The 121,896-nt window shown below is 42.8% G+C and overlaps 1 protein-coding gene across 1 annotated transcript; it reads left to right on the forward strand.

Annotated features, from left to right (window-relative positions):
• The first annotated feature begins 38,693 nt into the window (after positions 1-38,693).
• On the forward strand, positions 38,694-107,628 carry Micu2 (mitochondrial calcium uptake 2). The gene is made up of 12 exons (XM_021639085.2): positions 38,694-38,912; positions 63,170-63,308; positions 75,377-75,408; positions 75,507-75,582; positions 81,528-81,575; positions 83,124-83,206; positions 93,870-93,935; positions 95,754-95,851; positions 99,552-99,723; positions 104,548-104,656; positions 105,048-105,205; positions 106,447-107,628. The coding sequence occupies exons 1-12, from the start codon at positions 38,703-38,705 to the stop codon at positions 106,549-106,551; spliced, it is 1,296 nt and encodes a 431-aa protein (XP_021494760.1). The 5' UTR covers positions 38,694-38,702; the 3' UTR covers positions 106,552-107,628.
• Positions 107,629-121,896: the final 14,268 nt, after the last annotated feature.

The raw sequence follows: 121,896 nt of genomic DNA on the forward strand, positions 1-121,896 counted from the left end.
CTGTCCTCATCTCACATTTTGATGTCACAAATCAGATTACCTGATAAGTATACCAACTGAGGTGAAAAGCCAAAAAGAGAGAGAGAGAGAGAGAGAGAATCACAATTTTGATGGTTATCGGGATGTGTGACTACACCTCACAGTTTTCTGCTGGAGTACAAGGAGAAAAACTTCAAGTTCTATAAAACAATTTGTGTGGCTACTTTCCAAATTTCTCTCACTCTCAAGACATTTTATATTCATGAGCCTTGATGTTATGGCAATAATTCTGCCTTCAACCACATTTCATTTCTGGTTTCTAAAAAGCTAGGCACTGTCTCTGTGCCAAGTCCCAGCTGGGCTATTATTGATGAGTAAGCGTACTATTTGGCTTCATAGGTCAATGACTGTTGAGTCTTGGATCAGAAACCAATTTTTGAACTAAAGGCTAAGCTAACGTTTTTATTTTTCTTTGTGGGTAGTTATCTCCTGCTCAACTTTGTTGTACAGCACTGAGATGTCTAGAAGAATGTTCTTGGCTTGAAGATGCTAGAGTAGATTGACTTTCAGATAAGATAAATGTCACCTCTTCCATTTTCTCCGGGTTCTCAGTAAGTTTGCCATTGTTCTTTAAATTATGCAAAAATGAGAGAAACCTAAAAGAGAAATCTGAACAACTTCGAGGGCTCCATTAGATCTTGGCAGGGGCCCAAAGAGACCACCAAGCTTGCTCATAAATGTGCAGTGTCTAATAAAAATGTGATGGTTATTATTATTATTATACATTTATTGAGTAGCAAAAATGCACTAAATTTAAAAATGTATGCTCTCTGGTTTTCATATCTCCTGATGGGGGTATAGAAACTGCTGGCTGTTTGTTTGTCCCAATAACCAGCAATAACTCATAGGTGGTGGCTGCCAGAAGTCACCATCCACCTCAGATGCTGAAGTTTTCAGCAGACCATGGAGCACACCTCCCTGCCTCCCTTCACACTGGTGCCATTAAATTACAGATCACTTCTATCTTCTGAGCGGAGGTGGGTTAGAAATTGTTACCAAATCCATTGAACTTTCCCTTATTTTTCCAAAAGAAAGCTTTCTATTTGAGGTCCCAAAGTGAACAATTTGCTTCCTTTTAAAAATATCTTGTTTATATTTTTTTTGCACGGATGCTTGCCTGCAGGTGTGTGTGTGTAGGTGTGTTATGTGTATGCGGGGTCCTTGGAGTGCAGAAGAGGGTGTCAGGGACCCTGGAACTAAATTACAGACAATTGTGAGCTGCCATGTTGGTGCTGAGAACCGAACCCAGGTCCTCCAGAAAAGCAGCCAGTGCTCTTCACTGCTGAGTCATCTCTGCAGCCCCATAAATTGCTTGTTAACCTAGAACTCACACGAAAGGGACAGAATTGATTTCCCAAATCTACTAGTGATTGTCACCAAAGGCATCCTCGACCATCTTAAGCAAACTCTCATTCAAGTTGGGAAACAAACAAACAAACAAAAAATTAGTTACACTCATACACTAGAAAATTTAATTCCCTACACAAGCATTTCCTTAGGCAACAGGTCTTAAAGATATACATAGCGAATGAGCAGGAAATCACAACCTACGTTTGACACCTGAAATGGGCACCTCATGAACCACTTGCTGTCTCTAAGTAAGCCACAAGACAAACCCACAGCCGGGAGAAAACTCTTCTTAGAAATAAGGCAAGGCTGGTATATTATTTTTTTTCCTTATCCTGTTAAAGCCCCACACCGAAGTGAGGGCAGCCAAAGCAGAGGGCAAATGTGACAGGACCCGACTTGACTGGGCACTGTTAGCCCAGCATACCTGAGGCAGCTGCTGAAAAGGGAGGACTACAATTATTTCCGTGCACTAATAATATACATTAAATTGGTCATTTGTGAGCTGAATTCAGCACTGGCTCCTCATTTTGACCGAATAAGGGATCATTTTCTAGCGAAATTATATTTTACAAGCAATTTCTGTGTCTGCATACCTTAGCTGAGACAAAGGTTAATGCTACAAATAACAGCAAACGCTTTCTTTAACACTTGGGACAGTAGGGTAGGGGGTGTGGCTTAGTGACAGAATGCTGACCTAGAAAGTGCAAAGCCCTAGGTTGGATCCCATGCACTGTGAAAACCCCAAACAAACCAAAGACACTGAGCCTGTGCGGTTCTTCACCTTCCATCTTCAATCTTTACTCTCCTAAGGCCATAAATCAACACCAACCATTGTACAAATCCCAACAGCTTTTCTTATTTCTTCCTCCTACTCCAAACCAGTGAGTAAACCAAGGATTCTCAATGAGAAGCCTTATCGTGATGAGCAAGACTTAGTTTGCCTCATCGAAGAAGCTTCTTTTGGCAGCAGACAGAGGTGCTTACAGAGATTCACAATGGCTGAAATGAAGAGTAAATGGTCATGGGTGCCCAGCTCCAGCTGGCACACCTGAGCACATCACAAAGGGAGTAGAAAGCCTGTAAGGGCCAGAGGACCAGGACACCTGCGGCAGTATAGTGCCTTCTGTATACACTGGAAACGCTGCCCCGATGAAATCTCAACAACACCGATGCTAAAACCAGACTTGTATAATGACAACACCAGCCGACACGCCAACACAGATGGAGAAGTTTTGCACACCTGGGTACACACTTGCTTGGCATGCAAAAGGCCCCTGGATCAATCCAGCACAGGAAGAAAACACACACGCACACACACACACAGGTAAATACAAATGAATGCTTTGCAATTCAGTCACCGCCTCTGTCTTTCACACAGGAGACAGTCTACTTATCCATATTATGCTAAATTTCATAGTGCGTTCAGTTCAGTGAAAAATAATTTAACCACATAATTAAGGAAACGAATTCTGGTGGATAAAGAGTACAAGATTCTTCTCAGTGTCAAGACTAGGATAAGGCAAGTGAAATGTCAAGGTGCAGGATCTCTGAGGCCTCTTTGTCAGAGATTCGCCGTATGTGGTACACCCCCAAGGGAGCCCCTCTGTCCTTGCACAGGCATTTCCTCTCCAGGCTCCTCAGTCAGGCATCTCTGAGGTACGGTCACTGCTGTCATGAGTGAATGGGACTGGTCATTCGAACACATGAAATAAAGTCAAGTCACTCGGCATGGGTCAGCAGGAGTCTTCCTGTGGCTTTAAAACATGGAGGTTTCCTAGGCACAGTTAACCACACCCACATGGCCACATGCGTGTTGAGACCTGTTGTTAATTTTTAATTATTTTTGTTTTAACTTGGGACATAATAGTTGTGTATAGTCAGAGGTTACAGCGTGACATGTCAATACATGCATACAGATCAAGGTCCTTGGCCTACCCATCACTTCCTCATGATACCTTTAGTCTTGTTTTATTTTTCTAGTGCTGGCGATGGAATCTGGGGCATTGCGCATGCTGGGCAAACACTCTAACACTGAGATACACCTCCAGACCCAAAAACCGTGTTAAAGCCTTACTCACCGACCTTCCCCTGGATTCCGAGCTCTTCGATGCTCTCCTGTCTTTTCTTGCTTTGTGTTTCCTCCTCAGGTATTTGCAGGTTATAAATGTCAAGCCAGAAGCCTGAAAGGACCTCGGCTGTCCTGGGCTGTCTGCTTGGACGTTCATTCTCTTGCCATCCCAAACTTCATTTCTGCAGGCAGGCACGGCATCACGTCTCCCTCTGCATCTTTCCGCCTTCCACAAGATGTGCAAACCACATCCAGCCAACCACGCTGAGGTGCTGGTCACTCAATGGACATTACTGGCGGACCTGTCGTTTTTCCCAAATGAGATTAGTCCCTAACTGATGCACACGGGTCTCACTGAAAGGGCCATTCTGTAATTGTTGCCATTAGTGCAGTGACCATGAGGTGGTCACAGAACCTTCCTGAAGGGACTAGGAAGCTTCAGAGGCCAGGTCACTCATGTAGAACAGCGGGCACTGTGCTAATTTCCAAGCTCCCAGCCATTAAGGGACAGAAGCAGCTCGTTAGAGGTCCTACCCTTTCAACGCCAATTACCCCGGGATAATGACCCAACGTGGAGCACCCTGGGAACTCTTGGGACTTCACACATCCCTCTCATTCCTGATCTCTGCTGATGACAGCTACAGACATAAATAAACCAGGCCCTCACATCTTCTCACAGCCAGGTTGGGTGACACGGTCAGTCATGTGGACATGGGGTCATGTTAATTTAAAGCCTGGGCATCTTAGCATGTGTCCTAGAGAAAATGCTAACACTTCACATAGTAGGAGGATAGCCTAGAACAGTGTTCCCTTGTGCTTTTTCCATCCCCTCAACTCCTGTCCCTCTGATGAGGAAACAGATTTTGCAGCAAAGCAGGGCAAAAATCATTAGTTTTGGACATGCTAATATCTCTAATCCTCCTTTCTTTGTGTGTGTGCATGTGCGTGTGCTCCTGTGTGCACTTAGAAGCCGGAAGTCAGTGCCAAGTATCTTTCTTAAACCTCTTCACCTTACTCTTCAAGACAGTGAACTCATTGAACCTGGAGTTCCCCAGTTATGCCAGACTGGCTAGCCAGCGAACTGCAGAAATCTTCCGGTGTCTACGCTGGGATTTCAGGCGTGCACTGCCCTGTCTGGATTTTCTTGTGCACACTGAGAATCAGAGCTTGCACCCTCACTCTTGTGTCCTCACCAACTGAGCCATCCCCCTAGAACCTACTGCCTCTAATCTTTGCAGGAAAACTATACAGTGTTGGAAAATTAGCTTGATGCCCCCTCAGCCCAGAACATATTCATTTGGCTAGAGAAGGCTGTGATGAGAGAGAGTTTGATAGGAAGAATGGGAACTGTCCAGAAAAGCGGCGGAGAAAACTGCTTTGTGTGCTGGCGTGTGCTGAAGCATTGCGGAGCCTGGCCTCATGGCCTGCCCTTTTATACTTTAATCCAATGTCATTAAAGCTTCTCCTTTTCTTTGCTCTCCTCTGTCTGGTTCACTATTTATTTAGCAATTTTACATCAAACCCAGAAGCCACAGTTTGGGGAAGTTTCCACTTGCTTTACCCAGCTCTTACCTGTAGCGCCCCCACACTCACACCCACCCACACCCCAAACAGGCCCTCCTCTGGGACAGACAGCCCCTTTCTTACTCCCAAATGCCATCTGAAAAGAAGCCAAGTTACTCAGGCCCCAACTTGTTGCCCAGAAGGTCTCCAAGGTGCCGTAATAAGAAAACGTACCACACGGTTGTTTCATGGCTTTAAATGAATCAACGAGTTGTTTTCTGTGTTATGTAAATACCCTTTCAAATATGCAGAGGCATATTTTGGAGACAATTTCACTGACAGATCTTGTTCATAGGCACTAATGAAGAAGATGTTTTTGCAGATAATCCAAATAGCATCAGGCTCATAAAAGGATACTGTTAGCAGAAACACAGCCCATATTTTTCTAGTATCTTAACCTGGCATCCCAAGATCCCATAGGAAAAAGATGTAACTTTTTGGAACATCACAGAACCATCAAAAATCCATAAAATAAACTCCGAAATGATAAAAACAGAAGTCACTAGTGTTTAATTTGTGGCTGGATGAAAAAATAAATTGTAATCTCAGACAGGAAACATAAACCAGGAATCTAGGCTCCCTCTTGTGGGCAGAGCTGGCACTGCCCATCCTAAACTGCCATCTTTCTCTGATCCAGTGTCCCAAATCCTGTGACTATATTGCTCCGGTGAGTATATGGCCCCTAGGCAATAGTATAATGATTTCTTTCAACTTGCAGTCAAAGGTCCTTTCTCCAAATTTCAATTTTTTGAGGTAGCTAAGCAGGCCCATCTGCAGGCTGCCATTGCAGAAACTTCCTGAGGGATGACTCCTAGAGTCGGGACCCTGCTGGCCCTAGAGGTGCCACGTCATCTATCTCTCTTTGGGACCCGCCGCTTCAGGAAGATGCTAAAGCCACCCGCCATAGCCTTATTCATCCACATCTTGCCTTTTTCAACACTACACTAATGTTAGCTTATGGGAAAGTAGGTCTGTGACCATGGAATCCACAGAGCAGCCATACTGCTGTTCTTATGCCTCAAAGACACGCCAGAGCAAGAACTCCTCCGTTCAGTGCGGTGTGGCTGAATTGCTTCCACGTCATCTGGGCCTCCTGTGAGGATGGGGACGGTCCTTTCAAAGCTGAGGCGTCTTGCACTTCGCGACATAATTCCTAACAAGGCGTTGCGCACATGTCAGGTCTACCCACACGAACGGCTTGCTAGACGTAGCAACCCAGACGACGCACGGATCGGAGAAGCACGTGCCAAGAGGAATCGTGGCAAAGCTCCCCTTTGCCAGCTGAGTAAGAGCAGAGGCTGTGAGAGGGAGCGGCCTCACCTCTCAGGCACAGAACGGCCACTTGCCCAGTGGCCTCACCCAAGCTTCCGGAGGCATCCGACCTACCTGGGGTGGCTGTTAAAGGCTGTTTTCTCCGATCCACTGGGGAGACACTGAGTCAGTGGCCCTGGAGCCCCAAGGCTTGCAGCTCTCCCATGCGACCGAGCAATAGTGAGGCTTTTGGTCTGAGGACCACGCTTTGGGAGCAGCTGATGAAACGGTTTAATTCTCACCCAGACACCACCCAGAAACCACTGGAAGACTTCTGAAATTTGGGGTTTTTCAGAACACGCCCAATGCAGCCGAAATCAGTGAGAGCCCCGCAGCAGCATTCACAGGTCCGCAAGGCAGAAGATGCTACACGCGGAAAAGCCTTCACAAGGACTCTGTACTGACAGGAACATGCCCTAAGGCATGCCCCTGACTACAAAGAATTCTCCTCCGTGACTCCACGGATCCTCACACAATCCCTGGAGGAGGAAAAAGAAAAAAGAAACCTCCGTTTTAAAGGAGAGAAGTCGTGTGGCAAGTGGGAGTTCTTGGGCCTAAGTCGGTCTTTTGTTATGTTTTGTTTTATTTTGTTTTGTTTTCGTTTTCGTTTAGCCATGTCAATTTTTGAGTCAAACCTGGAACAGATGCAAGATACAGTTGGAAAAGCAGAGTCATATCTTGGAAATGAAATGCATCGCTTGGTGATAGAAACCACAGAAAAGTATCATGGAGTTAGTAAGAGCAGCGGGCTGCCGGCACCCAAAACTAGGGGTGGGTGGGGGCAGTGCTCCTAGAACCAGGGTCCAAATACAACAGAAAGGAGGAAGAGAAAAAACTAGTCAGATCTGGAAGCACCGACCTGTGATTCCAGATACTAGGAAGGCCAGGAGAAGAATCACAAACTCAAGGCCAGCCTGGGCCATTCAGGGAGTTCAAAAACAGCCTGGATGACTCCGAAAAACCCTGTCTCAAAATAGAGTAAAAATAAAGCGTTAGCGAGATGGCTCAGTGGGTAAAAGTCCTTGCCAGGTAGGCCTGGTGACCTGGGTTGGAATCCTGAGTGTGATGGTGGAAGGAAAGAACTGACTCTGGCCTCCACCATTGCACTGTGACACATGCACACAAGTGTAACAATAATAAATAAAAACACCTTTTTTTTTTAAGTAAAATGAGAACAGGGTCTATAACTTAGGGGTAGAGCAGTTGGGTAGCATGCATGAAGCATTCAGTTCCATTCCCAGAACTACGAGAGAGAGAGAGAGAGAGAGAGAGAGAGAGACAGAGAGAGAGAGAGAGGAGAGAGGGAGGAAGGAAGAACAAAGGAGAGACAGGGTGGGGAAGAAGAGTTAGGTAAGAAAACAAAGTAAAGGTATAAAATAAAGTTCTGTAATGAAATAGTAAGAAGTTGGCAAGATTTCACGGATAATCACACGTGGCAGGGTTTGTTTCTTATTAGATTATCTGAAAGGAAACAAAATTATTGAAGCCCAATAACAAGTTGGTTTGGGGGATGGAGGGGGAAGCTAAAAATATGGTTCAGTGATTAAGAGCACTCGCTGCTTTTTCAAGGGACCTAGGTTCAATTCCCAGCACAGAAATGGAGGCCCATGGCCATTTATAACTCCGGTTTCAGGGATCCAATGTCCTCATCCAGCCTCTATAAGCACGTTGCACACAGACTTACACCCAGGCAAAACACCCATACACATTAGTAATTTTAAATAAAAATTAATTTGTTTTTAAAAGTAAAAATCTTTAGAAACTATTTCACTCAGTTCTCCTGCTGGATCTAGCACAAAGTCTCTAAATTTGTTCTGTTTCCTTCTTAAAATCAGAGTTAGCAAATAATTTTGAAAGTTTCTTCCAGACCTACAAATATAAAGATTTTTTTTTTTTTCTGGAAAGTAATCCAGTTTAAAAAAAAAAAGAGAAATTACAAAATTTGTTTCTTATTTTGCTAAAAATTTGTTAATTGGATTTTAGGGTCTGGCTTTTTAACAGAAGCATAAATTAAACTGTGGTTCAGGGACTCCCTCCTGGGATCAAGGACAACAGAGGCTAAGGTTTGTGGACGTGTGGCTACCTAGCATGAATGATGCCCAGATTTCCACCCCCTATCAACACACACACACACACACACACACACACGCACACACGCACACACGCACACACGCACACACGCACACACGCACACACGCACACGCTCTCTAGCACGCACAGAGGTGGGGGAAGCTTCTGAACTCCTGTAGTTAAACAAGATGGCTTCCTGGCATGAATGTTGGGGAGGCTGAGCGAGCCCTGCCCGTTGCACTGGTACAGAACCAGTGCCGGGCATTTTCATGGCATCGCTTAAGCTAGCCATTCTATTTTTGTCACATAGTTAAGTGCTAAAAAGGAAAAAATTTAAAAAGACTTTTTCTTTTTCTTGGTCAGTGTTTCAGAACTTTGCGGGACCCTGTGCCAAAATTTATCACTGAAAAAGTATTTTAAATTTTTGAGGTCAATTAAGTAGTCATTCAAAAATAAAATGAACTTTCTAGAGAATGCAAAGATTCATATTGAGGCACATGATGGGGGAGCAGGCTTTCTTTCTTGCTGGTTACTAATTAATACAAGTGTTAGAATAATAATCAGAGCCCTCTGCTTTGGTAGCACTTCTCCCAAAGATTTAGATTTTTTTTTTAGAGCTATTTTTTTTAACTATCTTGGCTAGAGGAAACAATCCCAGTTAAAATAAGTTGTTTTGTAGGGAATAATAATTATGATGTTATTTTACAACCTGAAACTTTATTGAGGGAAAAAATGATACTCTGTCATCTTTAATATTATTTTTAAAAGCATCGCATTTTAAAACAGGCTTTCCTATTAATGATTATTATTAACAATAATAACACTAATTCCAACGGTCAGCCACTGGCAGCTGCTCAGACAGAGGAACGGGAGGCTCAATAAGCCTCTTCGAGTTCAAGGTTTTTATGCAACGTATAATTTAAAATCCTGAAAATAGATTTAAACACTAGTAATTCCACATTTGTTTCCTTAATGGCGTTGTGACGTGCGAGATTCTTTCCTATTGAACCTGTTCCTTCCAGCTCCCCAGGTAACAGCTACCCTGCTGTAGCTCACATTCAGCAGAGACAGAAACCGTAGCGCACTTGGCCAGGCTCTGGACTTGTCACTCTCGGGCTGGTGAGGTGGCCTGGTGGGCCGCTGTGCTAAGTGTGCACCGGGACAGCCTGAGTTTGACCCCCAGGACCCAGCCCAGCGGAGGGCGAGAACGGGCTCCGGGCCGCTGGCCTCTGGCCTCCACCGGGGCTCCGTGACAAGCACGTGTGTGAGCCCACAATAAAGAAATGTGACCGACATTTTAAAACCAGTAAAGGAAGTAGGAAATGATCGTCACTGAGCTTAGGGGAGCTAACGTTACACACCCTGAGTCACGCAGAGTTAGTGACTCCGTGTCGACATCGCTGTGGCTATTTCTCGGCCTGAGGGGCCTCGGCCGCGTCGGAGGACTAGCCGTGAGCGAGCTTACGCAATCTCCCTAGCATCGCTACCGTTTCCAGGGTGTCGCTCTTTCCAACAGCTTCCCTGTGTCTGCACGCACTGCTGCCTCTACCCAAGTCATATCCGCTCTAGTCCGTTCCATCAAACTTAAAGAAAGTTAAAAAAAAAAAAAAGAAGAAGAAAGAAAGAAAAGAAAGAAAGCACTTGGGTATTATCTCCTTCCTCCTAACAGCTTATAAAAAATTAGTCACTAGGATTTTTTAAGGAGTCAAAGCAGCATTTGTGACATTTGTTGGTTCTCAAAACCCAGTCTAGTATTAGTTATCCGAAAAGTTGTAGCGCGGCACAGCACACTGGACGGCCGGAGCATTCGCACCGCGCTTTTGCTAGTCAGCCATGTTGGGCATGACTAGGGCTTGCCAAAACCTGCTTCTCCTCTCCTGCCTGGGAACACAGAGGGCGGAGCTTCCCAGGCTTCCCCGAAGCAGAGAGAGTAAAGAGAGTGTGGCCTTCCACCACACTCTCTTAACACTGACACGCGAGAGCAGGCGGCTTCTCGGTAGACAGCTGGCTGCCTGGCCACCTCTACTGTGGCCTACAGCAAGGCTTTGCACGGACTGAGAATCCAGCTTTTAACTCTTTTAAACCACTTAGATTAAAATCTCGGGATTTAGCCTGTTCTAACTGGTTCCTGATGGAAACCAGCAAGGAGGAGAAATCAGCAGGAGCTGTAAGTGTAGATGAGGAGGGAGGCATCGCCCTGGGGACAGAGGTTAACATCAGTCTGACCGTGACTGTCAGAACTGGAGAGGAGGCAACAGTTGAAAAGACAGCGACGTGATTTTACACACGGATTCTCAGATATTGGAAGCAGCGCGTTGTTTGGACAAGCAACCTTCTCTTTTTTTAATTAAGAAAGTTTTTTTTAAGACGGAACAAATGCGTTAACACACATTAAAATGCCACAGCAAGCGTTCGTTGAGTTTTATTTAAAAAAAAAAAAATCTACCGTCTGAAGAACTCAGTTGTTCCACAGTGAGAGAACCTATCTAGTCTGTCATTTTGCTTAGCCAGAAGCTCCAAGGTGGTTCTTAAGTTGCACTGGATTTGGGAACCAATAGGTGTTACAACTATACATTAATCAGGGCTGGTGAAATGGCTCAGTGGGCGAAGGCACTCACTGCTAAGCCTAAAGACCGGATTTGATCCCCAGAACCTACATAGCAGAAGGCGAGACCTGACTCCTCCTTGTGTGTGCTCTGAGCTCGACATGTATGTGATGGAATGTCTACACCCACACACGCACACACAAAGCCAGCAATCCGGTTGTGAGTCACATCTCTGTATTGGTTAATTTTTTGCTCTGTGGTAACCTCGATGTCTGCCAGAAACAACCAAGGGAGGAGATTATTTTCACTCACAGTTTCAGACAGTTTCAGTCCGTTGTGGCGGGGAAGTCACGGCTCTACCTGATGCTCCACTCCCCTTTCCCGGCCACCTCCCCTAGCCCTGTCCTTCATGTCACTTGTGTTTTCTAATCCCTTCCCTTTAGATATCTCCCCACCTGTTTTAGTCCCTTTCATACTTTCATGTTACATATATATATTATATAAATTTATTTATATAATAAATTCTAAATTCTAATTCTAATTTTTAAATTGTTTTTCGCTGTTTGTTTGTCTTGTTTTGTTTTCTGAGACAGGGTTTCTCCTTGTCCTGGAACTCTCTATGTAAACCAGGCTGTCCTTGAACTTGGAGATCTATCTGGCTTTGCCTCTCATGGTGCTGGGATTAAAGGCATACGCTACCATGCCCAGCACTCAGTTTTGAAAATGTGTAAAGACATGGAATATTTATCTCTCTGAGTCTGGATTTTTTCCCTTGACCTTGAAGTATATACCTAGAAGACCCATAGCTGGCCAAGCGGTGGCTGTCATTTGACTATTTTCAAGAAACTGCTATTCTGATTTCCATATTGCTGTACCAGTTTGCGTTCTCACAGCCTATTTTTCAGGGCTTCTCTCTACTCGCATTCTTGCTAACATTCACTGTTTGTTCTCTTAAAAAGTCATTCTGAATGGAGAGAAGCAGTTTCTCAATGTACTTTTAATTTGCATTTTTCCTAATGTCTCTTCACTCTTCTGACTGGGAAACCCAACTTTACTTCATAGAAAAATGGGAAAAATAAAGATTACAATTTAACTTTATATTTAAGTTAGTAAGAGAAAAGAAAGTAAAAAGTTTTAAGAGAGAAAGAACAAACATATGAACATAAATTAGTGTAAAAACAAAGAAGGAATAAAGGAAACCGTGTCCTGAGGACGTTCTGTTTTCTAAGTGTAGCTCTTAACCTTTGCCTTTTTTAAATAATATTTTTACTTATTTGTTTGAAAATTGCATACATTAACATAATATATCTGGTCATATCCATCCACCATACCTCCCTCCAGCTCCTTCTAGTGTCCCCCACCCCAACCCCCCTCCCAACTTCATGTCTTCTTTTTTGTCATTGTTATTAATAAACCTGGATCCTATTAATACTTCTCACATGCACTGCCATGCCACTATCGCCCCAGTGAACACATTTTGCTAGGCAGGTCAGTCAAGCTTTGTTTTTCACAGAATAAAGTGTGGACTGGCTGGCTCTACCCACAAACGCTTCTGGTTTCATCCACTGAGGCACAGGTAATCTGGTGACTGTCCCTCCCTCAGCAATCATCAGCCACCAACAGCTCCTCCACCGAGGGTGGGGCCCTTGGATCTCCTCCCCAGTCATGCTGGAACTTTGACTAGCTGGTATGTCCGACAGCCATGCCGTGTCTAGATGTCAGGAGTTCCCAGCTCTCTTTCCTTATCCACCAGCTCCTTCATTTCTTCTGCCCACTCTTCCATTATGTTTTGCATTAACCACTGCCCAGTGTGTGTGGGGGGGGGTAAAATAAAGCTCCTCTGACAAAAGCTGAGAGCGACACAAATGGATAGGTATAAATATTTTGAAGGCAGCTTGACAATGTGATCTTTCCAGATAACAATATCCCGCCACCAACGCCAAGGCCTGTGATCTCTCCAATTATGGTTTTTGACCAGGAATAGAGTACCAGCCATACATCGCTCCTGCTGAGCAGGCCTCACATTCAAGCAGGAAGTGGTTGGTTACCCCTACAACTGCCCTGCCATTACACCAGTGAGCACATTTTGCTAGCAGCTCTGCCAAGCAGTATTTTACACAGACTCACCCGGATGGAGTGACCCCCAAATGCTGCTGGTTCCGTAGGAGCAGGGTGTGCCTACGGTTCTGCATTTATAACTCACCATAGGTGATGCTGCTGCTGGTGGAAGTCTGAGGACCAAATTTTAAGAATCACTAATCTAAGTGAAGGCTTTAAAATTTTAACCAAAATAACCATATATCTTTTTAGTCCAAGTTAAAGGAGGTAAACTACATATGTGCATTTATCTTCCTTCCTTTCTTACACCTATGCATGTAAACCTATGTTAAAAACAAGAGAATTGGAGGAAAAGTATTGTGAACACCACAATATAACTTTGAAAAAAAAAGCCAAGGGACTTATATGGTAGCAAAAAAAAGGTGAAGGACAAACATGGCATTCTTTAAGACTAGAAGGGATTTCTAATTAATAGAACCCACATAGGCTCAAGTCCAATAAAGAATGTGTTAGTAAAAGAGAAAAAGAAAAAACAAAGCAAAAAATTATTAGCAAAATACAAAAGAAAACAATTTGGCTTCAATTTGGCCCTCAGATCTTCTAGGAGAGATATATACAAACAAAGACATAATTATCAAGCTCATTCAAACTGGATAATTATGGATGGCAAGAGAGATTTTACAAAAAAAGTAGAATTTGACCTAACCCTTTAAACCACCATATGCTGTGTGAGTTTTATATTTTTCTTGAAGCTATTTTTTTTAATGCTTTCTCTTCTGACACGTTTTATATCACCGATAGGGGTTAAGCCATTATCAAGCCTATTAAATTGCTAAGATGAATTGCTAATTTTAAGTGCCTGATTTTATTAAAAACACATTTTACATATATTCATAGCTTCAGTGAGCCAGCAGACGTGGGTAATGAGAAAGAGTTGTAGATCAATTGTGAGTATTTGTTTAGCTTGCTTGACTCTCCAGGTTTGAACCCCATCATGAAAAGGAAAAAGGAGAAGACAGATAAACATAATTTTATTAGAAAAGATATTCAAATGTATATAAAGACATATATTCAAAGGAATATAGTTTTACTCCAAAGATCATGAAATTCAGAAACACTTGATCTGTATCCTAGCCTCCAGTAGATGCTTGACAAAAAAAAAAAAAAAAAGACACAGTCAAAAGTAGAGACAAAGATTCATACTTATCACCCTGTACCAAACTAAAGTGCAGGTGGATCAAAGACCTCAATATAAAACCAGACACACTATACCAGTTAGAAGAAAAAGTAGGGAAAAGCCTTGAACTCATTGGCACAGGAGACAACTTCCTGAACAGAACACCAACAACACAAGCTCTAAGGTCAACAATCAATAAAAGGGACCTCATGAAACTGAAAAGCTTCTGTAAAGCAAAGGACACTTGTCATCAGAACAAAAAAACTGCCTACAGATTGGGAAAGGATCTTCACCAACCCTATATCTGACAGAGGACTAATATCCAGAATATATAAAGAACTCAAGAAGTTATACAGCAACAAATCAGTTAATCCAATTAAAAAATGGGGTACAGAGCTAAACAGAGAATTCTCAATAAAGGAATATCAAATGGCAGAGAAACACTTAAAGAAATGTTCAACATCCTTAGTCATCAGGGAAATGCAAATCAAAACAACCCTGAGATTTTACCTTATACCCATCAGAATGGCTAACATGAAAAACTCAAGTGACAACACATGCTGGAGAGGTTGTGGAGAAAGGAGAACCCTCCTCCACTGCTGGTGGGAATGTAAACTTGTACCACCACTCTGGAAATCAATCTGGCACTTTCTCAGACAATTAGGAATAGCGCTTCCTCAAGATCCAGCTATACCACTCCTAGGCACATATCCAAAAGATGCTCAAGTATACAACAAAGACATTTGCTCAACCATGTTTGTAGCAGCTTTATTTGTAATAGCCAGAAGCTGGAAACAGCCCAGATGTCCCTCAATGGAGGAATGGATACAGAAAGTATGGTACAGATGTAGCAATTAAAAACAAGGAAATCATGAAATTTGCAGGCAAATGGTGGGAACTGGGATCATCTGAGTGAGGTATCCCAGAAACAGAAAGACACACAGGGTATATACTCACTCATATAGACATATAATATAGGATAAACCTACTAAAATCTGTACACCTAAAGAAACTAATCAAGAAGGAGGACTCTGGCTAAGATGGTCAATCCCGATTCAGAAAGGCAAAGAGGATGGACATCAGAAGAGGGAGAAGACAGGGAACAGGAAAGGAGCCTGCTACACAGGGCCTCTGAAGGATTCTATCCTGCAGGGTATCAGAGCAGATGCTGAGACTTATGGCCAAATTTTGGGCAGAGTGCAGGGAATCTTATGAAAGAAGGGGGAGATAGTAAGACCTGGAGAGGACAGGAGCTCCACAAGGAGAGCAACAGAACCAAAAAATCTGGGCACAGGGGTCTTTTCTGAGACTGATACTACAATCAAGGACCATTGATGGAGATAACCTAGAACCCCTGCACAGATGTAGCCCATGACAGTTCAGTCTCCAAGTGGGTTCCATAGTAATGGGGACAGGGGCTGTCTCTGACATCAACTGATTGGCCTGCTCTTTGATCACCTCCCACTGAGGGAGGAGCAGCCTTACCAGGCCACAGAGGGAGACAACTCAGCCACTCCTGATGAAACCTGATAGACTAGGATCAGAAGGAAGGGGAGGAGGGCCTCCCCCATCAGTGGATTGGGGAGGGACATGGGTGGAGAAGGGGGAGGGAAGGTAGGATTGGAAGGGGAGGAGGGAGGGAGCTACAGGGGGGATACAAAGTGAATAAACTGTAATTAATAAAAAGAAAGAAAGAAAAAAGTAGAGACAAAATTTAAAAGGATTCCCTTTAAAACCTCAAGATAGTTAAAATTCGAGGTGTTTATGATTTTTTAAATGCTGTGGCACAAAAGAAGGATATTTTGGATAGTCTATCTTTTTCATTTTGTAAAGAAGATAAAGGAGACTTGGCGATATTAAATTAATCCGTTAATTGAGCTCTTTCCTTCTTGTCCATCAAGTGGGCATGGGCACATGTATGTGTGTACATGTAGGTGTACATATGGAGGTCAGAGGACAATGTTGGGTGCTGGTACTTGCTTCCTATCTCACTTGAGACAAGGTTTCCAGCTGGTTTCCAGTGTACAGTGGACTGGCCTGCCACGCAACCCTAGGTTTCCTCTTGTCTCCACCTCCCAAGCCCCAGTAAGAAGCCTGGGGTTGCAGGTATACTCTGTTTTACATAGGTCCTGGAGACCTGGACTCACTTCCTTTTGCTTACATGGCGAATTCTTTACCCACTGAACCATTCCTTCGGCCTTCTGCTCTTCTAATAACGATTTTTAGTTTAAAGAGAACACTTAACAGCAATTAGATTTTTATACAGTAGTATAAAATTAAACTTGGCTTATTTAGAAAGAAGTCTTTGTTTGATCATAATTGGCAGCAATCTGGGGACAAACACACAATTTGCAATGCTCCTTAAATAGAATTTAATGAGAGTAACTTTCCACCTGCGCAAGCTCTGCAGCCCCAGCGCTGAGCGACTACCACTGTCAGATGGCAATACCATCCGTCCCTCGTCTCTGCGGGCGCTGTTCTCCCCAGAGAACGTTTTCTTAGACATTTATATGAACACTGCACTTTCTATACTTCTTAGAAAGAAATTAGCAGGAAGTGTCAGGCACCTTTTATGGATGTTTCAAATGTCCAAGCCATTCTAGTTTTCATCCCATCCCTCATTCTGTTCCGCACTTCCACATCCCCTGCCAGAGAACTGCAGTGGGCTGCACAGGTACAATCTAGCATTCTTTTACTGTTAACTACAGCAAGCTAGGTTGGGTATTTCGTAGCGTAAATACAAAGACCGAAGTGTCTTCTTGCCTCCAGAACAACCTTCAGGTCACAGGGCTCCCCAACATAGCTTTGCCTTCAAGCAACTTGAGTCTCTGCCACCTCCCTGCCACCTGGGAGTATGAGATGCTGTGCGCTAGCTCCACCTGTCGTTGGAAAGCTGACATGACTGTGGCTTGAGACTACAAATTGGACTGGTTGGTGTGTTGGCTTTAAGACGATCAAAGGACAGAGCTACCATTTTGTTTTAACCTACGACAGAAACACCAAGGCAGTAAGCTGCATGCCAAGAAGCTGCACTTGCCCTTCAATTTTATTTATGATTTACAAAGACTGTTTTCATTTTTGTGCCATTTCATTGGACTAATTAAAAAAAAAGAAAAGGTGAGCATAAAGATATATTCCAGACACAGAGATTAACATTCAGATTTTAAAAGGTAAGTTAAATGATGAAGTGTACCAAAAAAATATAGACAAAATTGTCAGTTTTGTCAACGCAGAGTTTAAGATATAAAGCTAGGTGTGGTGATGCACATTTGTAATGCCAGCATTTGGGAGATGGAGGCAGGAGGTGGTTCAAGGCCACCCCCAGCTACACAGTAAGTTAAAGAAGAGCCTGGACTGCATGAGGCCCTGTCTCAAAGCACAAGAGCTTGAAGATGCATGTGTACACATAAAGAAGCCTTATATGGCACCTATTGATGTGTGCATGTCTTGTGTTTCTGTGATTTGGTTGAAAAATGAAACTTTTAATTACTGAATTTTATATTATACAAGTCTTCAACTATGATAACATAAACATAGTTTAATAACTTTGCCACTTAAAATTCAAGAATTAAACTGGGCTTGGTGGCACACACCTTTAATCCCAGCACTCAGGAAGGGGCAAGTAGATCTCTGTGAGTTGGAGGCCAGCCTGGTCTACAGAGTGAGCCCAGGACAGCCAAGGCTACACAGAGAAACTCTGTCACGAAAAAAAAAATTTTTTTTTCAAGAATTGGCTTGCAATAAAAATTTAAAGGTCCAGTGTCTAAGTAGAACTTCTCTCCATGATTGGCTTCAAACTTCAAACATTTTATCCATTTTTTTTAATTTTCCCCACCCAGAAGCTAGAAGTGTTATGTGTTTAGAAAGTAAGAATCATGGGGAAAGATGAGCATCACTGAGGTTTCTTGCCTTTTCCTATAATCCTTTAGACCTTGAGTTCTCAGAGAGTCAACAACTCTGATGACCCTGGGAACCAGAAGGCCAGACAATCCTCTACACAAAGTACTTTAAGGTCTCATCTTTATGTGGAATCTGAAATAGCCAGGCTCACAGAACCAGAGAGGATGGTGGCCTCCAGCACCTAGGAGATGGGAGAAATGGAAAGGTGATGGTCAGGGGATATAAAGCATCGGTTATAATAAATAAGCTATACCAGTGGCTCTCAGTCTAAAGATGTGACCCCTTCATATGCTTCCTCACATGTGGTGACCACCAACCATAAAATTCTTTTTTGTTACTACTTCATAACTGTATTTTTGCTACTGTTATGAATCATGATGTAAATATCTGATATGAAGATGGTCTTCAGGCGACCCTTGTGAAAACATCATTCAACCTACAAAGGCGTCTCAACCTTCAGGTCGAGAACCCCTGAGTTATACAGAACTAGCGAATTGCATAGTGAATACCATCTACAGCACCAGACTCTACATCTGAAATTAGCTAAGAACAGCTCTTCGTGTTCACACACACAAGGATAGGTATGGGAGGTGGCTTAGGTAGCTTCATTGTGGCCATAACTGCAAAGCACCCGTGTAAATCAAAGCATGTTCACCATGTACGCGCTTGTATGTATGGACATGCATCTTTTCCTACAGTGCTAATCTTATAGTGGGTTAAAACAAAACTGTGATTGTCATTCAATAGTCTTAAAACAAACAGTCTAATTTGTAGTCTTGGGCGTGTGTGTGTGTGTGTGTGTGTGTGTGTGTGTCCAATCTCTAAAAGCACAGTGCCTGCCATGGTCTCAAACTCATGGCCCTGAAAGCAACAGCAGAAACCCACACAACCTTCCTGTTACAGTGAAAACAAATACCAGGGTTAAAAATGAATGCTAGCATTAAAACAGGGAGGTGGAGAAGACTGAGAAAGGTAAATAAGAGAACTCAGCTGAGTATCAGATACCCACGCTGACCAGATAAGATTCTGAGAGCAACATCAAAGCACCCAAAGGGACCCCCTGAGGAGCACTGGCCAGTGGTCTTTGCCCCTTTCCTTAGTGGACTTCTTAACTCTACACGTCTAATGTATGGAATTTTAACAAATTAAATTGTGTCTAAGAACTGCTCTTAAGAAAGCGTCCACCTAGCCGGGAGTGGTGCATGCCTGTAATCCCAGCACTCTGGGAGGCAGAGGCAGGCGGATCACTGTGAGTGTGAGGCCAACCTAGTTTATAAAGCAAGGCCCGACAGCCAACACTTCACACAGAAACCCTGTCTCAAAAAAAAAATAAATAAATATTAAAAAGCCTCCAACTGTTCCAGACCACCCCAGGGATAGCCAAGGAAGCAGAAATGGTAGCCCTGGACTTAGAGGTCCTGACATTCATGGCATCCTTTGGCTGTTGCTCTTGGCCTTCCTGGTCTCTCATCTGGGCATCTTCACTTTCTCACCACTGAATAAATCTTGACTGCTCATTCCACATTGGAGGATTTTTGTGTGTGTGTGCATGGTGTATCCAAATGCTGATTTCTGTACCTAGAGATCTGATTACAGTCAGGATTTTGAAACTGTCATTACTATGAAGCATATCCTGTCTTGGTATGTTGTAAACATTGGTCTCTATCACCTTCTGATTGGTTAAATAAATAGCTGTGTAGAAGAGGATAAGGTGGGACTTCCTGGCCTGGAGTGGGGGTCCCAGGTGAGGACCAGAAAGAGAGGCAGAGGTCACCATCACAACACAGATGAAGAAGGAGGTTCCAGAGCAAGACTAAGATGGCAGGTAATGGGCCATGTGGCTGGAAAGTAGGCCAAGCCAGTATTATTGGGTTAGAATAGCTGAGTATGTGCACAGCTATAGTGCCTGAAGCTTTTAATAAAGGTCTCTGTGTTATTAATCAGAGCAGGGGAGGGCACAGAAAAACCCAAATTTTACAATTCCACCTGCACCCAAGGGAAGTCTAAAACTAAGACTGAGGTCAGGTGCAGGCCTGAAATCCCAGCACTCTGAGAGACAGAGGCAGGAGGATCTCTGTGAGTTGGAGGCCAGCCTGGTCTACAGAGTGAGTCCAGGACAGCCAAGGCTACACAGAGAAACCTTGTCTCAAAAAAAGAAAGGAAGGAAGGAAAAAAAGAAGAAAGGAAGGAAGGAAAAAAGAAAGAAACGAAAAAAAAGTACCAACGCTGCTGCTGGGGTTGAGATCAGAGTGGGCGGAGGAGGGACGTCTCTCCTCAGCCACAGCACTAGCTTCAGCCAAATTCCCTCCAAATGAAAGCAGGAAGCTCACTACCTCTGAGGTAGCGGTTCTCAGCCTTCCTAATGCTCCAACCCTTTAATACAGTTCCGCATGTTCCAACCGTAAAATTACTTCCATTGCTACTCCACAACAGTAATTTCACTGCTGTCATGAATCATAAAGTAAACATCTGTGTTTTCCGATGGTCTCGGTGACCCCTGTGAAAAGGTCTTTTTTGACCCATAGGTTGAGAATCACTGCTCCAAAGAATTCTATTACTGATTATTAATGAATTTTGGGTGGGGGAGTGAGTGTGTGCACACGGGGGTCAGAGGACAATGTTATGGAGTCTATTTTATCCTTCTGCATCCTTGTGAACCCTGGGGATAGAACTCAGGTTGTCAGCCTTTCTGGGTAGGCACTTTACCTGCTAGGCCATCTTGTCTACCCTATTATTGGTCATCTATAACTTTTGGGAAAATCAACTTCAATTTTTTTAAAAAGATTTGTTTAATTTTTGATGGGTGTCTGTTTGTCTGTATGTGAGTTTGTGCACATGAACGCAGGCACCTACAGAAGCCAGAAGAGGCTGTAGGATCTCCTGAAGCTAGAGTTACAGATGCTTGTGAGCAGCCAGACATAGGTGATAGGAGACAAACTCAAGTTCTCTGGGAAAACAGAAGGCCCTCCTAACTGCTCAGCCCCCTCGGACACCCAACAAGACTTTTTCCCACCAACAAGCATAGGTGTTCCTCTGTAGCCACAAGGATTGCTTCCAGGACACACACATCCCCCAATCCTTGGATTCTAAAACCAATGGACACTCACGTCCCCTCCGTTGCCCTTAAATGATGGAAGGCCTAATGTAACATAAATATGTAGCTTTGATTGTGGGCAATATGGCATTCCTATTATATAAAGAGGGCTGTGTGTCCTTTTTTCTTTCAAATCCACTCTGTGGTTAGTCATCTCCACCTCTGAGCTCAATAACCTAGGCCTGTTCTCCGGTTCCACGCATGGACTTGTACTCTCTGCTGGAGCACATCACAAGCCCCATTCTGTACTCCACCTCATCTCCCCACACGAACTCCCCTTGGTCTGCCCTGCCCTTTTCATGATGATGCCAAGATTTTAGTTGCTCCATATTTACCACCAGCAGCAATCTTTCATCTGCCAGATTCTCTTGAGTCCTACCTCTGCCTTGAACTTCAAGCCCCAACTGGCTCTCTGCTTTTTTCCTATTTCCTGAGTCTTAGGTCATTTCAAGAGCTTTGAACTGTCTTTCTGCTGCTCTGACAGTTAGAAAAGCTGATGACTCCCCCATTAAATCCTAGATGAACCTCAAACATTTCCACCTAGTATCTGAGGTGAACCCCGTTATTCTTGGATTCATCCACATTTCACTTTCCACCATATCCCCTGTACCCTGCCCGTGTGGGTGTTCTTCCCAAATGTGTCCCACTATAACAAATGACAGTGCCTTGGTTCCAGTAACTGGAGAGTGAGTCCTTCACGGGACAGCTGCTACTGCGCAGTTTCCATTCCTGAATCTCCAGAACAAGCTGGACCACCTCTTCTAATGACCCTCCCATCACAAGTCCTCCTTCCCCCAAGCACTGCAAACGTTCCTCTCAGACATTTGCAGCATATAGTTTGTTTACTTGCATACAATGTTTCTCCCCTGAAATTATAAACTTCTCAAAATCAAGGACTGTGAGTCTGAATCATTTCCACATATTCTAGCAAGACCCTCCATTCCCAGCTTATAAATATTCATAATATAAATGATCAAATGCTTCCTTGAAATCAGAATGGGTTAACCCACAGTGTGAGAAGACTCTTACGGATACTGAGAAGTTCCTCCTGCTTCTCTCATTTGCTTTATGTCTCCTTGCCGACAGTAACATGTTGGACATTCAACATGTGCTATGAAAACGAATGAGACAGGGCAGAGGGATCTGAGGACATTGAACAGAGGGGACTTTAAAGACCCTGCCCCTCAGCTAGTATTCTGAGCGCTGCATGGAAAGTGTCCTGATCATGAACATAACATTTCATAAAGTACTGATAACCTAATGGGGACATGCCAATAGCCTTTAGAAGTCCTTTGATCACATTAATATATTTCTTCCTTGCTTTGGGGTTCAGAGAATGACGATGACAGAGACGACAGAGAAGAAGCAAGTGGCAGAAAAGAGTGGGTCAAGAAAAATGAAAGGTCCAAGGAGTGAGTTAAAAGGGCCAGAGTTGATTGATAACCTCCGAGATGCCTGACTGGTACCTCGCTCTGCCCTCAGCCCCTGCTGGCCTTTGATCTTCCTCTCAGCTCATCCCATATGCCTCCTGGTTGGAAGGACAAAGAGTGGGGATGCTGCTAGTTCTTCCTTTACTGAACTACAGCCTCCATTTGCAGTTTTGCTTCCTTATTCCTGGCATCTTGTCTGGTCATTGGCCTGAGTGAATATACACATTATATAGATTTGAGGGAACTCAGTTAGAGCTAGAGCCCAATGGCAGAGAACTTGCCTAGCATGAACAAAGCCCCAGGCTCTAGATTGGAGGGGAGATTGTTGTGGATCAAATTGTGTTCCCCAAAAAGATATAATGACCCCCAGATTCCAATGAGTGTGGTCCTGTGTGAAAATGGGTCAGGTATTGAATTTGCAGATGTAATTAAGTGAAGGTGAGGTCATACTGTATTAAAGTGGGGACCCAACCCCACAGTATCTTTATTTTTTAAAATGGGGGTGACTACATCACACCACACACATACCACTGGCAGCAGCTGTGTGACGATGGAAACAGGGACCAAAACAATGCAGCTGCAAGCCATTGCACAGGGACAGCAGCCTTCAGAGCCTTCAGAATAGGCATGGCTCTATGGACACCTTAATTCAAGCCTCCACACCTGTGAGAGAAAAGACTTCTGTCATTTTGAGCTATCCAGTTTGTAGGCATTTGCACAGCACTCTTATGAAACTGATACAAGGAGTAAGGATAGTGAGTAATCAGAGACCTTAGAGCAAAGAGAAAGCTATGAAAGTTCTCCCCTCCCAAGACAGAAGCTAATCCATTTGGCTCGTGTTACTAAACAATGTGGTCTGCAGTACTTAGAAAATATTTCGTAACATTAAGTTCTGGCCGGGCAATTTCCCTTTATTAAGGTTTGAAATCTCAACCAGAACAAAGAAGCTGCCACTGAAGAGAAGAAAACATGGGGAATTAGCCAACTCTTGGCATCCAGTAGGTGTTTAATAAATACTTGTTGAATGAATGCATGGAAATGGAATTGTCAGAAAATATCATAGGATATAAAAGCAGAGCTTCTAATCCTGAGCCCCCAAAGATGGAGCTTTCATGGCCTGAGCTGAGAAACTCAAGAGCCACAGGGGAGCCCAAAATTTCAAGAGGAGTGAGCCTGGCCTAAAATGTGTATAAAGCAACATGCTAAAGCATTGCAGAAAGGGCTGCACAGTCAGGTAAACAGAGCGGAGGGTCATAGGACGGATCTGAGGTAATGGAGCATGCACCCATGGCTCAGAAAACATGTAGTGAGGCAAAATAATTGGTCACAATGCAAAGAATGCTTCATCTTTCTCTGTGGCCATGCTTTCCTCTTCAGCATCTACACATTGTCTCTTGCAGAGAATGGAAGCAATTGTCAAAAAGCTCTATTTGAGATGCTGGCCATGTTCCCTCCTCCCTGAAAGTCCATGGGACTCTTCCTTCCCCAGTCCCCAAAGCCCCACACCACCATGTCTGCACCAGCATCCCACATCCCTTTTCCATCTGTCTAAATGCAGTCCTCAGAGCAATTGCTGTCTGGCTCCCCATTCTTGAAGACTTCCAGCCATCACAGGAATCAAGCTTTCATTTCCTCTGTGTTCTTTGAGTAGTACTACCCAAACGAACTTCTAAACTGGCAGTGTTCTAAGCTGCCCAGACATGCACTTACTTGAAATATAGTGACTGTAACTGCAGAACTTGCTTTAAACTTTTAACTTAATTAATTTAAACAGTTGTTTGTGGCTGGTACCTACAAAATAAAAGACAAGCCAGCATCAGTCAATTTTTAAGGAAACTAACCATTTTCCTTGCAACTATCTTTTTTGCCCTCTACCTCCAGATTATCAGGTGGCCAAAGACAGCTCATAAGCATCCATTTACATCCCTGTCCGTTGGCCCTGAAATTGGCAAGCTCTCCTAGGCATTGAAAAAAAAAAAAAGTGCTCAGTCTCCCTAAGCCTCCCTGGGACCTGTTCAGTTGGCACTGTTGGTCTTCTTGTGGTGCTCCTGTGAACCAACCAAGGACCATGTATGGTCTGGACCTAGGCACCCTACACAGTAGCCAATGGACAGCTTAGTCTTCATGTGGGTCCTCTAGTAAGCAGAGTGTGGGCAGGGGAAGGCTGTCTCTGACATGGACTCAGTTGCCTGCTTTTTGATCACTTCCCCCTGGAAGGGCTGCCTTGCCAGGCCACAGGGGAAAAGGATGAGCTCAGTCGTGATGCATCTTGATGCACTTGGGTGGGTTGGTAAGGGGATATTTAGATTATTTGTGGAAAGCTCAACAATTATCTAATTAACTCAGGAGGGCTAGAAGCTAAGGAATTAGAGGAATTGTGAGAGGAAGCAACTCAAAAATTTCACATGCTAGCGTTTCAGGAAATAGTGCTCAAATTGTTTGTCAGTGCTTGGTGAGAAAATGAGCCAGAAGAGCGGTTTGGGGCCCTAAATTGGCCACAGATCCAAAGGGTAAACTTATGACAGTAAATACAGTTAGCTACGAAGTCCTGGCCCAACGCTAACAAAAAGTAAACTCACAATATTAAACTCAGGTTAGCTACTTCCTTTGTCAACAGAGAAACTACCAACTAAAACCATCAGAAATCCATCAGAAATTCATGGGGTTAGTTGTTTTTTCCTCAGTTGGCCCAAGGTGGCAGAGGGCAGGCTTGTGCCCAGGATTGCATCATCCTACACAAATGCAATTTTCACTCCAACCTCAAGAAAAGCTTTAAAGGACAAAGACTCCATGAGCCTGCCTGCCTGCCTGCCTGCTTGCTTGCTTGCTTGTTTGCTTGGTGGGTTGCTTGGTGGGTTGGTTGGTTGGTTGGTTGGTGGGTTGGTTGGTTGGTTGGTTGGTTGGTTGGTTGGTTGGTTGGTTGGTTTTTGGCTTTTGGTTTTTGGTTTTTGGTTTTTGGTTTTCATTTTGCGGGTTTGCCCACCTTTCTCCCTTTTACAAGGCATAGTGCCCTTTCCCTTGTACATTGCTTTCCTTAAATGCCCCCAAACCCTTCTGTTGGTCTCTGGTTCTCTGGGAACGGATTTGAGGAGAGGAGTCAGTTCATAACCTCAGGCTATCTCATTAGAGGACCAAAGCGCTTTTGCAGTTCTCCAGTGGTTTTAGTTTGAGAAATTCTATAGCATTGTGGAAAGACATTGAGATTAAAAACCCTGCATTTTCTCCTTTTTCCACCTGTTACCATTGATAGGACTGTGGCAAGCCACTGATTTTGGTTTTCAGCTGTTTTGTTCTTACTTTTTATATTGTTATGATTTACATATATCAAGTGAGGGTTTTCCACCTGTTTCTCCCAAACTGGAGCTTTTTTTAAAATTTCACAAAGGGAAGACAATAAGAATTCTGCCTGGTGGCGGTGGTGCACACCTTTAATCTCAGCACTTAGGAGGCAGAGGAAGGCTGATCTCTGTGAGTTCAAGGCTACCCTAGCCTACAGAGCAAGGACAACCAGGGCTACTGAGAAAATCTGTCTCAGAAAAAAAAATTTCAAATACTCTATATATTTTTTAAAAAGCTTAACACTTAACCTCAGAATTATCTACTCAGCTGCAAAAATACTACTCACCGTGTTCTTTTTAGCTACCATATCTTCATTGTGTCCCCAGATGAAAGCAGAGGGCTAAGCTCAAGCACAGAAAAAAGTCTCTCATGACTTCCGGAATTAACATGGAACTGATATTTAGCAGCCTTGACTGAAAATGAACCCAAGTCCTTGGCCTTTAGTTTGAGCCTAAGTCCTCGGAGTCTGCTGGCTTAGAGACAGCTAGTCACCCTTTTCTGAAAAGACTTGTCTGTAGACTCTGTGGAGATCTGAGACAGAGTAGCCCCAGGAATGTATAGGGGGATGGAGTGGGAGAGGGAGCACACCTTTAAGAGGTGGCCCTCCTCCCAGTCTAGGGCCAAAGGCCTTTCATGTCACGGGCACAGAAACGGTGGCTCCTGTGCCCACATCTCTGTTCAGCCTCTTTCTTTGAGTCTGCTACGAATATGATGCTTACCCTTTTTTCATTTCGGGGAACCGAAACCGGAGTCTTAAGCTGGGCCCTGTGTCACCCCATCCCCCAACTTTCTGTTCTGTTTGCCTTTAGAGATTTCAGACAGTTGCTGCTTTGTAAAACAACAAGAGCAGAGCTGTCCTTTGAGGGACACCTGAGAATTTTCCAGTCTCTCAACATTCTGAGGACTTAGTAGACTTTAAATACCACACGTGTCTTTGAGAAAATCAGATTCCCCTGTGAGCATTTGTCCCTCCATCCCCTGCTTCCACCAAATATGCTTTCATGTTTCCACCAAACTTGCCATGGAAGCCAACCTGGCTACAACTGACAGAGGAGACACTTTGTACAAGACAATGGGATCCTTGGTTAAAACAAAAATATGGGATCCACAAGGGTTGACAATGTACAGTTTGCATTCCCATTTATTTACCAAACAAGCCATTGGGGGAAATCCTGACTTAACGTTTTACATTTCTACTGTATCCTAATACACTTTTGGTGCCACACATGGCAACTACCGTGGAGCCTGTAAAAATGACTTGAAATCCCCATGTCAAGCAGAGCATGAAGATTTGGTTTCATTTTCGAAGCTGCTCTGGGAGACACAGGCCCTACAAAGCAATTCTCATTTTACTCCATTATAGCTCCAACAGCTGTGGGATGAATTATAAATTGTATTTAACCCAATCTGAAATTTAGAATTTTGATCTCTGAAAAAAGCATTTGGAAAGTACAGGTTTTTGGAAGGGTCTCGCACCTGCTAAAAATAAAAGGACTTGAAACTTTGATAAAGTTTCAACAAACAAGAAACGCTGTGAAATTTTAACGAAGGCCTCCCCCATAAGAAGGCTTCAGTTCCACACTATGTAAGCTACGCTGTGTATCTACATGGATTAGTAGCATTTTCTTCCTACATCCTCCCAGGCATATCACATTACCATAGACAAAAGAAGCCTTACACAGACAGACCCGTGTGAACACGCATAAGTAAATATCACACATATAGATATGTTTGGTCATTTTCATTTCTGTTGCAAACTCAGTATCTTTCAAGTTGCATCCACCCCTTTGAGGTGTTGGCTAACCAGGACCCATTGCCCCAATGGTTTTAGAAAGTCTATCCCAGGGCCAACCTCAAGTACCCAGAGGAGTGTGCAAACAGTCCATTCCGTGGGGCTGTCTGTCTGGACCACTGGCCTACGGGACACATAGTTGCTGCCCCCTCTACCACAAGCAGGCCACAGTTTCATCTGCATTTATGGTGCTGTGAAGTTCATCAGTGCCCTCGTCTCTGAAGAAAATTACAACGCAGAATATGATATCTTCCTCTGCAGCCTTGAAATTTTTGATTTCTGCCTTAGAGAAAAATAGATAATATCTGTGTGTGTGTGTGTGTGTGTGTGTGTGAGTGAGTGTGTGTGTGATGCACAAATGTGGCTATGTAGGTGGACATGCCCCATACAGGTGTGCAGATGCCAGAGGAGGCGGCGGGGTGACTGTTTTGGCTAAGCCGGCCAGCCACTGAGCTCCCGAGATCCACCTGCCAGTGCTGGGGACACAAGGCTGTGCATTTGGGAAGAGCTGTTGCCATAGATGCCAGAGGTTCCAGGTGAAGTCCTCAAGCTGGCACAGCAAGCAAGCTGGTCCACTAAGCCACCTCCTCAGACACAAAGCAAACAACTCTCACGCTTATCCTTTAGGTCTCAATTGCTATCTCCCCAACTTTTTCTATTTTAAATTCATCATAACACTTTCAATAAAATTTATAAACACTCTACAACCATCCTCAGTGGAGTGTTTCCAGGCCTTTGTTTCATCATGGGAACCAAACTCCTGCATAGATGACACTGTATTTTCATAGAACTGAACACATCCTCCCATATACTTTAGATTATCTCTAAATTATTTACAATATTCGACATAATGAATTGCTATAAATGTGATAGTCATATTGTATTGTTAAGGAAGATCATCTCCCAAAAGTCTATACTTGACCATTATAGACACAATTTTCTCCAAATATTTTCTTGGAGTGTGTGTGTGTATGTGTGTATGTGCATATGTGGAGATGTGTGTGCACGCGTGTAAAGGCCAAAAGTCAACATCAGGTGCCTTCCTTAACCACTGTCCACCTTGGTTTTTTGACATAGGGTCTCTCAGTGACCCTATGGATTGCTAATAGTACAAGCTAGATGGCCCAGGAGTCTTCCTGTCTCTGTCTCCCCTACCCTGGAGGTTGCAAGCCTGTACTTCCACGTCTGACTTTTTACACAGTTACTAGGGACCTAAATTCAGGTCCTTATACTGAATGTGATCTACTGAATGAGCTATTTACCCACCTCTCAAATATGTTAGACTTATAGCTGGAGATACAAACCAACACACATACACACACAGATTCAGAATCAGGACAGAGAGCACTAATTATAATTGTAGTCTGCCTAAGTGATCAGTTATTATATTTCTCCGTATCTACATTTAAATAAAACCCAAAATCTTCTTGTAGTTTATTTATAGCCAAGCATAGCAGTGCATGCCTATAGTCCCAGTTGCCTGCATGACTGAGACTAAAGAATCACTCAAGACCAGGAGTTAGAGGCCAGCCGGGACAATGGAGTAGGACCTTGTCTTTAAAAAAAATGTTTCTGGCAAAAACATTCACACATAAAATAAAATTAATAAATCTAATTTTAAGCAACATTTTAAAGAAGGGGCTGGAGAGATGGCTCAGTGGTTAGGAGTGCTCATTGCTCTTGCAGAGGACTTGGGTTTGGTTCCCAGCACCCACATGGTGGCTCACAAATATCCATAACTCTAGAACCACAGAATCCAATACTTCCAACCTCCAATAACACTAAGCATGCATGTGATATACAGACATAAATGTAGGCAAAACACTCAAATGCAATGTTTCTGATAAAACAGTACAATATGTATACAGGTTCTCTTAACTGAAATACTGAAAAGGTTACATTGTAACTAAAGACAAGGTGTGGGATCTTTATTGCTACTAGAACTGAGAAACATTTCCCCTTTGGGCTCTTACATGGGATACAACATATATGTTTGTATGCTGTGATACATCTCTTAGTTCACCATTGAAGGAAGTCAGGGAAGGAATTTAGGCAGGTCTCTGGAGCAGGAATTGAAACTGAGACCGTGGAAGAATGCTGTTCACTGGTTTTCTCCCCATGGCTTGCTTTGGCCCGCTTTCTTAGGAGATCCAGGCTCACCTACCCAGGGACGTAGCACCCACAGTGATCTGGGCCCTCCCACATTAATCACTTACCAAGAAAATGCCTTGATATCAAGAAATGCCTTGATTATCAAGAAAATTTGCTTACAGGCAAATCTATGGAGGCATTTTCTCAACTGAGCATTCCTCTTGGCAAATAACTCTAGTTCATGTTGACAAGAGACTAACTCGCATAGAGGATCATCAGTTCAAGGCCAGCCCGGATAAGATAGGGAGCTGCAGGTGAGCTGGTCTGGGTGTCAAATTTCTCCACCACTCCTCAGAAGAGAAGACACCTTCCCATCATCTACCATTAGCATAAATATATCAAGAACTCGACCCTTAACATACATTGTACTTTGAGTTACTAGCTATTAATGGAGTGGAGCTATGACGAGAATCCAAAACGAACTCTCTATATCCCAAAACTAAACCTCTACAGATAAATAAATGTTCTCAGCTAGACTCAATCCAGTTCCTGAACCAACTAACCAGATAAAATCAATTTTTAAAAAAAGAAGATAATTTTCAAGAAGCTTATCTGAGAAATAAATGTTTTAGCTCAGCTAATGTTACATGGTCGTGATGAACTCGCAATGTCGCCGTCTCTCCGAGATGTGGGACCTGATCACAAGGACAAAGCTTTAACTTTTGCTCTTTCTTGTCATCATAAAAATTAGAAAGACGATGTTCTGCTGCTTGCTCATCTGTCTGTTTACTCATTTGAGAAGTACCTTTGAGTATCTACTATGAGCTCAGCATTGTCATCCAAAACAAGGACTTAGGAGAGCACAAAACCTCCTGCCCCCAGACGATCTGGCAGTCAATGCTCCATCCCTGAGGGCCTTTCTGCAACAACCCAGAGCTATTTCTGCTTTTCACAGCCCAGGGAAGGTGGCTCGCTATTAGCATTGAGTAGCCATGTTGTAAAAGTTGGGGATTCTGCTGAGCACAAGACAGACTGTTAGAAGGAAACCAGAAAGGAAAGGAAGAAGTGAAGGATAGAAGACAGAGGTGAAAAAAGAAAGGGAGAAGGGACATAATGAGAGAAAAGGAGAGGAGAAGGCATGGAGACAAGAAGGGGAAAAAGAAGGGGAAGGGGGGAAAAGTTGTATGTGCCCATTGGATTACAACTCGCTAAGAAACACAAGAGAAAGCATGGCATATGAACTTTCCTCTTTGAGATTTCATCTTTCAATCTGATGAGATGTGGCAAAGACTGCTTACCTCGTCTGCACAAGACCTTGCACAAGGTTATCCTCAGTGTCTCATAGGCTTGACATAGGCATAAGGATCACAACTGTTCAAGGTCATTCAGCTACAAAACCAGTTTAAGCCAACCTACATGAGAACCTCTCTCTCAAAAAAAAAAAAAGTAAGATTATATGAATGTAATGGCTAGCCAATGTTACCAACTGAACAGGATCTCTAATGACCTGAGGATTGCCTAGATTAGGTTATTGAGGCAGGAAGACCCACCTTAGCTGTTGGCAGCATTACATGGGCTTGGGACCAGGACTACATAAAAAGGAGAAAGCTTTCACCTTCTTCTGCTTCCTGGTTACCAAAGCAATGTGGCCGGCTGCCTCAAGCTCTGCCATCATGATTTCTCCACTACAGTGGACTGTATATACTCTTGAACCATGAGGCAGATTAAACTGTACCCTAAGTTGCTTTTGTTGAGTATTTTATTGCAACAAGACAAATAATGGATACAGTCAGTCTTGAGAGGTGTGTAAATAATCTAGTCCAAGAAAAAGTAGAAGGCAAAACAACATTGGCCCTGAGCTGACAATTGACAAAGGGGGGTCAGGTGTATTAAGCACAGACACTCAATACTTTATTATTTCTAATTTTGTCCATATTTACATTTTATTTCACTATAGAAGACTGAAAAGACACAATATCGTGAACTTTGTTACTTTAGCTAACAAAAGTCGCTCCTTCTTTTTTAATTAATATATTTCTGTGTGATACTTTCTTGAGCTATAAGAGTGATTCAAACACAATGTCTAACTAAACTGAGTATCACATCAGACTTTGTGTCTTTATCACAGAAAGCTCAAAACCAAGTTTCCAAGCTGGGCTAGGAAAATGGCTCAGTTTTAAAGCATTTGCTGCACACATATAAGGACCTGAGTTGACATCCCAAAAGCCACGTGTTCTGTTTCGTGTGTCTGTAACCCCGGTTCTCCCACAGAGAGATGGGAAGCAGAGACAGGAAAATCCTTAGACGGTTCCTGATCAGCTAGCCTGGTGTCTTAGTTACTTTTCTACTGCTGTAACAAAACACCATGACCAAGAAAACTTAGAAAAGAAAGCATTTAACTGGGGTTGTGGTTTCAGAAGGTTAGCGTCCATGATGGCGGCGCAAACATATGGCGACAGGAGCGGCTGACAGCTCATCTTGATCCATAAGCAGGAGGCAGGGAGAGAGCCCTGGAAATGGCACAGGCCTTATGAAACCTCAAAGCCTGCCTGCAGTGGCACACCTCCTCTAACAAGGTCAACCTCCTAATCCTTCTCAAATAGTTCCACAACTGGAGGCCAGGTATTCAAACATAGGAGCCCATGGGGGCCATTTTCACACCGGTCATAAGCAAGGTAAAACCCAAGAAACCTGACCTCTGACCTCCAACACGCATGCCCTGTGGCTTGAGTGCTGCTGTTCTAACACACATAAACATACACATTTCACACACATGCTAAAAATTCCCCAAGCCAGTTTCATTTCACGAAATAGTATTAACATTTTCAGAGAAGGCAAACTTTTGTTTTGCACCCCTGAAAAAAATTTAATTTTGTAAAAGTTATTTCACCTTTGTAACACCTTTATGACTTAAAACCTTTAATCCTTTGATATGTGTGTGGGCGGTATACATTCATGTGCACATGTGTGCACATGGGAATTTATGTATGTGTGCAGGTGAATGCGGAGGCTAAAGTGTCTTCCTCGGTCCCTGTGTACTTTTTACCCTTTAAGGCAGGGCGTCTTGCTAAAACCAGGGATCACGGATTGCCTAGGCTGGCTGGGCAATAAGCTTCAGAGGCCTGCCCCCTAAAACCTATCGTGTTCATACAGCTGGATGCCACAGTGAAAATATAGGTTCTGGGTACCAAGCTCAAGTCCTCATGCTTGTTCAGCGGCCACTATCCCAACTTCTCCTCAGCACCCAAATTTAAATTTTTAGTATGTGTTTTTAAACTTTCGGTCATAAATGTGTAGACTCAATAAATAAATAAGCACACATAGATGGGGATCATCCATTTAAAAAGTCTTAAGGACAGAAGGCACAGCCCACTGTGAGAGGTCTGGGCACACAGGAAGCCCAATCTTAATTCTCTTTTCATTCCCAGGGCATGGTACCATGCCTGGCACATATTTCACACTCAATACAACTTGTCAAAGGAAAAACAAATACCACTTTGGAGTAGCACAGAACACAAATTTTAGAACTGGAAAAATAAACTGAATCCCATCTTCTCACTTTCTGACAAGGAGATGGAGGCCTAGGAGGCTAAAGCACACAGCTAATGGATGCATGCTGAAAGAAATGTTTTAGGAAGATTGAGCTGACATCCATCTATGGAATGCTGGGGAGGAGAAGAGGACTGGAAGCAAAGGCATGCGTTAAGAGACGCTTGCAATCATCACAGCGCGAGGTAATGAGAGTGTAAGCTGGGATGATGGGAATGGAATGAGAACCAGGGGAGGACTGAAAGACACAAAAAAGGCTCCTCTCGGCAGGGCTGTCTTGCTGTCAGTGAGATTTCATCTTGACCTATTTCTACACATGCTGGTATCAATCATGATCCCCAGATATTTTTACCCATGCCCCAAACTGCTCAGAAAGACATAATTAGCAATCCTTTTGACTCATCTAGGGCCTCAGAGAGTGAATCATACCCTCCGCCACCCAATTATCTACCATAAACATAGTTCAACCTCCAACTATTCTAAGCAATGGTTCTTTATAACGTCCGTCCAAGGGCTGGTTTCTCCATTAGCATTGGACTGAGCCCAGCCTCTTTAACTTATCTTTTAAGAATCCCCCGTATTTTTCTCCTCCACCAAAGATAATCAATCTTAATGCACATTCTTTTGTAATGTAACAGTAAACAGCCGCGCAGAACCAGATCACAATCTTCATTTATCCCGCGCACGCTAAGATCAAAGCAGCCCTTGACTTCATAGCTTCTTTTAAGATGTTACAGAAGTACAATGTCCTTCTCAGTTAGAGAAACCAATTGATTTCTCTGTTCAAGACCAGCAACTCATAGGAAATTACATTACTGGACATCAGGAGTCAGGAAGATAGTTTACAGAAAACCATTGGCGAGAAGAGTCAAAGTGGACTGGGCAGGCAATAGAGCCCCATGGGGTGGAAAGTGTGAGGTGCAGAGGTCAGCTTCAGGGCAGGCGAGGACGCAGGAGACGGGACAGGAAGCCACAGTCCATCATGTGAGAGGTCAAGGGGGCTGACCACTGTTCCCTGCACAGACAGGTGCAGCATGAGGACAGTGTAGACAGTGACGAGTCACACACACGAGCATGGTCCTAGAAGCTTTTAATGGCGTCGAGCATGGTGGCACATGTCTGTAATCCCAGGTTCAGGATGCTGAGGCAGCAGGATTGCCTTTCAGAATGAGTCGTATTTTTAATTTGGGGGTTGTAGTTTTATGTTTATGAGTATTTTGCCTGTATGTATGTCTGTGTACCACATATGTGCAGGGAGGCCAGAGCAGGAAATTAGATGCTTGGGATTGGCATGATAGAAAGGTGTGAGCCATTATGCAGGTACTGCAAATCCAACCCAGGTTCTTTGCAAGAGCATCTAGTGCTCTTAATCACTGAGCGATCTCCACAGTTTCCAGATGCATCGATTTTTAAACAGAACATGAATATACATACTGCAGAAATTGTTCCACCACAACCAGCAGCCACAAGGTCAAACCCAACCCAGCCCTCCTGCTCCAAGGCTCATAAACACACATTGTATGCAGTCCTCTCTCCATCCTACCCATCGCCCTTTCTCCATAAGCTTCTCTTCCATCTATGCTTTCACTCACTGCTCCAGCTTACTGGGTCCTTTCCTTTCTTTGCAACCCAGTGGTGAAGGACCATCTGGCACTGTTGTAGAATCCAGCCTAGTCTTGTCATTGGTCAGAGGGGAAAGGGCCCTCATGATAGTTGGTTTGGTTTTTGTTGTTGTTGCTGTTTCCATATCACTTTTGTCCCTCTTCCAGAGAAAGATCCCTGAGTAAGTGAATTAAGAACAATATTTAGAAACCATCCGTGGTACCATTCTGTTTCTCTCCAATTACCATTTTAAAACAGACTGGGTGATACAGCTGAAGAAGCAGCCGTTCCTTATTTGGGGATTGGTTTATAAACTGCTTGGTTGAAAATACATCCCAGCTCAGGGCTTTTTCTATAGCTGGGGATGAAGAAATGAACAAAGCCAGGGCCCCAAAAGACCAATATAGTCAGCAGCTGCCAGGAACAATTTCATACTTAGAATGGTTAGCTGGCTAGAGATCCGTTCTATTAAAAGACTTTGTTTCCTCTGCAAAATAAAAGTTTGAATACATTAATTCTTAACTGAGAACTCTCGGGGGCAGGACATATAACATGAAAACAAACTAATTACAAAGCAGTTTTCCAAGCAAGGTCAAAGATTCCCACCATTAAAAAAAAAAAAATCTGCAAATCTAAGATAATAAAAATAAGATGGTTTTAGAAAAAAAAAATAAGTGTAGTAAAGGAGCAATGGATTTCTGCATGTCTGTCACCCCAGACTTGGAAATGGGTGCCCCAACATTTCATCAGTGCGATGCATTCATTCACTTATTCATGTGTCTTTTCATTGAACGTCTAGTGTGTGCTGGACACTGTGTTTGCGCTGGGAAACAAAGAAATGAAGATATTCTCACCCACGATGATGTCAAATTGTGGGGGAAACAATGTTTTAAACATGTTGAGTGGTGGAGCAAGATTGGCACCTGTCTTGGACTTGGGATCATGACTGAGAAGTAGATTTGGACTCCAGTAAGTAGGTGGTGGAGCTGTGCAAATTAGACAGCTTGAAACAGATAAAGACGTGGTTTCTGCAATGTGAGACAAAGCTACAAGATAGGATATCCATTGTGTCTCAAATCCTTTGAATCACTAAGAGTCAGAAACAAGCCATGCATCAGTAATTCAGAACAATGGGATGCATGTCAAGAACTAGTAAATCAGCAGAGGTGTAAATAAACCTGAGGATACATATCAGGTGAGATGTGAAAAGGCGGAAAGTCTAAGCAACCTTGAGTTAATACGGGTTAATGATCTGGAATGGTGGGCATCCAGTCAGGCTCATCTGTGATGCCAGAGCAGGAGTAAGCCAAATCTTAAAGAGGACAAACTCCCATCTGTCATGAGTGCATCATGTGCACCATGCATTTGGCTAATCACTTCCTGTAAATGATGCCATTTCATTTCCCATCTGAAACTGTGAGTGTTGTCTACAGATGAGAGATCTGAGCCTCGGTGCCCTAAATCACAGCGACGTTTCTGACAGAGCCAGAATTCAAACCTGAGACGTGGCTGACAAGTCCCTGCTAGGAAGGCACATTGGAAAGGTCTCAGCACCTGGCAGGAAGGGAGGCAGCTCTCGCTGCAGATCAGAACACACTGGCTAGGATGAAGGCAGCAAAGACTAGGGATGGACAGTAAGGATCCAAGTGGCTTCCATTATCTTGTCAAATTGGGTTGGGTATGCCAGCTTCTGCTGTTGTCTTTGTTTTCGTTTTGTAACGCTTCAAAACGGCAGTTATTATTCATCAGGAGTTCTGGCACCTTTGACCTGGGCATCGAAACGCTCCACACCCAAGTAGAGGTTCTAATGTCTGAGGTCATTTCAGAAGTTGATCAAGAATATAGTTTACTCAGCAGTGTCCAGGAAGAATTGAGGATCCCAGGCTACAAAAGGAAACCATGTCTCCATGTCTATTACCAGGATGAAATCCTTTCTACCACCGAAAGAGCAGCCAGGATTGAGGTCCTCTACCTCATCTGCTCTAGAGAAGACAAGAGGGGCCCTGGTGACAGGGGCATGAAGTAGGTGCGCACCTGCTGCTAGCCCCAGGTGGAATCATAGCTATCATTCAATGTTTGGTAAGAACAAAACTTAAACGGAACGTTCAGTAAAGAGCAATTGCTTAAAATACAGTGTCTTTGTCTGTGAGCTCTGAAAAAAATCATTGTCATGAGTGTGGATCAGATTATTTAATAAAAATGAAAGAACCGGAGCTTGGGGGATGGACAAACAGGAGGAGGCTCTTGAAAAGTATTTGCCAGTTTTGCAAGATTAAAAACAAAAAATCCAGAGATAAATGATGGTTGTTGTATAACAACATGCATAGTACTTAATGCCATTGGCCTTTGAGCTTAAATGTGCTTAAAATACTAGCGTAACATCCATTTTACTGCAATTCAAAATCAAATTTTAGGGAGGGTGGGATTGGGAGGGGAGGAGGGAGCTACAGGGGGATACAAAGTGAATAAACTGTAACTAATAAAAATTTAAAAATCAAATTTTAGGAGCTGTAGAGACAGCTCATCAGTTAAGAGTGCTTGTTGCTCTTCCCGAGGACCGGAATTCCATTCCCAGCACCCACATCCGGTTGATCACAAGTGCCTCCATCTCCAGCTACAGGGGTTCCAACACCCTCTTCCGGACCCTGAGGGCACCCACCCATGTGCAACATGCATACACACATGCCTTATTCATAAATAAAAATAAGTCTTAAAAATAAGATTTAATGTTTCCTTATCTGTAAAAATAGAGATCTGTAAGGGTGAATGTGTACACATATTCTTTATTTCCTTGTTTTTGTTTTTGTTTTACATGGGATTTCACTACATGGCCATGGGTGGCCTGGAACTCGCTGCATAAACCAGAAAGTGAGGAAACAACTTGTGACTCCGACTCAGGCAGTCAGGCTTGGCATCAAGTGCCTTTACCGACTGAACCAACCTTCTGGCTCAAGCAACTCGATATAGCTAGGCATGGGGCATTTAGGACAAATATAATGGTGTAGAAGATGCAGAACTTTTCAGCCCCAAACTCTAGCTTCTTTGAGGATGGGATTCTACTCTTGCCATGATCATATTTAACACCCTTTACCGCTTATTGTTAGAAGTGTTTCCCTCTCCAGCTACAAAGTGTCCACTTAACACTGACATCTGCTTTTCAGAGCGGGCCAAAGCTTTAAGGGCAGCGAATGAAAAGTCACACTGAGTCTAATTTGCCTCCCTATTTATCCTCAAACACCGACTTCCTCCCTTTTCCTAAGCTTGTCTGATACACACGCGGTCACAACCTTCCACCTATTACCCTTTATTTTTTAATTTTAACTTTATTTTTATGGGGGAGGGTGCTGGAGGCCAGAAGGGGGCGCTGGGTCCCCCGGAGCTGGAGTTGCTTGTGGCTGTGAGTCTCCGGAATCCTGAGGTGGTCCTCAGGCAGGGCAGCAAGCGCCGACCCCGTGAGCCACCCTGCCAGTCCCTTTCTTGGACTACGACGGTGGCCCCGACTTGTTTGGGCAGTTTTCTAGCTAAGTCACGCCCTTCGCCTTGGAACCTGTCACCCGAACCAGCGGGCACACCTAACCCACTCTTGAACGTCGATGAGGGAGCCACACTCAGCAAAGCGCGCGGAGAGCATGGGTGGAGGCCGCTGAGCTATCGCGAGAGTTCATGAGTTTTCGGGCAGCCGAAGGTGCGGGTGCGGCGCGGCGCTTGGGCGCTTCCGCAAAGATGGCGGCGGCTGCGGGGAGAAGCGCTCGGCTGGCGGCCTGGGGCGAAAGGCTGCGGCGGGGGCTCGCGGCCGGCCGAGGAGCCGGGCCGAGGCGCGGCCCTCTCGCAGCGGCTGTGGCCGGCGTGGCCCTGGCAGGGGCAGGAGCGGCGTGGCATCACGGCCGCGTGAAAGCGGCGGCGCGCGAGGGCGGCCTCACGGTGTTGGCGCAGGTACGGCTCAGCCCGGCTCCGCCCTCCGACGCCCCTGGGGGGGGAGGCGGAGGCTCGGAGCCCCTAGGCCGCCGGCGCGGTGCCTGGCCGCCTGGGGCGTGGGGAGGGGGAGCCTCCGCCGCGGGGGCGTGTGGGCGTGGCTCGGGGCACGCCTCTGCCCACCTGGCGGAGCAGGGGCGCCCGGCACATCACCTTTGTCCTGATGGACGAGGGTGAGGAAAGGTGGAGGCGTCCTACTGTGTGACTTCTTCCAGTCAGGAAAATACCAACTATAAAAGTTAACCTGTTGATAGTTGCCGATCTTACCAGTTCTCATGACTTACTTGATCTAAACCTCAGTGTTTTAGTGGACACTGCCTACTCAGCAAAGCCAGTTTTCCTACCCTACTTCAAGATGAAACATTGGGAAGTTTCAGAGTACTGCCTAAAAATTTATATATATAGAGAGAGAGAGACATTTAAGTGTTTTTAGTTTCCTTGGAGTTAAAAGTAGTATTTTATTTTCCGAATTTGTTAGGTTTCTGTTACCTAGTTCTAATGAAAAACTCAAACATTAAAATACAACCAAAAGAAAAGCATACCTTACAAAGGAAAAGTTAGTAAATGTTGTTATTAAGGTGTACCGTGTTACATGCATTGACTCCAACACACCACATCGGGTTAGACAGAGGTGGGGAAAACTTTTCATGCCATCCAGCCTTTTTAAGCTTGACTTTTTCTAAGGTTTTATTTTATGTGTCTGAGTATATTGCCTGCATGTATGTGTGCACAGTGCCTACAGGCCTGGGGCCCAGTCGCCAGAAGAGGGTTTTAGGCCCCTGGAGCTAGAGTTACAGGCTAGTGTGAGCCACATGAGTGCTGGGAACTGAACCTGGGCCCCCTTCAAGAGCAGCAAGTGCTCTTTAACTGCTGAGCCATCTCTCCAGCCCCCACATTTTTGTTAATCGTACGTCAGATCATTTCATTTTTCATTATCGATTTTTCTGCTTGCATATTCGATTCCATCCTATTTAGAACCTTAGGTTAGTCTCCCCCAGGGTGTTTTACTTTAACTTCAGAAACCACTAATGCCTTTAATAAGAAATTCACTTTTTTTTCCTGACGCTGAGTTTCCCATGCACTAGGCAAGTGCTCTAATACTGAACCACACCCCAGCTCCCCACATTTAAAACTTGGTCATTTAGAGCCTCTGTAGTCACATTCCATGACCTGTTTTTAACTCAAAAACTTCCAATGACTCACCAGCTGTCTAGGAAACAAGTTTAATTCCTACCCATAAGCCCTCAGCAGATCCAAAAAGTCTGGGCACAGGGGTCTTTCCTGAGACTGATACTCCAGCCAAAGACCACTCATGGAGATGGCCTGGAACCCCTGCACAGAGGTAGCCCATGGCAGTTCATTGTTCAAATGGGTTCATAGTAATAGGAACAGGGACTGTCTCTGACATGAACTGATTGGCCTGCTCTTTGATCACCTCCCCCTGAGGAGGGAGCAGCCTTACCAGGCCACAGAGGAAGACAATGGTGACACTCCTGAGGACTTTTTATCTTAAAGACTGTAGGCAGCCATTGCAGGAGTTCTAGTCCCATTGAAACCCAGCCCCAGCCCCCCTCCTCCCCAGAAAGCATCTTAGGTAAAAGAGGTTCCTTGGCTTTCAGTGAACTGTGATTTAAACTTATCTAATTAGGAGTGCAAACTAAAGGCACACTAACACAGCTGCTTAACTGTGGGTGGCGCCCTAATACAAGATTGCAAAGAGGGCCAGAACCATATGGAATCATAAAAAATAAAAGATTTCTAAGCACCTAAGGACAAAAACTCAAAGGTCAAACACAGTGAAGCCCAGGTGTTTTTAGCAGTGCTTGCTGCTGTTACAACATGTGACTTCACTGGACCCCTGCTCTGAACACAGTATCCACTGTCTGAACACTTTGGCTCAGATTCCAGACTACTGTGTGTTACAAATTGCAGTGTACTTACTGTACATACAAAGTGTTCAGCTCTTACAGAAACATAGTTGTTAAACAGAAAAGAGACATTCAGTGTATTTCTACCATCATTTCTCAGTGTGTAGCAAATTACTCTTTCATTGTATTGTGTTTAAATATTTGATTTGAAAATTTTAAGTTACTGATTTTGAAAAGTCATTACTCGAATTTTGGCTTGGGATTAGGACATCATTTCCAACAATTTCAGAATCACCCCGAAATACTTGGGTGTCTTTATGTATATTGTGTGTTTGCATTGATAACTAGACAAGCAAAGTATCAGTCAACTCTAAAAAAACATTGAAAATGCACTTTATCCTGCAGGGTCAGATCTCCAGCCAGGACTTAAGGAACACATCTGTATTATTAAGTACGTTTTACATTATTATTAATGTTTGTATGTGTGTAGGTTAGAGGGTGACTTAACTGTTGAGTCTGTTCTTTCCTTCACCATATGGGTCTTAATGATCAAAACTTGTATCTTCAATCTGAGCAGCAAGCTCATTTACCCACCAAGCCATCTGGCAGGCCCGTTGTTTTAAATTCTTTTTTTTTTTCATGTGTATGTGTGTGTATTTGTGTACACATGTGTATGGGTGCATGTGGAGGTCTGAGGTAACAGCAGAAATATTCCTCAGTCACTCCTCTACCATTTTTTTTGAGGCAGGGTTTCTTAACTAAACTTAGAGCTTGCAGATTCTGGCTGGTCTTGCTAGCCAGCTTGCTCTGAGAAACCGGCATCTGTCTTCCTAACTATAATTACAGGTAGGCCACCACACCCAACTGACCTGGCATTTATGGCATTTGCATTGGCTTTGGGGACCTGAACTATGGTCCTCTTGCTTGCTGCAAGTACTCAGCTAGGCACCTTCCCATCTCTACCTAAAGATTTGCATTCCTCTTTAATAAATGGTAAATATATATATGTATGTGTATATATATATACAGTTGTATGATAGCTTGATAATTTATTGTCTTTTGATGGTTTGTATACCTAAAGTCTTGTTAAAAAAAATCCAGTGAAAAATGGATCAGGACCGGAAAAGTTTAAGAAGCCTAGCACTAGCATTTTATAGCATCCAATTCTATCTTGAATAGGAATGTTACTTTCCTATTATAATTGTTACAGCATCTCAAAGTATCATTTTGCAATTCCTGTTATGCCCAGGATCTTATCAAGCTATATACTCTTTGGTTGGCTCTGTGGGAAGAGTGTCAAGACCTTGGAAAAATGAGTGAATTAAAAATGAGCTACAGAGTTGTCACAGTAATAGGGAAATAGTAACATCTCAGTAAGGGAACAGATTTGCAAGATAACTAACTGTAGGGAGTCTAAACTGCACATTGCACATGTCTTATGTAAATGTGATTGCATTGTTTCAGAACATATGCATACAACAGGGTAACACAGTAAGTGCCTCCTGACAGAAGCTTGTAATAAGAACTTGTTTTAGGGTTCATTAACAAGTGAGCTGCTTCTAAATTTTGGCAAGTTATATAGAATATTGGCTACTACAAGTTTTCCTGACATCATTTCAGATTTATTTTGTTTGCTTTTCAATGAAAAATTTGTTTTCTACTATTTAAATAGTAAAATCATTTGGCCCAACAGTGCATATTAACTATTTCTCTATTCTAAGTAAATGTGAAACATTAGTCCACATTTTTTATTATGTAAATTCATTTGTGTTTTATTCCCCTTAGTAGGTTTAGTTGTATTTGTATTTATAAATCTTTACAAACTTCTGCCACTATTCAGGTTTTTCTTTTCTTCCCTTTGGAATTATTTTATATACTTACTTTGTCTTTTAGTGGAATGGCCATTTGTCTGTTTCGTCTCTACATTTGGATGCATAGGCCAGGGATGGAATAAACTGACCTGTACTGCTTAATCAAATAGCTTTAGTGTGGCTAGCCCTGTAGAAAGGCTATAGCAGCACAGAGCGATTCCCCATTGTCCCAAATAAGTCAGTCACACTCTGGACCCCTAGACATATATCATGCCATGTTCACAGTAGAAAGAGTAAAGAAACCGTACCCTTTTCATCTGTTCCACGGATGTATTATGACTGGCATAAAATGCAACAAATATGTAACTGAATGAGTAAATAAATTGATAGGGACTTAATTCTAATAATAATGTAATTTTCTCAAAAGTGTAAAATTCATCTCTTTCATCTATTCCTATGAAATTGTAATTTTAATATTATTAGCATTTATATATGTCTTTATACAAGATTTTGTCTTTTGTTATCACAACATAGCAAAAGTCAATTTTAGAATTTACATTAAATTAATGATTTCACTCCAATTAATTGAGAGGCTTCCAATGGTAAACCTCAGACCAATTAGTTTACTTCTTAATTGAAACAGTCCCGGCATATGTCAAAAGCCAGTTGAATAGTGTGTTTCGGTATTATGTAATAGTTAAATACTGGGGACTGGCAAGATGGTAAAGACGCATTTGCCAAGCCTGATAACCTGGGTTCAGTCCTTGAAACCTACGTGGTGAAAGGAGAAAAGTAATTTCTGCAAGTTATTCTCTGACCTCCACAGACATGTGCGTGTACACATACAAGATGACTCAACCAATAAATAAATGTTTTTAACTTGTTTGTTAAATGTATGGTGCATGTACTTGTGTGATATTGCTCACCTCAGCTGAAGGTTACAGAATAAGGTCTGTGTCTTTACAGTGCTCTCAAAATTTTCTTAGGAGAAAGAACCCCAGAAAAGTCGTGGGGATAAAAATAGCTACCTACCCCTAGGCAGGGAAGAATAAACACTGAAGGAAGTAAGGTGTTGGAACACATAAAGCTGAAAATCAGCCCCTTTGAAGCAGTTATGGATAGAACCACTGCAATATAAAGCCTTCTACTGGTGAAGAAACCTACCAGTAGGACTCTGCCATTTCTGGAAAGGGTAAGTGGGCTGAATCTGGTCTATATAATCGCTCACCTTCACAGCAAATCATGATCACTTTGTGCTGGGTTGTGTGTCTCCCTGGAATTGCCATAGCAGCTGCTCAGTAGAGCTGTTTGGAAATGCCCAGTGCAAAGATGTTTTCCTGAAGGTGCAGCCAAAGCCATTGTACCTACCCTCCGAAAGTGGCCTTGACCTCCGATGTGGGCCTTTGAGCTCCATCTCTGAATAAATATGACAGACTGAGACAAAGGAACAAATGCCTTTCTATTTCTGGTGTCTTCCAGTATCAGTCCACTGCCCTCTGTTGATAGGGTAAAGTTGTTCCAGCTGGCAAAAGAGAAGAATTTACAAACTCCAGCCCCAGTGTCATGGAGCAGTCAAGAAGAGTGGCTGAGGAGCTGATAACTGGCATAGTGTAAGGACAGTTCTACCAGGTTTCAGGGGACAAGGAAACTTTTTTTTTAATGGAGACTGCCCTCCTATTGGCTACATGTGAGCAGAGGTTTAGGTCCTCTTCATGTATTGTCCTTGGTTGGTGCCTCAGTATCAAGAAACCCCTGGGTTCAGTTTTTTTTATTTAGTTTTTTATATTAATTACAGTTTATTCACTTTGTATCCCAGCTGTAGCCCCCTCCCTCCCTTATCTCCTCCCATGCCCCTCTCCAAGTTCCAATGATAGGGGAGGTCTTCCTGCCTTTCTTTCTGACCCTAGCTTATCATGTCTTATCAGGACTGGCTGCATTGTCCTCCTCTGTGGTCTGGCAAGGCTGCTCCCCTCTCAGGGGGGAGGTGATCAAAGAGCTAGCCACTGAGTTCATGTCAGAGACAGTCCCTGTTCCCCTTACTAGGGAACCCACTTGAATACTGAGATGCCATGGGCTACATCTGAGCAGGGGGTATAGATGATATCCATGCATGGTCCTTGGTTGGAGTATCAGTCTCAGAAAAGACCCCTGTGCCCTGATTTTTTGGTTTTGTTGCTCTTCTAATGGAGCTCCTTTTCTCTCCAGGTCTTTCTATCTCCCACTTCTTTCATAAGATTCCCTGTACTCTGCCCAAAGTTTGGTTATGAGTTTCAGCATCTGCTTTGATACCCTGCTGGGTAGAGTCTTTCAGAGGCCCTCTGTGACAGGCTCCTGACAAGGAAACTCTTAGTTGACTACTTCTAACAAAGGGCTTAATATGTGAACTTCTGAAGCGATGTGAACAAGTGCTTACTTACCCTGGATAGAGCACTGACAACCAAAGGAAGAGTTCCATCTGGTCCAGCCTAGTGAGCTAGTAAGTTTTGCTCAGTTGCGGGAGTATGGTTGATGGCAAAACAGCTGTATCGCTGAAAAGCCCTGCCTTGACATTAGCATCAACCTCCCAAAAGCCGCATGGATGGAGTCTTCCACTTCCATTATTTTATACTCTAGCATCTCCCAAGGCCAGGTGCAGCTGGGACGGAATCACACATAGCTGTGTGGGGTTTGGGTGGGAGGGAGTGTCTGGAGTCCCCCCAGGGCAGAGTCTGATGGTCTTCCTTTCCTGTGAGAGAACTCAACAGACCAAATCTTATGAGGGTCTCATGCAGGTAGTCACAGCTGCTGTGCTTAATAGCAATGGCAGAACTGTGGAGCCTCTACTGGAGTGTAGTTGATAGACCAGGTGTCATACCTCTGTTGCCAGACCTGGTGGCCCATGGGAGATCGAGGCAGGCAGATCTCTGAATTCTTGGCCAAGCTAATCTACGTAGTTCTAGGATCGGCGGGCCTATGTAAGAGAAAGCTGACTCTCTGTCTCCCAGCAGTACTCAGATGCCAATAGCTCCCTCTATGCCCTTTTCCCCTCTGTGCTAGGATTTCATCTGGCTTAAGCTTGCATGGCTCTGTGCACACTGTAGCAGTTGCTGAGTTCATATGTGCAGTTGCCTGCTCATGTCCTACAACGAACACTTTTACGGTAGATCTTTGTAAATATTGGTAGGTATAATTGAGATCTAAGACTTGCTAAAATTCTATCCACTTTAAGCCCGCATTTAGTTATTAGCAACTTACAAAGTATGTCCATCAGTTTTTGTCACTGGAAAAAACAAAGGAGAATACATTTATGTTGGCTCACAGTTTCAGAGGTTTCACTCTGGTCAGCTGACTTTATGGCCATGATGAGGCAGAACATCATAGTGGTGGGGACATGTGACAACAGGAAGTTTGATGTTGGGATCCAGAGCCTTTCCTGAGGCCCTGATTTATAGAGAGAACTCTGTCTAAAACTGGAAGCTTGCTTGGCAAGGCTAGTAATGGCCTGGGACCAAGGCCTAGGAGGAACTGAAATTTTGAATACTGGGAACTTGATTTTCTTCCCCCTTTAAGTGCTATGCTTATTAGTCCCAAAGTCACTGAGCACTTCTGGCCTGTGATGCACTTGAGATATCACTTTTTTTCTTTGTGCAACATTGCTTGATTAGCTTTCTGCTGACTTCATCCCATTGTAGTATAGTTTTCTGCTGATTCTGTCCCATTTTTCCCCTGGAAACTATATAGAGAATTCTTAATAACTTGCTTGGCATAAGCCATAGCTTCTATAAGACCTCCTTATCCCAACTTTCCTATCTCTATTTCTCATCATCTTGTCTATCATCAGGAACCTGTCACTGAACAATGACCTGCTAGTCTTAAGTCAGTGTGATGACAGGATTTTCCCACTAAAGTCACCCTCCCAATTGGCCTGGCAAGATATACCCACTGGTAATGGTGGTTCAGAAGTTATGGGAGTAACAACCACATTCTGGATGAGTCTGAGGCCCACTCCATGAGAGGAAACCCATACCTGACACTGAAAAGGACAAGAATCTATGGCTAGATAGGTCCTAGGTCCTTGGGAGAACCCAATACTGTTATTCTGCTGTATGGATAGTGTTTCAATTACTCCTAATTATTTATTATTATGCCCATAAATGAGAACATTTCTCAAACCCTAACCCTCTCATCAGAGATGCTTCTTGCAGTACATGGCAGAGACCCTTTACTGGTCAGTGTACAAAGAATAAGCAACAGTACAGTTCTAAGCCCTATTTTGGACATGTATGTCACACTCCTCCCCAAAGGCTAAGAGATCTCAGAAGAAAGCTCAAAAGACTGTACACACAAGATATGGCGAATAATATCTACTGGACACTGGAAAGATGTGCGGTGACTTGGAAAAGTGGTGTTGCTGGTACAGGCCTCTAGTGGAGAGAAAATGCTAACAGGAGTGATGCAGGGCAGGAAGGTTGAGATGCTGTGAGGTACTGCACTGTGCTTCAAGTGAGTCATTCATTTGAGTTAAACTCAGCAAGAGTAGAGAGGAGCCGCCGTGTTACACCTTCATGTGGAAGCCTAGCTGATGCTGTGACTGGAACAGTGTTTCCTTCTGTTTCTGTTGGGTTCCCATAGTAAGTACAGCAAAGTCCTCCATGCAGCAGTTTCCAGGCTTTCTAGCCTAGCTAACCAAAGAGCATTGGCTAAGTGGCAGCAGATGTATTGTTGCATGTATTTTTGTACAAAGGAGTAGAAAGATGATAAGACATTAACAGTGAGGAAAACAGACTTGCTTACCGTGCTTACTTGTGTTTGTGTTCATTTAAGTTGATATGCCACAGGTAATAAACTTTATATCAACACATAGAAGTTTGATAACCATGAAACATTATAAGGTCAATGAATATGTAAATCTTTCTTAAAAGAATGCAGAGAAATTGGGGCATTTTGGTTTTTTTTTTTTTTTTTTTATCTTACTGTCTCAGGTAAAAAATGCCTAAAAACAGATAAATGCTAACAAACTTTGATGTTAATAAACCCAAATGGAAGTCAAAAAAATCAAAGTGTGTTAATGGCTAGATTATGAAAAGAAAGATGGCACAGCTATCCCCTATAATTAGAGGTAATTTGTGATTTGGCATAGCTTTGTCCTGCATGAATAAAGGCCTGTCTTCCCTTTCTCATAATAGAACCATACTTGTCTGTCTCACTGTATGTCTGTGGAGGAAATTTCCTGCGGGCCAAGAAAGAGAGAGAAACAAATGATAATGATAAAAGCAGAAGGTATTTCATCTTTCCTCTTGCAGCTCTGTTTCACAGAGCCCCAGTAAGACGTTGCTTCTCCTTGCGCTGTAACACATTTGTAGACCGTGTATGTAAGGGCTTTTGTTGCTTGAGAACGACACTTGTGCAGAAACTCATCCTGAACCACTAATGGTAACAGCTTAAAGGTCATGTGCGTGATACAATAGTAGTCACATCTATAGTGACCTAATTCCATATAGAACAGTATTATTTAATGCTTCTGGATTCCAATACAACTTTAAAGTAATACTTTGTGAATTATATTTTAGTACGTCTGGTTATACAAAAAACATCCATTTCCATTTATGAAACTTCCACAAATGTATGACAGTTAGAATAAAGGTTGTGATTATTAGCCATAAGGCCTTATACAATCTTATGCACATACCTTATGCACATACCTCGACATTAATAGTGTATTAAAAGCTTTAGATACCTTAGTGTGCGCTCTGCTGTGTGCAGTTTCACTAAAGAGCCACACACATGAACAGAAATGAGGGCCCTTTGTATTCACTTTATTATAAACACAAATTATGCATAGTCTTCCTGTAGATTTTCAGGTCTTTTATAAAGGGAGTGGAGGAAAGGAAGCTATCGACGGGTGCTGTGTTTCTCTACAGCAGAGGGTACTGCCTCAGCTCTGCTCTGCACACAAGCCATGGAATGGATCTCTCAGAAACAGGACGCTCTGGACCTGGATTACTAGCCATAAGGCCTTATACAATCTTATGCACATACCTTATGCACATACCTTGACATGTGCATAAGGCTCCATATGTCCTGTACTAGGAGTCTCGTACCTTAAGATCCCAGGTGTCTTTGTCCTTAATTCCTCAGCTGCTCAGTATCCAGGAAATGAAAACCAGCTTTTAGATAACATAAAATTTAAGTAGAATAGGCATCTGTCAAAAATTGCTCCAGGTATGCCAGGCACACTGTAAAGGGCTTAGTTGTCTATTCTGGGGTTGTGTGCAAGAAGATGTACATGGGTTGCTTTCTGCAGTTTGTATATGTAGTAGGAATGTCAAGAGACTGAATCACATCCTTGTATTTTTTAAAACAAAGTCTTTTTCAGTTTCATTTAGCCATAATCACCCAATTAAGAAATCAGCTTAACTCAAAGCAGATCCCTAGGAAGATATTTTCTGTCTTGTTTACACCTACAGCTGTGGAGTTTGTGGGATTCTAGGAATTGCTGCAGAAGTGAAGTCCAGTCAGGTGCCGCTGTTCCGTGGTCCAGCAGCACTCCTTTGTCTGTATGCGGCTTGGGTGCCCCAAAGGTGGAGCTGTGACAGCCATGCTGACCAGCTGAGTGGCTGAAGGCATTATCTGATCATCACATGGTTAGCATTACATCGTTAGCTGTGTGGAAGGGCTTGATTAGACCTCTGGTAGTTGGCACTCAGATGTACTAAGTATAAAAGATAGTTTAATGCAATCAGCAGAAGTAAGGAAAAGGAGTAGCTGAATACTAGTAGTGGTACACCTACTAAAAGAAGCTGGTTCACTTCTTAGCAGTTGTTTTGCTTAAAGACAAAAAAAAATTGTTCTTTCAGGGATTTTATAGGAAATTCTATTACAGAGTTTTTAAAGAATCATCTAAGTAACTTCAAAATTAATATAAGCATACTTATATCATCATGAACTCTGTGGACAAAAGTGATGGAAAAATAGAAAGGGAGTATTGACAAATCCCAACTCTTAGATGATTTTACTACCTTTATACACAGCAGACCCTGAGAAGTCCTTGCTTGAACAAGAAATTAATTTGCCAGAGTGCTTTGCTATTTGTAGTGCACATTTAGAGCCCGTGGCCATGTATGCTTTGAGTCCGTTGCTTGTGACTTTATTATGAGCCCACGGAGTGTGGACAGACTCTCGGCACCCTTGCTGGTGCTGGTGCTCATTTCCTGCAGACATATTCTAACAGCAGAACTGTTTTAGAAATGTTATGTTCCAGGCTGTCGATGGACTCAAAGATGAAGCAGGGGGAAAATCCATTAAGACCTAAACCAACCATGATAGAAGGCCTGAAAACCATCAGATCATATATTGAGATTTACAGGAGTGTGAGACAGGTGGTGTAATCCAGGTCCAGAGCGTCCTGTTTCTGAGAGATCCATTCCATGGCTTGTGTGCAGAGCAGAGCTGAGGCAGTACCCTCTGCTGTAGAGAAACACAGCACCCGTCGATAGCTTCCTTTCCGCCACTCCCTTTATAAAAGACCTGAAAATCTACAGGAAGACTATGCATAATTTGTGTTTATAATAAAGTGAATACAAAGGGCCCTCATTTCTGTTCATGTGTGTGGCTCTTTAGTGAAACTGCACACAGCAGAGCGCACACTAAGGTATCTAAAGCTTTTAATACACTATTAATGTCAAGGTATGTGCATAAAAACAGATATTGTATATTGGTTCTAAGACTAAATTTTTTGAAGTTTTTTTAATAGCATACCTTAAATGTAACTGGTTCCAGCTCACAAAGATCCATGGGTTTGTGATACATGTCTCCAGAGCACTCGCAGTGTTAGCTGTGTGCTGGGAAGTGGGGTATAACAACAAGGCATTTCCTGTTCTCAGAGTACTCCAGAGGGGCAGAGAGTTCCCATATAGGGCACTGGAGCACTGATAAAAAATGCTCTCACAAGGAGGACACTTAACCCAGATGGCTGCTCCAGGAAGGACTCTTGGAGGAGGTGAATTAATTCTTAACACAAAGGCTATCCAGTAAGGAGCGATGAGGAAATTAACTGACTGTATTGCATGCTTAGCTTTGTCGCGTGTTTCATTAGAGTCAGAAGCAAATAAATGGTCAGTCTGTCTTCTGGAAAGGATCACTGAGGTCGATCAAAGGCAGCAGAATGAGTGTTAAAGCAAAGGACACCCCAGCAATTCAGATTGGCTATAAAACAGTCCTGACAGCAATAATCAGAACTATGACTGACAGTTTAATAGGTTTGTTTTTACAGAGGCCAACTCACTAAAGAACACAACTATCAATGAAAATACGGGTTTTGTTTTTAATAAGAAATGGCAAATCTGCCCTTCGGTTTCTTATTTTCTGTTCCTGTGTATGCTTCTTTGGTGAAACTTAGAACTGAATATATTTAAGCTTTCAAATCCTGCCATCTACCTGAAAGTTTTTTAGAGCTCTTGCTTTGTTCTGGAAAGCCCTCATTTCTACATGGCAGCACACATGCCAGATTACTTTTTAAATAATTTAAGGGTTTTATGGAATTAGGTGTGCAGACTGAGAGCGCTGTCACTAGTCAGCAGTGAACTTTGAAAAGCCACCTTGCTGTTTTCCTCTTAAGCTGGGTAGCAAATGGAGCTCACAGCCATTGCCAAGGGTCAGAATGCAGGGTGTGCAAGAGTACCAAGAATGTGGAAGCATGGAGAAAGCGTGGCAGAATAATCTCAGGATGAGTCACTCTCCTTCTGTAGCCCCAAACTATGAAATGCCATGGCCACAGATGCAGCTGTTCCCAGGAAGGGGTGGGAGGAGGAAGGGAATCCTTTAATCCAGCCCTTCCTTGCTCCATACTGTGCCACATACTGTAGGACACGCTGTCCTAAGTGCTGGGGTCCTGCCTGCAGCTTCTGACCCTGACTCAGCCCCCACAGCATTCCCAGCCTCCCTGAAGCTCTGCTTTCCAAGAGCTATGTTCTTGAGTACCAGTGGTTCCTCCGTTAGACCAGACTGTCGCAAAAGTTCCTTCTTACCTGCTCAGCGACCCAGGAAGGAAGGCTCACACCCCAGATGAATGTCCTGATACCAGACCTGTTACTAGTTTTATGCATAATTAATTACAAAATCTTTAAAGACACTAGTCTGGTGCATCCTCTTGTAAGAAATAGAAAGCCAAAATACCATGATTTATGACCTGCAAAAATAATGATCGGAGCTTAAATGTTATTCTCATGGAGCATGCACAATGGCGAAGTGCTGCTCCTTTCTTTCCTTCATCTTTTCCAACACCACTTTCGGTAATGCCCCATCAATTGGAAGCAAAGAGCCTTTTTTTAAAGCTCTGCTTGATGCTCTGTCATAGGTGTGTACTGTTTATTACATAAGTTGACGTTAAGTAATTGTAGAAAAAGTTCAGTATTTACCTACACTATATAGGGAATAAGCCAAAGTAACTCAACTATTTCTTAAGAAAATATTATTTAATTAAATTGGAGTGAGGAACACTGATAATATTTTACAGTGATGTTAACATTAAAAGTGTGAGAGGGAGAGAGAGATCGCTTGCATTCTAAGTTGAACTTTTGTTTAGATCACAAAAGTCACAGTGTAGCCCTTAGAAGGCAGTAGTAGAGAAGGAAAAATGAATATTGTGCTAAGTCGTATTTTGGAGGGGGAAAAGCAATAAAAGAGAAGATGTGCGTTTCTTTTTTCATCAGCACTTTTCTTCCCTAGACACAAGTCTGTTTGGTGGGGTGGGATAAAGTACGTGAGAATGTGTGTATTATCCCTATAAGAATAAAATGTAACAACAATATATTACACACACATAGGCCATTTTCTCATACTGTGCTTGTCTAAAAACAGCCTCCTTCACTCTGCTAGCTTCAAAAGAAGTCTGGAGTACCATCCCTACAGAAACAGCGCGAGATGCCAGGGGCATTCCCAGCTCCCAGGTTCTGAGAATAGCTTTTGTCTCCTTGGCTAAGGCTCTGTCACTCTGTAGAATTTACCATGAGACGTAGCTCATGCAGTGAAGATTTCTAATTTAGTCTGGAGTATTGTGTTTCATATACAATAAAATCTCCTTCATCCGGAACAAAGTAGAAAATTTGTAATGAGTGAAAATTTCCAATCGTAAAGTTTCCCTTAAGAGAAGACATTCAGTCACAGCACAAAATGTTCAGAGGCAAAGCAATTTTATTTCATCCAGATTATTACCAATTCCAAAATAAAGGCCCCAAATGAATAGGTCTTACTTACTATATTTTGTCTAATGCAGTGTGTGTGTGTGTGTATTGGACATCCTGAAAGCTGTAATACTGTAAGAATGGCCCTTTCTGTTCCCTCTTTATTCTTGAGAAATGCAGAGACCAAAGAATGTTCAACAAAGAACAGAGAACTTACTTTTTGTAATTTGTCACTTCATGGATAAAAAGTAGAGACAGAAGGGTGAAGCACCTGTTGCTTTAAAGGCAATAAATGAGTGAAATGTTTTAACAGAAGTCATCAGCTTTCAAAGATCCCTTTTATCCAGTTCCCATCACTCACTGCTCTTAATTCCTTTGTCACATTTTTTACTGCATTACAAGTAATCCTTGAAATCCATGGAGCATTTTATATATAACTAGAACCATGTGGATGGTTCTCACATGTTCAGTAGAGCCCCAAATCCCAGCATTTTTTTTTTCCTGTTCCTACTTTCCCACATATTTTGTCTTAGATGCAAGTTTGAAGAAAAATCGTGGGGGTGATGGGAGAAATTTCACCCCCACTCACCAGCTTCCACCTAGCAGGTCTCTGAACAGTCTCCCTAGGTTTAGGGTAACAGAGCCTCCAGCAGGCCCTGAGCAGCCCTTTGATCTCATTCCTGTCTTCTCCCCTCCCTCTTCCTTCCCAAGGAGCTGGCTCCTCAGGCAGCTGCTCTGCAGTAGAGCCCTCGTTATTTATATGTAACTGTATACACTGGCCAACAGAGTCGCTGTGTAGAAGCACCTTATGAAATCTCCTTCAGATAAAGGGTGAGATTAGTAATGTTTATTCCATCCCTTCTGGAATAGTTCTGTTTATAACAAACAGGTTGAAGTAAGAAGAGACAAAAATTCCAATCTCCCAGGTTAAATAAGTTCAGCACTGGTACATGATGGATGGGTGTGCGGGCACAAGCCCACACCTGCTATTACCTTCATTTCTCCACATTACAGTATAAGAGTATAAGGACAATATGGCTCTGGTGTGCTTGTTTTGCTTTTGTGGGGCTTGAGAGGGATATACCCGCCTGGAGGCCAGAGACAGCTCTTGGGACACAGCTTTTTCTCTCTGCAGTATAGGTTCTGCAGATTTAGCTCAGGTCAGAAGAGTTGGCAGCAAGCACTTTTGCCTGCAGAGCCATCTTGCTGGCCATTTTATGAATCACCTTAGAGCTAATTCTGTCTTACTCTGTAATATAGCTTTCTGAGGGTGTGTGTGTGTGTGTGTGTGTGTGTGTGTCCGTCCTCATGTGTACGTGTGTGTTTAAATAAGTCTTAAAAGGATGAATCCAGCAATAAGGATATTGTATATGAAAGGCTTTTTTTTTTCTGAAAACCCATTTAAAAAAACTAAAATTGATCAGTCTCCCCTGAGATACAAAATTATTGAAATGTAAAATACACACCTACAGGGCAGTGAGAAAAGTTGTTTTCCTGTGTAATGTATAGAAGTCTTCAGTATTTGTTTAGCTTGGCTGGATCCATTTTCAGGTATTAACTACGTCTTACCTATGCTCTTGCCTCATTGATTTCTTTTTTTTTTTTTTTTTTTTTGAATAGGATTTTCAAGATTTCCTGCTGCTCTTAACTTAATTTTTCCTACAGAACTTTGTATAGGCCATGTTTTAAACACATGTTCTAGCCAGTTATGTCATTTGCCAAAAGTGATGTGATTATATATGCTGATCCTGTCCATTGTGGTCTAAGTACTCTTATCTTTGCATTAAAATATTGGTTGAAGAACATAGCAGTGCTGGTAGCATCTGCTGTACAGTAATTGAGCTGTAGGGGATTTCATAGATAGCTGACTGAGCTGGAAATACAGCCTGTAGCCTAAGGGTGTGTGTGAGCTCTGCCTGGGCTCAGGCAGGGGTATATCTAGTGGGGGTGTCCCTTTCCATTTTATTTGTTCTCTCATTGTGGGATTCCTACCGTCGTAGTTCCTAGATTGAGGTTATTCTGGCCACAAATACAATATGTTCCTCTGCCAACAAAGTCATGACTTGATGATGCTAGTCCTTCCCTGGACAGGACATGGGAGGAAAAGGCTGACATTGGGCCTTTGCTGGGCAGAGTGATGGGAGTATGAAGTACGAATTTCTTCTCTTTACTTGGCTTTCCCCAGCCCTAACAAAACTGGTGCTGGCCCATAGGAAACCTTTGTACAAACCAGAAGCAGACACTCCTTCATCTGTACCTTACTGTCCCACAAACCCAAATGCTGTGGTATGGAAGACCCTCAAAGTTATGCAGTTAGTGGCCTATGCATGGCAGCCCCATTCATCTGAGGTGGCTCAGGATTTCATTGGTACACGCACACACACACACACACACACACACACACAGCATTGTTCCCCCTAGAAGAAGAGACTGGTTCCACCTGGGTTATCCTGGGGTTTCAGAAACATTTTTGCTGTCTGGAAAGTCCTTTAAGGCAAGTTTAAAATCCGAAATTTTAGCATGGCTGCTTACTTTTGGGTTTTGTTTTGTTGGTAAGTTAGAAACAGTTAAGAACTTTCACTTACTGATCTCATGAATTTGTAAATTATTTGGTTTGTTTTATTTGTTTTTCAGGACAAGGTTTCTCTGTGTAGCCTTGGCTATCCTGGACTCCCTTTGTAGACCAGGCTGTCCTCAAACTCATAGAGATCTGCCTGCCTCGGCCTCCTTGAGTGCTGTGATTACAGGCATATGCCATCGTGCCTGCTGAATTTGTAAATTTTATAAATGACCTTTTCTTTAAGTAAGAGTTAGTTACCTTCAGGAAGGTACATTGTGCTGTTTTTTGTTTTGCTTGGGTTGCAGAAAACTAGTGTATAGATTCTATGGCCCCAGACTTTGTTTCCTGCATTCTGTAAAATGAGAATAAAACACAAAACCCAAAGTGGGTAGGAAGGGAAGCCAATAATACCTCAAGCTTCCAGCTTCCTCCAAATGCTGACCAGGTCCATTAGCCTTGAAGGAAGCCTGGTGCTTACAAGGACTGTCGGCAGCAGCCTTGACAGTGAGATTTATATGCAAGGTACAGTGCTTTAAGTTAAGAGTTTGCTTTGTGATACTATTTTTGTAAGCAGTTGATTTAATCCTAGGATCTCACTTGAGTCACATTTTTCTCGATTTCCTGAAATCCCAAATCTGTGTGTCAGTGAACTGAATTTTTGCCCATGTAGATTCTTTTCCTGGTGCCTCGTTATGACAAAGAATGAACTAATAGTGAGCTCTTAAAAAGTGTGTGTTGACATTATTGGGAAGATGAAAGCATATGTGCCTTGTGATTTAGTTTTATTTGATGTGTAACAGCATTCATGACAATGTAGAACTCTGTCTACTTGTACTTTTCTGAGAGACGTTCTGTTTTCACTCATAGCTCTAATCATTTGCAGTTTATATAAACAAAGCCCTGGTATTTGTCTATAGCGTACATTCTGCAAAGTACTTTGAATGTCTAGTGAGTCAGACAGCAATGCTGACTTTATACAGCACAGTAGAGTGTGAGGTCTATCATGTCAGCGAATCTTCCAGATCATTCAGGTTGTATTTGGTAGAAGGTATTTTTCTCATAGGAGATTTACATTAAAGGCTTTTAAGCTATATTTCTCATCTTCCTACATTTTGAGCAGCATGTGTATGTGCACACGGGCCGTTGGCTGGCGGTGGTGACCTTGGCTGGCCCAGAGCTTTGCAGCCATGTGCTTTTTATTCTTTCCTGCTTCACTGCAACCTCCCTGCAGCTGTGTCATGTACTGGACTCTAGTTTTTCAGTGTGAAATACACAGTTTGTTAAAACAAACAAGAAAACATTTGAGATAATCCATTCAAAGACCCATTGTACTTAGTAAAAATAAACTATATCATGCTGATAATGAAGGCTGTGACCCAATGGATATTTGTGCTATTTGCACATATATTGTTTAGTTTGGTTAATTTCAATGTTTGAATTTTTTATTTGCACTGTCTTTATAGCAAAGTTTAAAAATAATTACAGCAAGCCAGGCGTAGTGGCACACGCCTGCAATCCCAGCATTCAGGGAGGCGGAGGCAGGTGGAATCTCTGTGAGTTTGAGGCCAGCCTGGCTTACAAAATGAGTCCAGGACAGCTAAGGTTACACAGAGAACCCTGTCTCGAAAAAAAAACCAAAATAATAATAATCATAATAATAGTAGCAAAATAAAAATTTACAGAAGCTTAAAATGGAGTATGTGCTAGAAAACATTAATAAGAAATACCTTGTAAATGTCTCAAACTTAGTGTGTAAGAAATTTAAGTATTCCACACCTTTAATTTAGTTTGAATTGGGAAGTGTAAAAAGATTTACAACCATTCACAGACTATGACATACCTGAGCATGGATTCATGAACTATTCTGAATATATACATATAATAGTACTACACTGGGCATCTGTTTTTCTCAGATACAATTTTGACATCTTGACCTTTGTTATACCTCCTCTTTCTCTCCATCCAGACTGATGCTCTCTCTGACTGTACTTACTGAGTTTGCAAGCCACTTTCTTTGCCTAGCTCATTTATGAAGTCCAGCCTGCCACAAATACACACCAATGAGAGAGAAGACAGAGACTAGAGAAAGGAAATAAGTGCCCAAAACAGTGTGGTTAATTTATGGTATTGAAACCAACAATGACAACAACAACAGCAAAAAAAGCCACCAGTGCTTATGAGGAAGAGGAACAAAGAAAAATGGGTAAAGAGAACATTGGTGCATGGGATCAGCCAAAAACAGATGAGAGGAAGAAAAGGAACAAAGAAACAAAAGAACTAGAAAAGGGAGTGAATTCCCTCCAAGGCCTGCTGCAATAATTTGTTCAAGGTACTGGAACATGACTTGGCATCTTGTCCTGTGCCATACACTGCATAACCAAACATGGTCTGGAACTCAAAAGCTGTAATGCTGGCATTTTCACAAAGCTAGAACTAGAAGCTCTCTAAGGCCCTTTCAAGTTTTAAAATTCTGGGTTAAACTATTGCTGAAGACCACATACCTTTGTTGCAAGATACGAAATTAAGCTAGAACTGGGCCGGAAACTTCCTGCCTTCTGGCAAGCTTTCACATTTCCAGAAGAAGCTATGCATGCTACTGGGGGAGAAAAAGCACCAATGGGCTGTGAGCTCTACAAACTGCAATACCAGTTTGCCAGGCAAGACATGACCACAGGCATAACAGACCACTATGGTGGTGATCATTTGCTCTCTGACTGAATTTGAGGCCTGCTCCACAAGAGGGTACTCATGCCTGGCACTGTGAACACAGTCAAAATGCTGTGGCTCTGAATTCCTAGAGAATTCGCTTCAGTTGCTTACATAGACTGGCATGGCATCACACAGCCTTCTAAATAGTTTATCTATATACCTGTGCATATAAATACTACACTCAACCTTAATCAGAGAAGCTTCTCTTTGTAAAGAACTGCAGTGAATGCAAAAGTGCCTGCACAAAGTTCATAGAATAAGCCATGACTCAACATTCAGCCTTTTAATAGAGCATCTATACCACCCTTGCCATGGCGGGGAAGAAAGAAGTATCGGGAAAAGTATAAGAAGGCCTGCAAAATGCTATCTTCTGGGAATGACATAGCCATTACAAATATTATCTCACAACAGCAGAGGTTATCTGTGTACAGTGTGTACAAGACTGAGCCTGGCCTCGTGCTGTGGCACACACCTTTAACCCCAGCACTCAGGGGGGCAGGCCCATCACTGTGAGTTCGAGGCCAGCTGGGTCTGCAAAGTAAGTCCAGGACTGCAAAGGCTACACAGAAAAACCCTGAAAAAAAGACTGAGCCTGCACGGCTTTCATGGAGCCAAACCATACCTAACTAAACTTTGGCTACTAGTAAATTCAGGGGAGAGGCTGCCATTCATTGTTTTTAATCACGTGCCCACAAGTGAGCCCACCAGGCTCGGTTAAACGCAGTAAGTAGCAAGGCCAAAAAGGGATTAGGGGATGAGAAAGGGACTTGTAAAGAGGAATAGGAGGAAAATAGTGGAGTGAGAGTCATCATAACTTACTGTGCATAAATGAAGTTGTTAAAGACCAACACTAATAAAATTTATAAAGAAATGCTGTGTTGTAAATAACACCTGTGCTTCTGCTGTACCCAGAGCACCAGCTAATATGCCATACGTTAGAGTGAAACAAGCTGAAGCATCACTTCCAGGACTACTTGAAATCTAGACACAAAGAATGTGGGTATTAGAATAGCACATCCTTAGAAAATCATACAGTAAATCTTTCTCCCCTTGGTAATATGGTTGAGGGTTGCTTTCATGACCATCGAACCATCTAGTGGGTTTGAGATCTGATCAAAATAGTTGTGAATGTGAAGTAAAGCAAGATAAAGCCTAACAGATAAAAGACTAAAGCACTAAAACTGGCATTGGCAAGTCAATCCAATTTATATAAAGTAGCCATAGCTGTCCAGTGCACACTTACTGCACTTGTGGGCCTTCAAATTTCACTTGTAAATTTGACTACTGTTTGATAAAAAGTAACCTAAAAAAAAAAGAAAATGTGTTGGTACATTAGCTTGAAAAGTGAGATCATTTCAAAATCTTTTCCCTCTGCTTAAATGTAACAGCAAACAAATTTTTCAGGACATTCTACTCAACTTAAATATGATAAAACCAGGAAAATAATGCATACTAGTTAGGAAATCGGCAGCATTTAGGCCGGGTCTTAAAGAATGGCGAATTCTAGTTATTTTCTTTGTGGGTCTCTAGAATCTAGTTTATACCCTCCTCTTGCATGAAATCTTACCATTACACTGCATTTTCTCTCTCCGGAGCTTGTATGGAAACTTGTTGGAAACTGTGAGATTGGTGCCGTATCGCCTGTGCCATCAGTTACCTACTGTGCTAATCTAGACAAGCTTGTTACCTTAACAAGCCTACATTCCTTCTTTTTTAAAATAGGGATGATAACTATGGGTGCAACTGGGCATTTTGAGGATTACAGAAGACATGCTTATAAAGATGCTCACAGCCTGCCTCATACATACCATTCACTTAATTTACCTCATTGCTGCCAATATTTTCTACTACACAATCATCCACTTGATTCATTTGCATTTTGACTCTTCCTAGCATGTTTCTGAAATTAGCAAATGCTTAATTAAGGGCTTAATTAAGCTACGATAATAGAAATAGAAAGGTGCTGTTGACTAGTGATGGCAAAGTACTCAACCTTAGTGATAGAGGCAGTGGACAGTACCACTGATGAGAATAAAGAGTATTGGTGCTGATAATGGGAAGTGAAAGGCTTTGGGCTAGTACAATGGGTTTGTTTATACTGGGGAGTAACAGGAATCCAGAAAGCTACCATACCAAATTAAATTGGAAGGGTGTTGATCGAGGGTGTTGAAAAGTTTTGAACCGTCTGCTGGTGGAGAGTCATGGTTGTAGGTCACACGTGGAAGTTCTTTGTGTGGAAATGACCTATAATTCTATGCAAACTTCAAGCTCAGAAATTAACTAGTAAAAAAGGATCCTTATTTCCTTTGTCTTTTTTGTTCACTAGAAAGGATATTTAGCCAAAATGTAGATGGATTTAAACAACCCAGTCAACCATCCAACTCTATAAAATGGCACTTCCTGAAGAGTTGGCTCTTAAGAAATGTGATTCTATGTGAGTTAGGTTCATAAAGGCATATGGAAAGTAATAACCATGGGGCCTCAGTGCCTAGGAGCACTTGCTGCCCTTGGAGAGGACTGGAGTTTGATTCCCAGCACTCACATCAGCAGCTCACAGTTGTCCATATCTTGAGAGGATCTGACACCCTCTTCTGGCCTCTGTGGACATCCACACATATGACATATATACACATCACATTGTTTTTAATTAAATGAATATTTTATTTAATTAAAAAAATAATTTAATTAAAATTATAACCACACGGTAGAGAAACTTTTAGAACCAAACCTTCTAGAAGAAAGAAATACGGTTGTAACCAGGCTTTTATCTGCTTTATTGGGTTCTTTTTCCTAACTCCCTAAACCACCCCCAGCCCTTCCAACTCCCCAACACCATGTAAGAGAGAAAGAAGGTTAGAGGGTAAAGGGACCATTAATATTGTTAGACTGCTTTCTGCTGATTAGGGGCATCAGGTTCTTTGGGGCAAATTTGCTCTTGATTGTAAGGATATTGCCAACCAGCAAACAGCAAGGCAGCAAGCAGCAGGAGCAACAGCAGCCACATACCCTGTTGGCTCCAGCATTTATTACATACTCTGAAGAGCCCCCAGAATTCGAAACGTGAACAGTCCTTAGCTGGCAAAGTCACGCTCCTGCCAGACAAACCATCGTCAGCTGGTGAATACTATCTCAAGGAGCCCTATAACCCACACCTGGGAGCAAAGTAAAACCAGAACATTTCTGCGTTTAATTAAAAAATTCTTACTGCACACAGTCTCTTACACAGTGTGCTGTGAGAGAGTGGTAGGTCTGTGCATTTACTTCCTATAAGTGAAGACCAGGAAAGAGTGAGCTGGCTACAGTGAGGACACACAGTTAACACAGGTTAACACCCAGTCAAGACATAGCTGTGAGACCTGTAGTCAAGAGGGTTGGATAAAGAATTGGACTTTGCAATGTCCAATGTCCAAAGAAGTTAGACAAAAAGAAATATCCAAAAAGGAAATTTTAACGACTTTGATACAAAAATCAGGAACACTTTACTAGTGTTTCAGGATTTGAGGGTGTGCTTTTTCTGTTGTGATACTAGTTTTGCTATTTTCTTAATAAACTGTAAGTTAACGTTAGTTGTAGTGGATTTAACATTTAGTGATGACACATGCTCATATTCAGCCCCTTCCTGTTCTAATGCCTAGGACTTACCAGTGCCATTGGGATCCTGGTCTTGCTCCAACCATCCTCCCTTTCCTGGACATACACATTCTATAAATTCACTGTCACTGCACATAGGACTTCCTCAAAACTTAGTGTTGTCTCACTTGCCATTGCTTTTCTTTTGTTAAGCAAAATGATGTGTCTATTACCATGTATAAAAGCTGATGTTTTACCGTGTGTGCTTTATATATAACATTCAAAAATATTACTAATATTATTATGATTCCATTTTCTGGTGTCTACAATGAGTATGAAGCATGTAAATAAAACTTGCGCCTGGGCTGGGGTCAGGGTAGAGTGCCTTCCCAGATTGGACTAGGTACTGAGTTACCTCCTCACCTCTTGAGTCCTTTTTATAGTTAACAGCTTATGGGGAAAGAACAGAAAGCACACAGAGCCTGTAGTAGTGAGTGCATCGCTTATGGTGTCAGTGCTCTGCAGGCACTGAATAGCATGCAGAAGGGCCAGAACTGATCAAGTGCTCAGGCAGCTTGCTGTCTACTTCAGGGGAGAGAGTCAGCCAAAAGAAGCCTCTGGATGTAGAGAAGTTTAAGCAACCAGAATTCATATTTCTTCCCCTGGTAAATCCTGGGATTGGTGCTGAGTATGAGAAGTAGGTAGTGGACCTGGTGGGATACACAGTGCAAATGAAAATGACACCAAAGGAAGGCAGTCCAGGATGAAAGCGCACAATCTCATGTCAAGGCTCCATATCAGCTCCAGGGTTGTCTACTGCCGTGTCACAGGCTGTGCAGCCACAAGGCACATTCATGTGTAGGAGGATAGCATGGAAACCAGAGACTGAATGCCTTTAGTGGAGCAGAAAACTTAGTAGTGATGTCACTGTCTTCCAGCTGTTGGGGATGCTTGGTCCTAAAGCCTGAGGCTCCGGCTCCATCAGTGTTTGACCCAGACACATCCTTTTGCACTTTGTAGTCATAGTTGTGTGAGCGGAGCCTGTCGTGAAAGCACAGCTGTGCATGCCTTGCCCACATCTATCTGGTGTGATGGTCTGCCCCTGTCACTGTGGTGGCAGTGGCCTTCTGCTCCTTCTTACTGAATTAGGCTTGTTCCTATCTTCCTCAGAAGGTGACTCACTCCTCCCGTGACTTCTGTGAGTATCATCCCTTCAAAACACTGCCCTGTCTTACCTGAGAGATTTGCCACCACTTTCTCCCATCTTTGCTGTCTGTGTCACTTCTCACCTCTCGGGGACTTTACATATCTGTGAATGTCATTCTCCCTCTTGAGAGTAACTTCCCTCCAATTAGTCATAACTGGTGTCTTAACTTCAGTGCCTGAAAACATAAGGACTTAATTGATATTTGTTACATGAATAATGTAAACTTTGGTGGTTGTCAGACCTAACTTACCATTTAAAGGTAATTCTAGAGGTAGCTGAGTTTGGAAATCATACTGAAAAAAAATCTTTAAATATTATTTCTTTTTCTTTTAGAAAAATGACTTGGGACCAGTAGAGAAACTTTCTCTCCGTAAACAGCGGTTCATGCAGTTTTCATCACTGGAGCATGAGGGAGAATATTACATGACACCCCGAGACTTCCTCTTCTCAGTAATGTTTGAGCAAATGGAGCGTGAGTGTTTTTGTTTGTTTGTTTTGTTTTTCTTTTTAAACATGAGGGTTGAAAAACCTGTTTTCAAAATTAGTGACAGCTTTTTTGCATTTCAGTTGTTACTATTCCTTGTATTAGGCATTTTCTTGTTATGATGTAACAATTGTAAACTTTTATGTATATATCTTGGAAGTAGTTGTTTTGTATTGGGTTTTTCTAAATGGGGGGAAAAAAACAGTTTTTAAGATGCCCAAAAAGGTTGTTTAATAATTTGACTGGATATCAGTTTTTGGTAGAATTAAGGTTTTAAATTGGGAAGATAAATAAAGTAGATTAATTATTAAGGAGAGCCATTATCAGAGTTACTGTGTTTGCTGTAAGTTGAAAAATCCGGATGAAAACAATATAACCAAAATTAAAATAACAAAGTACAATTACTTTATAAACAGAAAACTCACAATTATCCCATGATGGCAGAAACCCCCAGGTGTATCACCTGAACCAGCCCCTCCCACTGTGCAACAGATTGTGAATGCACCACAGTGCTATAAAGCCTGTCACTTTTCAAAAGGCTGAATTCACTGTAAGCACCTTCTGTACAGCAGAAGGCTGAGGGTGAGGCAGGTGCCAGAGCAGGAGGGGTGCTGAGCAAGAAGGAAAAGACTGACACACAGTTATCCCCCGACCCCCACATGCATTCCCTGGCACGTGCAGGCACACACACAATAAAGTATGTGCATGTGTCCCTATGTGGGTATGCCCCTGAGTGTACATTCCCCAATGGCCAGAAGCCTCTAACCCCTGAGCAAGACTCACGGGGGGGGGGGGGGAGGAGGGGCTGAGCTGCCCAGCACAGGAACTGGGAACTGAGGCTTGAAGAAATGGCTCAGCATTCGTTCTACTTTTAGAAGACCCAGGTTCAATTCCCAGCACACACGTGGTGGCTCACAGCTATCTAATTCCTGTTCCAGGGAATCCAGTGCCCTCTTCTGACCTCCACAGACACCAACACACATGTGGTATGTACACATATGTGCAGGCAGAAAGCTCACACATAACATAAAATGAACACATCTAAAAAGGGGGGAAAAAAGACTTGCCCCCCCTCGCCAATCCCAGCTCTATGAACTAGAACTCCTTCTAGACTGTTGCAGCCGCACAGGGCTTGAGCTCACAGAAGATGAACGTCTCACGAGAGTCAGTAGGTGCCACTGAGTGCTGTTGTGCTCAGCTGCACCTGCTTGACGGTCTCAGTCTCCAGAGATGCACATGCACAGTATTTCTCCTCTCGGCAGTGTGTGTCTATGTGTCTCCCTGAGGTAGAGAAACAGTTCTTAAACAAGATAAAAGGTCCTAGCCAAAAGAATGAGATTCAGCCATATTAAAATTGAACTTTCTTATCAAAAGTTGCCTTAATGAGGAGCTGGAGACTGTTTGGAGTGTGAGTCATGGTACAGAGGTGTAGTTCGAGATTCTTCCCAGGGTGTGCTCAGTCATCCTCAGGGTGTCCACTGCATAATCCACATGTACACCAGTGGGGCCAAGGGAACGGAGTTACCCGACACCAGTGGTATTTCATGGAGTGAGATAGTCATGTCTCTGGAGTCAGTCGCCACCCAGGGGCCTGGAGAGCATTGACTAAGGAAGCACTTTCCTGGCTGATGAAAAAAAGTTCTCAGCTATGGTCATCTGTTCCCTCTAGAAGTCTATGAAGCATATTATATGCTATGTGCATGTTATGTGATGCTTAATAAAAAAAATTTTAAGTTGCCTTAAAAAATTAAAACAAGCCAAAAATTGCTAGAATTTATTTATAACACATAAAATGGACAAGAATTAATATTTACATATGAAACTATATGATTTTTAAAAAGGATACACACATGGAAGAATAAAGGCTCTGTCATCTCCAGGAATGCTAAGTAATTACTTCAGAGTGACATCACTAGAGAAACTGTCACTTCAGAAAGGGCCATTTGCCCTGTCTTCTTACATGCATCAAGCCTAAAGAGTCTCTTGAGAGAGACATCCTTCACAAAGTAAAGCCAGAAAAACAGCCTTGATCACTAGCCTGGTGACTGCAGTAATTCATCACAGCCCCAGCTAACAAGTTCTTTGAAGTAACCTTTAGCTTCCATTAGCCTCTGCCCTCCCCCCCAAGATATCTGTTAATGATGTCCCTAGAATTTACCTTAGTCCAGAGATCCATTTGTCCTGTCTGTCTTCACAAATTGATTGTTTTCTAAATATCAAAGCATCTTGCTTTGGTTGTTTCTTCAGGCTTCACTGTCTTGTGAGTTTCTCTTAACCTCTCATTAGATCCAACCAAAGAGCCTGCCAAGGGCTGAGGGTGCCAGTGCACTTTCCTAGGATGTGTGAGGCCCTGGCTTCCATTCCCAGAACTGCCACAGGAAGACTAAGTGGGGGAGAAAACTCTCCTCTCTCGGTCTCTTCTCCCCTCCCTCCTTCTGTATTGCTATTAAAAATGCAAGAATGGATATTCGCAGAAGCGGCAGCAAGGAAATGAACATAAACACTTCCCTTCTCTGTACCTGTGTGAGATAAAAGTTTACACCTGTTATATTGGCAAGTCTCATAACAAGGATTGAGGAGGCTATTGATGAAAGGTGGACGGCTCCCAAGACTTTTACATACTCTTGGTTGGAAATTGAAAACTCCAGTTGCTTTGGAAAACAGCTGTGTTACAAAATTAAACATTACATAATTTTTGAGCAACATTTGCATTCCTAGGTGTATATACCCCATACCCAATAGAACACTTGCTGGTGTGCCGTAAGATACATACAAAAAAGTGTTTATAGCAGCAGTGTTGGGTTAAAAGAAAAGCTGGAAACCACTCACATGTCCACTAGTGAGAGAATGGATAAACCAGAGCGTGGTCACACTGGGAATTCTATTCAGTAAGAGTGAGTAAATATAGATGTTATGGCAAAGTAAAGAACCCATAGATCTACTGCTACTGAAACTGATTAGAAAAAAAAATTAAGAACATCATTTAAAGTCTCTAGAAATGAGTCTGAGGTTTTATAGGAAATTTAGAAATATCTGTTCTACTATATAGAAATAAGGCTACTAAAATTAATAAGAAAATGTTAAAGTACTTTAATATCACCACTTCCCCTACCTGTTGCAGCTCAATGAGATGGAAACTCATTTTAGACTCATTCCTACTGCAGCCAGAACAGCTCTCTGAGGACTCTATTGGGAGGAGCAGTGCTTTAGGCTTTACTTTAGTACTTTACTGTGGGGAGGCAAAGAGTGGGAGCACCCTCCCCACCCATTCCTTATTTGTGGAGTGGAGTCTCTGCCTTGCATGCTCTTTCACTGGGAACACTGGGGACTTGGCTGCTCTTTTTCTGGCTTGAAAGGCAGAGAGAGTATCCAGAAAAGAAGATGAAGACCTGGGGTCCACTTGCTGGACCATCATGCTGTTACTCAGAGCAGCATCACTGCCCTTACATCTGGCTGCAGAACTCTGGCCACAAGAGCTTTTTCTGCCTAGGTGATAGAAGCTGGTTGAATAAGTAGCTTCTGGGCTCTCTCCGATGGTAGTAGCCTCACTTTTACCATAAAGTAGACTTTGAAGCACTCTCAGAAACAGGTACAGAGGCACACTACCACATGCCTGTAATCCCAATACTCTGGAGGTTTAGGCTGGAGGATTGCTATTGTGAGGCCAGATGAACTCCATAGAAAGCAAAACCCTGTCTCCAAAGAAAGATAGATAGATAGATAGATAGATAGATAGATAGATAGATAGATAGATAGATAGATGGATAAGTAGGTATGTGAAGGTTGTGGTAAAAGGCAGTTGAGAGGGAAGGGATAGAGTCAGTGAAGATAACAGGTTAAACTATGTGTTGGCTGCTTTGCAAAAGAACACTTAGGAAGGGAACAAAACTGGGGAGCCTTCCAGGGTCATAACAAATATTAATCACCCACAATGGGAACTATTCCTTCACAGGAGCCTAAGTTAAAAAATGACCTCTAGAGCAGTGTGTGCTCAGGGTTCAAGTCAAATCAGCAGGGCAAAATTGTCTGGACTCGACACCTTAGTAAGGTCAGGAAGGAACTTAGAACTCCAAATCCTGTGAGCGACTGAACAGTCGACCTCACTGGGGAGTTCCCTCAAGTGCTGAGCACTTTTAGAGTGTAGATTGAAATACATCTTTACTAAAAACTGTCCAGCCCAACGCTCAGCACATTTACAGGCAGTGTAGGCCATGGGGAAGGAGTGAGTACCCAGATTAGCACAATGGATTATCTAAAATGTCCAGGGCCCAACAGCAAAAGCCTGAGACTACAAAAACACAAGAACATGTAGGATCACTGGACAGAAGCAGGCAACAGAAATTGCTTGTGGACTGCAACCAGATAGGAGATTTTACAGGAAAAGACATCAAAATAACCCCTAAAATATGTTCAAAGGACTATAGTAAACTATGATTAAAGGCTGTGACATTTCCACTTCTATTATTCATTGGAATGCAGGTAAATGATCAGAAGGCACTGAGCCAAATCAAGAATTCAGTAATTTTGCAAGCCAAATAATACGTCCTTTATGCATATGATGTCCTTCATCTTCATTTTTCATCGTGGATAAGATAATCTTGGTTACATTCCTACGGATCATGATGAACTGCAAAACAAAGAAAAACTAACCCAAACCACTGACCCGTGGTCTGTGGGTAAATGAAATGATACAAAGCAATCTAAGATTTATTAGATTTTAAACTCATTTACCTGACATTTATCTTTTTGGCCTTTTGGTAAATAATACACTTAATTAATAGCAATTGATGAGGCTTATGTAAGCACTGTCTGCATAGCACTTCCAAATAGACACTGGCAGATCCTCTCACCTGGTTCCCATGGGCTCAGGTCTCTGCTGTGTACTCTCCTTGCACAGGTGATCCAGCCAGAGCGCCATCTTCCCTTTCTAAGTTCTCTCCTGCTGCACTCCTTTCAGTGACTTTTGTCTTCACCGTTCACCTTGCATGCTGCTACCTGGAACTGTCCCAGTTTTAGTCTCAGATTTTGGGATCTCTGGCAACAACTAATTAGTTATCCTCCACTCTACCTGCTACCCAGGATGAGCATTTCTGACCTCATAAAAATGTCTGGCATCCACTGTCCCATCACCCCAAGGCCCCCTTCTCCCCCTTGCCTGCAGCCCCAGGGCTTTTGACTGCCACTCTGATGACTGCTTGCCAGTAGCTCTCTTCTCCCTCTCCTTAACTGATGGGAAGTCACACACTGTACAGATTGGAGCCACTAAGTCTATCTTCAGCCTCACCGAGATCCTCCAAGTCATTTGCCTCATATGTCATTTTGCTTTCTGTAGCTTCCTTCGTCCATTTTCCCAAATTTCTCTCCTTCCCAACCTCTTTGTTTTGCCATACCCTTCCTTCTCTCATGATAAGATTGTACCTCTTTGTAACTGAGCAAATGAAAGCTGAAAGTGGAAGAGTCATTGAGATTCCTCTCAATCCACCCTAGCTGGAGCCTTCTCCCTCCCTCCCCTCTTTGCCAGGAGACGTACATCTCCCTTACCTGGTACCTCGACCCTTTATCTCTGTTTCTTCTCTGCTGTCTCCTTTTTAAGCCCTTCATATAGTCTCACAGTTACTATGAAAAATTCTCAGACATGAGGGATACCAGCACACAAGTGTGCAGGGTTACTTAAAGCTAAGGTACTTGGGAGATCTCAGAAGTACGTTCAGACAAGTACCTTTTTGGCAAGTCAGAGAGCTGACCCCCAGGATACTTGAGCATTTAGAGCTAGAGCGAACACAGAGGAAAGAGAGCAGTAGCTCAGAACCAGGAGATGCAGGTGCTGCTGTGAGTTCAGATGAGGAGGTTTCAAGGAGGAAGAAATCATCATGAGAAGTGCAGTTGAGAAGCAAGCAAGATGAGGATCAAGAGGTCATCACCAGCCAGCAGCGTGAGGGTTGGCAGCGTCTTTTCTAGGAACCATTTGGTGGGCTGGTATGAAAGCGATGCCTAAGTGCAGTAGGTTGGGGGCGAGCTGGATAAAGGCGAAGTAAGCACTGGGGTCACTTGCCTAAAGGGAAGAAGTAAGATGGGAGATAGGGTGGAAATGTGGGCTGAGGGAGATGATTGAGGCACAGTGAGAGGATTCTTCTATGACAGAGGTCCTATGAGGACAGGGTAAGGGAGTACAGTGGAATTAACTGTGGAATTAGCTGGAATTAAGTGGATTGTGGAAAGGCCCTCCATACCAGCAGTATAGGGATGGTTACCGTGTCTGTTTCTATGTTCTCAGGGGATGAGAAAGCAGTTACAAGTTTTAAGAGAAGGGAGGGTGTTGAGGGCTTACAGAAGTAGCCTCAATAGAAAGAGATAGTGGAATAAGAAGGACAGTGTGATTGCCAGTAGCCTCATTAGAGCTCCATGTGGAGCCAGTGACATGACACAGCTGGTGAAGGTGCCTGCCACCACCCAGACTGCCTGCGTTGGGTCCCTGAGCCTCTGTGATATAAGGAGAGAATCAACTCCCCAGTGTGTCCTCTAGGGTCCCTGCACATAGACTCACACATAAGGAAAATGTGATTTTCTAAACTAAGAACAAAGTCATGCCCGTGCCTATTAATAATGGATTGAAATGAGTCTTGCAGAAAGATGTGGCTGTTTTTCTAGGCTCAACTGAACATGTTCTGGTGTGGATTAGGCAGAATGAATTCTAACCGGGGCTGGAGATCACCAAGAGCCTGTGATAAAGTAAAAGAGGGAGCTGCTGTGTACAGACAGATTATAATGGTTGATGTATGCTGAGCCTGTGAGAAGTCATGACATGAGCAAGTGAGGAATAATGGACAGATAGGAGAGTGAGTGTAAGGCTCACCGGGATCAAAGGTGGCCACAGGCAGTCCACATAGCATGGTGGAGGAGTAAGTCTGGGCCTGGCTTTGAATACTGGCTTCTCTACACAGGTGAAGTGAGAAGCTTCACGAGTCTGTTCCCGCCTCAGTATGTTGAGAATGCTGGTAGTAAAGCGTCAGCCATACGATGCAAGTGTGGTGTGGAAACCCGTGCAAAACTCTGCAGTGGCATCACTTCTGCTTGTTAGGGGAAAGCACAAAAATACTGGCACTTGTTACATTTGACTCCTCTAGATTTTTAGTGATTTTAGAGGAAATACTCAACGTTTCCTATGGTTTTAAGAGACTTTACAATGAGGGAGGATACACAGAAACATTTTTAAGATAAGCTCAGCCAGTATCAGGGTTAAAACTGAAAAACAGGTTAATCAATGTAGATTTAGGAAACCAAAGTGATGGAGTGTGTTCTGGCTCAACTGTTTTCTACAGCAGAGCAAGCAGGTGTCTGCAGCTCTGTGAATGCAGCTGAAATTCACTCATTATGGATGATATGATGTCGGGAAAAGTGAAAATGGTGTCACTCCTGCTGCTGAAAATGTATTCTGCCACCTTTTAGGCTCTTTTAGGTTCAGATCTGGGCTAGAGGCGCAGAAATGGCTCATCGCCTTGTTCCCTCTGTGTAACGGTCTCTCCATGCCCCTGCATTCTTACCAAGCACCCTTAAGGTACTTACTCTGAGCGGTTAAATTTGAGAAGTATTTGAACACATGTGAGGTGACTTCCCATGAATGTGTCGTTATGCTAGGGCAAAGGGTAGTACATGGGAGTCACATGGGCCTGGACTCAGTCCCACTGTGTCACCGGGTCAGTGCCCAAGCCTCTCCTGACTGTACATCTGTAGAACATGGAGCTGTGAGCATGACAAACTTCGCAGGGGGAAAAGCCTGTCAGTTTTAAAAAGTGAGGCATCTCCATCTGTAGAGTAGAAAATACAGTCAGCCAGAAGCAGGTGGCCACCACCTACTAGCCATAGCATTATTAACACACACCTTTTTTTTTTTTGCCTATAAACTTTTTTACAAAGGTATAATTCACATGCTACAAGGTTTACCCTCTAAAACACGCCATTTTACTCATTGTCTTTGTAGCTGTAACCATGTGCTTTATAACCTAACATTTTCTGTTTAATGCATAATAGTTTCTCTTTGTCAGTGTTGTTTGAAAATATTTTGACAGTTTCATTAGTATGCCATAATTTAATTGGTTCCCTTTTATTGGAGCATTTAAATTTCCTAGTTATTTTACTAATATGAATAATTTCATAGTATAGTTTTAATAAGTCTTTTCCTAACTGATTCTAAAATAGTTTTCTGAACTTGTAATCATGAAATACAAACAAATACAAACACTAAGACTTCTTAAAGTATTATCAAATTATTTGTTAAAATCTCATGATTTCTTTTTCCTGCCTAACGGGAACTTTTCTCATCAACTTTTCATTAATAAATTCTTTTATTTGTTTACATTTATCAAGAAGCACTATTTTTAGATTTCAAGAGCACAGTTTTGCCCTAGAGTAATAAAGATGGACAGAGAACATCATCATGTATAGCATCTTTTAGTGTCCTGAGTCATGAGTGGCAGGACAGCATGGCATTTCCATAGCTGCTTGTTACAAAGCTTGATCACGTTCACCTCCCGTCCTTCTCTCTTCTTCCCTCAGCCATCCTCTTCCTTTCTTTTATGTCTATTTTTATTAAGATTCTGCACATGAAAGAAAATGTGTTTGTCTTTCTGAGCCTGCTCTAATTGACTTAATATGCTGCTCTCCAGTCTGCTTTCCTGCAAATGACACTTCTTTGTGGCTGAATAAAATGCTGTCGTATATGAAGAACATGTTTCCTTTTCCCTTTTATCTGCTGTGGACACCTAAGCTGGTTCTGTACTGTAATGCAGTGTTGAACATAGAAATTTAAAAGTTTTCAAATCACAGAGAGATGCTAAAATCACTGCTTAAAAATACATCAGCTGTGAAGACTCCCAAGGGCTGTATGGGTCTCGTATCCCCCTTCAGCTGAACCAAAAATTCCTTATTCTCAGATGGTACAAGAAGAGCCAGTTTTACAGTCACTTGATATATAACATTTTCATTCTGGGCTTTCTTGAAAATACACACACCCTGTTGAAATGTAGCCCAACAAGGATATTCTTAGTTGTCACTCTGTAAGGTGACAAATTACTTAAAATAACTTAAAACTTCCTTGTCCCCTGATGCATCGCCAGCCTTCCAACCTGTCCTCTGTAATCTTTGGAACAGATTGCAGCTCTTCTAAGAAGCAGGAAAGGTGCGACTTTTCTCTCCTGTTTTCTACGGGCGTTTCCCCTGCTCATCAACTGACTCACTGTTGCGCCCACTGATGCCTCTCAGACTGTGTAATAAGTATTGTACACATGATTTCTGTTTTCCTTTTGTATTTCTTTCAATGAGAAACTGAAAGGAATTTTACTATCCATCTTTTAAAGCTCATTTCTCAACATCAGTTTGTACTGTTTTGTAGTGTGACAGCAAATAGCATTAGCCTGGAAGACTTGCTTAGTGCCTAGAACATACCAATCTCTTCCTCTTTGACAGTTGAAGCACTTCATTTAGTTCCCATGTTTATAAAGCAAAGGCTGGTACCAGCTCCCGCCTCCATGCTCCTGTGACTGCTGAGTGATGTGGTAAACATAGGCCTCTTCCTGGCATATCAAGCCACCAGATCAGCCTGCTACTTACATCATCTACTCCTCTGTTTGATGATCAGATTCCCATATTCAAATTAACAAACTTTATAATTAACACTGTTATTTAAAAGAAGGAAAATCCCAACCATTCTATTTAACCAATAAAGACCCAGGAGCCAGATGCTGGGGTGAAAACCGGCTAGCTCACAGAAGCAAAGAAAGCACTCAGCTGATCTTCCGTCTCAGCTCAGGTCTGAATGGAAGAAAACCCAAAAGGCTCACTAGTACAACTGACAGCCCAGGAGGAAAAGGCTAAAAAACTAAGGCCTGCAAGTTCAAAGCCCAAAAAGCTAGGGAGCTGAGGAGCTGAAGCCTGAGCTAAAACCAGAGCTTGAGCTAAGAGCTGTGTGTCTTCTCCACACTGTCTTAAATACCCCTCAACTCAAAGTCCCTCCTACTCTTTCATCCCTGTCAGCAGGTTTCTTGCTCTGACTCTTCACCTAGGGCTAACTTTATTAGATCCAATATATAGGTGTATGTTAAGGCTCAACCAAACCAAACAAGGAACAGGCTTTTACAGTTCACAATTTTGGGTTCACAATGGGATCAAATATCGTGAAATATAACATGAAATAACCAGTGTTTCTGCTTTAATTTTTATTTACAACAAAACTTCCTTTATAGTCAAAAATATGCTATGTTCTGTAAAGAGTCCATAGTTGCCATGACTATCTTCACTTGGCCCAAGTTGTCCAATGCCTGATTTTTGAGGAATCTGGTGGGGAATACAGATTTCTCGATGCCAGCATTGTGACCTTTATCCTCTTGCTTGTTAGTTTTGTATGTAAGATGCAGATAATACCGGAGCACAGCCCAGGATCTGGGGGAGGGATGCTATGAAATCTAATGTTTTTTATTCAGTTACTAACTCCACACTTCCATGCTAAAAAACTAAGCACTCCACTATACAATTAAGTAGATACGAGCTATCCCTTCTTCAGGAGCTTTTATAATTTACTTCTTGCCTATAATTCTGGTAGTATATTGCTTAATTCACTCTTGACTTTATTGTACTGCTTATTGCCATTTCTCTGAGATTGAATGTTATTGGGGTAGCTGGTTAGCAGCCTGACTTTCAGTTGCCAGTAAGCAGACATTACCTTAACTCATTCCGTGTCAAGTAATTTTTTTTTAAGCACGTGATTTTATTTTTTTTAAGTCCAAAATGGGATCTAACTATCACATATAAGAAGCCACCCCCAGGATTCTTGGTTCTCTTCTACTTTCACCTGTCAGTTATTGCTGCCTCACATGCCTTCCCAACAGAGGGCAGTCTCTTTTGAAAACTGGTAGGACTAACGTTTACATCTAAAAATTGAAATATACATAGTAATGGAATCTGTGGCATAAACCTTAGGAAAAATGTTAGGAGAGACCAAGCATGATGGCACAAACCAAGGCAGGAGGATCACAAGTCTCAGGCCAGCCTGAGCAGCATAACAAGACTATCCCTCAAGAAAGAAAAAAGAAAAGCGCCATGATAAACCTGAATCATGATCAGTTTCTTTTAAGCTAATGTTTTGAATTTTAATTAAAAGTGGTAAGACTGCCTCCATAATTATATGCATAATTAAGCTGTAAGATTAAGAGTTAAAATACACCTGGGCATGTTGCCACACAAATCATGAAATGAAGCATACAATGGCCAGTCTCATGTGTACCTGTACTACAAAGCAAGTCCCAGGACAGTCTGGGCTATATATCATAACCTATCTCAAAAACAAACAAAAACACCACGTAAGAAGACAAACACAGTGACACAGATCTGTAATCCCAGCACTTGTACAATGAGATGAGAGGCAGAGACGTGTGACTTTCCCAGAAACTTACAGGCCAGCTAGCCTGGAGTACACACCATAGCAAAAACATGAGAGAGCCACCTCCTAAGCAAGGAGGAAAGGAAAAGGGGCTCTTGAAAGTTGATTGCCCTACACAGGCTGTGGCGTGCCTATGCCAGCACACAGAAATAGTAGTAGTAAGAGATTATTACAGAGAGCAACTTCACCTCAGAATGGACAGTCTTGGTCGCCTCTCAAACTGGGCTGGAAAATGGAAAGCTTGAGACAATGTTCTAGGTTCAGAATAGGATAGCTTTCCAAATCACAGATGTGACTTATATCAATGAAACCAAAAAGACTGATTAACACAAGTGGAGAAAGGAATCAGATGGCACAAATCAATGCACAATGCCCACGAGGAATAAAGACTGTAAGATTTCAAGTGTATGAGACTGAAAATTATCTTGCAGAAACTATAGTTAGTATCTTTGTGTTAGATTTAGAATTCTTTGGCTCCTGGTTTTACATTAGAGATCTTGACTAAAACTGCCAACTTTATTTCTTGCCTAAAATTGAGTTGTTTTAGAAAGGATTTTCTTCCTTAGTACAGCCTGAGTTTGGGGTAGAAATGTAAGTACTAAGTCATGGTTCCTCTTTGTTGTAGGTAAAACATTAGTCAAGAAGCTGTCAAGAAAGGTAAGTAGGTCCAGGGGCTCTGATTTGTTTGTTTGGGGTGACATGGAAAATGAACTTGTATACCTTAAATTGAAAGATTTTAATTTGTGTATTCAAAGGACATTGAGGATGTACTGGCTGAAATCCAAACAGCACGTGGTGGATCAACTTTTTTTAGAGACCTGGGTGATAAAGGTAATTTTCAGTCATTGTTAAATTTCTGTATTTGTATGTTTTAACTAAGTAGTGTTAGATAATTAAACTGGGATGCTTATGCCACCTGCTAAGGTGTTCCATGGCATAATAAAGGATTCACTGAGTGAGGGATAACTTTCTCAAGTTTTCTAAACAATTAAAGATAAATTGTTAGAACATCAGTGATTAAGTCCTAGAGAAGGAATGAGGGAGAGTGGAAAGTAAGGAGATACCAAGGCCTCAGAGAGCGCTGAGGAGCAGCCTGCAACGCTGAAGGCTCATAAAGAGGCCAGGCAGACTGTGTGGTGGTGCACGCCTTCAAGAGGCAGGCCATGTCTGAGTTCAAGGCCAGCCTGGGCTACAGAGTGGGTTCCAGGACAGCCAGGGCTACACAGAGAAACCCAGAGAAGCAGAGGGAAACCATAAGAATGTTTCACAGAGGCTGAGAGAACACGTTAAAGAGGAGAGTTGGGTCAGGCATGCAGGCACACCCCTGGAAGCCTAGCCCTTGCAAGGCTGTACCCTGGTGCCTAAGTGTGTCAAAAGCTTTCCCTGCACTGATTGAAATGATGGTGTGATTTCAGTCCTTAAGTCCATGTCACTTCTCTTTTTAAACTTTTTTTTTTTTTTTTTCAAAACAGGGTTTCTCTGTAGACTTGGTTGTCCTGGACTCCACTTTGTAAACCAGGCTGGCCTTGAACTCAATCTCCCTGCCTCTGCCTCCCTGAGTGCTGAGACATTCTCCACAGCATCTTGCTCCTATTACATTTCTTGGTTTACATATATTAAACCATCATTGCATCCCTGGAACACAACCAACATGGGCATAGTGTTGGTGCTCCTTAATGCAAATTTAACTTGCAAATTTTGAGAATTTTTGTGTCTGTTTATCAGTAAAATCGGTCTGCAGGTTTTTTGTTGCTGCTGTGTTTTTTATGTGTTTTTGGTATCAGGGTTAATACCAGCTTCTCACAGTGAGGTTTATGAGTTTCTTGCCTTTCTATATTATGCAGCAATTTGAAGATCATTAGCATTGTCTGCTAGGTAGATTTGGGAAAATGAGGGAAGGAATCTTGATGGTGCTAGTGTGAGATCCTTTCTACTTCAATCTCATTACTTGTTATAGATCTGTCTGAATTAATTATGCCCTCTTGATTTAACTTTGGTACGGTACCTGTGTCTGTGAATCCGGTTCTTTTTGGTTTTCTAGGGTTGTTTTTTGTTGTTGTTTTGGTTTGGTTTTTTAATATAAATTTTCAAGGTTCAAATGATCCTTGGATTTCATTGGTATCTGCTGTAGTACCACTGTTTTCATCTCCAATTTGATTGATTGCATCCTCCCTCTTTCTCATTTTGACTGACAGTTTTTCTATTTGGTTTATTTTCTAAAACTGTATTGTCTTTGTCTTGCTGTGGTTCACACTGGTGTGAGCCTGGACTGGGCTGGTTGGAAGTCAGCCAGAGCAGGCTTCACTTGGGCAGCTTCCCTTCTTTGAGTATAGGGCCCTCTGCTGGCCACAGTAAGCTTTGCAGCGCGTGGGCCAGACATTTCCCCCGTCTTCCTGAGACTCAGGAGTTGTTATCCGGAAGAGCCTCACTCATCCATGAGGGCATCCCCCAAGTATGTTGGGAGTAAGGAAAGAAAACACAGCACTGAGATCGCTACAGACAGACCTGATCATTTACTTTCAAAACCCACTAAGTGTTAAACACTGCAGGAGGGCTGCAACTGTGGACAAGTAGTTTCCTCTATCTTCCGAATCCTAGTCTTTATGACAGGATCCTCCTGGCAAATAGATGCCTCTTGAGGTTGACTACCCACTGGCCCCAAGCTTATGGCTGTCAGACTTTAGTTATTCTCAATTGAAAAGATCTGCCCCTAGCCATTGTCTCTTGTTCTCGGGCCCCCAAGGTATCGGTCTTAAACAGTAGGTTTCTGGTCAAGATGGCAGCCAGCCACAGCCCTTCATGTCATGAGGAGTGACGGTACAGAACTGCTCACCGCGATGGACTACGCTTTCTCCCCAAAACCTAAACTGTGGCTTGTGCTGTGAGCAGTATTGCCAGTCTCTCCACTGTGGCCACCTGCATTTCCTCTCAGCTAGGCCTTTGCTCTCCACCCCGACGTGGAGCGTCGCTGCTGGGCTTGTGGCTGAGTCTCTGTGGGTTCTCCAAGCTATCCTGCCAGTCCTTTGTGGTTGCTAGTGCTGCTTCCCTTTGTCCCTCTGGAACCCAGGCCGCTCTGCTTGGTCCTGGCTCTTCTGTCACACACATGAACCAGCCACTAGCCTACTAGTCAGGTGAATTAACAATGGAGTTTAATCATCACAAATAGAAAAACCTTGAGGAAGGATTTAATGGAGACTTTTGTTTGCTTATTTATTTTTGTTTTCCATTGAAATATATATTTCCAAGAAGAAGGAAAGATTCAACAGCTGATTTATTCACCTGTACTTCATTGCCAATGTTAATAAAACTGTGTAAAGAACAATTTAAGATGCTCCACTTCACCCTATATACGATCCATCAGAATTTATAACAACCAGCCAAAGGTAGAGATTTGAGATAAAAATAAAAATAATTCACTATTCATTAAAGAAAAGTAAATTATAAGTTACGATTTCTGAATTTTTAAACTGAGCTAAATTCTCAATATCACGCTTTCCTCAAGGATTTTCTGACCATTAATTACAAGACACATTGTTGTAAGGTATATATATATATATATATATATATATATATATATATATATATATACTTCCCCATGGAAGAGGGATAACCCAGCTTCCTTGGGAAACAAGTTTCTCAAAATGCTGTTACTCACAAGACCATGTCTGACTGTGGTTCCAACTTCAAAATATTTCTGCAAGCCTAAGAACTGTTCACTCACCTTTCCTAGGACCCCGTAAAGATTCTTTATTAAATTTTTAAAAGTAGGTGTTTTAAAACATTTCTTTGCTTGGGCTGAAGAGATGAGTTGGTGGTTGAGAGCATTGACTGTTCTTCCAAAGGACCCAGGTTCAGTTCCCGGTGCCCACATGGCAGCTCACAGCTGTCTGTAGCTCAAGCATGTGGTCATCACCATATACAGGTAAAACACCAATACACAGAAAATACATTTAAAATAATAAAAACATGTCCTTGTTTATCATGCAGCTTCGAAACTGCCTCTTAGCAGCAGTCAGTTTGCCGTTCAGCGAGTAGGTACTCATTTGTTCCTGAGTGCCCTCAGTTACGAGTCTCTCTAGAAGCTGAACAGATTCTCTGAACAGATTCTCAGTGCTGCGGGCTCTCTGTTATTTGTCTGGAACACAAGCTCAAGTGTTTTTACACTTTCTCAGCAGTGTTTATTTAAACCTTTTACTTCAGTCAGTGTTTCAGAGGAAGGCACTGGAATTTTCTTTTTCAAAATTTGCCTATGCTTAAAGGACATTTACCTGTGTTTAAAGAAAAGAGTTCTCCTTTGGCACCAAGCCCAGTACAGTCTATAAGCTGAGCTTTTTCTTCTTTCTTTCTTCCTTCCTTCCTTCCTTCCTTCCTTTCTTTCTTTCTTTCTTTCTTTCTTTCCTATATTCCTTTGAAATATAGAAAAAACACTATTTTCTACCTTTTTTCAGGCTGCCAAGGGATGAAATGCTTCGGTCCTCACTTCTGCCAGGAGCAAGACATGACAAACACATAGAATTTATTCTCCCTTCATGTAAACACTGAGTAGTCTTTAGAAAGAAGTATCTGCGGACGTCCTCCATATCCTCACTCTGAGAAAGCACAACTGCTCCAAAACCAAGTGCACAGAGGGCTGGTGATGGGTAGGAAGTCAGCGCCCAGCTTTAGGATTGTTTACCTGTAGGCTCTGAAGTGAAATCAAAACCATTTAGTGAGAGGTGGGGACCGACAGACAAAGTAAGACTCATGAGTTGATAATTACTGGATCTGAGTTTCATCATCTAATATAGTAATATGTAACCAAGTATCATTATTCTATGTGGTGGTTATGTCTGTCATTGAATTATTCATGATAAAGTGGGCTCAGTTGTAAATTATGCATTTTGCTATTATACCAAGTTTCTAATCCAGACAGTTCTTTTTTTTTTTTTTTATGTTTTATGTTTTTAGACAGGATTTCTCTGTGTAGCTTTGGTCATCCTAGACTCGATTTGTTGACTAGGCTGGCCTCAAACTCATAGAGATCTGCCTGCCTCTCCCTCCCCAAGTGCTGGGATTACAGGCCCAGCACAAAGAAGACACATTTTTAATTTCTCCAGTAGCCATTCTTGTTAAAAGTCAAACTTCTGTGTTTACTGTTGATTCTCTCATTGCAGCAACCAAAAAAAAAAAAAAAAAATCACTACTCGAAAAAGAAAGTCTATTAAGTGATCAAATATAGACCCAAAGCTAGCTTGATTTGGAGCTAAGACATACCCAATACCCATTTTTCAAGCCTCCCAGTTAAATATAGTCTCTCGGGCTCTAAATACTGTGTTGCATCAATTCCAGTCACTTTGCTCATGGCCTCATATTTCTAATTATAACTCTCAAATCATCAAGTTGACACATACACTCCCCGCAAAAGAAGTCAGTGACCCACCATTCTCAGAAATCATGCAGTGCCATTCATAGTAGCCCAGCTTCAGTCATGAACCAGTCCCTAGAACCACAGTCCTACCGCCTGTTCACAGCTTCACCCTAAAGCCACTTGCCTGTCTCTGCTGGCTAGTGTTTTGTCAGCATAACACAAACTAGGTCATAACACAACATAACACAATCCCAGAAAAGCGAATTTTAATTGAGAAAATGCCTCTGTAGGTGAGTCTGTAAGACATTTTCTTGATTGATGACTGATGTGGGAGGCCCCCCTCACTGTGGGAGGTGCCACCCTTGGGTGGTATAAGAAAGCAGGCTAAGCAAGCCATTGAGCAGCATTCCCCTGTGGCCTCTCCTTCAGTTCCTGCCCTGACTTCCTGCTCTGTGGGACTGTTATATAGAACTATAAACAAAAGTCAACCTTTCCACTCCAAGGTGCTTTTGTCACAGTGTTGTATCGCAGCAATAGAAACCCAACTGAGATGCCATCCCTCCTGTAATCTCATGGAAGGAAAAGCAAAGCACCCCACCCAAACTGTGTTTTTGAGAATGAAAAGAATGGTTTCTCAAAGAAAAAGAAAGACACTGAAATAAAGACTGAATTGTTATATTTTAACTAATATAATTTGACTTCTATATGTCCAAAGCTATGCTACTAAAATTTTAAGTTTCCTTCAATCGAGGTGTTACAAGTAGGAAAAATAAGTCTAAATTACATAACCTACAAGATGGACTGCTAAAGAATTTCTGTTACTTGCTAAGCAGCATCCATCAGTGTTGTCCAAAGAAACAGAACCCACAGAGACGTGCAGGTTTGTATGACCTCTTTAAGCTGGAGACCCAGGAAAGCCATCAGTGGGACTCAGTCTAAGCCCAAAGGCCTGAACACCAGGAGAGCCAGGAATGGAAGGGTAGAGGATACAGTAAGAAGTCATAGCAGGTAAGGAAAGGGAGGAGGCAGGCCTGTTTGTTCTTCCCTCAGCGTCTTACTGGACAGATTAGATGATGCCCACACACTGAGAGGTCAGCCTGCGCTGCTGAGTCTACCAGGTCACAGGCTAATTTTAACTGGAGAACCCTCAGGCACACCCGGAAATAATCGACAATTTTGGCCCAGTCAACTAGCACATAAGATCCACTGTCATGACCTTCTTATTGGAGTCAAACCTTGATGATGCATGGTGTCTTTCTTTTTAAACCAGGCTGTACTTCAACTCCTGTTATACTGTGGTTTCCACTATACCAAAGAAAAGTAGAGTAAAAACATCAATTTTTACAGAGGTGAAGTTTCAGTATTAGTTATTTCCGTGGCTCTCATCTAAAATTTATCTCCTGATTTGTTCTTATTTTTTCTCCTCCAGGGGTAATTTCATATACCGAGTATCTTTTTTTGCTTACAATCCTCACAAGTAAGTACCCATACCACTTCTCTTTATAACAGCCATGTAACATTCTCATCCTTAGCAAGTAGAACTTTTGAAATTTGTTGTTTGTGTCTTTATCACTAAAAACACTGGTAACAGGAACGGTAAGATGGTTCAGTGGGTGAAAGTGAAGTGCTTAGTAGAGAGAGAACCTGGGACCCTGAGTTCAGATTCCCAGCACTCAGGAAAACCAGGCACGAAGGCACACCTGTAGCTGTAGTACTGAGAGAGTGGCCCCACGGGCTAGTCTGTCTGGTGAATCCCAAAAACGCTCCAGATTGAGAGACAGCAGTAAAGTGGGGACCAAGAACCGAAGCTATCCAAAGTCCTGACTTCCATGTGAACATGGACATGCTCAGATGAACTCACATGCATACACCACAGACATGTGCATATGTGTGCACATGTGCACATCCACACACACACACACAGGAACCTTAATCTCCACATCTATAAAATGACAACTTTTCCACCCCCACATACCATAGCACCCTGTAACTTTGTTTCTGAGGCAAAACAGAGAAAAATCATGGTTAGTGTTCTCTCAGAGAGAGAGAGAGAGAGAGAGACTATCATGGTTAGCCTCAGGGAGGAGAGAGAGAGAGAATTTTGTTGTTTTATTTTGTGAGTTTTGGGTTTGTTCTGTTGAGAGAGTCTCACAGTATGACCCGAGCTGGCCTGGAACTCTTTTGAACTCACAGAGCTCTACCTGCCTCTGTCCCTGGGATTAAAGGATGGGTCACCATGTTTGGCCTCTTGGGAATATTTTTAATAAAACAACTTTGACACTGAACAAGATGCTTGACCTTCAGAAGTAGTCCAGTGGTGGAAACAAAGGAAAGACTGAGGTATGCTCATACGTGGATGAGACTGACAGCCTTGGCGACTGAGTGAAGCATAACTTGCATTGATTCTAAAACCCAACACAACATTAGTGACAAGCATAAAATGTGCTTTATGGTTCGTCGTTCATAATGCCATACCAATACCGTAGTCTTGCTAAGTCCGCTGTGGTATGTGAAAGTGTTAACATTAGAGGAAGCTGGCTAAACAGTATATGGGCCTGCCACTGTACTTTATTATAATATGTTGAAAGGTGGCAAAATAAAAAGTTTAAAAAACTCAGAAAGGAAAACAATAATGATGATAATAATAATAATTGCTATGAAGATGGCAGGAGTGTTGTGAGAATACAAGAAAGCCAGAGATGAAGGTGAAGAAGCAAGTTCTCACAGTAATTTGTTGTAAAGGGTGAGTAACACAGCCACAGCTCCATGGAGGTGCCACACAGTGGGAGCTTTAACATGAAGTACTGTTTGGAAGAGAACCTTCTCACCTGTGCAGTGGTGGGGGTGTGTGCCGGGCCTCAAAAAAGAAGAAAGAAAAAAAATGAAACAGCTCTTTGTTTTCTCTGTCTAGCTCTTGTTTATATACTTTTTGGTCATTTATTTCAAATTTGAAAGTTTTTCTAGCTACAAATGCTTAGCATTTCACCAACAACTAAACAGTTGTTCATTGTTCACTTCCTTGCAGAGCCTCACTCTGGGTTCCATGTCGCTTTCAAAATGCTGGATGCAGATGGCAATGAGATGATTGAGAGGAAGGAGTTCATTAAGGTGAGCACATGTGTGTTGTTGAGGTTATCATGAACTACCTGGTGCTTTGCAGTGATCATGCATTTCCTTAAAAGTCAAAACGATCTTCACTGTTCACATATGAAATATCAAGCCGTTTGCATGTTCAAAACTATTTCTAATGGCTGCTTGCAGAGGACCTGGGTTCCATTCCAGCACCCACATGACAGCTTACTACTGTCTATAACTCCAGTTCCAGGAGATCTGATGCCCTCTTCTGACCCCTGCAGGTACCAGACGCACACACAGTACACAAACATACACGCAGGCAAAACACTCAAATATATAAAGTTAAAATAAATAAATTTTTAAAAATTTATTTTAAATTTTTTAAATTTTTAAAAAATTGTATTTAATTCTTTCTTAAATACAATCTTGGGAAAATTGACAAGAAAATGGATAAGATTCTAAAAGGAGAAATGAGTTTTGAGCATCTGCATTTTCAGGATTTTGTTTTCATGACTTCAATATATAATTATAAAGTAAAAATGGCTTCATAGACCATATGCTTTAAAGACTATGTGGTAAAGATATGTTTTTAATTACTCTCATATAATAAAATAATAGAAATGTAACTTCATGAAGAATAATAAGTCCAAAAATATAAATTAATGCAATTTTTTAGAAACTGAGTATAGCTAATATTTGAAAAGATGTAAATACAGCTGCAGTAGTTAATGTTTTTCTGAGGATGTAGTTCTAAACCTCCAAACAGTGAATTCCACTCTGTTAAATGTGATGGGGGGTATGTGGACACGTGGTGCATAACTTAGTTGATTGTCAGCATTATTGATAAACTAATGACGATACATGAATGACAGATTACATGTATACATAAATGACTGATTTGTAGCGTTTTATTTATTTGGTTGGTTGGTTGGTTGGTTGGGTCTGGGGGTTTTAGTTTTGGTAGTTTTTGTTTGGTTGGTTTTTGTTTTTTGTTTTCCGGGACAGGGTGTCTTTATGTACCTCCGGCTGTCCTGAACGCCTTATGTAGACCAGGCTGACCTCAAACTCACAGAGATCCACCTGCCTTTGCCTTCCCAGTACTGGGATTACAGGCCCAGCTGTGGCTATTTGTTTTTAAAGTCTTTGAGATATGAAACAAATAGCACTCTCTTTAATGTGTGTGTGTGTGTTATAATATATATATTTATATAGCAGAAGTAAGATGATGCCGAGTTGAAAAACAAACTTCTACCTGCCTAAACACATGTGTAGCGTATGGCTGACTCCTAGACCTGCAGCCCAAGAAAGGAGAGTGTATAGGTGAGCACTGCTTGGACATTGTAGAAGGACTGCCCTGAGTTCCAGGCCAGCCAAGGCCACATAGTAAGACCCTGCCTCAGTAAAGAAACAACTTAAAGATAGAAGACATATGTTCCCCCAGGGCCTGCATATGAATATGTATAGCAGCTTTATCCATAATAGCCCCGATCTGGGAGCAGCCAAATGTTTATCAAAGTTGACTAGATAAATAAATCTTATTTATACAATAGAATTCTACTCCTCAGTAAAAAGAAACAAAGTATTAAGCAATCAAAACAGAAAGGATGAATCCAAAGGAAAGAAAAGGTATAAACTATATGATTCTGTGTATAGACAGTCCTGCATGTCTGAACTAAAAGAAAGCAGACCCTTGGTTGTCTAGACCCAGGAAGGAGTAAGGGGTTGATGGCCTATAAGAGGAGAGGGAAGGAAAAGAAATGCTGAAATACTGAAAATACTGAAGTATTGATCACTGGTGGTTATGTGGCTGTGGAAGGTATACTTTGTTCTATATAAAATTACACCTGGTGAACTTTCTGACACTGTTCCATACCATAGTTTTGAAAATGGTTGTTTTTATAGGAAACTATCACAAAACCTTGATGCAGAGGAAGAACAGAAACGCTCCTAAGTAGGGAATGAACTGTATAACAGTGGGACCCTTCAAAAAATAGGCTTGCCAATGCTCATCATCTTTAGGAATGATCTGGGATACATAAGTCCATCTAAGCATATAAGGAAACAGGGTAGATGATACAAAAGCTGAGTGGGCTCTAGAGTGGCAGGTAGAACCTTCAAGTGCACAGACTATTTTACCTGAAGTGACCGGGACTGGTAAGTCTGCTCATTTTAAAAGTTTGTTAAGTGTGGTAATCATGTTTTAGAAACAAAGATGCTAGGCTAGGGAGAGGGCTCAGTGGCTGACAGCAGTTGCTGCTCAATCAAGAGGACCAGATGCCCAGCACCACATATGGCCATATGTGTCTGTAACACCAGTGCTGGGGATCCGAGCCTGCTGGTCAGCCAGGCTAACAAAAGTCAATGAGCGATATCTCGGGGAGTAAGACAGAGAGTGATATAGAAGGACACCCATCATCGTGCTCTGGCTTCTACATAGACACAGGCCCACACAGAGACCTGCAAACACGCACCACAATAAACAAATAGACAAAAATACCTGTATAGAAACATATGATTAAGTTAACTTAATGTCTGATCTAGAATGAAGGCTTTTCTTTTAGTTGGATACTTATTTAGATCCCTTGTTGCTTTCCTTGCCTAAGTCTATACATAATGTACGTAGCCTCTGCAGTTCCCAGAGTCATTTGCTCTGAAATGAAGTGGGAGGCTAAGGCAGAAGGCTTGCAGAGTTCACACTAGCCCAGGCCATATGGCAAAACCATGTCCAGAAAGAAATCTTACAGTAAAGTATGGCAAATATGTAAAGGTACTTGGCAAAGCAGCCTAAATATACAATTCTCATCTGATTTTTATGTTTGTTTGTTTTTTTAGCCATGACAGTTCTACTGTGAGTGACTAGCAGCAGATTTATCAGCAGCATGGCTTTATCACAGCTCTGAAGCCTTATAGAAATAGTTCTTCTCAGTCTCATTTCCAGTGATGGAAGTAGTTGCATTGCCAGAACAATAAGGACAGTTGCAGAAAGCGCAGGAGAAAGGCAAGCAAATCTTGGGAAGAAAGGAGTAGCAGAGGGAATGTTTAAAAACAAACTTTATAAAGTGGTTGAACAGATAGGGACTGACTGGAGACATCTGAAGTTGTGTAGGTCAGTAGGAATTATTGCAGAAACTTCTCAAGGGAGAGGGAAGTGGGCTAGATAGATGGCTCAGCAGTGGAGAGTGGTTACTGCTCTTGCAGAGGGCCCAGGTTCAGTTCCCCGTCTAATGGCCGCTCACAACCATCTAACTACAGTTCCCAGCAGTCCTGTGCCCTCTTCTGACCTTCACAGGCACCAGGCACACACATGGTACACATATGTACATGCAGATAAAACATATACATAAAATCATTTTTAAAATGTTAAAGGTGAATAGGGACTGGAGAGTAAATAGGAAATGCAAAATTACTATCCATAAGTCTAGGAAATTATTCTGAGGTGTGTGTGTGTGTGTGTGTGTGTGTGTGTGTGTGTGTGTGTATGTACATGCACATGCATGTGTTTATGTGGAGGACACATGCCATGGAGCATATGTCAGAGGACAACTGGTAGTCCTCTCCTACTGTATGGGTCCCATAGTGCAGACTCAGGCCATCAGGTTTCCCTTAGCTACTTTGAGCCATCTCACAAGCACCCTTTTGAGACAGATGATAACTAAAGAGGGAGGAACTTCAACCTAAGGAAGGAAGACAGTCAGGACTCAAGATGGCTTCCAGACAGTGAAGACTGGTGCAGAGTACCCAAAATAACTATTAGGATACGTCACCAATTGTTTGAAGGTTAAGGATATAAAGCTAACCTTGTACATCTGTAAAGGGTTTGTGGTGCTGGCTACAGAAATGGAACTTGATACCCCAGGGGACTGAGATAGATGTACATCAGCTTTTTAAGAAAGTATTTCAAGGAAGAAGACTACATTTCTAGTCATTATTTTAATTGTTTCACTTCTTTGATCCTTGTATTAGTAATATTAGTTACCTAAATATCTAGTGTCATATATATTCTTGAAAGGTCCAGGTGTGGTATAGTGATAAGGTACATATACATTCATGTGCATATATATTCTTATATATACATATATAGTATTTTCTTTTTGTTGCTGGTGGTGGTGGGTTTTCAAGACAGGGTTTCTCTGTGTAGCCTTGGATGTCCTGAGCTCACTTTGTAGACCAGGCTAGCCTCGAACTCACAGCGATATGCCTGCCTCTGCCTCCCTGAGTGCTGGAATTAAAGGTGTGCCACCATACTCAGCTATATATAGTCTTATATATACATATATATTTATATAAGTAAGTGGATGGATGGATGGATAGATAGATAGATAGATAGATAGATAGATAGATAGATAGATAGATAGTCAGTCAGTCTTGAAGGAGCCAGGTATGGTGGTACAGTGATAAGATACATTTCTGTAATGTCTTGTGAACATGTCCTAACATGCAAACTGCCTCCGTTTGTGACTTCGATACCTGTGAACATTTGTGTTTTATTAACATCTGGATGAAACCTTCTTCACCCTGAAAACTAGCGAAAGAGCCACCATCTACATGAGTTGCTCTCTGTCAAGTGTGATAAACAGTGTGGACAGTGATCAAAGCCAGTAATAGTTAATCCATGTAATCTTCACCTTGATAGATGGTATGTCTGCTTGTGGGCTAAGTGCCAGGGGATTTTAAGCAGCTCCTTTGACAGTAGATTAATGCCAAGTGTGTTCCCCAGGAGGAACCGCTCCTTAGGTGGTCCTTCATGCCACATTGCTTTCGTGCTAGTGGGAAGGACTGTGCTCTAACAGAGGAGTGTTATGAGTTTATTAAGCTAAGCACACCTGCTAGAGTTGCTGCTAAGTAAGGGAGAACCTTCAGGAGAATTCATCCTCATTGGTTTCCTAATGATTCTCCCATTCCCAAAGTGTCCTGGAAGCAAAGAAAATTGACTCTGCATGATTCATTTTTAGCCTGAAATTGAAAATGTTAATCAACAGAGATTCGGATAATTCAAGAATACATCCTTGGTCATTCAGAATTTGTATCTAGCAAATGGGCACCTCCAGGATCTTTTACAGCTTATTTGTTTTAACTTTACCTGTCTGTGTATATGACATGGCACCCCTGTGCCCAAATTATTGCTCTTCCCTGTGCTTGGATGTTCCTACCCTACCCCTTCAGGCACTTTCAGTCATGCAGAACCTGGCACTGTTGTCATCAAGGAGAACCACCTGGAGGAAGGAAGCCTCCAGCATCCCCAGTGCTGTGTCTCTCGTTCCCTGCTTCAGGGGTTTTGTTCAGCACACACAGTTGCTCTACTTGTTTATTTTCTTCAGCCCATCATCGTGGAAGTTGAGTGACCATGAGGGTGCTTTCTGTCCCTCACTGCTATCTCCCCAACATCTCCAAAAGTGCTGGTCTCATAAAGCAGGCACAGATAACTTGTTACCATGAGCCAGGTCCTGTGCTACCATGTGAGAAGCTAGAGGAAGAGAAAGCCCCTCTGGGTTAAGTACTGAACCAAGATATTTAGCTTCATACTCTCAAACTGAAATGTTAAATCAAAGATAAATACAAGCACTATAGTGTGTGCGTGTGCACGTGTGTGTGTGTGTGTGTGTGTGTGTGTGTGTGTGTGTGTGTGTGTAGCACTGGTTAGCCTTGCAGAAGACCTAGGTCACTCCCAGCATCTACATGGTAGCTCATAACTGTCTGTAACTCAAGCTTTAGGGCCTCCAACACACTCTTCTGGTCTTAATAAGCAGGAATACATGTAGCACATACATTCAGGCAAAACAACTATTTGTATGTTTTTTTAAAAACTACTTTTTACACAATAACTTTTTAGAGATTTATTTTATATTTTGGTGTTTTGTGCCCATAAGACCAGACAAGAGCTTCAGATCCCTTAGAACTGCTCAGAAGCAAATCTAGATTCTCACCATGGCTCTCAGCCTGAGGATCACTTATCAGATGTCCCGAATATCAGATGTTTACATTACGATTTATAACAGCAGCAAAATTAAATTATGAAGACACAATGATGAATTTCCACCAGTATTAATAATAATGTAGGAATGAAGGAAGGATCCATTAACAATACTTTGAGTCAAAGGAGACAGTGACACAGATGCTACAGGTAACCAAGCACAGAGTTAAAGTGCTGTGACAGACAGTTCATATATGCTCAGACGAAGTGGACTCATGTCTTCAACATAACTAACAAGACATGGTTTCTAAATATGAACAACTGTCTATCAGAAGCCTGGAAATCACTATCTCCAAATCTCCCCAGAAAGACATTCAAATGCAGATGGCTTCACTGGAACTAAAATGAAGGTGATGCCAAACTTCTACAAAACCACCAGAAAACCAAGACAAAGGAAAGAAAGTTCATGATGTTCCTGGTAACTAAAACCTGGGAAAAACCTGCCAAGAAGTGAATTCTAGTCCTCTTCTCATAAGCCAAAATACAGAAGTACTTGTCCAGAAAAGGCAAACCAGTCCCTGTGTGACTGAGGTGAAGATATAAATGCCAGTCAGCTCCGTAGGGAAGAACTCGGTCTGCACAGTCCGCCCTGTGGCACAGTGACAGGGCAGAAGAGCCCTGTAGACGTATGCTGTCCGTTCCTTTGTTGACCTTTAGCTTTTTGAGACGGCTCTTGTCCAACACCCAGGCTGCCTATGAACTCCTGATCCTCCTGCCTCCACCTCCAAATGCTGCAGATCCATGCATGCACCACTGTGCCCGCTAATCATGTCAGTGTACACGAAACACTTAACCAAATGAATCATTGTTAAAGATCAGTGAAGTAGGAAAAGTGTCTTCATTCTGGTGAAGAGCATTTACAAAAGCTTAGAGAGTCTGGGGTATGGTCAAATTGTATCAGACCCTGCATTCAATCCCCATCACCAAGAAACTAAAAAGCAAACCCAGCATCTAGCTTGAGGGGTGGGGGACTTTTGAGTGCCTTCACTGTAGAATCAGGAGCAAAGGGTTTGTTTATAAAGCATGTTCAGCATCCTGCTGGACATTCTAGTGCTAGCAGCCATTCAAGAGGAGAAAATTAAATAGAAACACAGGGCAAAAGATTAAAATGGAAGAAGTCAAATAATGCTTTATCTCCAGCTGACACAAATCCATAGAAAATGCTAAGGAACCAAAAACAAAAGCACAGTGAGTGAGTGTAAAATGAGCCCAAGAGAGAAGATTAGTATACAGAAATTAAATGTATTCCTGTGGCAGAAGTAGTTGGAAAGTCAGTTCTACCAGGACAAAATAAACGAACAGAAAGTAATTATGAATAAGTTTAACAAAAAGCTTGCACTGAAACATCAAGTATTTCTGGCAGGAGCTGGAAAGATGACTCAGCATTAAGAACACTTGCTGCTCTTGCAGAGGACCCAGATTCAGTTCACAGCACTCACAGGATGGCACACAACCATCCATAACTGCAGTTCCTGGGGATCCAACTGCTTCTGACCTCCATGGACACCAAGCAGTCCTGTGGTACACATGCATGCTTGCAGACAAAACATTGATAAAGTAAAGTAAATCTTTAAAAAGCAAAGAAAGTGTTGCTGAGGTGCCGGTAGAACCTGAGGAGGTGTGACTAAGTAGATCAGTACAGAATGTTAACAAGTTCAGATGTGTCAGGACCCGTCCACACAGACCTCAAGGTGCAGAGGACAAGCTGGTGTCTTTATAGACGTTGAAAAAGCTATTCTGAAACACACAAAGCCAGTACTGCAAAAAGAAGGCTTAGTTTAAAAAAATTAAAAATAATTAAGTGTACATGTCAAAGTAGAGGTCTGAGAAATGTCAGTCTTGAGAAACAGAAGCAAAGCTGGCTGAGGCAGCAGCTGACATCAGGACTGGACAGCGCTCAGTGGCTCTGTTGTGCAAATTTCATAATTTTGGTTTCTTTCTTAAAAACGTAGAAATGTTACAGGAATATGTTTTCGTTTTAATCCCAGGTGTGGGGATATGAGGCTGCTTGACAACAGCTGACTATGATTTGCCTTGTGCTCTAGCAGGGGCCTGGTTTTGCCAGCTGCTGATAGTTTCTGTGAGCGTGGAATGTTTGGACTGATAGGCACTGCTGGAGCCCCGAGAGGCAGGGTGGCTTTTGCTGGCTGGTTGGTTGCGGTTTGTCAAGTAGGTGTATACAAAGAAATAAATAAATAAACTAAAACGAGAAGAAATTAGATATCCTGATATCGAAAATCAAACTTGCCCCAAGGAACCTGGTGTCCCTAATCAGCAGGAAGGAGTCTAGTGATAACTTCGTTCCCTTTTCCTCTATCCTTTTTCCCTCCTATCTAGTGTTAGTAGCTAAAAGGGTGGAAAAGAAAGAACACCCACAAAGTGACCAAAATCATTTATACTCTTGACACTAACATGGAGGCCAATCAGTGGAAAATGACAGAGTCCATACTCTGTGCTTACTTTTCAGTAAACTCACCAAGTCAATAAGTAGGGGAAGAAACCTTTTTATAATTAACAAGTTGTGCTAGAAAAACTCATAGTGTGAAAAGAGAACTAGCCATACAGAAAAATAGTTAAATTTCCAGGTTGAAAATATCACCAGCTATCTTCAGAATTTAGGGGAGACAGAGTCATTTGGCTTGCTGTGGTATGGTTTAGTTCTTGTGTTTTTGTTCACAGTTTGGGGGAATGCAACCCCAAGGCCTCCCACATACTAGGTAAATCCCTACCACTGAACTTTATCCCCAGCCCAAGGCAGTCTCTTAGGCCGCTGAAGACAGTATCCACAAAAGACAGCCATGATGACTTGCCTGCACCACAATGAAAAATTCTGCTGAAAACACCATGAGGAAATGAGTGTGGTCAGGCATATGGGTGCATAACCTGTAATACTGATGCTTCAGAGGCTAAGGCAAGAGGCTCTCAAGTCCAAGGCTAGCCCAGGGCTACATGGTGAGAAGATAAATGGGGACAGAAATTAGGATAGAATACTTCCAGACCCTTGTCTCACAAAAGACCTGAATCCAAAATATATAATGACCTTTACAGCTTAGTATTTTTTTTAATGGCCAGAGTATAGTATACAAGAAAAAAGTGCATGAATGAGTGATAAGCATGTTATCACTCACACTAAGGAAGTTGAAGTTTTAAAGCCATGGTGATACATACCATACTCCCAAGAGACTAGCTGAAGCTAAAGAGGTCCATAACAGCAAATGCTGGGGAGGATGTACTTCAGTTCATGGTGGGGCACGCACGCCTTTCATCCCACACTTGGGAGGCAGAGGCAAGTAGATCTCTGTGAATTCCAGCCTAGCCAGGACTTCACTGAAGCCTAGGACTTCAGTTCACTTTAGAAGTTTGACAGTTTTGCTTTTGTTTTTAAATAAAGTTCAACAGTGCAGTTACCCTGCTGCATGCATATCTAGCCAAGGAAAATTAAATCAGTGTCCATAAAATTGAGCTCTACAAAAACGGTCGTGACATTTTGATTCATTATGATCAACATAGCAGACCTGGATCACCAGTCAAGTAAATAAGTTCAAATAGTGTTGTAGTTACTGCAACACAGCTCATTGTGGCGAATAGAAACAAGCCACAGAGATGTTGAAAGGAAAAAGGCACATGCAAAACAATATGGAGTATTCAGTTTCTCTTGAAAATTAGGTGGGGTAAACTTAGAGTTAAAAAACAACTGCTTCAGGAAGAACAGACTGACTGCAGAGAAGGCAGCTATCACGTATACAAGGCAAGGGTCTGCGTTTTAATGCGTGGTCTGGGTTTGGGTTCTGCTTTGTTTTGTTCTGAAGCACTGTAAACAGTAACCAGGCAGGGATCAGCAAGTGAAGCGCAGATAAACTGAGCGAGATAGCTCATGCTGCCTGAGGCTGAGTGCCGCTCTCGTGGTGGCAGTAGAAGGCTCTTCTCTCTGCTGGATGATGTTCGTTTCTGCATGAAAGAAGTGAAGGTGTTGAGCAAAGGGAGGAATACAAAATGTGAGGTTTAATGACAGACATAAAAGGTGAAACTGATTTGAAGCTTTCCGTTGCTCCCCTCAGCCAGGAGGGGCACTGAGGGAGGGCTTTACAAAACCCGGCATGACCCCATTGCTTAAACAAACCCAAAAGGAGGTGCCAAGTTGAGATTGAAAATTTGTGATTTAATGTCAGCAGTTTGTAAATTACTAACAAACTACATAGAAAAAAGTCCTGATGATTTGTTTCCTAATTGATCTAAACCATAGTTTGAGATTTTGTGTACATCTCATTTTTTTAAATCCTTTTCTTTTAATTTGCTTTCCACATGAAGACTGGTACAAATGACTCTGAAAGGTAGGTAGTTTTAAGAAACTGTTATAGTTTTATAATTAACAAAAATTGTCAGTATTTCAACATGTTACAAATAAATAAAAGGAAAAGTATATATAGAAGACTAGCCTCGTCTGCAGCATGTATTTGGAGTTGTGACTGTAAACTATCAGTGGTGTAAGAAACAAGCCTGAATAAAAATCACCTGAGAAAAATCACCTTTGAGGTACGAAGCCTCGAAGCCATTCGAGCTTGTCTGTTGGAGAAGCTGCTGCTGAGCAGAAGGCTGTGGCCGTGGTGGACTTTCCGTCTGTTTCCTCCTGTTGTCTTACATGGCCAGCAGTCAGCCCACAGACGCCCGCTTAGCTTGAAAACTGCATTAGACAGACCTGTAAGTGCGTGCCTGTACTCTTTTCAGCTGCAGAAGATCATAAGTAAACAAGATCGCTTCAAGACCGTGAAGACTACTGAGACAGAATATCAGGTATGTAAGTGAACATTTCCAAACACATGCTGTTGGTAATAGCTCTCCTCTCCCCAGTCACTGTGGGGTTTCTGAAGAACTTGGTGCCGCAGCACACCCTACTAAGCTACACAAGTGTGTGCAGATACACAGGGCTGGCTACCAGTGCCCCACCCCCCGGGCAGTAGGTGCCGTTCCTAGGTAGATGGGCGGTTATTTTCTTGGTGGTGGTGGTGGTTGGTTGGGTTTTTTGGTTTTGTTTTGTTTTTGAGACAAGGTCACACTCTGTAGCTCAGGCTGACCTTGACCTTCAGTAATCCTCCCTAGTGAAAGAGTTGGAGGTGTTACAGCACACACCCAGTTTGATTTTTGTTTTTATATAAGCAGTAGTATACTGTATATTGCTCTACATTTTTCATTTTCACGTAGTATACCTAAATATCACATTCTTAACGTATGGGCAGCAGGGAGGGATGTGTGGGTGTGGCCGTGAGACTACAACTTCACGTACTGTCCTTGCCTGCCTCGTTGAGGAGGCTCCTGTCTCCACCTCCCGCCTCCACACAGGAGCCTGGGATTGCAGAGGGTGCTGCTGCATTTGACGCTCAGTAGGCTCTGGGGGTCTGCGCTCAGGTCCTCGCACTTGTGTGGAAATGATTTGTACACTAAGCCATCTCCCTAGCTCAGTGTCTCGTTCTCATTATGGCTTCAGAGTACATTGTTCCATAGCTATAATGTTAATGCTGTCATCCCCCTTTTGGGAAATAGTTCGTAAGGCTGCAAGGAATAATCCTAGGATTTCACTATTTAATATATCTTAGGGGTGACTTACCAGAAATTCAATTGCTGGACCAAAAAGTGTGACTTTTGACAAGATTATCAGATTTTGACAAATACCAGCCACTATGTTGCATGGGATACAAATGAATTTTCATTTCCACCAGTGGTGTATACCAATACATTTCAACTGATAATTTTAACTCCATCTTGTGAGATTTTCTTAAACTTCTGAAACAGTCCATCACTTTAGCACATACCTATTTCAATTGTGTAAGTAAATCACAACCTCTGGCAGGAGCACATCCTTATCCCAGCACGCAAGAGGCAGAGGCAGATAGATCTTTGTGAGTTCAAATCTAACCTGGTTAACAAAGCAAGTTCTAGGCCAGCCAGGGTTACATAATGAGATCCTCTCAAAAACCAAAACAACCTCCCTTCCACAGGCAGCAGACCTTTGCTAAGAGGCACCAGAGTCTTTCATTTATTTGAGTTAGGCAGCCCATTTTAAACAGGCAGGTTCTGGAGAAGGGTAAGCCTGTGGTCCTGACCAGAGTTCAATAATAACCTGTCTGAACTGTGCTCTTCCAGAGACACCAGCAGTGAGGCAAGGAGAATAGGCTAGAGATCTAAGGGGTGCTGGGTTCCAGACTCCAGACCATGTGATGTGGGCTGCAGAGCGAACCTCTGGGCAGCTGTGCCAAAGCATTTCAAGAAGCATTACAAGGGCTTACTACATGAAGCCAGGTGTGATAACCCCGGCTGTATTGAATGAGGGCGGGGGATAGGCACCCTTGACTCTTTCAGATTTTCGACTCTTTTCACCCATGTAGTATAGTGTTGGCTATCGGTTTGTCCTGTTAGGGTGTGTTCCTCCTGTAGTTCTCTAGGGCTTTTATCACAAAAGGATGGTAAGTGGAGGGGAGGGGGAGGGAGTGGGTCCTACTAGGCAGAAGTAACAGAAGCAGAAAGAGGTGCCGCTCTCCTCCCATCTTGTCCTACAGGGCGCAGTTTCGGGCATTTCCCACACCCCAGCCCACGGGCCCTTTTGTCCTCTTATAGGAACCAACAGGGAAAGAGCCTGACATTAACACAACCCTTCAAGTGCGTTTCTTTGGGAAAAAAGGAGAAAAAAAACTTCATTATAAAGAATTTCGAAGGTAAGCATAAACATTTATTTGGGAATTAATTAATTATTTTATATGTAAGAAATGAAAAAACTGAATATACACTCATTTCCTAGAATTCAGATTTTAAACCAGCAGGTTGCAATCTTTTTAGCAAACCTCTATCAAAAATATTTACATTATGATTAATAACTAACAAAATTACAGTTTTGAAGTAGCAATGAAAGTAATTTTATGGTTTGGGGTCACCACAACATTATACCACTGCTATAAACCTAGATACTGTTTATTGGATCTTTAAGCTCTTTCTCACTGAGAACTTAACCTATAAAACATAAAGTTACTAGTCTCAAAATAGTCTAGCCTATCTAAAAATAATGTCTGTTTTGCATTTGTAAAATGCAGTATTTCCTTTTGGTGATTTGATACTGGCAGTTAAGAAACATTCCCTTAGCATCAATTTGGGTGGGTGGGTGGGTGGGTTTATTAGTTCATTGATTCATTGGTTGGTTTCTTGAGACAGGGTTTCTCTACATAGCTCTGGCTGTCCTGGCCTCACTCTGTAGACCAGGCTATCCTGGAACTCACAGAGAACCCCCTGAGCCTGCCTCCCAAGTTCTGGGATTAAAGATGAGTGCACCACCACCCTGCCACTTTGTTCTTCACACAAAACAAACCAGCCCAACAAAGGCCATGCACTGCACCCCAGAGTGCAGCTTTGCTTGGGCCAGTGCTGGCTGATCTCAGCTGGTTTCCTCTGCATTAAAACCAGGCGGTTGTGGCACATGCCTTTAATCCCAGCACTTGGGAAGCAGAGACAGGTGAATATCTGTAAGCCCAGCCTGGTTTATAGAGCAAGTTTCAGGACAGCCATGGCTACACAGAGAAACCCTGTCTCAAAACCCAAAAACAAACAAACAAAAAATTTTTAAATGTTGGGGCTCTGCTCTGCCCTGCAGAGCCCAGCAGTAAATCCACAGAGCCTTATTGTGAAAACAGTGCACTAGGAGGCAGACAGCTCCAGGTCTCAAAAAGCTTGACTGCCTTAAAGCAGTTGATTTAACTTCCCTGAACTCATTTCTTTGTAAAACTGGGCTGATGATACTTAGATTATCGGATTTCTGTAGACATTAACGTGGTAGAGCTCTGCTTACCTTCTCACTGAGATTACGACTGCCTCCCTGCAGCATTTTCTCAAACACTGTCTCAAAGTAGGTCCTAAAAACAGAGCAGAACCACAGGAAAATACTGATTTGGAAGGCAGAGGACCTGCACCTTCCTCAGCTCACTGCATTTTGCTAAGATTTGCTAAGTATATGTATGCCATGTGCCATGTATGTCAGTCTGTGCCTCAAATGCTAAGCATATGTGTATCATGCACTGTTGCATGTCAGTCTGCAACTCAAATGCTAGCATGGCCCCTTTTGCAAGCTATGTGGCAAACATGCACACTGTCCAGCTGCATTGCATGATGTGCTCTGTCAGTGAGGAGGACTGCTCCCTGATCTTACCCATGTGGGAATTTGGGAGTAGATAAAGAGGAAGCCCCAGCTGAAGGCGTACAGCCAATGAAGTTGTTCAGGATCTCACATACATTTATCAGGTGGTTTTTCATATATATATATTCTTTTTATTAAATTTTTATTTTTATATTAATTATAGTTTATTTACTTTGTATCCCAGCTGTAGCCCTCTCCCACATTCCCTCCCAACCCCTCCCTCATCTCCTCCCTGCCCCTCTCTAAGTCCACTAATAGGGGAGGTCCTCCTCCCCTTCCAGATGGTTTTTCTTAAAAAGGCCCTTGGCATTGCAAGGAGATATGCCAGAAGAGATAGGGATTCTTCCCTTTTGTAACTGAGCCCAGTGAACAGAAGCACACTGTAACCAGTGTCACTCAGAATAAGGTGTTACCTCTGGCTTCTCTCTCATTCTCTGTCCAGTTGGTCATCAAGTACAATTAATTCCCTTCTCCTGGTGGCTCTGGTTCCTCCACTTCTCCTCCAGCACTTCAGCAGCCCAGCACAGTGCCTCACCTCCTGCCCCACTTCGTTGGCCAGCCTACCAACCCCTTCCCCCATTCTTCCTGTCTGGGAAGACCAAGGGGGAAAGGCGAGCACAGCTTTGTTGTGTCTCTCCGTTCGCTACATATTTATTTACAAGTAAAGCATTCTTTTAATACTCCTAATAGGAATCAGTCGAGGGGCTGAGGAGATGGCGCAGTCAGTGAAGGGTTTGCTGTAAACACAAAGACCTGAGTATGTTTTCCAGCAACCACGTGAAAAAGCAGGCATGGCAGCACCTGCCTCTAACTCCAGTGCTGCGGAGGCGGGCACAGAATAGTCCCAGCCAGAGCCACCAACTCAGCAGTGGCAGACCCTGTCCCAAAAAATAAGGTGGGAAAGTGATTAAAGTAGAAAATAAACTTCAACTTATAGCCTTCACAAGCACCCCAACATATACACTAACACACATGTACCCATACACAACACATGTACCTCCACACACTAACACACATGTAGCTATACACATACACACTAACACACAACACATGCACCTCCACACACACTAACACACAGATACTCATACATGCATACTAACACACATCCCCACATACAAACAAACACAATAAAAAATAAAAGTCATTGAATATTATGATAGTACACAGTAAGATAAGGTGCAGTAAAATAAAAGGGAAGACATACCAGTACAATACCTCTCTATCCAACTAGTTCAACCCAAAATGCATTAAGTTATAGACAAAATTCTGCTTTGACCCAGAAAGAAACATAACGTCAAAAAATTTGTGCATCTGGTACATTTGGCAGATGTTGTAGGCTCCATGTTCCTGAAGTTTATGGGGAAAATGCAGACCCTAAAGCAAGCTATTAACCATGGTGGCTTTCTCCTAGTGGAATGAATGTACCTTTTTTTAAAATCCCATATATATATTCTACCCATTTTAAATTGTGATATGACATGCAGAGAGAGAGACTGTAAGCATATTGCAGAACATGAAAACTTAGGATTCTCATAATGCCTCCGCACGTCTCAGGTGATAAGCCCAGCGCAACCTCCCGAGATTCTTGTTCCAGAGAACAAAAGTCACCCTTAGAGATATTCAACTTGTATTCTCCCAGGAACCTATTGCTGTGACTTTGATTAAAGTACCATGCTGTCTTTATAAAAAAAAAAAAAGGAATATTGAGTCCATAAATTGACGCTGTTGCCCAAAAGACTACAGATAATTAATTTCATGAAGACCCAAGCTTCTGATTCAAAGTCATTGTTTCTATTTTGGTGTCTGAAAAACAGTACAAACCATTAATTATTAAGGTTCTAAAAGGGAGTTTCCTCTCCTAAATTTTCATTTTCCCAGTTATTGATAATGTTTCTACATTGGAAAAAATGCTTTCCACGGAATATTATTTTCTGTGGCTCTTCTCCCCCCACCTTGGCTTTTTGAGACAGGGTTTTTCTGTATAACATTGGCAAACTTTTACACCTTCACATTGACCACAGCTTTGGTTGCCGGGTATGATCTGCACAAACACGATGGGCAGAGTGAACAGGAACTGGACTTCACCAGTTTCTCTACTCCTTTATCCCCTTACACAGCCCTGAGGCTACCTTCTGCTCTCCTGCCAGAGGCCAGCCACTTGGTTGGAAAGAGGGGCTGCCTTGCTGATCAAATGCCACCAGCTGCTTATACCAGTTTCTTATTTTAATATTTAGATTTGTGGAAAATTTACAAACAGAAGTTCAAGAAATGGAATTCCTTCAGTTTTCTAAAGGTCTGAATTTCATGAGAAAAGAAGACTTTGCAGAGTGGCTACTTTTCTACACTGACACCGAAAATAAGGACATTTACTGGAAAAATGTGAGAGAAAAGTTGTCAATAGGAGAGGTTGGTATGCTTTTTCTTATGCACGTGATAGAAACGAAGCAGACTAGAAATTTCACATAACCAGGTAAAGGGGCTTGTAAGTTAACTCAGACTATGCTCCAATACTGAAGCATAGGCCCAGGTCAAGGGCATTTATTACTCACTACCTCCCTGAGTGAGCTGCCTGAGACAGTACAGCCCCTGTGAGGCCACAGCTCCACTCCTGAGGCAGGGACAAGCATCACCACCCGCTGATGCTGCTCTGCAGAGCTGAGCCAGTAGAAGAGCGAGGTTGTCTGTAAACACTAGAAAACTTGGAAAGGAGACCATGGTTGTCTCTGCTTACATAGGATTTGATTATGTGCCTAGAGAGCCCAACAGAGCCCACAGAAAACCATTAGGAACAATATGAATTCAATGAAATGTCTGCTGTCATTAGCATATTAGACTACCTATCCTGTGCACACAGTTTTAGTGAGAAAATGTGATATGTGTGTGACATACAAAATGATAATGACCAAACTAGCAATCATGGTTTTTGTACATGTCTCAGTTACTTTTCTGTTGCTTTGATAAAACACCATGACTAAAGCATTCACCGTGGGCTTATGGTTTCAGGGAGTTAGAATCCATGATAACAAAGCAAAGGCATGGTGGCAGAAGCTGGAGTTTCAGGAGATTGCAACCCACTCTGTGTAGACATCGGGAATCTGGGTCTTCTGCAAGAGTAGCTAATACTAATAACTGATAGGCCATCTGTCTAGCCTGTAAAAGCTATTCTAGCAGAATGGAAAAGATAAAATATAAGTGCTGCTTTTTCCCCTCTGGAGACAAGGTCTCAGGATGGAGTCCAATAAGGCCTTGAATTTGTGATTCTCCTGCCCCAGCCTCCTGTGTGTCACCATACACAGACAAGCAATTCCATTGATAATTGCAATGGAAGTACATCAGAGGAATTTAAGTTTTAAAATTTTTAAATGTTTACAGTGGTGGCAGAGGTCTTTAATCACAGTACTCCAGAGGTAAAGGCAAATGGATCTTGAGTTTGAGGGCAGCCCAGTCTAGAGAGCAAGTTCCAGATCAGCCAGGGCTGCACAGAAAAACCCTATCTCAAAAAATAAAAAAAATAAATAAATTTAAAAAACCATGGAGTGTGGGGGGTGCACGCCTTTAACCCCAGCACTCGGGCCAAAAGCAGGCAGATCTCTGAGTTCAAGGCCAGCCTGTTCTACAGAGCTAGTTCCATGACGGCCAACAGCTACAAAGAGAAACTGGGTCCTAAAGAACCAAAAGAAAAAGGAAAGTTTACAGCCTTGATTAGATATAAAGGAAACTTATCTGATTCTAGAGATGTTCCTAGGATTGAATAGGAAACTCAAATGTTATACATGTAAATATCCTGGGCTGTGTCAGAGTGACAGCTGAGAGATGTCATAGACTCTTTTAAAATCTGTAACTATCAAACACTTAAGGATCTGAGACTTCTCTCTTATAGGAGAACTTTAAAGATCAGTCTGTCAACTGCTATAAAGTATCTGAAATTTTTATCTGTTTCCAAATTACCCTGCACAGTTTAATGGATGCTTACACAAGATTATTGGGTCAGAGACAACTAATACCCATAGCAACAGCATGAGCACCCTGTTTGGGCTAGTTCTCCCTTGCCCATAACAGTGATTCTGCGATTCCCAGAGGAAAGCTACTGTGCAGGAGACCATCCACAGCCAAACCAATCAGTCTTTCAGAAGAGCCAGGAAGCAAGGTTTCCTGACCCTTGCTGCAGAAAGAGGCATTATTTCCATTATGTTAACAGTAAGCAAAGTTGTCCTTTGTCTGGGGAAAACACTGTGTATTCAAGGCTGCCAATGATACATGCATCCTTGGGAAGATGTGCAGGAACTAAAAAGGCAGTTGTGCCTCTGCTGAAAAGAGGCCACCCAGCAGCCTACCAATCGTAGGGGAAAGACCATGTACTGGATAGTTTTATGTCAGTTTGATACAAGCTCTAGTCATCTGAGAGGACGGAACCTCAATTAAGAAAATGCGTCTTCTCACCATCCCCTGCTACTTTTTTTTTTTTTGTGTGATTGTTGAATCTACTACAACATGCTATTTACACGCACTCTGGTATCTGAGTCATTTCTACTTAGAAAATTGATTTTACTTACCTACTTGTTGAAAACTTGGACAATTTCTGCATTGAGAACACCAGGTATTCATACTAAAGATTTAAAAATAGGTGATCATCAATGGCCAACTGTAATAGAGTCAGTTCATGTCCGTGTTTGCTGTTCTTGTCTCCTGTGTTGTGTGAAGTGATGTGCACAGGTATTAAATCACCCGTTAACCCATAAAAAAAAAAAGAAAATGCCTCTGTAAGATCAGGCTATAAGCAAGCCTACAGGGCATTTACTTAATTAGTGCTTGATGGGGGAGGGCCCAGCTCATTGTGGATGGTACCAGTGCCATCCTTGGGCTTGTGGTCCTGGGTGCTGTAAGAAAGCAAGCTGAGCAAGCCATGAGGACCAAGCCAGTAAGCAGCACCCTCCATGACCTGCGCATCCACTCCAGGCTCCAGTGCTGCTTCGACTTCTTGTCCTGGCTTCCTTTGATGGGAACAGAGAGTTGAAAGCATAAGCCAAACAGGCCTTTTCCTCCCCAAATTGCTTTGGTTGTGGTGTTATATCACAGCAGTGATAACCCTCGCCAGGACAGGACATAAAGTCACAAGAAGAGAAATCACATATGAGTAATGTAAAACCTCATTTTGAGGATGTACAAGTTCAGATGCTAACAAGATGCCATTTCCACCTGTCGGAAGAGCCTAGCAAGCACAAGAGGCTGAGGTCACATCTCAGGGCATAATGAAAAGAAAAGAAAGGAAACATCAGAAGGTTTGCACTCAAGGCCTGTTTCAACATCAAGATATAATACAGAGAAATACTCGTTGTTTCACAACTGTGCTGAAAAATTCACTGTGAGAAAAAGAAAGCGGAGTGTAGAAATGTGTGAAGAAGAGGTTGTTCCCGAGTTCAGACAGGCAGTTTGTGTTATGTGAGGTACACAGCTGCTGTTGTTTTTCTGGAAGCATACATGCACTGTTGCTGCCTTTGCACTGAGATGAGAAGAGGGATCAAAGGAGGAAGACCATCCCTTCACACCACTGCAGTCTCTGGCTTGGGCATGTATTCCTTACAATTTTTTTGCAGGGATTGGAGGGATAGCTCAGTGATTAAGAGCACTGGCTGCTCTTGCAGAGGACCCAGTTTGATTCATAGCCAAACTTTGGGCAGAGTGCAGGGAATCTTATGAAAGAAGGGGGAGATAGTAAGACCTGGAGAGGACAAGAGCTCCACAAGGGGAGCAACAGAACCAAAAAATCTGGGCACAGGGGTCTTTTCTGAGACTGATACTTCAACCAAGGACCATGCATAGAGATAACCTAGAACCCCTGCTCGGATATAGCCCATGGCAGCTCAGTATCCAAGTGGGTTCCTAGTAAGGGGAACAGGGACTGTCTCTGACATGAACTCAGTGGCTGGCTCTTTGATTACCTCTCCCTGAGAAGGGAGCAGCCTTACCAGGCCACATAGGAAAACAATGCAGCCAGTCCTGATGAGACCTAATAGACTAGGATCAGATGGGAGAAGGACCTCCCCTAGCAGTGGACTGGGGGAGGGTCATGGGCAAAGAGGGAGAGAAGGTGGGATTGGAAGGGAAGTGAGGGAGGGGGCTACAGTTGGGATACAAAGTGAATAAATTATAATTAATAAAAAATATTTTTAAAAAAACTTTGATACTAGCTGGGTATGGTGGCACATGCCTTTAATCCCAGCACTCAGGGAGGCAGAGGCAGGCAGATCTCTGAGTTTGAGGCCAGCCTAGTCTACAAAGTGAATCCAGGACAGCCATGGCTACACAGAGAAACCCTGTCTCGAAAGAAAAACGAAAATAAAAAGAGCTTTAACACAGTGGCTCTGCGGGCAAGTACCTGTAACCCAGCTACTCTAGGGACTGACACAGTCAGTGAGTTTGAAATTAGTCTGGGCAGCATCAGTTGAAGGAGGAGGATTTTCTGTCTGATTTCTTTTTGCTGGCAAAAGTAGCTTTTTGTTTGGTCTTAGGTCCATAGATACTGAAACTAGATAGACTAGGGCTCACATCTCAGTTGTTTTACTCCATAGATGTTGAACAAAGGAACCTAAGAGTTGCCTACCTGAGATTTAGGCTAAGGGCATACACATTGTAGATGGCAGAGCTGAGTTTCAGCCTAGGCCATCTTGTTCAGTTCCCTGCACTCTGGTTAACACACTGAACAAGGTGTATTAGTCTCCTTGACTGTAGACGAAGCACAGAAGCCTGCCTTCTCTGTTCTAGAGACTTGAAGTCTAAGGTTAAAGTGCTAGCAAGGCTGAGTTTATACTGTGTTTTGGTGAAATACCTCTCAGCTTCTACACTATGTCTTCTGTGTTCTTGTGTGGCTACTGTTTTCTGGGTGTGTGCACATATCCACAGAGAAAGGGAATAAGAGCAGTAATCAGTGCTAATGTGTAGTCCCTTAGACATGAGCCTCACTGGGCTACAGCCTACCCATGACCTCGCTTTACCTTTGCAGCCTTCTAATGAGAATAAGGAAACTAGGAAGGACCCATGGTCACATGGTAACCCTCACTCCTGTGGACATTCCTCAGCTGTAGAATCCAGTTCTTACTGTGTGTCTTCAACACGTTATCAGCTTGCTTAGAGGGATCTAAAGTTCATTAGCTTTAGGATAGGAGACTTGGCAGCAATAAGATTTCGATGTATATACAAAATTGTAATTTTTAAAACCCTTTATTTTACTAGAGCATTAGTTTGGATGAGTTCAAGTCATTTTGCCATTTTACAACGCATTTGGAAGACTTTGCTATCGCCATGCAAATGTTTAGTTTAGCTCATCGCCCTGTGAGACTGGGTAAGATACGAATCATTTCATTTTTATTGTCTAGAAGTAGTTTCATTAATCAGTAGATGATACCGATCAAGAAGATGATTAACAATAAAATAATGTATCTTGCTTATTTTCAGTTCATAGCACCAGCACACTTACTCGAGAGTTGCTTTTATTTCTTTTACTTTCTTATTCTCAAGAAGGGGGAAGGGAACAGAATTGAGTATGTTATGGGGAGCCTTGATCAAGTTGAAATGGCTCAAGTTACTTTCATGACACTTCCCTACTTAATGCATGATTTGAATACACTCCTGTGGGTATTTTGTGCTTACATCTCAAACAATGGAAATGTGGATTAAACCCACTCTAAACTCAATTACTTGAGTGATTGGCAGTTTCTTGTTTTGCTTTTTAGCGGAGTTTAAGAGAGCTGTGAAAGTAGCAACTGGACAAGAGCTCTCAAACAATATTTTGGACACTGTCTTCAAGATCTTTGACCTGGATGGTGATGAATGCCTCAGCCATGAGGAGTTTCTTGGAGTTTTGAAAAACAGGATGTATCGAGGTTTATGGGTAAAATATTTTTGTTTGTCTGTTTAAACTCTGTTTTTTACATGTTAGTGACAATGGTATTAAGCCTAGAATTTAGGGAAAACGTCATCTGTTAAGTGGAATCTTATTCATTCATACAGAGACTATTCACTATAACCAATACACTGAACCATCTTTTACAAAGAATGCTATTTAGCATTTTCTTTGCTTTAAAAATAACCTGAGTCTGCAGAAATGGTTCAGTTAGTGAAGTCCTGAGTTTAATCCTCAGAGTCCACCATGTAAATGCCAGGCACTGCCGCTTGTGCTTGGAATCTCATTTTGGGGGAGGCAGAGACAGCTGGGGCTGTGGGGTTGCCATCTTGCCAGACCAGCCTGCTTGAGCTTCACACCAGTGACTGACACCCAAGGCGGACCTCTGTGTATATGTATGCACATACATTTGGCTATCCATGCACGCACACAAATCTGAACATAATAGAAAACCACTATTCAAAAATCAGCCTTGGCCTTGAACACACAGTGATCCACCTGCCTTTGCCTCCCATGTGCACCATCACACCTGACCTGGTCTACAAAGCTCCAGGACAGCCAGGGCTGTTACACAGAGAAACCTTGTCTCAAAAAAAAAAAAAAAAAAAAAGGGCAAAACAAACAAAAATCAGCCGAGGGGCTGACCTTGAATCTGACTTTGGATCTGACCTCAGTTTCTATTTCTAGGTTCAAATCCTGCTCTGTCGTGTATTAACTGATGAATCTTGAGAAGCCGCTTAGTTTCTCTGTGCCTCGGCTACCTCATCTATATAATTACAGAGAACTAATGGGTTCTACCAGCAGTGGCTCTACTGGGAACTAGATGTAAAGCACACAGAGCTCTCAGTCATGTGCTGGGCTCTGACTGGGGACAAACACAGCCCAGAATTTTGTTTGCACTGGCATCTACTAGAAATACTCTAATGAGGGAAATTTGCATCAGCATAACTTGGGTCTAGAGCCTCTACAAAGACAGTAGGAACTTAGAATGAGAGACAGGAAAGAGGATAATGGAGAATGTGATGCATGTGCTCGTAACAAGGATATTCATTTACAACATAGAAAAAATTAATTTACAAGGATGCCCACAGCACATGTGAGGGGAATTAACAAATAAAGGTAACCCATCTTGAGCTTTCTTTAGAGAAGTGTGGTTAAGACCATAGTAGACATGACACCATGTCTCGCCTGAACACCGATGACTGTTGATCTTTCTCTCTGTTTAACAGGTGCCACAGCATCAGAGTGTTCAAGAATACTGGAAATGCGTGAAGAAGGAAAGCATTAAGGGAGTAAAGGAAGTCTGGAAACAAGCTGGCAGGGGCCCTTTTTAAGGAAAAGATTTGTTTTCTTTTCAACTACATTGCTCGAAGCGAAGTGCCAGAATTTGGGATATAATTCTTTATTGAGTTACTTTGGCATGTAAAGGTGCCATGTACTCATTTTTTGATTGGGGAATCTGGGGGCTGAGGAGGTGCATATAAGTGTGTGCCACAGTGGAAATCAGAGCCCTTCCTGTGGGAGCAGTTCTCTCCTCCTACCATGGGAGTCCCAGAGACTGACTTCAAGTCATAAGCTTTAACATCAAGTGCCTTTACCTGATAAACCATCTCACCAGCTCTCACTCAGTAATTTCTTGGTAGGTTTTCATTACACAAAGTGTTTCATTATGAAAATACAATGCATTGTCAGAGGCCTGTACGCAAAGTGATGCTTTAGGAACCTGGAGGCCAAGGTCATCACTGAGTGCTTGAACAGGAGAACCTCATATGCTTCCTAAGGGCTGAACAAGTGCCATCAGGGAAGGGACTTTATTCTCAAGACAGGTGCCGATTCCAGAAGCTGTGACGTTCCTAGGGAGTAAATGCACTTAAAACACTTGCCCCAGTGTCTTTGCTGTGTCCTATCCTGTGTAACTGTCTCCTGGCAGTATGCTCCCTGCCTTGAAAACATGTGAGTGACAGTGTCTAGAAGCAGGATAAAGTGTTTACATTGATACAAGAAAACAGGCTTGCTTTTTAAATTTCTTCATGCTTTTTTAATATACAGTGTTCTCTGCCAAACACACGTTTGGGAGCTCAGCCAGCATAGGACACAGTTGTGTACCACACTGTCCTAACAAGCTGTAAACTGAGTTCCACCCCCAACACTCACACACACACATACACACAAATGATCATAAGATCAAAGTCGCATAAGGTAAGATAAAATGGGTTGTGGGAAACATTCAACATGGCACTATAAAATAGTTGGCAATAAAATAAATATGAAATAATGTTATGGGGAGATTTATGTACATATTTATATATATGTGTACAAGTGGGCATGTATGTGGAAGTCCCTGTTCCTGTAAGTAATCCCTCACCCATGTTCCTGACTTAATCCCAATAAATTCATTAAGTCACAAGCTAGACTTGGATGATATTATCATTTTGGTCTGTTGTCCACTTTTTTTTTTTAAGATTTATCTTTTATTTTAAGTGTGTAAGTGTCTTAGCTAAACATATGTATATACGCCTTGTATCTACATGGATGGTGAGCCACTGTGTGTGCCAGAAACCAAACCCAGGTCCTTTTCAAGCACAAGATGTACCTTAACTTTTTGAGCCATCTCTCAAGCACCTTGTCCTTTAACTGCTGAGAACATGCTAGTTTGGGGCTTGGGTTGTTTTGAGAAAGGATCTCACTATGTTACCCTGCCTGGCCTAGAACTTGATAGTTAGTCACAGAGATCCACCTGCCTCTGCCTCCCTGGTACTGGGACTAAAGGTGACGGTGACAGTGAGGCACCTCAATTCCAGAACGTTGTGCAGACCTCCAGACCAATGGACTACATTAGAGACCCTCACAGAGGGAGTCAGATGATTTTCAGCAAGGCTGCCCAGGACGTTAAATAAAGACAGGGCTAGTTTTTCAACAGATTGTGCTAGGAAAACTAGATATCCGAATGAAAAAGTGAGGTTGAATCCTTACATTTTACCTTTAAAAAAAAAAATCAAAATGAATCAATGCATATCAATGCATTAATTGTAAGAGATAAAATTCTTGGGAGTAAAACAGAAAGCCTCATGACACTGGAATTATTTTTGTTTTCTTAGATACAATGCCAAAAGCACAAGACAAGACAAAAAGTGTATAAAGTGATCTTCCTCAAAGTTAAAACTTGCGCTTGAAAGAGACTACCAAGAAAGAGAAAAGAAGTCATAGAATAAGGAATCACAAATCATATATCCAATGAGGACTGGTATCTGGAAGATACAGCTTATACAAATTCTACAGTTACAGCAGCCTGTAATCCAGAACCTGGGAAGCAGCGGTGGGAAGAGCATCAGTTAGAGAGCAGCAAGAAAGTGTCATGCACACACCTGTAAAAGGCGGGCTCCGATGATTCTTTGAAGCTGTGTAAATGGGAACCAAGCACACCAGAAGAGGTGATGGCCACCACGCTGGCCTCTCATGGTGCCAACCCTCCTATCCTGAAGCTCTCATACCACCAGAACCAGTACCACATGGAAGACTCAGGCATTGTGCTCCAGGCTTAAGATGCAGCTCTCTGGACCACAGCTTCTGTGTGCTGACCCTGAGGAGACACTTCCCAGAAGATTAGACCTCAGTGAAGCTGGTCTACTACTAGTCACAGATGACTCTTCAGCCCCAGCTGATTAGAAAACACTGACTCTTAATTCAAAATATCACAAAGATGGCTCCATAAGGCCTTTGCTTTGCTTCCCTCTGGAGCTTCACAAGCAAGGCCTCTATTGTCTGCACTGCTCTCAGTATTCCTATCTTCCAAGCTCACATATCATAGCTTGTTGAACTCTGAACACTCAGTTGTTTTCTAGCTCAAAATCCCAAATTCCTTCCAAGGTCCTCCCCAAAACAGCATGGTCAGGTCTGCCAGGGCAGTACCCCATGATCCTGGTGCCAGTTTCTGTTCTAATTTGTTGCTGTGACAAACATGACTGAAATCAACTTGGGGAGAGAAGAGTTTATTTCAGCTTACATGTCCTGCAGACCACAGTCCTTCATGAAGGAAGCGCACTGCATCCTAACGGTGCCAAGATGGTCACCAAACCCTGAAATGTGTCTTTTCGGGACGTTTAAGATCCCGGGTACAGGAGCCAGTGAGGTAGCTTACAGGTGAAAGCATTTGCTGCATGGGCTCAATGACATGAGTTTACTCTCAAACCCACATGTAGGACTGGATGTGGTGGCTCACCTCTAATTCCAGCATTCCCACAGGAAATGAGAGACAGAAGCAGGATTCACACATAGTGTGAGAGAGATCTTCCCATTAGCCTGTATACATACATGCATACATACATATACACACACAAATAAATGATAAAAGCATTAAAGATAAAAAATATCCCAACTATAACTCCTTATTAACCTTCCTATATGTTTCTTTATTTTGTTTTACTGAGACAGGGTCTCACTAGGTAGTTTTAGCTGTCCTAGAACTCACTATCTAGGCTAGGCTGGCTTCAAATTCAGAGATGCCCCTGCCTCTGCCTCCTGAGTACTGGGATTAAAGGCTGTGTCACAACTCGGAGAAACAAGCCAAAAGGCTGGCACAGTTGGATGCTCCCATAATTCCAGTTACTTAGGAGGCTGTGGAGATCACTTGAGCTCAAGGGTTTGAGGCAAATGTGGACAAAAGTAAGAAAGTATGTCAGAAAGAGAGGGAAAGGGAGAGAAACAGAGGAGCAGCTGAAGGGGATGGAGAAGAGTGGAAAGAGGGGAGAAGAGAGTTCAAAGCAGCTGATAACTACATTCGCCATGAGAGCTGAGAGCACAGACTGATGAAAGCTCTGAGCTCATGAGTAAGCAGAGCACAGACTAAAACAAAACCAATCCATGCTTATCAGATTGGCAGAAGACAGAAATGTGATGTAGCAAAGGTTAGCAAGGACTCGGGAAACAGGATCCCTGTGCTTGCTGGCCATAGATTGGCAGACTTCAGGAAACCTAGAGTGCGCTTAGCTCCTGAACAGATGCCCCAGAGAAGCATGCTAATGTGTACAAGGTGGCTCCAAGGGCCTTCCTGTCAGGACTGCCTGCACCAGTGTCCAGCACTAAGGAATTGCAGAATAAAATTTTCCAGGAAGACTGTTGCTGTGTTTGTTAATGCTGTTTTATATCTCCCACCCTTCTCCCCAGTTCCTTCCAATACCCTAATAGCAGGTAAAAGAGACAGGTTAGAGAGAAAAAATGGGGTGATCTCTTTAAGCTACTTCCTGCTCTTTAGGATCATCAGGTTCCTTGGGGCAAATCCAGTCTTCCATAGTCAGGAGATCTCCAACTTCTCAAAGTTCAACAACAGCAACCAGGAGCAGAAGAGGGGAGCAGCGGCCACTGCTGCCTTCTTCAGAGCACTCACCCTACACACACAAGTTCCAAGCTGGCCTCTGGCATTTTTACCCTCTCAAGAGTTCCCAAAACTGAACTCTACAACTGTAAAGATCATGCCACCCCTGGACAATCGTAGTTAACAGCTGTGGACAAACTGAAGCAGCCCCATATCCCACACCTAGGATTAAAACAAAAACAGTCACTAACATAACATGGTTTTTAAAGAAACCAAAATTCTCACTACAGAAGACGGTGCTGGGTTCGAACTGTGGCCTGAAACTGCAGCAGTATGTGTCCCATATACTAAGCTGAAGACCTGTGGCAACCACAGTGTATGCAAATCAGAAATGAGAGGCACTGACGTGGCTCAACAGATAAAGATGCTTGCCACCAAGCCTGACAACCTGAGTTTGATCCGAGGGACCCACCTGGTGGGAGGAGAGCATATACTCTGACCTGCACACATGTGCACTATGGCATATGGGTGTCACACATGTATACATAGAAAAAAAAGGATTCCTCGGCCCAGTCTCCAGCAGGCCCATCCTCCAGCTGTGGGATCCTCACTTGAGAGTGTAAAAGTGTGTCTTCTGTCTAACGAGACTGTTTGGCCAGTCAGGATGTAATTCTACAACAGCAGGTACATGTTTTCACTCACTGCTGGGCTCCTGAAACCTCAAACAACTCTGGCACATCGTCAGAACTTTGCAAACAGTGCATTAGCACATAGCTGCATAGAGAGAGCAGCACAGGACAGAGGAAGTACTAAACTTTAGGAATCAAATGTGTCCAGAGCTCAGTTTGATTTTTGCAGCCAAGCACTGCAAAATACAATAAATTGTAACTCTTTTTAACAGTTCAGGGGCTCACGCCTTTAATCCCAGTACTGGGGAGGCAGAGGGCAGGAGTATCTCTGAGTTCAAGGCCATCTTGGGCTACATAGAGCTCAGGGACAGCCAGGACTACGTAGACAGACAAGTCTCAAAAGTAAATAAATATTCAGGGGCCTATGAGATGGATCAGTGGCTAAGGGCCCCTGCTGCCAACGCTGATGGCCTAAGTTCAATCCTCCAGACCCACATGGTGGAAGGGAAAAACTGGACTCCACAAAGCTACTCTGTACTTTTTCACCCACACACAGAATAAACAAAACATTTTAATTTTAACTTAGGCACATTAAGAATCGTCGTAAGAAGGAGCGCATATTCTCAAAATGTGGCATGCAAATTGACATTGCAATCACTTCACTGCTGCAGGGTAAATGGGCCGGAGAGAGAAAAAGGTGATCACAGGGATCACTTGCAGTATCACTACTGGACACTTTCAAATAAGAATTCGATACAAGTTCCACAAGATGGCACCCTTGCATTCCAAAGACGTGCCCAGGCACTAGCACAAAAGAACATAGAGCGAGGCTTGGAATATCTCTCAGGCTGCCTGAGGGGAAAGGCTGTGGACTGTGGTGCCTTGTAGAGGATTTGCCAGATCTCAGAAGAGCGCCTGCTGCCAGCTCTGGACCGTATTTGAAGAGGAAGGAGCCGAACCTTGGCTTTGTGCCTGCCCTGTGCTCTGCTGTGGGGAGCAATCCTTCCACGAGAGCAGAAAGAGAGAACTCATTTTGCTTATGGCATTTGGGTTTACATAGTATTTGTGAGAATACTGTGAAAGAAACACTAATTCACTTAATGCCCAGAACAAAATAAAAACTATGAATGTTTCCTCTTCAAATAAATGAGTCGTTACTGTATGAACTAACCCCAGTCACCAAAGTTTACGATCCAAAGAGAAGGAAAAGATTGTTCATTGCAGCATCATTTCAGATAATAAAACCTGGAAGCCACATGACTGTCCAGCACCATGAAAATGGACACAGGGGTTATATGACTGAACTCTAGGCAGCCACTTAACGTGTGAGTGTTGTGCCAGCTAATCTCACGTCAACTTGACAAAAGCTGAAATAAGAGAACCCTCTTAAGAATGTTCAGCCTCCTTACGATATGAGGCATTTTCTCAATTGGTGGCCAATGGGGGAGAGCCCAGACCATTGCGGGGGGGGGGGGGCATCCCTGAGCTTGCTGGTCCTGGGTTCAATCAGAAAGCAGCTGAGCAGCCCAGGGGAAGGAAGCAAGCCAGTGAGCAGCACCCTCCACGGCCTCTGCATCAGCTCCTGCCTCCAGGTTCACTTCCGCATTGCTGTTCATCCCCGAAGACAGTCAGGACCGGAACTCAAATGGGGCAGGAACCCCGAGACAGTGGAGAAATTAAGTTGCAGCTTCTGCTGCTGGCAAAGGTACCGCCTCACTGTTCCAGCATTCTTTTCCCATACACAGCGGGCTCTGTGACGCTAGGGAATGGCCCAGGGATGCTGGTTGCCTTTACCTGCCGGCAGCATCCGGGCCTCTGCCCACAGTGAGCAGCGCAAGAAAGGCTGCAAGCCTGCAGTTGGAAGAAAAGCCCTGTGATGTCTCCGGTCTCGGCTCTCATCCCTGCAGCCTTTGGTACCAGTCTCCAGCTGCTTTTTTTTTTTTTTTTTTTTGGCAAGACTCAAACCAATCATTGTTTGTTCTCTTCTCAACCTTATCCCAGAGGCACCAGCCTCCGCCTCCAGGCTCTCTTCCCCGAGCGTGCAGGACTGTTCTAGACTGCAATAACTCCAACCTCCTGCCTTGATGCCCAGGCCCTGAACATGACAGCTGCTCCCAGCAAGGACTTTCTCTGTGTCCCCCAGTGCTCTCTTTTGATTAAAACTCTCCAATACCTGTTTTGTTTTATTTATTTTGGGTTTGTCCGTTTGTTTTGTTTTTTTCAAGACAGGGTTTCTCTGTGTAGCCTTGGCTGTCCTGGACTCCCTTTGCAGAGCAGGCTGGCCTTGAACTTACAGAGATGCCCCTGCCTTCACCTCCCAAATGCTGGGATTGCAGGTGTGCACCACCCACCACCCCAGCCCAATACCTATTTCCAACACTTCCTTTTTTAAAATCAAATTTTCTGTTATAATACTTAATGTGGATGGGGCTGGAGAGATGGCTCAGCAGTTGAGAACACTGTCTGCTCTTCTAGAAGTCCTGAGTTCAATTCCCAGCACTCACATGGTGTCTCACAACCATCTATCCTGGGATCTGATGCCCTCTTCTGGCATGCAGGTGTACATGCAGCTAGAGCACTCATATAGGTAAAATTAATTAATTAATTAATCTAAAACAAAAAAAACCAATGTGGACTCTCATTGATACAATGTGCCAGGAAATAAAAATAGATGCATATCTGGAAGAGAGACTGTCTTGGTTACTTTTCACTGCTGTAAAACACCATGACCAAGGCAACTTACAAAAAGAAATGCTTATTTGGGGCTCACAGTTTCATAGGGTTAGAGTTTGCAACTGTCACGGTGGGAAGCATGGTAGCAGGCAGGCCGGTGTGGCTTTGGAGCAGCTAGCTGAGAGCGCGCGTCTTGAGACACAACCATGAAGAAGGGAGAAAGAAAACACTCAAGACAGAGCCAACTTTTGAAACCTCAAAGCCAAACCCCAGTGACACACCTACTTCAACAAGGCCTCACCACTGAATCATTTCCAAATAGTTCCACTAACTGGTGACAAAATATTTGAACATAAAAACATTGGGGGACCGTTCTCATTCAAACCACCACACAAGGAACAAAGGCCGCGGTTCATTTCCTTCCTCTTCAAAGACATGCAGACAGCAGGCTCTCGCTCTTCTGAGCACTGGTGGATGCTCACCAAGCTGTGGCAAGAGCAAAGCCACCTGCAGTATTTTCTATAAGGCCTTTGACATAGTCTATGCCTTGCTGTGAATTCTGTGGGAAAAAAAAAATCTTTTTTATTTTGTTTTTGTTTGTTCATTGAGACAGGGTCTATGTAGCCCTGACTGTCCTGGATCTCACTATGTAGACCAGCTGGCCTTGAACTTGCATTGGTCTGCCTGCCTCTGCCTCTGCCTCCTGAATACTGGGATTTGTGTGTGCCACCATGCCCTATTTCTTACTAAACTTACCCCTATATACATGTATTACGCATAAAATTTCACTTAATTCCCATAGCAAATGCTGTGGAAATGACTGAGTCTAAGGGTGATATGTCTATTCCACAATATCCCATAGCAAATAAAAGATGAAGTTGAGATTTGAACCCAAATATCTGATTTTATAATCTGTATTTTTCCCACTAGGCCCTTACAGACTTTGTTATTCTTTGGATGTCATTTGACACCCCTAAAAATGCATATGTTAGAAGCATGGCCCCCAGTGGGGTGATGTTTAGAAGTGGTAGGATTCAGAAGAACTGGAACTAACAAGAGAAAGCTAGGTCACTGAAGTGGGATGGCATGGAGGAGGCCCCTCAGAAAGCTAGGTCACTGAAGTGGGGTGGCATGGGGGAGGCCCCTCAGAAAGAACCAAAATAGTTGTTGTGGCTCCCTGATGGCGTCCTCATGAAGGTGAGTAGTTATAAGAGGGTCCAGCATGCTGTCTGGCCCCTGCATCACCCTTTCCACATGCAGGCCTGCCACGAAGCCTTCTACAGTGATGTAGCTAGGAGAACTATCCCTGGGCTTCCCATCCCCAAGACTGAAACCTTCAGCTTCACCTACCTCAGGACAGCAATGGAAACCTGGCCACAGACTTTGAAGTCGGTGTAACCTTGACTGTGTTCTAGGGCCAGGAATGAAGCTTGATGCTAGAATACTGGCTTAGCATGCTTAAGGCCTTAGGTTCCATCACCAGCCTCACAACAACTAGGAGCACCACCAGTTTCTACAGCAGACTTCAATCTCCAGTCTAGTCACAAATGTCTCTTTTATTTGAAAATGTAAAGTAAGCACAATAGTATTCTAGTAACGCATGGAGGACAATCATCCTAATCTCCTTTCTGTTGCTCTGATAAAATGCCCTGATGTGTTTGTTTTTACAATTCAGTGATTATCATATGGTATCTTTTGTGTGCCTGACATTGTGCTAGGCTCACAGTGGTAAGTAAACCAGAAATAATCCCTTCCTCAGAACCTAATGGTCTAGGAAAGATAACTGCCTTTAGCTGAATCATCACACACAACAGAGTGTGTGTCCCAACTCCCCAGAGGGAGTTAGCATAGACAGGCTATGGGGCTACTTGGACCATTCAACAGCCTCTTCTGCTGCCTCCTAAAGCGCTGGCCACCTGCACCTCCCAGGGTCCACGGCAGCAGGTCTCCTTCTGCATCCAGAAACTTTTGCTCTACATGACCTTACAGAAATGACACAGCCATGGAGGCTGTGCATCCCCTGTTCCCTAAAGGCCTGATCTTTTCTAGCCATGGAACTCTGAGCCCTCGATATGATCTATGACATCAATGTTCCCGTGGTGGAAGTTGACTCAAGACTGTCTTTGTAGCTTACAGGCCATCAATAACATGTGCCTGGATTGATCAATGAACAGGTGACCCCAAGATTCCTGTATAGATTTCCAGAAACTCAAACACAATAAATCTCATTAACCTGGTGATGTGTAGCCATTTCTTCCTGAACTGAAACATTCTCTCCTGGAAAGAGAAAAGTAAACATGCAACCTAGAGATTCAGAAACCTTAGAACATTACAAGATTCACAGAGCCCCTCCCCCTCCCCCCCCCCCAGTCCTAGAAGCATAGTAACTGCTGGGGGATAAAGCTTTCTGGTTGCTGCCCTCAAGTTGTTCGGGAGCTCTGGGGACACAGCTGCCTTTGCCATCACTAGCACTCTCGGCATTTTGGTGATCACAGCGATCACTGACTCGCCCACACTGCTGTAGCCCCTCTTCCGTGCTTCCAAGAGCAATCCCCAAGCTGGACTTGGGAGGGATCATTTCTTTTGTTCATCATCATGGCCCTATCTTAAGTGAATAGACTCCTTACCCCCACATTTCCCAAGGAAAAGTTATGCTACAAGGAGAAATTAATGCAGCCGTTGGAGGTAGGAATCTACCAGCTTCAGGAGGAAGTACAGAGGGCTACCTGCTGTGGTGAAGAGAGCTCTTTGGAGGACTGTGGGGGAAGAGGGGGTAAAAAGAATGAAGAGAGGGGGCTGGAGAGATGGCTCAGAGGTTAAGAGCACTGTATGTTCTTCCAAAGGTCCTGATTTCAATTCCCAGCAACCACATGGTGGCTCACAGCCATCTATAATGTGATCTGGTGCCCTCTTCTGGCAGGCAGGCAGGCATAGATGCGGGTATGATGCTGTATAAATAAATCTTTTTTATAAAAGTCATATTAAAAGAATGAAGAGAACAAATAGTAAAGAGGAGTGGAGGAGGAGGGAATGAGGGAGGGGAGGACAGAAGAAGAAAGGAGGGAGGGAGATATGAAAGGAGGGAGGGAGGGAGAAAAAACAGAAGAGTCATGGCTACTGCTTAGGCTCCTCGGAAGAGGGGACAGTGCTCTCAGCCACTGAGTCATCTCCCCAGCCCCAGCCCGTGGGAGATTTTGCTTCCTTCCTTCTTTCCTTCCTTCCTTCCTTTCTTCTTTCCTATCCCTTCTTTCCTTCTTTTTTCTTTTTCTTCTCCTCCTCCTTCTTCATTTTTTTTTTTACAGAAATTGGCATTTATTGGATGGAGGAAGAGGTCACTCATCAGACTGTGGCCACAGTGTGGGGCAGTGCCTACACACAGGCACCTGGCATCCTCAGCCTGGGCACTGTGTGGAAAAACACCACCTACTGGTGGCTGCACCTCTGGCATAGATACTCAGCTCATCTGAGTCGTGCGTGGTTTTGTTGACAAAGACACAGATGTTGTCTGCTTCCTGCTGGTATTCACAGTTCTGGCATTTATACAGCGGATGGGGTTCCCCTTGTCCTCCTTGGGGTGCAGCATGTCATTACATTCCTAGAGAATTCTGGTGCATTTCCTTGATGAGTCATGGGAGAGGACCCAGCCCATTGTGGACGGTGCCAGCCCTGGGCTGTTGGTTCTGGGTGCTATAAGAAAGCACGCTAAACAAGCCTTGGGGAGCAAGCCAGTAACCAGCCACTCCTTCATGCCCTCTACTTCAGTTCCTGCCCCCAGGTTCCTTCTCTGAGTTCCTGCCCTGACTTCTTTGGATGATGAACTGTACTGTGAAACTATAAGCCAAATAAACCTTTTTGGTGGAATATGTGGATAAAAATGGCCCCTATAAGCTCATAGGGAGTGGCACTATTAGGAGTAGGTGTGGCTTTGTGAAATATGCTACTGGAGGTGGGCTTTAAGGTCTCATGCTCAAGCCATGCCCAGTATGACACTTCTCTTCCTGCTGCCTTCAGATCTGCATGTGCAACACTCAGCTACCAATCCATCACCTGGTTCCTTTTGGTCAGTGGTGATCATCACAGCAATAGAACCCTAACTGAAACAAACATGGAGATGGCAAATGTTGCTGAAAGTCTTGTGCAGACTGAATATATCCTGAGCATGATGCCTCCAGTGCAACATATTGCCTATTTGATTTCCTTTCCCATAATTGACAGCTCCATCCTTTACAGAGATGGCTTCCTGGTTAAGAGCCCTTCCTGCTCTGGTAGACAACCCAAGGTTCAGTTCCCGATAGCCACATCAAGCGGCTCATAACTACTCGTAACTCCAGTTTCAGGGGCTTGTGTGAGCACCTACACTCTCATGGTGCACATAGAAACTCACACAGACTCCCACATGCAAATAACAATAAACAAATCTTTAAAAAAGGAAAAAAAAATCCACAGCCTCAGTACAGTTATGAGAAATCACCATCGGATGAACCCAAATTGAGGGACTTTCTACAAATACCTGAACAGCACTTTTCTTTTTGTTTGTTTTGGATTGGGGGGTATCTCAGGGAAACAGGGTCTCACCATAGTCCTGACTGGCCTGGGACTTTCCACCCCGCTGACTGAATTCCCAGAGCTTTACCTATTTCTGCCTCTATGCCTGCAGCTTCTTTCTCTCGTTCAGGACTTGTCCTTAAATTCTACAGTAGCTCATTCCTTTCACAGATGGCGTTTGTTTGTTTGTTTGTTTGTTTGTTTGTTTGTTTGTTTGTTTTAATAAAGGAGCTTTGCCATTTGGGGGACTTTCTAAGTCTTTACAGTAAATGGACAGGGGGTCTGCAAGATGGCTGATCAGGAAGAGGCATCTGTTTTGAAAGGCAAGTGATCTGGGTTCATCCCTGGAACCTGGTTAAGGGTTAAAGGAAAAAACTGACCAAATTGTCCTTGACTACATACACATGCACAGCAACCCTAAAGTAAATGTAGCAGAGGAGGCAAAATAAATTGTAGACATATATTGTGGTACAGAGTGATTTTATATATATGTGGTGTATATGTACACACAGAAAATGAAATGTTGACTCAAATACACTTGTCCTCTCAAAAACTTTTTTCCTAGTGAGAGCCTTTGCAACTTCCCTTCAACAGTTTGAAACTTGCAAAATACCGTTGCGATCACCCTGCTGTGTCATCAAGAACTAAAATGCATCCCTTCTGTCTTATTGAAATGTTGTGCCAGTGTTGTTTTCCACACGCGCACGCACGCACACACACACACACACCCCTCTGGCAAACACCATTCTCCTTTCTCCCTCTGTGATTGTAATGAATCTAAAGTGAGAATACTGTGTTGTTCTGGACCTCTTGGCCAGCACAATTCCAAAGTGTTTTTCATACAAAACAAAGACAGACTGAGAAAGCACAGCCAGACCAGAGCCACACACATAAGAGAAACCCTGGGAAGGAAAACGGGCCTTAGTGGGAACTGCGCTATCTCAGTGCAGCATGTAGCTGAGGTGAGACTGTGGGACCCATGCTAAGTTTTGAGTATGGATGAATACTTGGCAGTTATGTAAGCTGACATTTAGGGAAGCTTGGTGCAGGCTCAACAGAAATTCTCTGCACTAATTTTCCAAGTAACCTGTAAAACTAAGATGGTTTCAGAAGTTAAAGACATTTTTTAAGAAAAAAAAAAAAAAAGTCAAACCTCTTTACCAGAGAATGTTTCCATCTGCATTATGTAACAGTGCACCATCAAATGTCACTTCCACATTTAGCAAAGTCATGGTCTGGAGATGGGCGTCAAGATTTGGACCTGTTAGCAACCACACATGTTTGTGGCCTGGCAGTAGGGAAGGTAAGCCAGCATGGACAGTTGTACCCCTCTGGCCATCAGACTTAAATGCTGGCTCTGAGAAATTGGAATTTCCTCAGGAATCTCATACCAGAACAGTGCTGAAGTCCCAAATCAGCATAGAAGAAGTGCCTCTGACGAAGAGATTTTAAACCTTTCTAGAGGTTTAAAGGGCTGGAGAGAGGAACAAGGACCCTCAGGAATGAGACAGAAGGGCGTTCTCATAGTTAGGCCACTCTTGCTCCCTGCAAGATGCACAGTGATGGGACCTCTTTGTTCCTCTTCCTGTTGTGGCCACATGGGATAAATCTTCTCTCTCTGCCTCTCACTACTGCTCGTCTGTTTAATTGAGGATGGGTGGCCTAACCTAGCTTGTTAGGGCTACCAGGGCCCGTGACTGGTCCAGGATCTGACCTTTCAATGCCAGTGGATAGGTCATAAGAACTCCCAACATAGCCAGGCCTGGCAAAGAGGAAGAAGGGAGAAGAGTATTACCTGAGCAAGCATATGCCGAGCTTCAAGAAAATCAGAAGCTGTGGAGTCAGGCCTGGAGCCTTGGAGAGGAAGCTGGAGGTGGGGAGGAAGCAGAGGCAGGGGCTTTGCAACAGTGCCAAACAAAACTCAATCAAGTTGCCAGTTCTGGTGACACAGGCCTCCTATCCAAGCCATGCTGGAAGCTGAGGCAGGAGGATCACAAGTTCAAGGCCTGCCCGGGCAATTTTGTGAGACTCAGTGTCAAAATAACAAATATAGAGAAATCTAGGGTACAGCTCCGGTGTCCAAGGTGTGTGCTGCCCTGATTCAATCAGTACCACAAGAACAAAAACAGACCTTAAAGCCTGTCAGGCAGACCAGATGATCTTTTCTGTTTTTAGGGGCTGAAGGTTTCATGTAGCTAAGGCTGGCCTCAAACTATGTAGTGAAGGATGACCTCAAATTCCCACTATGGTTTGCTGTTTTACAAAAGCTCAGCTGACCAGGGATCAAGAACAGCAAGAGCAGCCATGGAGGGGTACACACTCTTAGTCTCAGAACTCAGGGGGCAACAGCAGGAAAATGGCTGAGTTGGAGGCCAGCCTAGTCTACAGAGTTCTAGCACAAACAGGGCTACACAGAGAACCCCTGTCTCAAAAAAACAAAAAAGAAGAGGAGGAGGAGGAGAGAAAGGAGGAGGAAGAGGAGAGAAAAAGCAAACAAAGGCTTCAAACAAGCAAAGACTCCCTTCTCTCTTCACTTGTCCGGGGAATGAGAGACTATCTGTTGTTGGGTAAATGTAACAAGGAATGAGTTGTGTACTAATCAGGGTTCTCTAGAGTAACAGAACTTATAGAATGAATCTCACTATATGTATAATATATATCATCTCACATATATATAATATATATCATATATATGAGATATATCATATATATAATATGTATAATATATAAAATGAATCATATGTATCATCCCATATAATATATATCCCACACATATATATAGTCCCATATATATGTATATACATGCACATATATTCTAATAAATCCCGTGTGTGTGTGTGTGATTTATTAGAATGACTTACAGGCTGTGGTCCAGCTAATCCAACAATGACTGCATGTGAACAGAAGGTCTAAGAACCCAGTAGTTGCTCGGTCCATGAGGCTGGATGTCCCACCAGGTCTTCAGTATTGGAATCCTGAAGAAGTAGTCTCTAATGCCAGTGGAGAGATACATTTGCCAGGGAGAGCAAGCAGGCAAAGAACAAAAGCTTGCTTCTTGCATACCCTTATAAGATTCCAGCAGGTTTCAGCCAGATTACATCTGGATAAAGATCCAGATTAAAGGAGTGTCTTTCTACCTCAAAGATCCAAATTAGAAGTAGATCTTCTCAACCCAAATTAAACAGAAATCCCTCAGTTTTGTTCCTTCAATTTTGGGGTTTTAGTTCATTCCAGATGTAGTCAGGTTGACAACCAGGAAGAGCCATCATGGGGGAGATGGCTCAGCATATTAGATCAGTGGCTGCTCTTCCAGAGACCGGGGTTCAATTCCCAGCACCCCCATGGCAGCTCAGAACTGTTTGTAACCCTGTTTCCAGATGATCTGGCACCCTCACACAGAGGTACATCCGGGCAAAACATGGATTCAAAATAAAAGAAAAAGAATAGCCATCACACTGTGGAACGGGCTAGAGGCAGGGTGAGTGGAAAACCTGAGCTGACAGCAGGCCAAGAGGCTTGGC

Source organism: Meriones unguiculatus, chromosome 9 (assembly GCF_030254825.1).
Source record: "Meriones unguiculatus strain TT.TT164.6M chromosome 9, Bangor_MerUng_6.1, whole genome shotgun sequence".
Taxonomy (NCBI): Eukaryota; Metazoa; Chordata; class Mammalia; order Rodentia; family Muridae; genus Meriones; species Meriones unguiculatus.

Excerpts from the sequence above, each read along its gene's own strand:
- Micu2 (XM_021639085.2), top strand. The coding sequence starts at position 38,703 with ATGGCGGCGGCTGCGGGGAGAAGCGCTCGGCTGGCGGCCTGGGGCGAA. Across the intron at positions 63,309-75,376 it reads AATGTTTGAGCAAATGGAGC|GTAAAACATTAGTCAAGAAG; the intron begins GTGAGTGTTTTT and ends TCTTTGTTGTAG. Across the intron at positions 99,724-104,547 it reads AAAAGTTGTCAATAGGAGAG|AGCATTAGTTTGGATGAGTT; the intron begins GTTGGTATGCTT and ends TTATTTTACTAG.